This window comes from Podarcis tiliguerta, assembly GCF_965153285.1.
Source record: "Podarcis tiliguerta genome assembly, chromosome: 9".
Classification (NCBI taxonomy): Eukaryota; Metazoa; Chordata; class Lepidosauria; order Squamata; family Lacertidae; genus Podarcis; species Podarcis tiliguerta.
In genome coordinates, this window is record NC_139542.1 from 28,432,882 (window position 1) to 28,577,060 (window position 144,179).

General features: G+C 41.9%; 4 protein-coding genes and 1 long non-coding RNA gene across 8 annotated transcripts; 2 read left to right on the top strand and 3 right to left on the bottom strand.

The window, feature by feature from the left end:
• Positions 1–7,304: 7,304 nt before the first annotated feature.
• EXOSC9 (exosome component 9) lies at positions 7,305–18,874 on the top strand. Its single transcript, XM_083457461.1, has 12 exons — positions 7,305–8,345; positions 9,779–9,873; positions 10,482–10,601; positions 10,736–10,838; positions 11,373–11,510; positions 12,193–12,275; positions 12,852–12,984; positions 13,961–14,049; positions 14,761–14,907; positions 15,670–15,866; positions 17,129–17,201; positions 18,667–18,874. Exons 1-12 carry the CDS (start codon positions 8,280–8,282, stop codon positions 18,734–18,736), a joined length of 1,314 nt encoding a protein of 437 aa, XP_083313587.1. The 5' UTR covers positions 7,305–8,279; the 3' UTR covers positions 18,737–18,874.
• A 270-nt stretch (positions 18,875–19,144) lies between these two features.
• Positions 19,145–27,488, bottom strand: CCNA2 (cyclin A2). The gene is made up of 8 exons (XM_083457470.1): positions 27,153–27,488; positions 26,150–26,408; positions 25,355–25,467; positions 24,321–24,544; positions 22,454–22,658; positions 21,822–21,935; positions 20,573–20,706; positions 19,145–20,308 (listed from the first exon to the last, which is right to left on the bottom strand). Exons 1-8 carry the CDS (start codon positions 27,312–27,314, stop codon positions 20,257–20,259), a joined length of 1,263 nt encoding a protein of 420 aa, XP_083313596.1. The 5' UTR covers positions 27,315–27,488; the 3' UTR covers positions 19,145–20,256.
• Positions 27,489–31,512: 4,024 nt separating this feature from the next.
• Positions 31,513–53,907, bottom strand: BBS7 (Bardet-Biedl syndrome 7). 4 transcript variants are annotated; one of them, XM_083457314.1, is made up of 20 exons: positions 53,719–53,907; positions 51,417–51,482; positions 50,507–50,569; positions 49,504–49,679; positions 47,810–47,875; positions 46,486–46,672; positions 45,369–45,441; positions 44,875–44,991; positions 42,930–43,060; positions 41,782–41,866; positions 41,136–41,238; positions 40,108–40,300; positions 39,276–39,350; positions 38,458–38,523; positions 36,466–36,605; positions 35,858–36,022; positions 35,187–35,296; positions 34,991–35,094; positions 33,847–33,970; positions 31,513–33,057 (listed from the first exon to the last, which is right to left on the bottom strand). In XM_083457314.1, the coding sequence occupies exons 5-20, from the start codon at positions 47,848–47,850 to the stop codon at positions 32,921–32,923; spliced, it is 1,851 nt and encodes a 616-aa protein (XP_083313440.1). In that variant the 5' UTR covers positions 47,851–47,875; positions 49,504–49,679; positions 50,507–50,569; positions 51,417–51,482; positions 53,719–53,907; the 3' UTR covers positions 31,513–32,920. The 4 variants fall into 4 exon arrangements, with proteins under 4 accessions (XP_083313440.1, XP_083313437.1, XP_083313438.1 ...); XM_083457311.1 differs by lacking the exon at positions 47,810–47,875; XM_083457312.1 differs by lacking the exons at positions 47,810–47,875; positions 53,719–53,907 and adding an exon at positions 53,323–53,602.
• A 2,160-nt stretch (positions 53,908–56,067) lies between these two features.
• On the bottom strand, positions 56,068–114,262 carry TRPC3 (transient receptor potential cation channel subfamily C member 3). The gene is made up of 12 exons (XM_083457211.1): positions 113,590–114,262; positions 96,360–97,131; positions 87,759–87,944; positions 78,312–78,476; positions 76,834–77,050; positions 74,157–74,390; positions 72,636–72,900; positions 71,402–71,597; positions 67,418–67,627; positions 65,043–65,126; positions 60,348–60,423; positions 56,068–57,259 (listed from the first exon to the last, which is right to left on the bottom strand). Exons 1-12 carry the CDS (start codon positions 113,838–113,840, stop codon positions 57,117–57,119), a joined length of 2,799 nt encoding a protein of 932 aa, XP_083313337.1. The 5' UTR covers positions 113,841–114,262; the 3' UTR covers positions 56,068–57,116.
• LOC310685473 lies at positions 60,408–64,695 on the top strand. Its single transcript, XR_014515306.1, has 2 exons — positions 60,408–60,488; positions 64,126–64,695. It is a non-coding gene; the product is annotated as an uncharacterized lncRNA (long non-coding RNA).
• Positions 114,263–144,179: the final 29,917 nt, after the last annotated feature.

Sequence of the window (144,179 nt, forward strand, 5' to 3'; positions counted from 1 at the left end):
CCTTGCGGCGACAGACCGAAGTCCATAGCAAAGTCCGAGACCTACCTAACACCTATCTAAAGGGAGGGAGGGAGGGCAAACGTGGGTCCAGCCGGCGAAAGGAGGTCGAGCCTCCTTGCGCCGGCACTAAATAGGGCAAGCCCCGCCCCCTTAGCCAGCCGATTGGCTGGCTGGGGGGAGGACGCCCCTGGGATTCCCCGGGATTCCTTACTCTCGCGGGGCTAAACCAGCCCCCGCTCACGTGGGGTGGGCGTGACGCCCGCAACCCCACCTCCTGGGGCAAGCCGGAAGTGGCTTTGTAAGAACATTAGAAGGATCAGGCCAATAGGCCATTCAGTTCAGAATCCTGTTTCACATGGTGGTCTATTAGGTGTCCCTGGGAAGCCCCCAATCATGTCAGAGGCTGATCTATTAGTTCAAATGGGGCAATGCCCCATCAACCTCAGTCTGCCCTCAGCAGCCTCTGCCTGCTTACTTACAATCAGTCCATTGGGTGGCCTTGGCTGTCAGCTTCCTCCTCCTTAGCCTGAGTTGATTGGCAGGATGATGGATTGGGATAAAACTAGAATGAGTTGGCTTTGCTTGCCATTGATTCTGGCTGTTCCTGCTGTTAGCTCCACCTACCACTGACATCCCTGCTTTCTGCACCACCATTCCCAGGGGGCACCAAACACCACTGTCTAGAACTAAGGTACGTATATATTGTATTCATATATGTTTAATGTTTCAGGTCATCAAAGTGCATCTGCAGACTTGGCTTCAGCTGTGTGTGCGTTTTCACCTGCGATATTCAGATAACCGGCAGAGGGCCTTCTTGGTAGTGGTGCCTGCCCTGTGGAATGCCCTCCCATCAGATGTCAAGGAAATAAACAACTGTCTGGCTTTTCTAAAACATCTGAAGGCAGCCCTGTTTAGGGAAGTTTTTAATGTTTGATGTATTTATAATGTTTTTAATATTCTATTGGGAGCCACCCAGAGTGGCTGGGGAAACCCAGCCAGAGGGTGGGATATATATATACAGTATATTATTATTATTATTATTATTATTATTATTATTATTATTATTATACTTCTTCAGGTGTGGCATTGTTTTTGCTCTCCCTGGAGCTAAACCTCTCCCTGGTGTTAATACTTGTTCCTTTTCACCTGGTAATTTGCGCTTTAGGAAGCTGTGCCTCTTAAGATCCTGCAGTGGAAGTAACATAGCTAAGGCAAGGTGAGAAAGGAAATATGAAGCCTCTTGCATCCTACTTCCCTTCCTTTATATATTCCTTTATATATTCCTTTATATATTCTCTGTTCCCGATGCCGACCTGCACAACCTACCATTCTCTCCCCCAGGTGGCTCTCCAGCAAAACTAGCTCTTGCTGAGAGCTGTAAGTCAGGGAATGCACGAACACAATAGATGATACAAGTAAAAATGGCTTCTTAACCAGAGCCCAAGGACAACGAAACGTATCAGCTAAGCCTGCCTAAATGAAAACATGCTCAATTAATGAACAGTTTAATGGCTTGATTGTAAAACATGAATGGATAGTTTGATCAATAAAGACAACACAGTCTCAGCTGTGCCCCATTTCTAAAAGGAAACACAGAACCTGGGTAAGCATGCCTGGAACCCCTGTGATCTTGCATCGCTCGGAGATTGGGCTGGCATGTAACAATATCAATTTCAAGGCAGGGTGCCGTCCAGCCCCTTTTTGAATACTGTACTGGGAACTTAAAATAGACTGTGTAGGCCATCCCATTTCCCATGTGGAGACAGACTAGAGTAGTGCTGAGGCAACTGTTATTAAGGAGTTTTCAGGAGACATTACCATGGAGCTAGACAAGTTCTGAATCCTAACCTAATTTATTCAGCTTAAAAATCAATAGTGCAGTAGGTGCCAGTAACTCATTGACTTTCCTGTGCAAACAGATCATCCTTGCTGTATCAGGGTGATAAGCTGTATCTTAATTCAGTTCACTAAATAAATGGAAGCAATTTCACTTGTCTGATTATCTCTTTTTCCTTGAAAAAGCACCTGCTCATTCTGACTTTATAATCAATATGTATGAAAGAGTTATATGAACATATAGATTCAGCTTTAAATTGAAAGTTTTTCACAGTCATCAGCAACAGTTGGCAGTCATATGAACATTTTTCAATGACCACAGTGAATATTTCTTCCCCCATTTCTGTTTTCCTGCAGAAACTCTTACTGGTGTACAAGTTGTCTAGTGACAGGTCTGGTCCTCACAGTATAATGACAATACTTTTACTTAGTCTTTTATTTTCACGTATCATGCTATGTCAGTCTGTATTGTGCATGTATTTCCTGCAGCATGGAATGGTAAGTAACTAACCAGTATGGAAGATGTGATAATAAATAAGGAAACCAGAAGCAGAATAAAACAGACTTTTTATTAAATTCCTTCCAGTAGCACCTTAGAGACCAACTAGGTTTGTTACTGGTATGAGCTTTCGTGTGCGTGCACACCAATAACAAACTTAGTTGGTCTCTAAGGTGCTACTGGAAGGAATTTTGTTTCAACTACGGCAGACCAACACAGCTACCTACCTGTAACTAGATTTTTTATTAGCTCAGAAAATCAAAGGTGCTGGAGCCAGGTGAAAATAGTATTTTCTTTAACTATTCCATTTACCCAATAAAACATTAATTTTGCCATGGATGTGCATCTGGTAGTTCAGGAATGGTTATCATTTTCTTCTCGGTCATCTTATGTAATACCTTAGATGCCAGCAACTCAATTCCAACATCATTTGTCAGGTATTGTAACAAATATCTTCATTGCATTTCCAGTTTCAAACATTTCCCACCTGCATTCAAAACAATGAAGACCATAAGAGCCATAGAATTATTTGGTGGCAACTCCTGTTAGGTTCAATGAGATTTACTTTCAAGTACAGTAAGTATATTTAGGATTGCAGGCAATGCTTAACTTCTCACTTAAAACTTGTTGGAACATTTAAGAGGATGCTATTTATACATATCAAATCAAAAGGATACAGGTAGGATGGAAAAGTAGAAGCAGGAGATATAAATAGCAAGACTTATAGCACAATCCTATACATGTCTACTCAGAAGTAAATCCCAATGTGTGAAATTGGACCAGCTCCCAGGTAAGTGAAGATTGTAGCCTGAAAAATATAACACCTGCACTGTGAGCTAATGGATGAGGCTTTACAACTAAGGCAGAATCTTATGCAGGTTTCCTTGGAAGAAAGTCCCACTATGGTACACAGGATTTCAATTTATAATGTCTCCAGGGGTGAAAATCAAATGGACAGTTATCAGGGAGATAGTTCCACAGTGAGTCATACTGAGTAAAGCCACATAGGATTGGACTACATATATATCCTTGTGGTGGGGGTCTGTCTTCTGAGCAGCCCAGAACCCACATACACACTGCCCAGGCCTGTGTCCTCGAAAGGTCACTTTGGTGCTGCTAACACAGCAGTTTGAATTTACCCCTGGAGGTGAACTCCACTGTTTCCCAAGACAGATGCCAACAATTAGGGGCAAGCATTATCTTTTAACTCTTGCCTTTCTTCTTCTGCTTGTACTTTCACACGCTACGTGTGTACATTTGGTTCAATAGGCATGGATCACCTCCTATTGAATGTCCCAAGGAGCATTACCCAAGAAAGACATGTGCTACATGCAAGAATTACATATGCAGCTTCAAATGTCACAAACAAGAAGCAGATAGCCTCAAGCTCAACCATCCTTCTCTGCAAGGGCTAAATGAGCACCTGTATGCTACAGCAGTTGAGCGCTATGCATATTTCAGTGCTCCTCACCAAATAACCCTAGCAATGTATAAGGAAAGATCTTGAATCTTGTCATACTTTTGTACCACACTTCACTGCTACATGCATTTAGCAATCAGCTTCCTGTTGACACTTATTAAGGTAAGTGCTCCTGGAATTTCTGATCACAGCAGGCATTTCTTTGAAAAGACTTGATAGATACTATCACACATCAAAAGGAGCAATCCCATATTCCTCTCATAGAGGGATCCCTGGTGCGATTTTGTAGAAACACAGCAGCAAGAAATGCAGCATTGAAATTGGCTCCTATCTAGGTAGTGTACATCTGCCAGCAATCAAAGACCTTTGTTAGCATCCATCACCTGTTCAGAAGGAACAGGCGGGCTGAATCCAGTATTCCTGCCAGTGTTAACAGCCAAACATTAGCATAGTTTGCAATCCAGCGCCAGATACACACATACCAGAATGTTGGAGATCCTGTGCATAGCACCCTTTCCTATATGCAGTTCCTTTCCTAATATTACATTTCAAATAGAGTATAACTATAGACCAGCCACCAATGCCACTTTCTTGGCCAAGGTGGTGCAAAGGGTGGTTGCAAAGCAACTGCAAATGTTCCTGGATGAGACTAATTAACTAGATGCACTACAGTCTGGGTTCAGAGCTGAAGCAGCCTTGGTTGCCCTGGTAGATTACCTTTAGCATAAGAGACAGGGACAATGTGAGCCTAGAGGTTTTTTATACAGTTGACCATACAGTGGTACCTTGGGTTAAATACTTAATTCGTTCCGGAGGTCCGTTCTTAACCTGAAACTATTCTTAACCTGAAGCACCACTTTAGCTAATGGGGCCTCCCACTGCTTCCACGCCGCCAGAGCACGATTTCTGTTCTCATCCTGAAGCAAAGTTCTTAACCAGAGGTAATATTTCTGGGTTCGCGGAGTCTGTAACCTGAAGCGTATGTAACCTGAAGCATTTGTAACCCAAGGTACCACTGTAGTATCCTCTTGAAGCAACTCAATGAGATAGTTTATCGGAGGCACTGTGTTCTCATGGTTCTCTTCATGGTTCACAGAGTAGCACTGGGCGAGTGCAACTTGTGCCATGGACTTCCACAGGGAATTTTCCTCTTCCCAGTGCTATATGAAGCCATTGGGAGAAGTCATTAGTTTTGGAACATCACCAATAGGCTGATGATATATAGCTCTACTTCTCCATGACATCTAAAACAGGCTGTGAAAGCTGTTGATCCATGTATGAATGCAGTAGTGGACTGGATGAGGACCAATAAACTGTGCTTCAATCCTGGGAAGACAGAGGTTCTTTGGGTTTCCAAGCTTGGGAGATAGGCAAGTTATCCTTTCTTGCTGGTGCTGCACTCCCTCTGAAGGAACATGAGGGTTACTCCTGAATATGTATATCTTTATCACTAGAGGCCCAAGTGTCATCTATGGCTAGGAGCGCCTTTTACCAGCTTTGTCTGGTTTCCCAGCTACAGTCATTCCTGGACAAGGATAGCATTACCACTGTAGTGCATCTGTTAGTAACTATTATATTCTATGCAGGGATCTGCAGATACTCTTAACAGGCTACTGGTAGACTGTGAAAAGAAGCTGACATGTTTTTCCTTGGTATATCATATCCAGAGAGTCGTAAGCAAAACAACCATTTGAAATGTTAAATTTGCTCATTACAAGGGTCATCACCCCAATATATAACAATGAATGTAGAATTAACTGTAATACTGACTTTCTTCTGCCAACCTATTCAAATTGTAAACCAATTTGGAATAAAGCATTGATATATATTACCCAAGTACTGCCTCCACATAAATGACCTTTAATTCAATGGAGTTTCTACAGGAACATCACTTACTAGACTGCTTCTTAGGACTTACCTGCATTCTGTATAGGACTTGAAACTATGAATTAAATGACTGTTAAAACAATAAACAACCCAGTAACTATTGTCTAGATGTTTATGCTTACAATATTTATTTATTTAGATTTACACCCTGCCTTTAATCAAAATATTCTCAAGGATAGTTGATGGGCTTGAGTCCATTAAAGCATATGCCATAGTAAATTGTTGGTCTTTAAGGTGCCACAATACATCACTTGTTTTGATTTATGCTGCAATCTTATACACACTAACTTGAGAGTTAGTCCCATTGAACTCAGCCAGGCTTCTGAGTAGACCTGTATATGATTGTAATAATAGGCAACCCTGTAATACAAGCAAGCTGTTACAAAAATTAAGAACAGCAAGGGGGGTCTTTACTGTACAGTACAGTTTCTTTCTATTGCTAGAAGAATTAGTTTCTACCTCTGAAAACCTATATTCTACCTACAATAAGAAACAATTGCTTCCAGATGTGGGCAATTAAGTTAGCATCCAATTATTGCTGCTCTGCCGCAAGATGGAAATACAATTAACTCTACATTCAGACTTCTAAAACTCTGTAGCCAAGGGAGAAGTTCCCCTTTCCTTAGTTTCAGATGTGGAAGGGGAGTGTTACAGGGTCCAGAGTTTCTGTGGGGGCAGGGGAAGCATTAAATCAGAGGTGGGGAACTCCAGTCTGTGGCCCTAATTAGGCCCAGATCCTAATTTGACCTGAAAAGCATTTCTCCCCAAATCACACCCACTTGTCCACTGAGGAACAGGTGGAAATGCAGTTACCAATGCACAAGAGCCCTGATGCACCACTGACCAGCTGATCACTGGTGGTTCAAAGCATTGTGCAGGGCTATTTGCAAGCCCTGCCTATTGCTATGAAGTCCTGACAATTCTTGTGACTTCAAAGTATCTACCAACTGACATTATTCTGTCAACAAATTTGGCTAGAGGTCATCACTGGCCAGACTGGCAGTAAAATAGGGAATTTAAAGTAGCCATTTCATTGAGTTTTCAGTTGGATTTTCTTAATCTTGAAGGGCAAAAAACCTTAATAGGGAAAACATAAAAGATACCGTACTCACAACGTTGTTAAGATGCCCCATAAAAAGTGAGCACAGTGTTAGTATCTAGGATCCAACCATAGACATAGCCAGGAAAGCAATAGAAATACTTAAACTAACTGACCATTCATGTCAGTTCTGCCTCCCCCCTAACAAAAATCCTGGCAACGCCCATGATGCCAACAATGGCACTTTTCACATGCATCCAGTGCTTTTTTTCTGGGGGGATGCAGGGGTACACATACCCCTAAACGTTTTGTGAATCTTTTTACTTTTGTCCATTTACTGTATTTCTTTCCCCCAATTTGAACTATAATTGATTTTCTTGAGTCAAAATGAGAGTACCCTTAAAACATTTTTTTTTAAAGAAAAAAAGCACCGCCTGCATCTCTGTCACACTCCTTAGACCTTTCAGAGCCAGCTATTGGGATAACCCAAACACTAGATGAATCCCCCAGTCAGGTCACTAGAAGTTAAGGGCTTCTGTTTAAGGAGATCGTGCTTTTTTGTATCTTGACCAAATATTATCATTGTGGTTTGTTACTTTGTTTTCTTTCCCCCCCTGCTTTTCTTTTCCTTCTTATATAAATAAATAAAACTTCGGACTCCAAAATATACCATTTACGGGCTGGAACCTGCAGAGTAACTGGAAAGCTACAGCTCGAGCCATTTCTCTGTGTCCCTTTCTAGGCTGAATCCTAACTCTTAGTAAAGGTAAAGGTAAAGGTACCCCCTGACCATTAGGTTCAGTCGTGACCAACCCTGGGGTTGCGGTGCTCATCTCGCTTTACTGGCCGAGGGAGCCGGCATACAGCTTCCGGGTCATGTGGCCAGCATGACTAAGCCGCTTCTGGCGAACCAGAGCAGTGCACGGAAATGCCGTTTACCTTCACGCCAGAGTGGTACCTATTTATCTACTTGCACTTTGACGTGCTTTTGAACTGCTAGGTTGGCAGGAGCAGGGACCAAGCAACGAGAGCTCAGCCCATTGCGGGGATTCGAACCGCTGACCTTCTGATCAGCAAGCCCAAGAGGCTCTGTGGTTTAGACCACAGCGCCACCCGCATCCCATAACCCTTAGTACCCTAACACAGAAGCCAGTCCCATTGCTCAAGGGGACTTACACCAAAGTGAGTACAGTACATCCAGGATTACATAGCCCTGGTTCGAAGTACGAGACTCTCAATGCGTCTCGCCCGTATCAAACCCAGGCAGCTCGCTTTAGGGCCGCTGGAGGTCGCCCTCACAAAGAGACTCCTTTCCCCCCTCCCGTTCACGACACGCTCCTTCCATTTACGGCAAGGCTTGCCGACGTGCGTGGTGACAGCGCGCCGGCCTGCTGAGGTGGATGGGAGCTGTAGTCCCCAAAGCAAGGCCTCGTTGCTAAGCATCGGCTTGGCCGGCGACGCTTACGAAGCGGCGCGGTTTCTGCAGGCGTCGCATACCTGTGACGCCCTTCGCAAAGCGCACCCGGAGAGGCAAAGCGGCGTGCCCGGTTACGAACGCGGGACGGGCCTTAGGAAGGGAAAAAGCCGCCGCCGCCGCCATGAAAGAGACGCCGCTGTCCAACTGCGAGAAGAGGTTCCTGCTCCGGGCTATTGAGGAGCGGAAGGTGCGAGGTGGCGGGACGTGGATGCTCCTACGCAGGACTGCGCGTGTTTATGTGCTGGGACTCGTGGGGGAAAGTGCGCCGCTGGCGGGGTGGGCGTGGATTCCGTCCCGCGCGGGTGGGAGAGGCGGTGCCCGTGGGGACGGGAGGCGCCTCGGGAGCGTGTTGTTTAAAAGGTCATGACGCGGCTGGGAGAAGATGCTACTAGCTGTCATTAACTCGAATGGTGAAAGAACGACTCGACCTCTGGCAATGGATGAAGCTGTATTTTAAGCTGAATAACAACAACAACAACAACAACAACAACAACAACAACCACCACCACCACCCTCCCAATCTGGCTGGGCTTCCCCAGTCATTGTGGATGGCTTACAGCACATAAAAAAACTTTAGACGTTAAAAATTTCCTGATATAGGGCTGCCTTCAGATTTATTTTTTTTAAAAAAAATTGGATTTGATATCCCGCTTTATCACTACCCGAAGGAGTCTCAAAGCGGCTAGCATTCTCCTTCCCCTCCTCCCTCCACATCTTCTAAAAGTCAGATAATTGTTATTTCCTTGACATCTGATGGGAGGGCATTCCACATGGCAGGTGCCACAACCGAGAGGGCCCTCTACAGTGAGGGAACGTCTCGCAGTGAGGGAACCGCCAGAAGGCCCTTGCCGCTGGACCTCAGTGTCCAGGCTCGACAATTAGGGTGGAGACGCTCCTTCAAGTATACTGGGCCGAGGTCATTTGGGGCTTTAAAAGTCAGCACCAACACTTTGAATTGTGCTCAGAAACACACTGGGAGCCAATGTAGTTCTTTCAAGACCAGTGTTATGTGGTCTCGGCCGCCGTTCCCAGTCACCAGTCTAGCTGCCATTTCTGGATTAGTTGTAGTTTCTGAGTCACCTTCAAAGGTAGCCCCACGTAGAGCGCATTGCAGTAGTCTAAGTGGAAGATAACTAGAGCAGTCTGCAGGCAGGTAGGGTCTCAGCCTGCATACCTGGTGGAGCTGGTAGACAGCTGCCCTGGACACAGAATTGACCTGCACCTCCATTGACAGCTGTGAATCCAAAATGACTCCCAGGCTGTGCACCTGGTCCTTCAGGGGCAGAGTTACTCCATTCAGGATCAGGGATCCCCCCCCCCCTGCACACACCTGCTCACCCCTGCCCCCCCAAAACAGTGCTTCTGCTGAATTGTTTAAGTGTACATTACCTTGGGGTGTGGAGGACCAAAGGGCAGTTTTATAAATATTATTAATACTTCTTGAAATCTTGCCTGCCAAAAGGTGGCTACTCTAGTGATAAGGACTGTTGGAATGTGTAGGGGAAATCTAAGCTGCATCCAGCAATTGTTGACCTTGTGCAACCGCTTCTGTACTTCTGTGGCTTACCTTCCCAATCCCACACTTCACATCTGTAACACTGCTGTGCTCTTACTTTGTAGCGTCTGGATGGGCGACAATGCTATGACTACAGAAACCTCCGCATTTCCTTTGGCACTGACTATGGCTGCTGTATTGTGGAGCTCGGAAAAACCAGGTATTTCAAAATAAGGGAATACAAGTATCCAAGCATAACTGAACGACCTCACTGCCACCCTTTCTGTCATGACAGTATGCTGTGTCACTTACTTGGGGACCTACTTGTTATAGCAGGCAGGAGAAAGTTGTGTATAAAAAAAGCAGGAGAAAGCCAGGTGGGAGAATCCACAGCTACTCTATTTCTTCCTTCATATGGAACTTTAGGTATAATGGGAAGGGCCATAGTTCAGTGGTAGAGCATCAGCTTTGTATGCCGAAGGTCCCAAGTCCAATCTCCAGTATTTCTAGGTAGGACTGGGAAAGATGCTTGCCTGGAACAGCTGCTGCCACTCAGTGCAGAAAATATTGAGCTAGATGGACCAATGGTCTGACTCGGTGTAAGGCAGTTTGCTGTGTTCCCAGTGTCAATTTGTGGGTTACAACTTAGCAACACAATTGTCTCAAGGCTTGCAGTTAACTTATCCCAGGTAAATTTCACCTTAAGTCCAGAGACTGGAATTTTAGAATGATTCATTGTTTGCTTTCCTGTTACATGTCAATAATTAAAGGTGTTAATTTTTTTTCTTTCTAAAAGCTTGTCTTTTGGGGTGGCTTCTCTTTCTGCAGAGTTCTTGGGCAAGTGTCATGTGAACTTGTTGCCCCAAAGCCAAATCGTGCAACAGAGGGCATACTTTTCTTTAATCTTGAACTCTCTCCTATGGCATCACCTGCTTTTGAGCCTGGAAGGTATGTGAGTGTTCCCCCTGCTCCCTGTAATGTCAACAAGCAAAGATAATGCAAAAAACAACAACTGTTCCTGGCTTTGCATTTGTTAGGAGCTAATGCTTTGTGTCTTTGTTGTTTTTTTCTTTTCATTCTAGACAATCTGAGCTGCTTATAAAACTAAATCGACTGTTAGAAAGATGTCTAAGGAACTCCAAGTGTATAGATACTGAATCTCTCTGTGTTGTTGCTGGTGAAAAGGTGTGTGATTGCATAAATTCTGACACTTTAGTCAATTATTTTCCTTTTCTTTTTTGCATTATGTTGCTCTCTTTCTTCTGTAGCTGTAATGGGGAACATGTGAACCTCCCATCATCCCTGACCCTTGGGCCATGCTGGCAGAGTTTGATGGGAGTTGGAATCCAACATGTAGAGGGCCACAGGTTCCCGATGTCTGCTCTACAGTGACATACACTTATATTTTTAGATACTTTGCAGTGTGTGTGATCACTGATGAGAATGCCACATTCAGTATTCCTGCAGAGATCTTGCCTTCCCATGTTTTTAGTAGCCTCTTGGAAACCAGCAGAGCCTAGACGTGTGTCCTTATATTCACATGAGTTTTGATTCTTTATTCAAATATGTTTTCTCTAGTTTTTAATGAGATTTCTAAGGAGGCACAAGGCGAATGTATGAACAAAATATGACAGCAAGACTTTTAGGGTGATATTTGCTGAACATTAAAAAACTGAGAAGCAAAGTGAAATGCCTTACTTGTTGTTTTTCTATTCTGAGGTCTGGCAAATTCGTGTGGACCTCCATTTGTTGAATCACAATGGAAACATTATTGATGCTGCAAGCATAGCAGCAATAGTGGCGTTATGCCACTTCCGGAGGCCAGATGTGTCTGTGCAAGGAGAAGAAGTAACTCTGGTAAGTTGCTTCAGTCTTGCATTCTTGACTTTCCCTTTAAGTAGAATCCTGATGGTCCATCGGTGTGAGTTACCTTTACAAAGCAAAGCAACATACTTGGGACTTCGTAAGCAAGATGACATGGTACTCAAAATCAGTTAGCACAGATTGAGTACAGCCTTGCACTGATAAGAACCTAAGAAACACCTTGTTCAGTCAGATCAGAGTCCAATGTTCTTTGCAATAATTCCTGCAGGCACTAGGTGGTCTACTAATAATTGGTTTGTGGGCTGCTATGCCACATATATTGTCTGATTTTGGATTTGTGATAGCTGTATATTAAATATGAAGTTATACATAAAACATTGGGGGATAAGAGCAGGAAACATCTATTGATTTGCTTAGCTACAAAGAGTTTATCAACTTCAGCTGAGGCTCCTCACTAAGGCAAGTGGGGAGCCATGTATGCCACCCTAAGCTTTTTAGAGGATGGGCAAGATATTCAAATATAATAAAAATATAAATCATTTAACAGTATAGCTATAAAACTATGTTCTTCTCAACTCTGAGGGCTGGAAATTTCTCTTCTTACAGTATTGAAAGCCGTGTAACCACTCAGTTTTATTCTGTAACTAGTCAGTAAGAATTCTCAGGTTATGTATTTTTTGCTAAGTAAAGTATTCCTTTGTATTGGATTATTTAGTATACCCCCGAGGAGCGGGATCCTGTCCCTCTGAGTATCCACCACATGCCTATCTGTGTAAGCTTTGCTTTCTTCCAGCAAGGGTAAGTTTATCTTGTTCCATGAGCTGAAAGCAACTTGAGAGCCAGTGTGGTGTAGTGGTTAAGAGCGGTAGACTCATAATCTGGGGAACCGGGTTCGCGTCTCCGCTCCTCCACATGCAGCTGCTGGGTGACCTTGGGCCAGTCACACTTCTCTGAAGTCTCTCAGCCCCACTCACCTCACAGAGTGTTTGTTGTGGGGGGAGGAAGGGAAAGGAGAATGTTAGCCGCTTTGAGACTCCTAAAGGAAGTGAAAGGCAGGATATCAAATCCAAACTCTTCTTCTTCTTCTTCTTCTTCTTCTTGCCAGCATTTCTGGAATTCAGGTGCATAACACCAAAGAGGAACCATGGGGTGGGTTCTTGAAAGTGAGATAGTATGCCTTCTTAATCTGAGAAATCAGTTCATTATTGCAGTGTAATATGACTGATTTTAACGAGTGTTTTATCAGCATAGGTTTGAATTCACAAACACATCTTAAACATATACCTAACATCTTGCACATTGTATTGTTTAAATTTTCATTGACCTTCTCTTCTGGGATTAAACACTTACTGATAGTTTGTAAAATGATTGCAGGACCTACTTGTTAGTAGATCCCAGTGAACAGGAGGAACGTGTGATGGATGGTCTTCTTGTGATTGCTATGAATAAGCACCGTGAGATTTGTACAATTCAGTCCAGTGGTGGAATTATGCTGCTAAAAGATCAGGTAATATGGAAGTTTCTGAAGTTTGAGTATTAAGCTGTGGATCACACTTTATGCAGATAATTAATGTTTCACCATTGAGTAATCCATCTTCACATAAGGTCTTGATTGCATTTTGAACTGGATAGGTACTTTTAATATTATTCTGCAGAGCATGTGTGAAACAGAGTGAGAAGGAAGAGCTTGCACAATTAGGTGCCTACATGGGGATAGAAAGTTTCAAGAGGCTGGGCTTCTTAATAGTCGATTGACTATTTGAATGTAGAGACACTTCCCTGCACTGCAAATATTAGAAAGTATACAAATAAGACATTTGAACCAGGCTTGCAAAGCTTTTCCATAAAAAACACACTTTTAACCTAAGAATGGCTTGACCTCTTCAAGGACAAATAATTGCTTAGACCTAAACTTGGAATTCTAACAAAGTATCACCTAATTTAAATATTGCTAAAATCATACTTTTGCTAAAGTTTAAGGGAAACTATCCCATGATGCAGTCTTCCAATATTTATTTGCTACATGACTTTGTACAGTACTATTAGCTCAAAATATTGGTTGTTTCTGCTGCCCTTTTTTCTTCTTACTTGAAATAGAAGAGAGAAACCTGTAACTTCATAGAGTGAATGCTGCTGTTTATTCTTAGACGGTATGTAAACAGACAGCCTTTTAAATCCTTTAATTAAGCTTCATTTAATCCATTTTAAAGGCTTGGTATTACTCAAAAGCCCAGTAATTCCCAGAAGTCTTGGCAGGGGGGTAGATACCTCTGAACCATGGTTTAAGGGCATGCTGTCCTCAGTCTGCTCCCTTGCTATGAATTGACTATCCAGTGTCTGGCTTTGAAGCATAGTCATTATTGCATCTTTCCTTGCCCCGGATCTAAGAACTTGACCAAATCTCATATGGAGTGAACACATGCTGTGACAAAACCTTTTAGCTTATATTTGCTTATGTCATGATATTGATCTATTTACCACAGGTTCTGAGATGCAGCAAAATAACCGGCGTTAAAGTAGCAGAAATTACAGAACTAATCCAAAAAGCCTTGGAGAATGATCAAAAAGTTAGGTTAGTATGTCTCAGGTACTCACTTGCATCATCAATTTGTTCCATTTTAAAATTAATCTACAAATTTTCTCAATCAGACTTTGTATAAAATCTGCCTGATAGGTTTCCTGTATCAGAAAAGTTGAATTGGACCATTAGTATTTACTCAGGCCATTAGAAATAGGGAAGAAATAGATTAGGGCTGTCAAGGATGCTTCATTGGGCCACCAGAATAAGGGTAGGAGCAAGATGGTAAGTATATATTACACCACTTATACATCAGTTACCCTGGCCAGCAATTTGTTTCTGAACTCAATCTAAAATGTTATTGCTCCTAAAGGTTAGGCCATGGCATATGCACATAGAAACCTGCCTGAACCCTGAGATTCCCAGCTGTCCGACCAATTCAGCCTTTTCTGTCATAGTACTGCCTAGCCCCTCCTCTTCTAATGTATAAATAAGCTCTGAAAACATTTTATTCAGATAAGTCATTTTATTCCCTCCCCACCCTGCTACTCTTCTTGTGCTGATGTACTTTTGTTTTCTTGTTTGGCTGGTTTTAATTGTTCTGTAACTTTGTGAGTCACTTTGATGGAAATTTTTTTTGAAAGCAGGATATGAATTGAAACAGAAGCTATATTGCTTATTTATATTTGTTTTGTAGAACATGTTAACATTATAAATGTTTATGTCAATTTGGATGTCTAAAGGAAATTTTGTTTGTTTTAACAGGAAAGAAGGAGGGAAATTTGGATTTGCAGAATCTATTCCCAGCCAGAAAATAACAGCTTTTAAGATAGATCAAGCCCCAATTGATACTAATGATGTACAAGAGCAAGCTGAAGAAATAATCTCAAAAGCATTTCCACCTTCCGAAGTGTATCCTTTTTCTTTTTATTGCCTCACACCAGTGTGTTAAGTGATTGATGTTAAGTGCTAGGTTCTCTTGCCTTAGAGCTATTCTTTTACAATTGAATACATTTTCACAGTTCTAGTTTCAATGGCAATGCCTACACGAATTTTTATAAAAGAGTGTCCAAGAACCGCATGAAGATTCACCACAGCAGGAAAGAGCATATAGCAATCAGGGTTGTGGTTATCCCACCAGGGGAAAAGTTAACTAGATGTTGAAAAAATTTGCAAATGTCCTAAGAAGGAACCCTAGCAAAATGTTGAGGAAAAAAAGGTATCTGAAGCTTGTGCATCATATTGATAACACACTGTGCTAAAGGCTATTGTGCAGAAAGGTATCAGAGTAGGTATCACTGTGCTGTGATCCTAAGTAGCCCTGTTTAGGGAAGTTTTTAATGTTTAATGCTGTATTGTGTTTTTAATATTCAGTTGGGAGCCTCCCAGAGTGGCTGGGGGAACCCAGCCAGATGGGTGGGGTATAAATAATACATCATTATTATTATTATTATTATTATTATTATTAATACATTTTTTGTCAAAAAAATATGGAGAATTTATACCATTGATGCATTGCATGCAAGTGTTGAGGACAGACTGAAGCCTGTTTCTCCAAAAGTAAAAGCAAAATGTGGTACAAGGTCAGGTCTATTTCTGAGTCAGAAAGCCTACCAAGTCCCTCATACTATAATGAAATCTGGATAATGTCTGCATTTTGCTTAATGAACCTAGCTTGGCTAAGCCCATTTTATGGGCTTCTGGCACAGCCCAGATTGGAGAAGGACAAGAGAGTTCTTGGGGAGATTTTGAGGAATCTGAGAAGGAAGAGGAGGAAGATGAAGATGAAGTCACCCCAGATGAACCAATAACTGTAGAAGACCAGAGTATGGAAACAGGAGACGCTGGTGATCGAACCAGAAATCAGAAAGGTTGGTACCTTTAGCAGCAGTGCTTCACGAAAGATCGTGGGTAATATCAAATGGGAAAACACAGCTTAGAAGTTGTAAATTAGTGTCTGTAGATGTTTCTGCCTTAGTGCGTGCTAATTATAGGTAAGCAAGAATTCTTGGCCACAATAGACAGTTGAATATGCAGAGGGGACAGTTTGAATATTGTCTTGAATAAAATCAGTTTATTGCCAACCAGGCTGGGCCAGATCCTGAGCTCATTGCCCAATGTGGGCCAGTTTCACAGCACCTGTCAGTCACTTGATGTCACTGTGACATCTGATGACCCAGCTTCAAAATTGTACTCTTAAGTGCACCCACAGTATTTCCTTTCTTCCTTGCAGCCTGGCTTGAACTCGAGATGGGCTGCAAAAGGAAGACCCTTGCCAAAAGCACGGTTTACAGGCTGATCAGCAGTGGTTGCAAGCCAGGATTAACTTGGGAGCTCAGGAGTCAAACTAATCCCAGCAGAGTTTGCATTTGGTCCCAGATTTAAAAGGTCCTGCATATAAGCCCTGCTTTCCAAATAATTATTGGGAGAACACTTTGAGGCTCATGATGGTTTTTTTTGCGGCTGTGTCTTTACCCACCCACCTAGTTCCCACCCATTGCTTGGCCTGCGGGCCAAAGATTTTGTCTGTTTTCTGCACTATGTTGCTGTTGAATCAGAAGAGTTAAAGTTTTAGCAAACTGATATTTTCCAGTTAGTGGGACGGGCCCTTCCCTCAACTCACAATTAGTTAGAAACATGAAAGTCTTTGAAGTGGAGTTTTAGAGTTGGAAGGAGAGCAGTTGTTTTTAGGATTGTAGTTGGGGATGATGTGGGCTGGAGGAAAAATAGTTGCAAGCTGTAAGCATCAGCAAGCTGTTAAACGCAGCAAGCTGTACAGAGGGCCATGACTGACTTCTGCTGGCATCCAGGGCTGTGGCCGTGGGAGAGGCAATAACCTTTTGGAGTGTTGATGCTTTGAACCCCTCCATCGTATGCTCAGGTTGTATATATGTGTAAATAAGTCATATATCCTAAAGATGCCAAAGGAAACAGACCCTGGGTGTCTGGAACCCCCGGCATTGGTGTGGCGTGTAACACAATTCAAGATTAACCATGGTGCCAACACACACATTACAGTTACGATCAGCCTGAAATGGCACACCCTTTCTGCACTTCTGCTACAGCATATCGTTTATCATGTTATTCCAGATGAAACCCATGTACCAATGAATAATTTTCTTACATTTTTAAGATGAGACAATCGTGTTGTCTGACAGTGAAGAGGAAGATGTTGTTATCCTGGAGCCAGAAATTGCACTCAGCAGGTAATCACAAGGACATTTTCTGTTTCTGTAGCTGGCTGTGTTTGACTGAGACTTACCGCTAGTATGGAAGGGGATTCAGATCAGCTTGGCTGCTTTGAACCACATGGAGCATGGGCAGGAATCCACACATTGCTTGTGAGCAAGGCACCTAGCACTGCTCCCCACCCTGGCGTTCTTACTTCCACTAGTTTTATTGAACAGAAGAGAAATTGGAGTCACTTCTGAGCAGTGTTCAAATTGCAGGACTAAATGCCCACCCTAGTCCATAGCATATCTGTAACTCAGGTGGGATATAAAATAGGGGTCAGTGAGGCATAAAAAAAACGAATGGATTAAAAAAAACCAAATAGCTCTATATTCAGAGATGTCCTTTAAGATGAACATGAAGAAAGGTAAGAGGAAAGGTAAGAGTCTGAGGCTGCAGTACCCCAAAGATACTGTATGTTGATGGCTTGCATGTACGACAGCCAATAGTTATGGGCAGGATTGCTGCAGACCTACTAAGTTTCTCAAATTGTTACTAAACTGTTTCTAAGTTGTGCCTTTGGAGGAAAGAGGCCCAAAATCCACAGAATGAATAAATGTGTTCTGTATCTAGGCCACATGTTCTAAACAAAATAAGTTCATTTTAACTGAAAGTTTAGCTACGGATTCAAAGAGAAGCTTTTATATCTGACTCAGGAAAAGATATTGGTGTTCTGGATGTGTTTAAGCTTTTCCACCTTGTGAAATGTTTACTTAAAATTTTATGCTAAGGGGGAAGAAAAGGGTATATTTCTATATTTTTATGTGCTTAGCTGGAACTTGAAATAAATCTAAATATTGCATTGTAACAGTTACCTTTTTTTACCCATGTAATGCAAGTTAAAGGTGAATTCTGAACCCAGGAAACAAGTTCCTACATGTCTTCTACCGTTCTAGACCCATACTCTTCCACTACAGAAATGTATTGATCATAGCCAAAGTCCCATAGTCATTGAATTGTCTATTGTGTATCAGTAGGTTTAAAACCTTAAGGCTGGGTAGTGCCTAATAGCAGTTTCTGAAACTGGGGGTGGGGGAGAGAGCATGCACATAAGGGTTCAGTACTGTGCAATTCTAAATATGTTAAGTGATGAGTGCAGCTTATTCCCATATACTGTAAGATGCCTGTGGTAAGGAGTACAGACTTCATAGCTGTTTACAGATACAGTGCTAATCTTTTAGAGACCTGGGCTCATCCACAATTCCATTTGCCCCATTGCTTCCCCTTAGGAAAACCCACAGTTCACACTGAACTGGAACAAATGGCAGTTGGATTTTTTGTGGATTGCTGTTTGTTCCATCTGAACACCAGAGTGTGGTTTTTCCAGGGGAAAGGCAAATGAGCGCATATTTTGTATAATTGAAAATCAATATAGTGTAGTTTGATGAACAAATGGACTACTGGATTTTGCTGTAACTTCACTGCTTTCCTTCCCTACAGAACTGAGTCTCCCCCAAAACAGGACATCAATAAAAAAACAGCTGGCAAAAAGAAGAAAAAAGCTGTTTGAAGTTTTATTGTTTATATTAAATTTGCTTGCTCTGTATTCTGTAACTTAGTGTGCATGTGCACATGCAAGGAATTGTCATGGTGTGTTCACTTGCCTAAGTGCAGTATCTTTTTCAAATAAAGTTTAGGCTGAACTGGACTAGGGCTCTATTCTGTGTAGCTCTTTGCTAAAGGAAAGGTTGTGAGGATCTGACCAGTTACTTGATTTCTGCTTTCTGTTCACAGGGGAATGACAAAAGATAACATTTCCTCCTCTTTGACATCCAAACCTCTAGGTCACAGTGACATTTGTAGAAATGTCATTTTTAGAAAGTGACATTTTTAGAAATAGCCCTGTAAAATGGTATTGAGAAGGTCCTATGGAGTGCTTATATTGAAAATAGGTTAAGTTAACACAAAGGCAGACAAGTCCTCTTTCAGGATTTTATTGACCAGCTTCAAGATGGTTTACACGTAGGTCTTTACATGCAATTGGTTTGCTGTGAGCACATGTGAAGCAGTATTCTATCTTACAGAAAATCCTACTTAAATATGAATATAAAAGTTAGCCACCCTTACAAATATAGAAAACCTTTCAAACCAGGGCTTAGTTTTGTACAGCAGGCCCACTACTTCCACCCTGTATCAATACGCATCAGATTTGAACAGCTACTCAAGCCTAGGACCGTTGCTAGCTGCAGTTGGGTTGCAGAGCAGTATGCATGAGTTGAGATCACTGTTCAGCTCTATGCTACCTCTAGCACCAAATCCATGGCCTTTACGTCTGTAGGTTAATAGTTTGGCATGCTCAAATAGGCAACACATTAAGTAGTTTCAATTTGTGACCTCAGAGTACAAGCCAAGACAGTTTTCAGACAGCAATAGCTGTCTATATAGCCTTCCTGTGACAAGAATGCTATTTCTTGCCCTTGTTTTCAAGACTCCGTTTCTGTGGGTTAGAGTGAAAATCATTAATGCAGCGTTTCATAAGCTACTGTAGCAGCATGAACTTAAGTGGCAGTACTGCCACCAGCAGGCACAAACATCTAATAACCAGTCAACATTCTTAATGGCTACTCAGAACTGTAAAAAGTAGCGTCACTCTTAAATTATGTTAAGCATTAGTTGACTTTCCCAAATATACTGTTGCAACTTAATTGTATATAGGAGTCTGAATAGACTGAACCTTCCTTCGTATTAGTATTTCAAGTATGCAGACAGACTCTATTGAATTTTCTTGATTTGACATTTAGAGTCAGAATCCCTACCTACATGCTCTTATTTTTAAAAAAGGGTCAGCAGTACTTAAGTGGTTGACCTGCATGGTTTAAGTCTGTTTCAACAGAACTTTTAAAGGCGCATCACCTAAGTATTTAGAACAAGATTGCATGTACAAAAGTTTACATTAAAACATTATAAAAGTAGAAAACTTCACAATTTTCTATGGTAATATACCAGAGTGATTGAAGTCTAAATAAAAGTTTAAAACTGTACAGTTGCCATTACAGGTAATATACACCTTTGAGATGTCAAGTTTGATTGTTATGATAAGATTAGTGTCTCTGGCGGGTCAATGAGCGATACTGCATGGTACCTGAAAAAGATAAGTTAGACAAACACTTAACTTCTCTCCAGCACAGTATTTATATTCCATCAACTGTATTCTTGTAGAAAATGACAATATATTCTAATGCAGCAACAGTCAACATATTAAACTACAGCTTCTATAATCCCCGACCATTGTCTGTGCTAGGTGGGGCTGTTCTGTGTTTAAGTGAACAAGATCTGAGGGCATCATGTTTGCCACCCCTAGTGTACCCGCAACTCTTTAGACAAAAAGCATAGGAAAGAGCCTTACTTTACAGCCTTGTATTTCTCCCGTATAGACTGTTGCGTATGCTGTGCTGCTGTCTGGTAGGTCTTGTGGAGGTCCAATATACAAGGCTTAAGACTTTCAATTGTGTATCCCGTAACTTCAGCAAGAGAGTCAGTCTGCCAAGGAAATTGTCAGATGGTTATTCAACTCTGCCTTTCAGCATTATTGCTGGAACACTGCTCCTATTTTCTTAGCTTTGTCCTGAATCTGAAATTTGGCATTATCAAAGGAAGAGTTGGGGTTGACATGGGATGAACTGTAGGGAAAGATTTTTTTAAAGCATAGTAGGGAAGACGGTTCCTTCTCTACTTTTGTAGATTTATCTCCATGGCACTTACCAGCAAATCTGACTAGATTAAATGACAGAAGAGAGCAAAGTCTGTTGTGTTAAGAGCCTGAAGATGATAGTCGTCCCGCTGTTTATTGCCTAAAGAACCTAGGCATTCTATGCACTCAAGTCTCCCAGAGGAGATTATCCTTTTCAGTACCCTTAAGACCAGAATTTGCCCCCGGGGTGCCTGCATGGTTGTAGTCGGAACGTCATTTAAATTTAATGATGAAGGAATAGCGTCAATGCTAATCATGGGTCAAATACTTGAGCGTTTGGGGAGGGGGAATTTAAAAAATGGGGGCAAGGGACACAGAGGTAGGTTGTACAGAAAGTGTCATACCTAGAAGTACAGAGCAGTTAGATATTATGGCCTATGAATGCTTGTGCGCACATTTTGCAGCCTTTCATTAGAACCTCCCAAATAACTGTAGAATTGGAGCATTGAAAGTGCCCAGCAATCGTTACACGCCACCAAACAACATACTAAAAATCACTGATTCTGTTTTTTCTGTGTGCCTCAAGGCGAAACACCTGCTCATCTTCTCCAGTAATGTCAACTGAATGTCATACACTGCCGAATAACAGTTAACTTTCAAGGCAGTTTGAAAGAGATAATACATCATAGCAAAAATAGAAACAAAGCCTCTAAAGTTTCAAGGTACAAGGCTGGGAAAAATAAAGGTTTTTGCCTGGTGCTGGGAAAGAATGAAGGTAACCAGGCACATCTTCACAATTTTCCATGCAGGGCCCACCCCATAAGCATGGTGGCCGCCTTCCCACTTTGACCTGATGGCCAGAGGATACAGAAGAGGGCATCCGATCTCAGTGTACAGGCAGGCTGAGGTGCAGGTAGACCCTTTGACCCTCCAATATGTGTATCAAGGCAAGTATTATACATACCCAAGTTTTTCCAGAAATAGTATAGTTTGCTGTATGAAATGCCGCGGCAGCAATTACTGATGGCAAATATTTCAGGTATGTCTCAGCATCAATTAAACTCAGTTCTCCCAAGTACTGTAGAGAGAGAAAACATGCTTAAACCTGGCCAGCTGCATTTTTGTCATACAGAAGCTGCACTTTCCAAACAGGCAAACAAACTGTCTCTGTACATTAAGAGACTAACAAGCTGTGAGTGGCATTGGCTAAACCAAGCCAGCCCCTTCCTGTCCTACACCACACAGGTACGTGGAAATTGTGCCCTTCAAGTAGCACAGACACTTCTAATAAACACCTGGAAAGTACGCCATTCAGTTGGATTCATGCTATTCCCTCCTCTAGCCACATTAGCTGGAGAAAGTTTTACCCCCCTGCCAATGATAGTTAAGAGTTGGGATGGCTCAATTGGTACAGCATAAGACTCTTAATCTCAGGGTTGATTCCTGCCTTGTAGGGCGTTGGACTAGATGACCCTCGTGGTCCTGTCTATGGTTCCAACACATGCCTCAAACAAAGCTCTTCCTTAAGAGAAAGCACCTGGTTCCCACAGGAACTGAAGGAAAAAACAAAACCTTATGTGCAGAACCAAGACTTACCGTTGCCAGGTTTTCCACCTGGGAGCTAGCTGGCTGGTGCAAGAAGTATTGAGAAAGGAACTGGTTTATAGTAGGTGCTGCCAGATCAAATGAAAGGACTTTCAGAACTAAGTGCTCCATCCTGAGGACTTGTTTCTTTGTGTAAGTGTCATCTGTGATATATACAAATTCTGCTACTTCAGGAGGGTAGATTTCTTCAAACTTCCTAGGGTAGAAAGGAAAGCACTACAGTAAGCATCAAGCTGCATTTGTCTTCATCCCTTGTATCATTTCATCCCAAAGTATGCATTAGGATAAGCAAAGTATGCAGTAAAGATGCTGTTTGTTTTTATCCTACTTTGCATACTCTATCTGCCTCCCAGTGCTTTGCTGCAACCAGCTTGGGAACTCTCAGAAGTAGGGAAAGACCCTGGCATGTTCTAGGTACCTTGGTACCCTGTATGCAGCAGGCAATGGTTAAAACACCAGCAAGTTGCAATAGCATCTTTAAAAGATTAATAGACCTGAATGTTTATAGCTCAAGATTTATATTCAAAGAGCAATGCACTGGATTCGTGTTTGTAAGCACAGACTGCACTCTCTGAAAGAGCAGGCATGCAGTTTGGAGTGCTCATTGACCAGACTTTGTCACTCAATGCTCAGGTGACCTCAGTGGCTAGGAGCGCAACTGGTACAGAATGCAGCAGCTAGGTTGTTGACTGAGGTACAATAAGGCCAGAACTTACCCGGGGGTTACAATCTGGGGATTATACCTAAAGCCAGAATTGTGGATAGTCAGAACACATTGGGTTCAATGGCAGGTGAGATTGGCAAAGTCATTTTTATCAGAACCCCCCCCCCCCTTTTATTTGCCATGCATGTAAAGCTGAATGCACAGAAGTTAAATATATGTATGTTGCAGGCTTACTGTATTCCACCAACACCATATAACACCTCTCCTAAGCGAGCTGCACAGGCTGCCAATATTCTACCAGAAACAGTTCAAGGTATTGCTTTTAGCATTTAAAATCCAAAGCAACTTGAGACCAGGTAACCGAAGGGAACAACCCTCCCCATATACCCATGGCTGGCAACTGTACCATTCAGATGGGTAGCAAGAATACTGTGCCACTCCAGCTGAAATTAGACACCCAGAATCATGTTTAGATGCCTATAGACTTTCCCCGAGGTGTGACAAAATGATTTATGGAACAGTAATTGTAGCAATGGGATGCGGGTGGCGCTGTGGGTTAAAGCCTCAGCGCCCAGGGCTTGCCAGTCGAAAGGTCGGCGGTTTGAATCCCCGCGGCGGGGTGCGCTCCCGTTGTTCGGTCCCAGCACCTGCCAACCTAGCAGTTCGAAAGCACTCTCGGGTGCAAGTAGATAAATAGGGACCGCTTACTAGCGGGAAGGTAAACGGCGTTTCCGTGTGCGGCTCTGGCTCGCCAGAGCAGCAATGTCACGCTGGCCACGTGACCCGGAAGTGTCTTCCGGCAGCGCTGGCCCCTGGCCTCTTTGAGTGAGATGGGCGCACAGCCCTAGAGTCTGTCAAGACTGGCCCGTACGGGCAGGGGGTACCTTTACCTTTTTAATTGTAGCAATAGCTTTTACAAATTGTAGTTTATTCTTTTCTTTACACATTTGAATTTACACATTTGTAAAACATTTGTAAGAATTTACACATTTGTAAAACAATAAGCACATTTCAGCAGTACTTTGCCCAGATACATCTTTCTGATATGGGTGTCAGTACTGTATTTGCGAAGTGTTGAACGATTTTACCTGTCTCTGGATTCTCAAAATTTGGAAATATTGGTTTTTATGAGACAAAACATAATATTCCAAAGTAAAACCAATATAGAATACAATGGATATTAAGTTTACTTACGATGCCAACAGCATGGCAGCAGTTCCCAGAAGTTGAAGTTTCCCTCTTAGCACTGACATTGAGGAGAGAAACCTATCAATGTAGTTTACCGCCAAGTGCAAAGTTTCATTTTGGAGCTTGTACTCTTCGCCAACCTCCACTAGCCAGTCCACAAGAATAGCCCGCATATTGTTTGTGATGTCTGGCTGCTTCTTCATGTAACCTGCTTTGGGCTTGCATTTCACCTATAAAGAGGTCATTGTTAATTACTTTTTGAAGGGCTTTGGGCTGCTATGCAATTTGATTTTCTGCTGGGAGACTGCAGGTCAGCTTTACAACTCTGGGTTGGGGGAGTCATCAGGTCGCCACTGTTTTGTCCCAGTTTAAGATTTTGAAAAACAAGGAACCTATATTTTAAATTCACTTGCTCACAAATGATGGGGAGCCATCTGTGTGAGCAGACAACAAATTGAAAGAGGACAGTTATCCTGTTTGGATCCACTGGTTCAGAGCTCCTTTTGATATTAAAAAGGTGGTCAGACCTATTTGCTATTATGATGCAAGTTTCCAAGAAATATGCTACCCAGTTAGCCTGGAGAGTCAACACATTGTGTTGTAGCTCAAAGTGGAACAATTATGCCTCATATCTGAATTAGCACTTCTACTTGTGCTCACAACTGATCTAGTTCCTTGCCAAGTTCATGCCAGCATGGTTTTATGACTGCAAGCCTCAATTTTTCCTTTCTACAATCAAGAGAGCTAACCAAGAGAGATAAATGTTAACACTCACAATAGTAGCTATCCCTTCTCCACTTAACTGACCCCACCACCCACCAGCTTTTTATACAGCATCTAAGTCAACTGTCTGCAATTGCTATCACACCAGACAAGTAGCAAATTGCAAAGATAGCTGCATATTCACTTAGAATAGATTAAAGGAGTGGTGACAGGGCATACAAGCCAGAATTGTATTACATAGGGGGACTTGGCATCATTTGATCTAGTATGTATTTGTATGCATTTTACAAGGGAACCCAGCAGAAAAGTATTCTCACCTCCATTTCCCTAAGATACTTATAGATGTCTTCAATGTAGTCTGGTACATGGTTAACATTAATTCTCTGTTCCGTTTCTTGAACTATTGACATATCCATAATACTTGGAGATCCTAAAATGCAAAATATAGGGGAATTTAAAACAATTTTCATTCTTATGAAGCAACAATTTAAGGTCAACAGTGAATGCTATAAAGCAGGCACGTCCAACTCCCAAGAGACTGCGATCTACTCCCACCATTAAAAAAAAAACTGGCCGTGATCTACCCATTGGATTGATCCTTTTGGGGAGGATTGATCAGGATCACGCGATTGACTAGGGACCCCGTGTGATCGACCAGGAGATTGTGAGCGGCCAGTTGGACATGCCTGCTGTAAAGCAACTGAAGATTTAGTTATTTCAAGTCCAGAGTAGTCCTTGCTTGTGTACCATTGTTTTATGACTTAATAAATTAACTTGCCAAAAGTTCAGAGTAACTGTTTCCTTTAAAAAAAACCAGAGGGGATAGCTAGGTCAGCAAGGCATGAGACTTTTAATCTCAGGGTTATGGGTTTGAGCCCCACATTAGGCAAAAAGATTCCTAAATTGTAGGGGGTTGGACTAGATGACCCTTGTGGCCCCTACCAAGTCTATGATTCTATGCCCTTAGTAGCAAATATAACCATGTCCACTACTCCTTTACTCCGGAAGACTAATCTGTGTTGGGACACCTGGAGTGCACCCCCATATGACAAAAAGCCAGGATTTCTCTAAACTTTGGGCTGGGACCCTGAAGTATGCAAACCTATTCTTACCCTCACCGAAGCTCAGATCCATTGGGTTATCTATAGGTGTCAGAGGTTTCCTGATTCCCATTGAAGCGACTGCCGTCTTCAAGCCTAGGGCCTCTTCACTTGAAGGCATCCTTTTCGACATCATACGTTTTTTCTGCCTGGTGACATCAGGCTCATCCATATGGATGGTAAAAGCGGGCTGCTTATTCCCCATTTTGCCCAGGGGAACATCGAGGCAGTTTTCATCATTGGTACTCCATGGAATTTGGCTGAGGGAAGCCTGCAACACGAAGTTCACTGTTAGCAATCACGCACCCAAAACCTGACAATGGCCTTTGAAAGCTTTTCCACTGGCAACACTCATTTTTCTTTTTTTAAATAAAAGCCTGGGCAGTGTAGCAGCTCAAGTATGAGACTGGGATCCCCAGGAAGGCAGAAAACAGTGCAGTCACTATTTCCCAACCTCACAGGAGAGAAGCGAAGGTTGAGTACCCTTGACCTCCTTTGGGAAAGCGTGGGATATACCTGCATCGTGAACCAAGATGCCCTGCGGGTGTGTCCCCATGATGAGAGGCCACGCTGCGGCTGCATGTCGCGGCCGCCTCGGAACGAGGCGGGAGGCGATGCTCGCATACATCGTGCACTGAAACCATCGCCGAGGGCAGGGCGGCCAGAGGCGCGCCGCCGAAGTTGGCGCCCTCCCTCCGAGCGCCCTCTCTGGGACCCGCCCGCGGGGAGCGCCCCCTGCAGCCTCGAGGGCCGGGCGGGCGGCCTCCTCTCCCGCCACTGAGCCCCGAAAGCTCTCGCTTGCAAGAGCAGCGGCGACAGCAAGGTGGGCGCCCGGAGCTTGGGGTGGGGGACATCCCGCCCCTCTCCCCCCACCCCGCCATGCAAGGAGCCTCTCCGCCGCCTCCTTCTCTTTTCTGCCCCGAGCTCTAAGATGGCGGATGCGGGGTCTGGGGCAGCTCCGACCGGCCCAGGGGCGCGGGAAACGGCTCCCCTTCCCCTCCGGCCCTTTCTTTACCTGCGGCTGGGCGAGGGGCTCCCGGTTACCCCGCAGCAGCCCCAGAGCGACCCGCGTCCCCAGCGCAGCGCCCGCCAGCCGAGGGTCGCCCTTGGCTCCCGGAGGCACGTTCTCCTGGTTCTCCCGAGCCAGGGAGGCGGCGGCGGCGGCTCCCGTCAGCATGGCGATAAGCGCGGCGGCGGCGACTGCAGAACCGGGGAGCCTCGAGCCGAGCTGCTTTGAACGGACCCTCGCTCGGCGGCTTCGCTCTCGTTCTCTTTCGGGCCCGCTCCGCTTTCGCCGTTCAAGTAGCCCGCGACGATTGAATCCGCCAATGGGGAAGCGGCTGCCCGCGACGTCACGCCGCGGCACGGAAGCTGGCGTGGGTCAAACAGCCGCAAGACGCGCTCGGAGGCGGGGCCTGGAAGCTCCGCCCGCCGTCCGCGGAGTTGCTGCTGCTGCTGCTGATCGGCGGGACGGGCGCTCAGGGGGCGAATAAGGACACCTTCGAGCTTTAGGTTTAATTCGTACGCAGAGGATTCTGCGAAGGGTCACATCTCTCTCGACGCCCCTGATTTTAAATGTCCTCGCGTAAGATCCCTGCCTGGAAACTTGGGAGGGCGGGAGCAACACGAAACGCCTCGGTATAAGACACACGGCCATATTTATTTATTCTCTATTTATTCATGCTTAATCAAGAACTTGTGGTTGAGATCGCTTTTCCGCATTCGCCATACCTTTAGACTGAGAGCACAGCCCGTCTCTGGACAGGAAGCCTGCAGCTTACGCGGAGTTATGTTCCACCAGTCGCAGCTAAAACCAAAATCGCGCAAAATACAATCCCATTAGGTTCAATGTAACTTTTTTTGCCACGCACAAAAATCATGTGCGTAAATTGTGGGCTTACTGTACTGATTTATGTCAGTCACTCAGAGCCTTGCCGGCTAAAAGCTGGGGTATAAATGTGAATAAATAAAAGTAAGTATATTGAATTCAGGAGGATTTAATCCACAGGTTAAACCACAGAGCCTAGGGCTTGCCGATCAGAAAGTCGCGGTTTGAATCCCCACAACGGGGTGACTCCCGTTGCTTGGTCCCTGCTCCTGCTAACCTAGCAGTTCGGGTTTTTTGTGTTTGTTTTTTGCAATACTGTATGTCTTTATTGTTTTAAAATAGATACATTTGTGCTAGGAAAGCAAACCAACCAACCAAAATACAATCAAATAAACTATAAATTGACAGACAATAGCAATATATGAAACAACACAATTCTTATAACTAACATCATTTGTACTCCCAATGATGTGAATGATTGTAAAACAAGAAATTAAAAATGACTTCCAGTTATTCTCGCTGCACTTTATCTGTTGATTATCTTACACCGCACAGTTACATCCAACCTAGCAGTTTGAAAGTACATCCAAGTGCAAGTAGATAAATAGGTACCGCTCCAGTGGGAAGGTAAACCGTGTTTCCGTGCGCTGCTCTGGTTAGCCAGAAGCGGCTTAGTCATGCTGGCCACATGACCCGGAAGCTGTACACCGGCTCCCTCGGCCAATAAAGCGAGATGAGCGCCGCAACCCCAGAGTCGGCCACGACTGGGCCTAATGGTCAGGGGTCCCTTTACCTTTATCTCTAGGGAGCACAGAAACAAAACTTTTGCACCACCTTTCCTTTAGACTAGGCTTCCCCAACCTGTGGCCCTCCAGATGTTTTGGACTACAATTCACATCATCCCTAACCACTGGTCCTGTTAGTTAGGGATCATGGGAGTTGTAGGCCAAAACATCTGGAGGGCCACAGGTTGGGGATGTCTGCTTTAGATCCTTAGATGCAGTACCATTTCCTGCAATTTAGCTTGTGCATGAGCTAACACTAGAAAAAGTGTTTTGGGGTGGGCATTATTGGGTGGTTGTTTTTATTTGATTATATATATATTGTGGTTTTTATGTTGATCATTACTGTGAACCACCCTGAGACCTTCAGGTATAGGGTGGTATACAAATAATAATAATAATAATAATAATAATAATAATAATAATAATAATTTTTTTAAAAAAATAAAGAGAATGTTCTGCTGTTAACTGCAGCAGGAGCCCTTTCACCGTTATTAAGATTGGGAGAGGGTAGCCTAGATGCAGGTGGCATCCAAAACACGCTACCACCCATGCAAGTACAACAGGGGATTGAAAATATTTCCTTCTGTCATCAACAATTCATGGCATGCAGGTCTTAAGGGAACTTGGAGGGTGAGGAGCTGCTAATACAAAGGTGACTAAAAAACTGCTATGACACGTTGTATATGCAGGAAACTATTGGGATTCCAGCCATTTTATGTTGTATACAAGGGAGGGGATCAGGAATCAGAGGCTGTTCTTGCAACAGGTTTGCCCCCTAGTTCCCTATGCCAAAAATAGATGCTGGTTTTGGATCAGTGAAACCATCTGGGGAAGCTATGAAAATTACTGGGTGGACTCAGAGAAGTCAATCTTATTACCAAACTGGTAAAAGATAATCAAATATATTATCCTTGTATACGTGTCCTTAAGTGCCTTGGAATAAAAGTGTTAACGGAGGAATCCAAGGGCTCCCTTGGGCAAAAAAACAAAGACACCAACCAGGACAATTTGGAGCAAAACAGCAGCTTGTAGGCTTGGCCTTTATTGGAAACTGTCGCGACAGGACTCCCACCAACAAGAAGATGAAGCAAAATGAAAGCCCCGAACAAAAGACCCCAACTTTTATTAGTTACTAATCCCCCAAACTACACCCCCTAAGACTACATCACATCACAAAAAGGAGGGGTTGAGGGAGGAGTTGTGGAGGTAACCTGAGTATCTTGTCACCTGGCTGGTTCCTCCTTTCCCCCCTCCCCTTGAGTACTTTCCAGGTGACAAAGGGGAGTTTGCAGTTTCCTGCCCCCAGAGGGAAGAGCTGTCCTTTGTTCCAGCCCGTGCTGAATCCACTCCTATATGCAAGTTCTTTGTGACCTTGATGGTCTTCTGTCTAGGGCCATCAAGGTTGGCATAGCAACTGGGCAGGGCTCCTGCGTATGTGCTGCTATGCTCAAGGGATTATGGTTGCCCTGTATCAAACCTTCCCCATTTTGTAGTCCTTCCTTCATGGAGTAAAATAAAAGTGGAACGGTACAGAACCGATGTATGGTTGATTTTCTAGGAATTTATAACAGAAACGTAGCGTATGTAGTGTGTGAATGTGTGTGTCAAGTTTGTACAAACTGAATGAGTGGGGGGGGGGTGTTTCCCGCGACAAAAGGACAGAAGGCTGTTAACATATGCAACTTTCCTCAGAAACAATTTTTCCCCTGGTTATTTTGCTGGAATGAAAATCAGGTGTTTTACAAAACATGTGTGTTGCCTGCCCAGCCCTAAGGTACCTCAAAGTTACCATTTCCCATTCTACCCTCCCCAACTACCACCCCTAGATATGGAATGTTTCAGAGGCACCTCCTTAATCCAATCCATGCATTGAATTTCCTCAAGTTCAAAATCACCATTTTCAAATTTTGTTCGGCAACCAAGCTACTGAGTAGGCATTTTTGAAGCTACAGTGGTGCCTCGCAAGACGAAAAGAATCCGTTCCGTGAGTCTCTTCGTCTAGCGGTTTTTTCGTCTTGCAAAGCAAGCCCATTAGCGGATTAGCGCTATTAGCGGTTTAGCGGCTATTAAAGGCTTAAGGGATTAGCGGATTAGCTGCTAAAAGGCTATTAGCAGTTTAGTGCCTTAGAAAAAGGGGGTGGGGAGCGGAAATAAAACCCCAGGAATCGCAAGACATTTTCGTCTTGCGAAGCAAGCCCATAGAGAAGTTCGTCCTGCGAAGCACCTCCAAAACGGAAAACCCTTTCGTCTAGCAGGTTTTCCGTCTTGCGAGGCATTCGTCTTGCAGGGCACCACTGTACTACTTGATTTATCTTTCTTTGTAATACTGCTACGACCTTAAAAAAATTAGACCACTCCACATCTGTCTAAAGTCCTTTGCAGAGATTCAGTTTTTAGTACGTGGAGTAAAAGTATGGCTGCGGCATCTTTGAAAAAGCACCTTTCCTCAAGGTTTTCACTGCTGCTGCTCAGATTGCATTTCCTCAGCACTGTATTTTCCATCTGGGAAATAAAGACTCTTATCCCATGGAATTCATATCCTACAAGTGCAGCTGGCATACGGTTGCGTTCAGTTGTAATAAGCACCTATTGCTGTAATACGAATAGTGAGCAATACACCTCCACCCAAAATGCAAACATAATGTTGAGACTTTAAAACATTTTAAATGCTCATTTGTATCACATCTGATGTATTTCAGAGACTTGTGCACACACAACATTTAGACATTCTATTTATCAAAGTGATTATGAATTAGACTAGAGCCATTAATAGAGTTTTATTTAAAATAATTTAGCAATTTCCTTCTTATATACATAATTGCATATAACGTACAACATGTACAGTACTGTACACATACACAGTGCCCAGCAATCCAGCAATTTGTGTATTGTATGTAGGATGGGGTGAGGAGGGGAGAATTCAGGAATCAATGATAGCCAGTTAGTCATTTCTCACTATGATCATGTCATTTCAACTAACTACTGAGAAAAGTAAACAATATGGGGAGGGGGGAGACAAAAATGTGCAGGAAATAAACAATGCAACAAAGGAATAAAGGTATTATGACAAATCACTCATCCAAAAGACCACTTTCCCTCTCCATGTGAATGCATGGCTTAAAAAGAGTACTTTCCATATTTTCAATGGCTAGTTAACTCTCACAAGCTCTAACACAGATGCTCTTTTCACTCTACGCTCTCAAGGACCAGCCTGACACTATACTTTGCTTGAGAACAGGTATGCTTTTCTCCTTTCCTTCTCACTTTTAGTGTGGGTCTGTTGCAAAATTGTCACACTCTCTTTAGGCTTTTGGAGTAGTTAGGGGTTCTTTTACTCTTTAGATCAAGGTGTGTATGTATGCTGCCTGCTTATATTGTATTTTTACTGCCTTAAGCAGCTTCTTTATACCATATCACTTTCATTTCTAGTAAGCAATATTTTTTTTAATTCCTCTTGGGTGCTAATTTCTTGGGGCATAAAGATAAGGGTAAACACATACTCATAATGGGCACATGTTGTATCTCCAAAAAATACACTGAACTTCTTGTAGTGTGGAATACATGTGAGAGCTGGATATGCATGTGGGTTCAGACACAGACCTTGTAGCCACATTTCCATGGATGCTGAAGGTATACCTCTACTTTGTGTATTTTCCTGCTCCCTCCTGTACTGGACAAGTATAAGCTACTAGGTACACAGATGTTGCAGTGGTATATATGACCTGTCAGGACAGCAGGATCGGGATTGCTGAACTATTTACAGAAAATACTGTACACAATTTCACGTGGCTATATTCAAAATTTTCAAGCTTCAAAGTTTGCTCCTTTCATAGCTAAAATAAATTAGAATCCAATTGTATAATATTTAAAAGCGAAGAATCTGGGAATGTTTTATATAAAACTATTTGGGACTGTATATACCTGATCTCACTGCAAATTAGCTCACTATACCAAACACTGTTCAAGAAAAAAAAAGGGGGGGGGGGTATGATTTCATATAACGTATGTTCTTGACAGTCATTTTTTTAAATAACAGGTACAAGACACTGATACAAATCAATAAAATAAAGTATAGTAACATATATTTAAAAATGGATGTAAATGAAGATCCAATACGCCTGTTCTATGTCCACTACTTTATCTTCAGATTGCTGGCCCAATTCTTCCCATTTAAGCAGCACTATCAAAAAAGGCAATTAATGCTTTTTGATCATAACTTCCCAAAATTTCCAGGAGAAGGGGAACTTTCGTTTTCACATTAGTACCTTTGAATTTAAATTTATCTATGAAGAGATCTGTAATCATACCTGGAAGAAAAAATGCAAACACTTATTATTTTGACAAATTGGTGTTTCCTTTTAAATCGAGAAAAGTAACATTTATGATAGAAGACTTTGGATATTTAGAGGCAGTGTTAATAACAAATATTTATTTTAGAATGCTTTGCAACACATGCAGCATGTGGTAAAATATCTAGTGAAATGGAGCTGGGTGTCAGAAATCTGAGTGAAATCAAGAGTAATATAGAACAAATGAAATCAACTTTTTTGTTTACTTCAAGACAAGGTGTTCAGTAGCCAATATTCCCATAGGTTTATTGGTACATCTCTGTGAATCAGCAGTCCTTGCTACATTTATTTTTATTAAAATCTGTCTCTATAATCTATAATTGTGCCTCTGTAGTGCCAAAGGAGAAACACATATTTAAAGGAAATACACATATGTGTTTCTCCTTTGGCACTACAGAGGCACAATAATACTATAGAATTAAAATTACGCACATAAATTCATTGACACAGTCATTCAGAGTCAGTGTGCAATTTGCTATCTGGGCTTTTGCAATCATTTTCATTCAGGATAAGATCCATATATGAAATATATGCATTATTATTGGTGTTCTGATTCCTCCTTAGAAATGAAAGGTAAAGGAGATTGTACTAAAATCATGTGCACATCAGAGCTTTTGCACATGAAGTCTCTGATGTTGTACAGAACTACCACCCTAGAAACAGACCTCTCTTTTCACAAGATAAGATTTAACAAGAATGGAAAAACAATACTACAGAAAATTAGGAAAACTGTGTTAATGAACCAACCATAAAGTCTTTCAAGAGATGTAGGTTGTTTTTTGTGTTCTTTGAGCAGCTCCTCTGCCTCCTCCAAAATGCTGCGGTACTCTGGAATCAGGAAGTCTGTATTTCCTTCATGAGCCTGCAATTCCTTAAATGGATGTTAATAAAATGTTAAGACAATTACAAACCCTCTAAACCTGACAGAAAAGTTGAACATTGGGAGCTTAAAGATGCATGGCTACACAATGACATAGAAAAGAAATAGGCTAGATTGTCGCCAGCTTTTAGCCCAGGTAATGTTCATAATCCTTTGCTAAGAGCCTCCATCTTTAGCCAACAAAGAGGATTTCCTTCTATTACTATCCTTTGCTACAACACTTAAATAAAAATCAACTATCCACAAAAGCATATTCAAATTCCTTTCTGTACAGTTCAATATAATTTATATCTGCATGCTATTACTTATATGGTTTATAGTACTTGTGTGCAGGAAAAAAATGTCCCATTTGGCCTCTTCTATGGGGACCGGTAACTCCCATAATCTCTGAACACTGACCATTCTGGCTGGGGTTGATGGGAGTTGAGAATCCGAAAGGTTCCCCATCCCTGATCTAGAAGTAGATTTGGTCTACATGAGGGTGAGCAAATACCGTATTTTTCACCCTATAGGGTGCACTGGCCCATAGGACGCACCTCCTTTTTTTGGGGGGAAATGAATAAAAAAAATATATTCCCCCCCCCAGCCATGGGGCTGGGGAAGCCCGAGCTTCCCCCAACCCCAGCCCCCAGAACAGGCTGCTGCCCGCAAGCATTGCGAGCCCGCAGGAACTCCCGCCAGGCTCGCAAGGCTTGCGGACACCTGCGCGAAGCACGGGGCTTGCGGATAGCTTCCTGAAGCCTGCATTCGCCCCATAGGACGCACACACATTTCCCCTTCATTTTTGGAGGGGGAAAAGTGCGTCCTATAGAGCGAAAAATACGGTAGATTTCATGTCCCGATAGGACCAAAGTGCTACTGGTTGGAAGTTCAGCTGATCTAAGTATGATTATTAATCTTGGGTTCCTTAAAACGCTCCTTAATAGAGTTCAAAAGTATCACACAAACATGAAAAACCACTACACAGTCCCTCCATAGTACTTGTAATTTTGCAACCACCAAAAGACTTACTTTTAAAGCATCCAACAGTTCAACCTTTTTAGCCAGCATTAGCTGATATTCTAATTTTGGGTGGATTAGCTTTAAGGTGTGGTTCACAGATACTTCATTTATATCTAGAAGATCACCACAAGAAAGCAACTCGTTAGTTTGTTAACTTTTATGCATTTCTAAGTATCCCAAGAAGAAGAGAATTAAGAATTCTTACCACATGATATATTGAGATTAATTTTCCTTTTAGTAGCTTCTTTAGAGAGCACATCCTTTAGAATGGATATTGTGGATATATTGTCAGATTTGAAGTAGCCCTCGCCTTTCCTATAAAGAAGATGTTAGAAATTAACAACTGGTAAAAACTGTGCCAGCCTTTACTTCCTACAAGGTTCAGACTCGTCCAGTGATATTAAAAATACACAATCCCATCTTTCTAGTTTCTCCTCATAGACTTCCACTATAAGTACCCTGACTTATATTTGGAGGACTGAGCAGAATTATACTAATTCTAAACAGTTTAAATAGTAAGCTGTTGAATGTATCTTTAGTAGTTTCTCAGTCTTACCCTAGAAACCTAAGACAACTCTCACTCACAAAGGTAAGGAACCTGTGACCCTCTAGATGTTGTATACTCAAAAGTTCTATAGAATTCAAAGGGGCTTATTACTAGGTAAGTGAGATTACAATTGCAGCCTAAAGATTTTTAGGGCTAAGTTGTATATAAAAAAGGAAATGTCAGAGATAACGTAAGTGAAAAGAAAAAGCTGGACGTTTTTGATTGCAATGTCCTGAACAAGCATGCTTTACTGGGATCTACTTTTCAGCATTTTATATATTGCCTTTCAAACGAAACCAGCATGTTTCAGGAACTGTGTTTCATTTTACCGGTAAGTACATTCAAGTTGTGTATCCAAAAAGGTGTTCTGAAAGTAGAAGCTGACACTCTCCCCCACTGGTGTCTTGTCGGGAACTTCAGGCAAGCAAAACACCACCCAAGAGTGAACTTCAGCAAAGCTGAACTGGCCTTTGAGGGTTAGTGTATTCATGGGTCTGAATAAAATAAAATAAAAGCATTTTGTTACAAAAGAGTATCTACCATCAGAAACAAAGGCTACTATCTAATGGTACAGCAAAACAATGTGAGGTTTCTTTGGCTTGATCTGTGAGAGCCATAACCTTCAAGAACTAACTTGGAATGTCAATCTTTATACTTTTTGCATTTTGCTAAGTTTTAGCAGGAAAATGTTCTCCCTACAAAGATAACACCCAACATCTACACAAATTCCCATGAGCAGGATCCAGGAGATCCATCAAATCAACCACCTTACTCCGATGGAAGTAACTCCTTAGTTTGAGAAAACTCCTCTAAATCCAAACCCTGTATTTTTATTGTAGATGCTGCAGGCGTGCTTCTGGGTTCTACTAAGCACTGCCTGGAAATGCAATCAAATCCTCTATTCAAATTTAAACAAGCCAGTTGTTCTCAAAAATACCTGTCACGATCAATACAATGCGTCCTCTGATGAAGTGAAAGTGGCTTAATCTGATACTGCCGAACTTGACAGGTTTTTGGTTGAACTCTTGGAGTTACATACGCTTGCAGAGTCCCATACCGACCTTCAATTGATAGAATCTGTCCAAGGAAGGGGGGAAAGAAAGGGGAACTAACTTTCATTTTTGATGACTTCATAATTACCAGTTCTAGCAGATGGGTACCACCTTTATCCAGCAAAACACAAAGACATTTTCAAAACATCTATTTAACCATCAGTAAACTACTAAAATTAAATCCAAAAGCAGTCCCAATGAATTCAGTGAGCTTCTTCTAGGTAGCCGGCAGCCTTAACAACCGTCACATCCAACTTTATCTCAGACTAACACTGGAAAAATGCCATGTAGAAGGCTTACGACTCCTATGGTGTGAGCATTTTAAAGTGTGCTTCATGCGTTTCTGTTATCTCACTGGTAGATCTGAGTGCTATTCATCTTTCCTCTGCAAAAAAGAAAGCAATCAGCAAGCCTCAAACTTCACTCCCTCTCTTCAACTAGAGGAGGGTTGATTGAATCACAACAGCTTAGAGGTGGAGCTGCAGCCTGCATTGTCATTCATGTAAACTGTACTAAAAGAGGCTTTAGAATTTATACTTTAGTGTCACCATAATCACATCTGCAATCTCCCTAAATGAAGATGTAAAACTAAACCATTCTATTGATTTTGTTAAAATTTATCTTGAAATCACTGTGTTCTCAACTCCATTTTCATCTGAAATGTGAATACTGAAAACTTATTCAGAGCACTTTTCATTCTAACACTACTGTATTACCCATACTATCAGGGAACTGCCAGCAGTGCCGGAGGGAGAGAGCAAAATCCAGAGGGATTCCGGAGAGCGTCCCGGGATTGGGAGAGGCAGCCCATCTTCTGGGGAAGAGAATCAGCGTAGCACCAGTGGAGAAGGGGGGCAGATGGGGGACGCGTCGAGGCGGTCCCATGACTCCTTGCCGGGGACCAGCGGAGAGAGTAGAGGTCCTCCGCTGCCTATGCCCTCCTTGCGCAGAAGGCTTTCGCGCAGAGAGAGTAGGAGAAGACTAGGAGTCAAAGAGCTCCTTTGCTGGAAGAAGTTTAAGAAACGGCCACTGACGGATTCTGCCAGCGATTGAGACAGCCACGGGTGAGTGGCTGTCCGGACAGAAAAGGTTCACTCAGGCAATCCAGCCAGGTGTTTGCACCGGCTTATGCATGAGCAACCCCTAGAACCATTACACATACCTTCCTGAGAATTTTATTAACCTCAGTTTCTGGCAAACAGCCTACACTTGGCTAATATATCTTATAAAGAACTAGGGAACTTTGTGACAATTCACCCACACCATTATAAAATGGGAGTATGGTACTTTCAGAGGTCATCTTGGTATCTCTCACTGCACTGAAAGGAGATTAAACTTTCAATAATCTATTTTTAATACATGTTCAAATTATTTTATTCTTATTACAAATTGGTAGGGGACTTTTTGTTGTGTGAAGCAATTCATACACTCAATAAACCTATCCAATGGGCTAAACCTTATTTCTAAAAATACAAATTTATCACAAACTATCCTATAGTGCAATCCAATGTATATCTACTCGGTCCTCTGGGCTTCATCTAGGTACAAGGGTACAGGATTGCATTCAAAGACTTCCATTTTATACCTCATTGTTTAGTAGCTTATAACAGGACATCATGGTAAACAATTTCTCTCCACACCACAACAGTCTTTAATTGAAAATAGAAATATACTGTAATTCATGAATCAAAACAATCAATACTTGTTTCTGTCTTCTTTTAAATAGAAAAATCATTAATCTCTGTTTTCACAGATGTTCCTACCCAGGATCTTTACCCCCACTGCTGCTCTTTGGATAGGTTTTAAAGTTCACACACTCAACGAACATGTTTAATCATAATTTATATTTAAAATATATAAGCATTCCTATATTTTACCTTAAGCTCCAACCTTGTGGTATTTACTTGACAGCGATATGTGGCAAGGAGGAAGTTGCCATTTGGCTGTGGAACATGAAGATTGTGAAATAACATACTGAGAAACAGCAATAAAGTCTCATTTTTAAATTTTATTTACAACTAAAGCAGTTTAAGTCATTTTCTACAAGAATCAGTAGAACGTTTTCTGTATGCTTACAATATAGGCATATGTATCGTTACTCAAAAATAAATCCCACTGAGTTCAATGGATTTATTCCCATTAAGTAAAGGCTTGCAGCCTTACTTACAAATTTTAAAAGAAAACTAGGAAAGTTGTTCTAAAAATTGTTTTTTTTTAAAAAAAAACCTAGGCACCCTGCGCTCTACGTGAGAAAGGAAGAATAAACAAACAAACAAACAAACAAACAAATAAAGTAGCAACAACAATTACCATCATCATCTTAACTCTCTGCAATATGAATTCAGCACCATAGCAGAAAACCTATAGCTGGATGCTCATTGAGTGAAAAAGTTACAAAAATGTTAAAATCATAAAGGTCTGATATAATAAATTAGGTTGCAATCTTATGCAAGTTTACATGGAACCAAGCACCATTTGACACAACTGGCCTTACTTACAAGTGAGCATACATAGGATTGCTTAAATCCTAGGCATGTTTATTATTTAGTAAGGGATTTTTATCCCACTCTTCAGAAATGTCCTCTCTGTCAGCTTCAACAATTAAACTTCACTAGAACACACTCCATGAAATTAAAAGCTGATATTCAGCTTAAGCGTTTGGAACTATGTAGAAAAGATCTGGCATTTTACATACCTCTGATTCGCAGTCAACAACACTAACCACAGCTGAATTTTTATCCACATCCTTTAGATCTATTGGAACATCACACTATGGAGAGAAACAGTAGCAGGTAATACGAAAGGTCAACATGCGGGTGTTTCAAATATACTTTCTCAATTTACATAAGTTATCTTCCCTGAGAAATTTTACAGGAAAAATATTATTATGGTAAAAATATGTATTAGGTAACCATCCATCTCATGGAACACTTCAGAACTCAAAAATGATGCACACAGTAGTAAAGAAAAGGTGTATATGATGTAAAAGCACAAAAAGGAGCCAGTTTCAAAAAAGGAATTGACTGTCATCAAAACAAGTCCAAACCACACAGATTACTAGCAAATGCTTAGTGCAGATATAGTTTGAAATCCTAATCGTATTGTTCCCTTGGAAGTAAATGGGTGGGATAAAAGCATGTATTAGTGGTGCATGATTGTAGCCAAAGAGCACAATCCGAAGAAAGTTAAGTGCATCCAGATCTCACTGAAAAATATTTTAAACATCCTTATGGTGTACTCAACTTTCTGCACATTGCACCGATAACTTCAGCATGTGTCCTTGAAAAGTTAGTGCTTGTGTTGACTTCTACATAGCCTGAAGGGAATGAGCCCATCTCACCCAGTTACAGTCATTCTGCACAAGTGCAAGTTTCAGAGAAAAGTTAGTGCATACTATTAAATGGTATTCTACTTAGTGAAATTATCTAATTTAATATAAAAACAAGCTAACACATCTTTAATTTTAAAAATAAAATCAAAGTTTCCAAATACCCAAGTCTACAAAGTTATTCTAAATAATGTCTCACCTGAAGCAAGACAGTATCAATTGCTGCCTGGACTTCTAAAATAAGGCTGTAGCTTGCATCATCTCTATTTAATGTAAACTTATCATTTATGCTGAAGGTTGGGACTGCTGACACAGCAGTGCTGGACTGAGAGGACTGCTGGTATTTTTCACGTTCATGAAGTACCTTGATCTGTAGCTGTTCCAATTCATTCCTATGGCAAACAACAGAATGGTAGGCTAAAAAAGCTGCTCTAGATAACAAACTGATGCCTGGAAAACAGTTTTTATCTTGATATTTTCCATCTAGACTGAAAAAAATGTTTTCAGAAATAATTCCACAAATACTGGATATAAATGTATTATCAAAGTCCTGGTCCTAAAAAAAATATTCAGATGAAAAGTGCATAATAGGGTTAAAGCAACAGAACTTCATTTTCTATATTTTTTTCCTAATGCTTGTTTTCCTTTACTTCCTTACTTTGACACCATCTTTCAAAAATTGTTCAAGTCAGTGGACAGAACAAATATGTTTTGGTAACATCTGTTCAGTTCTACAGCTTACTAAAATTTATCTGAGGTAACAATTTTTTGATTTTTTTGCTTTATTTAAAAAACAGGGTCCCTTCCTATGAAATGTCACAAAGGGATCAAGAAGCCCAGTCCCAGTAGAATGTCAGTTCACAGGTCTCCACTAACTTACCAAACTGGCACTGCAACTTATATACTATCTATTTTAAGTCTGAAAAAGGCAGAAAGCATCTCTTTCAGTACATCCACATAGTAGCAATTTTGCACTAGAAGGGTGAAAATTACAGGGATGCTTACAGGAAACCAAACAATGTAATGAAATGCACATAGCTGAAACTATGATACTATTAATGAATTGCTGTACTATCACAAAGATTCTACTGGAAATGTTGTAAGTTAACTGATGTATAGTTATAACCCAGCAGGTAAGGTTAAATATCTGCTCCGGATATGCACCAGCATAAGGCAAAGATTGCTATAGTATTTTCTCTTTTGCATTGTAATAAAACAATTCATTACCTTAAGGACAAAACCTTGTTCTGCATTTCATGAGTCATCTTTAAGCCATCCCCTGATCCACATTCTCTGTGGGTAGGCTCTGTAGTCAGTCCTGACACCCACCCTAAAAGGAAGATATGAACAATTATGAAAAAGTTTTCCAGATGGGTTATGAAGGTAACACTGTCAGAGGCTCTAACCAGGATCCTTAGGGTCTGAAACTAAGAACCAGCACAGTGAACTATCATAGAAACCTGGAATAGCTCAGTTGGTAGAGTACAAGGCTCTTAATCTCAGGGTTGTGGGTTCGAGCCCCATGTTGGGGAAAAGATTACAGCATTGCAGGGGGTTGGACTAGATGACCCTCGTAGTCCCTTCCAGTTCTGCAATTCTATAATTCTATGGACTGTTCATATGCAGGGATAAAAATCTCCATCAAGTTGAAAAGGACATACAACACCAGCAACTGGTATGCAGATGAAGCCCCTTCAATGGCCCCAGCCCTGGTCAGCAGAGCACTATACTATCTGATTGCTGTGCATCCAGGGCCCAGATTCAGGGAATATGAACCAGAGAACACATTCTATGACTCCATTGTTATTTTTTAAAAAAAATCCTGTTAAATGTATAAAAATTCCAGATATTTAGAAACATTTTAAAAAATAACCTGAATATGTTGATGTTATGATCTCATCATAGCCCTCTTTCCCAACACAGCCACCTTGAACAGATGTGACACTTTCTGACAAGGCCTAAAAATAAGACAGAAGAAGACTTGAAGCATAATACGTGTGTTAGATTCTATTTAATTTTTAAAAATGGTATCCGTTGAGAAAAAAATATACTGTATTTTTCCATCTATAAGACGCCCCCATGTATAAGACCTTGTATCTTTTCTGGGACTCCAAATTCTCTCAAGGGACAGTAAGAATAGCCTAACATGACTGTTACATGCAGAGATCTGTCCCACCTGCTTCTGATTGCATTCTTGTGAGATATAAATGCCTGGTGCACTTCCTAGAAACTTATTATTTTAACTGTCCAGGGATAGGTTCTTAGGGCACACTTATACAGCTACCTTGCTGAAGATATGCAAGTCTGTACCTGGTCAGTGCATGGGCAGAAGAGCTGGAAACCCAGGTGTCCAGCTTTAAGTTCCATGCTGGTAGAAAAGTGAAATTTAAGCCTACTAAATAAAAGAAAAATACTTCCCAGCTCTTCTGTTAGCATAATAGGAAGCATCACAATGGGACTTTACATAATTCTCAGCACCACTTGTGGCTCTTCTCCTCTCCTGGGAATAATTTTATGACTCTGCATTGTTCAGCAGAAAGAGTAGAGGGGGAATAAGAGGAGGGTTTGAGGATCTCTCTCTAGATATGCAAGCTTCAGCTCTGCTGCAGTGCTGCATCACAGCCTGAATCTCTGATATTTATATATTTCTATTAGTTTCTGAAATATTACATTGGGCATCACCCTGTACCTGTGGGATCCTGGACATAGACATGTGCAGTTTTGTCCCAGTCTCTCTATTCCAGGGCTGGAAAATCTGTTGCTCTTCAGATGTCCTTGGACTCCAGTTCCCATCAGTCCAAGCCAGCATGGCCAACAGATAGAAATTATAGTATTTGTAGTCCAAAATAATCTGAAGGGCCTCAGGTCCCCTATCCTAACATTGGCATTCAGTCTTTACCATACTTGCTAGTAACACATATGGCTCAATATATGTGAAAGCAATAATTGACAGAATTTTGTATAAAAGAAAGTATACTAAGAAAATTTCCTTCTCCATAAAGTAGTCATTAATAAACTTACATATTCATATCTAAGGATAGGGCTTTTTGCATATTCAAAGTTATAGATTTCTAACATTCCATCATCACGACCGATGATCAATTCTTTAACTCCATCTCCCAAAATATCAAAGCTATCCATACATAAGATGCCTGAAAAACAGAACAGGAAGCATGTATCTACATCCAACTGACTAATCATATCATCTTGTAAATCTCACATGCAATTAAGGAACCTAGGAAACTTTCTTAATTATACAGAGTCTGGTCATTTATCCATCTAACTCAGTACAGACTGGTAGCAGCTCTTCAGGGTTTCAGACAGGAGGCATTCCCAGGCCTACCAGGAGATGGCAGGGAATGAACTAAAAACCTTTTTCAAACCAAGCAGATGCTGTACCACCGAGCTATTGTCCTTCCCCTTTAACTAAATAAATAGAACTCTGCTAAGAACTATCACCCAATACAGGATGAAATCAACTGGAATTACTGCATTATTACTAAGTTCTTAAAAGCAGAATGTTAAAATTTATCTATGAGAAACTATTACATGTTAGGTGGGATTATTGTCTGATAGATGGGTATTTCACTCCAGTAATAATAAAGTACAGAATTTATAGAAACAACCCCAAACTGAATACTAACATAAGGCATTGTTGGTTGGTTATTCTCTTCATGGATATACCACACCTGCCATTTGTATACTTGCGCATATAGCAGGATATGTCTGCCACAAAAATGGTAAAACTGGTCACACACTATTATTATTAGTTTGAAATCTGATGTCATATTAGAATGTTTAATGTCTGCAAAGCACGGCATTGAAGTTTGGAAAAATAAACATGCAGTCCTCCAAAATAAGTCCTATCTAGAGTTCAAACCAAAGTTTCAGAAGAGGGCTGAAGAACCATTTCCCAACAGTCCAAAACTGACCAGTGGGATGATCAAGAAAGCACACACCAGCTCCTTCTCATCCTCCCACTACTAATCCATGTAATTACACAATTAAGAAATACTCGCAGAAGAATATCTTTCATGTCAGTGCAGTGTTTGTTGACCATTGTTTCCATGCTGAAGTTACACAAATCTAGAGCATCAATTTATTAATCAGAATCACATTTGCATGCAGTTGTGTTAATCTGTAGCAGCTTTACCATCCCCTAGGTCGCCGGAGTACTGTTTCTGCTTTTAAGTGTCCTTCTGCATTCTTGTCCTTTCTTCCTTTCTTGTTTACTTCTCTGGTGGGAGCCCACAATCAAGAACAAGACTGATTGCATGTTAAAAACCGTAATCAGACTTGCTTCATTTGTATTTTTAATTTTCTCACCAAATTCTAATCAAGAAATAAGCGGGGAAGCTGGCTGTAAACTTTTCCATTTGAACCAGGTGCACGTGGACAAGGTCAACAGGCCTGGCAGATCTCATTGTTTGTAACCATGTACTTTTTGCAGTTTGAAAACCTTATCTTCCAAACATAGCATTGGTACATACTCTCTCACATACACACTCACACAAAGTCCCCACTCAGCAAGTGATGAAGTGGGGAGAGCATCTTTTCTTCCTTCAGGCGGGCATAATGTCCTTTCTCTCTGAACCAGATGCCAGCTACACTGGCACAGCCATGTCCACATTCCCCAATAAAAACATGGCCAAAATAATATATGCTATGAATGACATGCAGGAAAAGAGAAGGACAGATGTTGGGATTGTTTTTGGCACACCCTGATATGAATGAGTAAAATGGAGGGGACAACATACACAGTCCAGGCAGAAAACATAAACATTGAAGTCCATGTTTGAATTGATGGTAACCGTAATTGTTTTTGAGAGTTGACAGTGGATGTGATATTTCTTATAAGTTATTTTATACAAATGCAATATGCAAACCACAGAACTAAAGGGAGCTATTTCTCACTGTGCCTGATGTGAATAACTATGATCTAGCGGGAAACTCTGAAGACACCTACCACCTCTTTTTTTCTCATTTTCAATTTTCCACTTTTCTATTGGAGAAACACCAGAGATCTCTACTAGGCCAATTTTACCATCAGATGTCCCAAACAGAACTTCTTCACCAGAGTCACCTAAGAAAATAAATTAAAAGTAGGATTAGTTTTGAATAGGCTTCCATTTAACATTAGATTCAGTCCACTAAGATTCTCTATATCACACTAGCTCAAACTGAGTTCGAGGGCAGGAAGGAAGAGTTGCTTAGGTATGTTCCAGCTCCATCACTATGAATAGAGGCCCCCTTTGGCAATCTTCCAGTTTTGAGTGCTTGTTCTTGATGCTTGGGATATAATGGTGATTCTGTTGGTGTACTGCCTACCCTACTGCCCAACAGCCTCCTAATAGTAATACTAGGACTGGGTATCAAGTCCTAGGCAATATTACAGATTCTTAATTAAAATCCATGTCATGCTTTTTACTGAAATAAAATGCACCAAGAAATTCTGCTTACCACCATTTCCATTGTTCAAAGTCAGAACTGTGGGTGGACCTGGAACTTCCATTTCATACAGCAAATCTGACCCCTCAAAAAAATGAAGTAGAAACACTGTTAGTTTCAACCCTTGATTTTTTCTTTCGTTTTAATTTAGAGGGATGGGAAGGTGATGTCTTCCCTGACAGGTGGTGTAAAAGGAAAGCTTTTAAACAAGCAGCATTATTTTTCTGCCTTTAGGCTAGGATAAAACCAAGGGCCTAGCCTATCCTATCTAAACCAAAGCCATGATCTCATTGCCAAGCCTATTAACACCACTGAAAAAAAGATGTTGTTAAGAGAAGGTTGTGTGCAAGGATAATCCACTCAAGTGACGCCGAAACAAAACCCCACACATATACTAAGTGGAAGAATAGAAGCTTTACCACCCCACCCCGTGCACCATCCCTACCCGACCCTCTTTCCTTCCCAACCTTATACTGCATGCAACACTAACGTCTCGCAACAAATGAAACTGATCTGTAGAAAACACAACCTGAAAAAAGAGACAATGCAGTACTTTTGTAAACTGAGAAATCTTTAATAAAAATTATTTTTAAAAATATTTTAAAAACCAAGGGCATGAAAGTGTATTGATATGGAATAGAAACAGAAAATACTAGACAAACAGTCAGATATTATATAAAGTCACTTATTAAGATTCCAAACAAAGCATCAAGAATAATGCAGGAGTCCAGAGCTTCAGAAAACTAGGCTTCTGCTAAGGACAAGGGGGAAAGCTGTTGGAAGGATGTAATTCCAGGGATCATAGAACTCCTAAAAGGCATATAGGAATATAGGAAGAATATAGGAAGAAGAAATTAACTGGCCCAATTCAGTCATGAAAGGAAAGAAGGACTTCCAGGCAGCCCCATAAGTGACAGTTTTGAGGCTCAACTATGCAAATTGGAGTTTACCAGTTATCAGATGAACTGCACCAATAGGATTTTTAAATGGGAAAAGCCTTTGAAATAAATATCCCAAAGTACAATTAAAATAATAATACACTTCTGTTTTCTCAAACAGGTGTTATCAAGGTATCTACTGCCTATTTAACAACTGCTGTTGATAAAGGCAACAATTAAAAAAGGTATACCTGCAAAACTCTAACGACTCTATCTTGACATGCCAATACTGGTGTAATGCAAGACAGCTTCTCTACTGGAAGGCAGAGAACATCATTGATTTTGTCTCCTGATAGGTAGTAATGCTGATCCTTACAGTCACAGTAATGGTTATAGACATAGCTTGCACCAAGAAAGAGATCTGATCCGGATATATGCCTAAAATGATAATAGCAATAATCAATACTATATTTCAATCACTGCCACCAAAAGTTAAAATATTTCTACTACCATTGCTGTGCACAAGCTATTATATTCTGTTAAGACTGTACAGGCACTTAGGATCAAATTAAACAAATGTTTTTAAACAGTAGTCTGTTGGACATTTTAGAGTAAGTAAAGCCACTTCCATTGGGATCAGGAGCAAAGACGCCATCTTTCCCCACTCAGCATCTTCAAGGCAAAACACCCCACCCCCAGGTCTTTAATATGTGTCTGGAAGGGGGGGGGGAGCTGCTGCTGAAGGAGATTAGAAATGTGGAAATGGCAAAAGGGTTAAATGTTCTCATTTTCCAATCACCCCCAACAGAAATATTTTTTCCCTATTTGAGCTATCATTATCCATGGTTTCCAAATGACACATAGCTTAGCCTCCTAGGTGACTAATTCAGAAGAACAAATTTGGTCTGCAATTTAAAAGGAAACTAGCAGAATAAAATGACTCTTATTTGCTTCACATCACAATAATTTTTACTTGTTTCTGTGTAATGTTGGATCTCCTGCTGGAGAAGCACAGTTTTTGATCATATTCTTATTTTATTGCTACCACATTCTAAGTGGCAATTATTTTCCAGGCATTATTTTTAGGTATTCAATCAATGCAATATTGTTTTATAAATTATATCATTAGCACATCTATACAGAGCATACATATGTTTGATTACAGGAGCATGCTTACAAAAAAGTCTTACTGCTTTTGAAATCACTGCACTATATATAGAACCTTCTTGACAAAATTTTATTTTAAAATTCTTAGGGATATTCCATCTCTTTGAGAGCTATTGTCTAAATTCTAAGTAGCTTTGATAAGCAGCAGTAATTCAGCTGAGATATAACAAAAGGCGGATTAAGAAAAGAAAAAATAGTATTCCACTGATTATGCACAGTATTAAGGCAAGGTTAATGACAGCTAGAGAGAGTCTGAAGTCTATAAAAGGCTGACACAGAAAAGAAAATAGAATCAAATCATGTTTGCCACTATATCAGTACAAAACAGTAACCAGACAGGAGGATCGAATTTGGATTTGGAAAACCCAGAATCAAACATCTGGTCGCTTATGAAGCTCATTGTGTTACCTTTGGCAAGTCATTTTCTCCCAGCCTATTCCCATGGACATTTGGGGATTAAAATACTGCTTTCAACTATTCAGAGGAAGGATGTAAGAATTAATAAAGCTTCTAAATATTTCTAGTTTAGTTCTGAATGTAAACTGGTACAAGTTAGAAGCATGTTTATTCAATTAGTTTATTGTAGAATACCATGATTCCAACCTATTTTTAGAGACAGATAATAGTTTTCCAGGAACTGAAAGATGCATAAAAGAAGTATCATTGTCCATGATGCGTACACCAATTCAACTGTTGGTAAACAAGTTCTGTAGTGATCCATAAACATGCAGATCTTGTTTGACTGAATTGTTATGTTTGGCCAGACAACATGTTTTTAAATGTTTTATCTTCTTACATTTCATCATAGAATTGTAGAGTTGGAAAGCACCCTGAGGATCATCTGGTTAAACCCCCTGCAATGCAGGAATATGCAAATGTCCCATACAGGGATCGAATCTGCAACCTTGGCATTATCAGCACCAAGTTCTAACCTACTGATTTCTGTGTCTCTTTGTACTCTGCCTTTCTTCCATTATGGAACTCAAGGTGGAATTCAAGGTGCCACACATGTGGCTTCTAGGAGGTGTCCCATTCAGGTACTGACCAACTCCAGAACAACTTAACTATAGCAAGTTGGTTGCTTCATGTGCCTTCAGACCATAACTGGGAAACAGAAAGACTAATAGTCCATCTGTTGACACTGACTAGTAGCAGCTCTCCTGAGTTAGGGGCAGGGGTCTCTCCCGGCCCTACCTGGAGATGTCAGGGATTGACCTTTGGACCTTTTGCATGAAAGGTATGAACTCAACCAGTGATCTGCAGCTTTCCCCAAATGGGATAGCTCAGTTGGAAGAGCACGAGACACTTAATCTCAAGGTTGTGGGTTCGAGCCCCACACTGCGCAAAATATTCCTGCATTGCAAGGGGTTGGACTACATGACTCTTGTGGTCCCTTCAAACTCTACAATTCTATGATTTTTACGAACAAACAAGGATAACAATGCTGCTATCATTCTTTCAACTTGCTTAAAAACTATTATTTGACTCCAACTATATAACAAAATGTATCACTTAAATTTCAATCATACGCACCAAAATTTGGTTAAAAATAAAGCAACAGATTGTACAGCACATCAGCATTTAATTAAATTATCAATACTTTATTATGTCAAACCAGCTTATGGTTTGCATCAATTACAGCAGATTAAAGTAATATGCACAACAGGTTCAGATATTACTCTGGAAAACACAGTAAGAAGATTTGATTTGTGATTTAATTTAATTATGAATCAGCTAAAGTGTTGCACTGTTTCAACCTTATCTTTCAATTAAACTGATTAGCTTTTAATGACTCAGCTAATTTCTGTGTTTTTTATTTTAATGACTTTCATTAAAGTCAGTGCTTGTGTACGCACACCGCTGAGGGCAAAATTACTGTTGCAAAAGTGCAGGATGGAAACTAGACCTTTATATAGAATCATACACAAATAAAATTTATGCTAAGATTCAAGGCAAATAAGGAGTATTAGAATACATAAAGTGATTGTTAAACAGGACACAAAAATGTAACATATACTTATTTCATTCATTAGGATAACAATTTAGCACCTAAATGACAGTAACACATCTAAGGCTACTAATGTATTTTCCAGCATACATACATAGCTTTGATGTTCTCAGTGAGGTTGGTGTTAAATGCAAGGAACTGCTTCCCTTTCTTTGTGAAACCTCTAACCTCAGACCCTGCAGCCACAAAAATTTTCTCCTGGGGTGTATTAAGAGCACCTCCCAGTTCTAGCCTTGCAATCTTTTCCCCTGGCAAGGTCTTGAATACTGGCTAAAAAAAGAAGACAGACAATGTTCAGTGCCAACGTTCACGACAAATCATAATATGATATTAGATACAAAATATATATGTATTCCACTTTGTATGCTTTTAATTATTTTATGCTATATATATATTTCAAAAAGTTAGCTATTTGTGTGATTCTACCATGAAAAGCACAAAGTTCATACACACAATTGCAAAATGTTCCAAAATCCGGCTAATAAATGCTCACAAATAAACCCAAACAAGAGCTCATACCAAAAGGTTGGCCAAATAAGAACAGTTTGCACGTTTTCTTCAACAGACACCACAGGGTTTCATCACAAGTATTTTAAGACCAAGGTCAGAGCTAAGAATGCCCTACACTAGCATCACATAAATCAAACCTTGCTTTGTGAAGTGACCCAAAGTCTGACCTCGGTGTCTTAGCTTAATGGAAGAGGGAAAATATAGAGAAATCAAGATAGCAGAGCCATAAATTATGATGGTAGATCTTTGTTTTCAAGTAACTAGCTCAATGTTATAATCAACATAACTGCTATTCAAAAAGACGCTTGAGGATTCTGCGGGGAGAAGCTTCTTCAAGAGAATTTAATCAAATTACTACAGTGAATTTGTGAGCATTACATGTATGCCTAGGGTGGTTGTATCATTTTATTTTGAAAATGTCTAGAATAAAGCACAAACATATTGGGGGGGGGGAGTTTTTCCCAAGCCAGTGCATACCATAAAGAGCTTTAAGAAGTCCATATGTTATCTGTAAATTAAGCTTCATTATCAATTAATTAATTAATTGGGGGAGAATTAATTGAAAACTACATAGAGAAGTTACCTACCACAGCTTCTCCTTTTTTCATACCAAAACAGGTAACAACACCATCATGATCTCCAATAACAACCTTAAAAGTAAAATAATAGGAAGTTATGTTTACATTAGTCATCTAAGAGTGCAAAGGAAATACATTTATATGTATTTCAGAAATCTATAGAAATACAGAACTATATCTCTGTAATCCATACTTTTCCATACTGTATCTGATATTTCAACTTGGATGTTTCCTTAATGTCTAAAACTCAGTATGCCTAAGATAAATCCTTTTCCTCTCCAAGTTGCCCTCCTTTCAGTTACTCTTTACATCCATCAATATCACCATCCTGCTTGTTGTTCAAACACAAAGCTTTGGTTTCATCTTTGAATTCTGCCTCTCCTTTATTTCCCATATTCAATCTGTCACCAAATTATGTTGCTTTCCCAATACCACAAATATTCTTTTCTTTTGGGGCTATTCTCTTTATTACCACTCTGGTTCATTTTCAAGCTATGACCTACTTTGTCAACACAACCGTCTACTCTGCAGCCTTCCCACATAACAACTCAATCTATGCACCTCTACCCAAAGATATGCTGCCAGATTTTATCCTTCTTTTGTCATTCAGAACATGCAATACCCACCCTCAAATTCCTACAGTGATTTCTGGGTTCTCACACAAATTACTTGCCTTTAATGTCTTCATCCCCAACTCAAAAAGTATAAAAAGCTTTTTGCATTCATTCTTTCCTAATTTTTATTATGTTGCATTCTTATGTTGTCTGCTCCACCATCAACACTTACATTACAAGCTTTTGAGGAGAATGGCTCTGTGACTTAGATAAAATGGTATTTTATATGATTTTGTCATCAGAGTACAATTTGTGTATATAATCATTCCCAGACAGAAATATTTCAAAGCAACAAATTTCTATACCTTCTGTGTGGCCTTGCGTCCTGATGCAGGGAGCAACTTCATGGTCTTCTGAGATGTCACTCCCACCTAATTGGGGGAGAAAACCATTTCATGATTAATGCTTCAACTCTTGCGGTATAAAATGGATTGTCATGTACCACAATACAAACAATACAAAGTGGTTATTTTAACATGATTAATATGAAAAGGTATATTAAGATTTTGTCATAAGTGTAGTGTTTCTAACAGCAAAATCAATACAAAAAAGGATCCTGTGGTAATTATGGTTGTCATAAATTGTTATAGATTATCATAAAAACACTTACTAGGGAGTAGGTGGCACCGAACACAGTGGAATTTAAATTCAAGAAAGCATGGATAGGACTGTGCCAATATTGTAGCACAAGCTTTCATTGACTGTCTTCACTTGCCACACAAACACATACACAGATATAGAAAAACCTGTCAATAGTGCCCAAGAATAATGAAGTGCAAGAAATACCGACTGTGACAATTCTATGTGAAGCTAAAATACATGTGAATACAGTGAAAAACGGTGGTTGTGTTATTACCAATTATTGCCCTTGTGTAAAATAGCTGTGTCTATCATATATCATTTTAGCTCTATATAGTGATGCATGAAAAAGAAGCTCTAATTGTGGGGCAGCAAAACTGAAAAAAAATTCACATCTGGCAACCAATGCACCCCTTTGGTTTCAGATAGTACATGAGTAGCTGAGTCTAAAAAGCCCAGGACACAAATTTTTTGCCCTCTAGCAGCTATAGTGGCTCATTTAACATCATGTAAATGTATTTTGCGTTAACTCAATTCTGACCAAACTAAGCCTTCTGATGTATATTTTGCTCTAGGGGGCTTAGTTTGGTCACAATTGAGTATCCACTTCCAGACAAATGCAATGTCTTCAGAGAAGTCATGTAAGGTTAACTGCCTTGTAAGGGTTAACCATGAATCAGGGACAGGAAGTGAATTAATACACCTTTTACCCCCTTCTCAAGTGGTATTTTATGACTGTTGTGAACAGGTTTGGGAATGGCAGAATAAATCTGATTATTTATTTATATACATTGCTGATGTGTTACTCCATCCTAGTTCTACTGAAGATATACTGATGCATCTGTTTGGAATCACTCCACCAACAATAAATATAATTTAGTTTTTTAATATTTAACAAGACTTTTAAAAGCATGTTTACAGGCAAAAACTGTTTTCTACATTCTATTATTATTATTCCATGATGGCTCCATGTTTTAATAGTAAGTTAAAACACTTTTGTCAAGCAAAGCGCAACATAACCACAGCAAACCAACAGCTGAATATCCATTTATTTCAATAAAGGGATTGAGAAGAAAGCTAAAAAATACCTGACCCACACTCTCTTCCTGACAAAAAACAAACAAACCTGTGTGACACTTAAAAGCTTGCACACTTTAATCTCAAATTAACCTCTTCTGTGACATCATTTTTCTCAATGCACCATGTTGAGAGCTGACTATGGCAGCATCCTCAATGACAGGATTACGGTGGTGGGGTTTTTTTAAAAAATAAAATAAAAACAAACAAACCCATACAACTCCTGCATCTAGAAGCCAAGGGGTTGACAGGAGGGGCGAATCTGGATGGCTATTTGCTCTTAAATCAGGTGTGGCACTCCAGATATTGTTGGACTATATAGGACAGGCATAGGCAAACTCAGCCCTCCAGATGTTTTCAGACTACAATTCCCATCATCCCTGACCACTGGTCCTGTTAGATTGGGATGATGTGTGTGGTAGTCCCAAAACATCTGGAGGGCCGAGTTTGCCTATATAGGAACACGAGTCAAACCATTAGTCCATCATCTAGCTTCATACTGTTGACCCTGACTGGCAGTGGCACTCCAAGGTCCCAGTATTTCCCAAGCCCTACCTGGAGATATGGACCATGCTGGCCCTTCTCCAACTCCCATCTAGCCTGACCCCTGGGCCTGCTGGCTGCAGAAGAGGCACCCGGAGGGCCACAGGTGAGCCGGCGGCGCTCTCGGCCCTGCCTCCTCTCCCCTGCCTTCTGGTAGGCCGGCTCCTTTGTCTTTGCCGCAAGGCCATTTAATTATTTGAAACCTGAAGAAGCTCTCCGCATCTCTATTATAGTACGAGGAGGGGCGGCAGCATCACCGGTTGAATTTCCGCCTGTGAAAGGAACACGTGTCCGCAACGGCGTCAGGGGGAGGCGAAGAATGCCGGTCTCGTTCTCGCGCGAGGCGAAGCAAGGGGGTTCGCTGACTGACACGCAATCTCGCCCACCTCCCCACCCACCCCCATCTACCTGCAGATAATCCACCCGGCTCAGGCCCAGGTCCATGGCGGCGAGCCTCCCGCGCTTCTAAGGAAAGCAAACCGTTATCCCTCTTCCCTCGTCCCGGGCGCTGTTTTTCACCACACAAACATCACCGCGAGGCCTAAAAGCTCCCGCTAGGCCCCGCGTCACCATGGTAACGCGACCGGACTACGCGCGCGCCGATGCCGGGATTCAATTGGACACAGCGTGAAGGGAGGAGGCGGGCTCCGCTTGGAACGCGCGCCCTGTGATTGAGCAAGGAACTTGCCCATCTGGTTACATATTCATCCGCCTGCGGGATTGGTGCTAAGGGTGCCTGCAAGGTGCTGCCGAGGAGGAGTGGAAAGTCATCTCGGAAAGCAAGGGGGACCTCATGGCGACGGGGTGCTGCTCATCCCGCGGGGAAAGGCGAACACATCTTGCATAAAAGCAAAGGAGGTCTTGCACACAAAAAGTACTGCGGAGGCCGCTGTGCTGCAATGCAGGGCAGGCGCCTCCTCCCCGCTCTTCCCTCTGTTCCCTCCCCCGGAGGGAGCAGGGCTATTTGGGCCGGGCAGCAGAGCTGTCCCTGGGCAGAAATGTCCCTGCTTGCCCAGATAATGTTATTTATATCGCCCGCTGGACCACCCAGGTCTCTGTCCCGCCGCCGCCCCGCGCTCTGTGCTGCTGGTTGGTGCCCTAGGCAGGTGAATCTGACCAGGGAGAGACGCAGCTGGGCACCTGGAGCGCACTGCGAGGGATGGAGCCGGGCAGGTGGTGGGTCGGGCTGCTGGAGGTGGGGAGGGGGAGGTCGCGATGCCGCAGGCATCTGCCACCCCAAGCAGGCGGGGTTTTTAGAAGAACGAACGGATATTGTGGCGGTGAGGAACACGGGGGGTAATAATAATAATAATAATAATAATAATAATAAAATTTTATTTATATCCTGCCCTCCCCAGCCAAAGCCGGGCGCAGAGCGGCTTACAAGAGTAAAAATAGCACAGTTTATATAAAATCACAGTCAATTAATAGAAAGTCATTCTAAAATAAATTCAGAATCAAATTAATGGCAACCATTGGGCTAGAGTTCTGTGAGGTTTACAGCCAAAGGCCTGGTGGAACAGGTCTGTCTTGCAGGCCCTGTGGAAAGATGTCAATTAAGAGAGGGAAAGGCTTGCAGTTCCTTACTGCCGACGCCCCCACCATCTCTGAGGCTGACAGCCAGGGAGTTGGCATTGACCCACTGAGAAGAGAAGTTAAGATTCTCGGCTGCCCCCTAGATCCGAGCCAAGGTTGCTGACGGGAAAGGCACAGAAGCAATGGGTCTGAGGAGAAGGCAAAATTAGGAGTTTTGTGTGCGTGTGACTCTGCCTCTTACAAGATTTTGGAACTGTCCCATTCCCAGCAGCACACCTGGAAGTGGAATCTCGAAAGGGAGCCTTTGTGGTAGTTAACCTTTCCCAGACTCCTAATCAAGTCTCCTTCTCCCACACACTGTTATGTTACGGGCATCAATGTGTGACATAACAAAGCATCTGAATGTACTGAGCACGAGTCTTTGGGGAAAGATGCCGCGGTGAACCAGCTTTATTCACACCTCAAAGCCTTTGGAACAAAGCTGCAACTTTTCCAACGGCAATTGTCACAAACACAGCCCAATACCATACATTTTTCAGCGTTGCAGGAAATAATGAACAGTTTTCCACAGGAAAATATCAGTGCGCAAACGAGCAGGTATGCAGCAGACATTGCATCTCTGGCTGGGGAGTTTAAACAGCGCTTTCAGGATTTTGCTGCTATTGAAAAGGAGACCAGCCTTTTCTCCTCTCCATTCTCTGTTGACCCCAATGATGCTCCAGATCAGCTGCAGCTCAGGCTCACTGAGCTGCATTATGACACTGAGTTGCTTAGTCGTCACCAACAGCTCTCTCTTGTGAACTCTTACCGCCAAATGGATAAGAGCCGGTTTCAAGAGATTCAAACATTGGCTAAGAAAATGCTGAGCTTGTTTGGCCCAACATATTTGTGTGAGAAGACATTCTCTGCTATGAACTTTAGCAACTTGCATTTAATTTTAATGGTTCAAAGAATGTCAGGCAAAATGGTCAGCCCTCACGCATGTTCACTTCATCAAATCTGGCTCTTTGAAAAAAGTTTAGACACCCCTGTACTAGAGGACTGCAGTTCCAGATTTGACTGATTTTCTTTTGTTCCCACACCCTGCATTAAACCAATTCCTCAGCCCTGTAGTTCCAGGTTGTTTGCACCAATCCTCCATCCATCCATCCCCTTCCCCTCAATCTGCTTGAGCATCCCTACTCACTACTGGCGTAGTATTAAAAATAAAATGAGAGTCAATAAAGTATGAATATTTTATTTAACAAGTACGCATCAGAGGCATTATTTAGAACAAATGTAACAAAATATCAGCCCTGCATAGTATCTTAAATTTTAAAAAATCATCTTCACCACATGAAAATGTATATTGACAGTTCACATTAGTTAGAAGTAAAAAAAAAAAATACTTCCTATTCTGAAAGCAAATATGCAAACTTACATAGGTATAGGTAATTTTAACGGCACTATTACTATTATAGCCGCATTTTTATCTTCACTATTAAACATTCAGTTGTCCATGCCATGGCTTGTTTCTTAAGAAAGCTGATAAATCAAGGGGTGTGATCCAGTGAAAATTAAGCACTTAAAAAGGTTAGTCCAAGTATCCATACTAGGAAGCAGCAGTGCAATCCTATACGTGTTCACTCCAAAATAAGCTCCAGTGAGTTCAATGGAAGCATGTATAAGATTGCAATCCAAGGCCCACTAAACGTGGGGGACTTGCTTCCAAGGAAACATGCACAGGATTGTGCTGTGTTTGTTTTGTACATCAGTGTGAGAAGCGCATGCCACTGAAATCAATGGGAGTTCAACGTGCTTTAATTTTAACTGGATCATATGCAAAGTACCTTCAAGTAATCTTTCACTGAGCTGGCTGTATTTTGGTTACTACATCTCCCATCAGCATGGTGGAGGACATATGCAGTACAATCCTAAACGTGTTTACCTCCCTAGTAAACCGGTTTAGGATTGCAGCCCTAGTCTTCAGTGTTGTTTTTTCTTTGTTCAGTGCAAATGATACACATTTTATTGATAAAACTATTTGCAATGCAAGATTGTTTAGATACAATTGCACCTTATTAAATAAATGCAAAATATCCTTTATAATACACATTAAATAAATGGGTTTTTTGCATGTAAATTCATAAAATCTTCTAAGACTGTATTTCAAATAAAGCTGTACATAAAGTTATTTAGTGCTAAAAATCTACAATACATTTTCAAGTATAAGTCACTCATAAATATTATTGCCAATACTTGTGCTGTGGTCAAAATCCAGGGATTTGAGATCATTCACATCTCGTTAAATTTGGGTTGAGTTTCTCACTGAGTTTATGGATGAGAATTGCCAACTCCTCTGTAGCTTGAGACTTGTCTTCAAGGAGTTCATAGCGAAGACTGGAAATATCTTGCTTAATTTCCTTAAGTTCACCTGTGTAATTAGTAAAAAGAAAGTTGTTGAGACAGCTTACAAAGACCAAGCAGTTGAAGTAGTACTGGATACTACCAGGCAGAGGGCCTTCTCGGTAGTGGCACCCACCCTGTGGAACGCCCTCCCACCAGATGTCAAAGAGAAAAACAACTACCAGACTTTTAGAAGACATCTTAAGGCAGCCCTGTTTAGGGAAGCTTTTAATGTTTTAACAGAACATTGTATTTTAATATTTTGTTGGAAGCCACCCAGAGTGGCTGGGGAAACCCTGCCAGATGGGCGGGGTATAAATAATAAATTATTATAATATTATTATTACTTAGGTCCTGCTTGCAGGCTTACAATAAACAACTGACAACAGGATGCTGGAATATTTATCCCACTGCCCTGATCCATCAGACTCTTCTTATATTCTTATGTTTTAAACCTATGCTGATGAATTATATAAGGAGCTGCTTTACATAAGTAATTCCATTATGACTGAAGAAGTGTGCATGCACACAAAAGCTTATATCAGAACAAAACTTAGTTGGTCTGTAAGGTGCTACTGGACAATTTATTATTATTATCTATTTTTATTTCCATTATGACTGCAAGCTTTACTGAACTATTAAGTTAGATTACTTAAAGCTTTTACTGTATTCTTCTTTGAACTGGTGGGGCTGATAACAAGCAATGATGTGTCCTCTAACTGTTTGATTATTTAACTGCATTTTGAGAACAAGACACAATCCAGCCAAAGTTAATCACTTTTACATTACTATTAATTTCAGTGGTTGAAATTAATGCTTTACACCCCCCCTCGAAATGCTTGATGCTCCCATTTTGATCTAATGGAACTTATTGGTGCTTAGCTTTGGCGAGATCCACATGAAAAATGCATTATCAAATGGAGTACCTCTGCTATAATAATTTATTATTCAAATTTCTGACTGTTAAATACATTGTGTTGGATGCAGAGTTTGTCATTCTTAGCATACACCACCGATTGAAATCAACATCAGCTCTGAGAAGTATGACATTTGAGAAAAAAATGAGGAATCTCAAGGTTGTGCAAAGGGAAGAATTAATAGCAAAATTCAAAAGTGTCATTTCCAATCAGTCCTCAATATATATAACAGTAGACTAACAAGACATTAGAAACTGGATTGAAATAAATGTAACTGGGTCATTTTAAAGGACTGCAATTCACTTTTCTGTGCGTGTGGTCTTCATGTGATGTGTGGAAGAAATAAGCTTCAACAAAAATCTAAGTATGTTTTTATTCTCTTGACGGTCTAAGATGCAACTCTCATGCTTCTAAGCCAAAAATGACAAATAGCATTCATTGTATTTCCCATACTCTTACAAACATTTCATATCTTACAGCAGCAAAGCAACATCCTTGAGGTATTAAGGTCACATATTTTTTCTTAGCTAATTTTAGAAGAGAATTCAGCTCACGTGGATATGTTTTTAAAGGTCACTACCACTGGTATTTGGGGTTTTAAGTATTTTTAGCTCCTTTGTCTTAAACTACTTTATTTTGTCCAATTCAAAAATAAAGCAGTTCAGAGTTTACAGCTCTACAGAATTAGTTTATAGCATTCATATGCAACTATTCATCTTCACATTTGTTGACAGAAGTTTAATTTAGCTCAAGAGATTTTACAGGGAAAACATGTGCATGTCCCCTACAATAAGCTGACAAATAAAAAGAACCCCTGGGATTGCTTCCTCCATACAGATTTTCATGAGTTTGGACTGAGGCAGGTTCATGATTTTAAATATTTACCCTGGGAGCCAAAGAGGCAAGGATCTCTCTTTCGCATCCCCCAGATCTCTGGAGGGTAAGTTGGCTGCTGAAGGGTTTTTCTGCAGATTGAAACCTTCACTCAAAGTATTAATCCCCCATCACATTATCTTTCATAACTAAAGACTCTAAACTATTCCAGTTTGGAATAGAAGATGGCTATCGGCAAAGCCTTCTTAAGCTTAAGACAGATTACTTCACCTGTACCATTTAAATAGCTTCTGAGCTGTTCTCCTATTATGAGTGCACATTTATGAAAGGCAGAAAGGCAATTTTCAGTATGTCTGTATTAAGTTTTTAAATCAGCCAGTGGCCACATATGTACAAAGGTGGATTTACAATCATAATTCAGGTTTCCTGAGGGTTGTTTTTTTAATGTCATCTGTGAATCAATGCATTCTATTTCAAGTGCATTTTTTAGTCTCCAATCTGCCTTTTCCCCATAGTACACATTTGGGAATTACTTTTTGAAAGCATATTAACATCCTCCCTGTAAGAAAATGTGAGAGTGTTTTCAGTTCCACCAGTGAAGGTTTCCTTCAAAGTCTCCCCTTCTCTGCTAGCTATTTACTTATTTATTTAAACCTTCAAGGCACCAAATAAATCAGAAAAGGAAACTGTGGCACTCTAGGTGTTGTGGGACCTCAGTTCCCATCAGCCACAGCCAGCCTGGCCCATGGTCAGGGTTAACAGGAGTTGGACTCCAACAACATCGAAAGGGCCACAGGTTCCCTATTCACGAATCTTTCCCCTATCCTGACATCATACACGAATTCAGTGCAACAGATGGCTAACATGACACATATTTTGAAACGCCTGCTTTTAACTTGACAATTTTAATGTTTTACTTTATATTTTTGCAAACCACTTGGAGCTTTGTTTACCATCCAGCGGTATATAAAATTTCTGGATGAATTTTAAAAAGCGAATAAATGATGCCTGCTTCAGCAGAGAGTTTATTTAAGTTTCTGGTGAACCTCAAAAAAATAAAAGGAAATATGTTTCTCCAGTTGCTGTGTGACTTGCTCCCAATTTCTGCTAAAACATCTGGTTGTAAGTATAGTTGTAGTTGTGGTATAGGCAGTGCTTTTTGTGTGTGTAATGGCAAAGGTGCCCAGTACTCATATCTTGATAAAAATGCTGTGGGCAGCAAAATAAGAGGTGATGGTAGTCAATAAAAGGCACTAAGTGTACCGGTTACTGCACTATGATCTGACTCAGTAGCTACATTTTTGGGACAACATTCAGAGTCTTCCTACTGTACTAGTATATTAAGAAGTCTGCAGTAGCTCTTACCCTCATTGACTTCATCATTTTCCTTGTCTACTTGTGCTTTCAGAACATAACGTTTTATAAGTCTCTTCATGATTTGCTATTGGAGAAAAACAACAACACCACAACTGTTTATCATTTCACGATGCTTTGAATGTCATAAAGGTAACAGTACAATCAATTCTTTCTCACGCATACAACTCACAGAGCTACACAGACTGGAAGAGATCCTGACCCTACAGGATGCCACACAGAGCCATTTAATTCCCCTCCCCTGCCCAAACTAGACATGGATAGTACCCGATATAATACAGCACCACATGCTTGGCTGTTTCAGTAAATAGAAGGACCTTGAATATCTTTCATACACTTATTTCTCCCTGAAAATACGTAAAAACAAACCTTGCAACCTTTAGGCACCCTCTCAGGGCTGCAACCCCTGTTCACCACAAGGTGTCAGCAAAGGTTGCTCATTGAATTCCACCTTTTTAATCGTGAGGTGGGGCATTTTGTGCGGGAATGACTTCTTCAAGTCAAACCACTCCCTCAAACACAGTGTCCCTGCGCCAAGAGCCAAAGCGGCTGGACTGAGAAACAAGAGGAAGGTTATCACCATGAGCAAGCATAGAGAAGAGGACAGTATACACTGACTGTGACAAAACACTTCCCGTTCAATTGTGTTTTGGCACCGTGTCTGGGACTTTGCAAGACAAGGGTTATGTAACTGCAACTTGATTACTCTGGAAAAGCCAGGCAAGGAGGTTTTGTAGTGGCACTGGATTTTTAAATTATTCTTATTATCTACCTCATCCATTAGAGTTAATGGTTTGTAGTAAAAGGATAAGGCGTCGAGAACTAGGGCAGATGCAGGGCTCCTACTGATGAGTTTGTTTCAGCTTGTAAATTGGTTATGTTTTAGGCGGCTTTTTTTGTTGTTTATTTGTTTATTTATTACATATGTAGGTCACCTTTCCTTCAAGGAGCTCAAGGTGACTGGGCATAGTTCTCCTCCCGCATTTTATCCTTACAACTACCCTGTGAGGTAGGCTAGTCTGAGAGGCATTGACTGGCCCAAAGTCACCCAGTGAGCTTCATGGGGATTGAAACGCTGGTCTCCCAGGTCTTAGTGCCACACTCTTAACCACTAGACCACACTGGCTCCCTATTTTTATCTTATTTAGTACTGTATTTATTGTATGTGAGCCTTGTGCACTTTGGTAGAAAGTCAGCCTATGAATTCATTAAGACAGTTGTTTTCAACCTTTTTGAGTCCATGGCTCCCCTGACCAACTATATTATTTCTGTGGCACTCCTATGAGGCTCAGGAGCCAAGTTATGTCACCCTTGGCCTGCAGAGCTGGCAGCCCCTCACACCTTTTTGAACACCCTCCCTTGGGAAGTGTTCCCACAAATTCCTCTCATCTCCCCTCTCCTTGGAAGTCCTCCTGTCAGCCACTGTTGCCTTCCCTGATCTCAGAGCTGTGCCCCCTGCCCCAAAGAGAGGTCCTCACACTGCCCCACAGGGGCCTGAGACATGTCTGTCCATTCCCAACAGCAAGGGCTGACAGGCTGGGCTCCCTCGCCTGCTTGCATGCTTACTCCAAGGCCACTTCAGCTCCTAGCACCAGCATCCCCTGGCCAGCCCCAGAGGCACCATTCGCCTAGCAGGCATAGCCAAACTTGGCCCTACAACTGTTTTGGGACTACATCTCCCATCATTCCTAGCTAACAGGACCAGTAGTCGGGGATGATGGGAATTGTAGTCCCAAAACAGCTGGAGGGCCAAGTTTGGGGGTTTGTAGCCAGCACTGCTGCAACAAACAGCTTTGCAAGCCTTTGGGAGGCAGAGACGCAAGAGGGCATCAGAGGAAGGAGGGAAGAAAATAGGGGCAGAGGCCAGTGTTGCCCGCAGCACTCCTGACCGTCATTCAAGGCACCCTAGGCTGCCATGGCACGGGGACGCGGGTGGCGCTGTGGGTTAAAGCCTCAGTGCCTAGGGCTTGCCGATCGAAAGGTCGGCGGTTCGAATCCCCGCGGCGGGGTGCGCTCCCGCTGTTCGGTCCCAGCGCCTGCCAACCTAGCAGTTCGAAAGCACCCCTGGGTGCAAGTAGATAAATAGGGACCGCTTACTAGCGGGAAGGTAAACGGCGTTTCCGTGTGCGGCTCTGGCTCGCCAGAGCAGCGATGTCACGCTGGCCACGTGACCCGGAAGTGTCTTCGGACAGCACTGGCCCCGGCCTCTTTGAGTGAGATGGGCGCACAACCCTAGAGTCTGTCAAGACTGGCCCGTACGGGCAGGGGTACCTTTACCTTTAGGCTGCCATGGCACACTGGTTGAAAACTACTGCCTTAAGAGATCCTAAGTGCCAAAAGAAGTTCCAAAAAAAGTCCAGTATGTGCATACACCCCAAAAGGAGTTTAATCTCCCCAAAACAGCCCAACAAAGGCTGAGCTTGAGCCATAGAACACTGAGTGTTACTTAGAAAATACTGAAAGGGAAAATGAACGGGCAGAATGAACCACTCGAGTCCCTTACAGCTTGCAGAACTGAATTTTGGGGGAAGGCATTCCTGCCTACATGGTTGGAACATTGGAAGCAGGAAGTAGAGCATTCATGTTATGGGATAAAGATAAACTGCCACACTTTTCTTTCAGGTCTTACTTATAGTGATGGCAAAGGGACAACTGACAAAGGCTTCAGCCAGAAGCAACATTATGGCAGCTTCACACAGTTATCTGCTCTCATTGGCATGTACAATACAGAGTCAGGAGCCCGGGAAGTTGCCTCCTCAATGAATTAAATAATAAATAAGTCCCAGTATAGGGGCCAATAGGGACGCGGGTGGCGCTGTGGGTAAAAGCCTCAGCGCCTAGGGCTTGCTGATCGAAAGGTCGGCAGTTCGAATCCCCGCGGCGGGGTGCGCTCCCGTTGCTCGGTCCCAGCGCCTGCCAACCTAGCAGTTTGAAAGCACTCTCGGGTGCAAGTAGATAAATAGGGACCGCTTACTAGCGGGAAGGTAAACGGCGTTTCCGTGTGTGGCTCTGGCTCGCCAGAGCAGCGATGTCACGCTGGCCACGTGACCCGGAAGTGTCTTCGGACAGCGCTGGCCCCCGGCCTCTTGAGTGAGATGGGCACACAACCCTAGAGTCTGTCAAGACTGGCCCGTACGGGCAGGGGTACCTTTACCTTTACCTTATAGGGGCCAATGCAGCTAGGGCTGTACAGAGATCTTCATGGTATTGCTGTTTCTACCTGTTTCTGGCTTCATTTGTAACCCTTTTGTCCACTGGACAAAAAACAAGCAAACAAAAATGTGCTCACATCACATGCCATTTCTGTGAGTGGGGAGAAATTATTATTTTTTTCCAGGACTGCTGGCAGGAATTGTCAAGCTGGGCCAGAATTCATACTCCCCTCCCTTGTATGCAATCATAGCAGTCGCTGAAGAGCTGGTCTGCATTTCCAATTCAGAAAATAAAAATCCCATGTATTCTATGGCTCAAGGTCAGACTTATGTCAACAGGAGAGAGAAAGGGAGAGGGAGAGAGAGAAGGGCATGGGAAAAATCTTTCATATCACTGTATCTGAATAATATGCATGTGTTTGTTTATGCAGATTGGTATTTAAATTATTCATGTTCCATCACTCTCCTGGATCCTTTCAATATGGTCTGTCTTGCATTCTGACCTTTTGTTAGAACAGTGTTCTGTAAGCTTAGCATTCAACACAACCGGTGCTTTAAAATGATGTTGATGAATCTATTCTTTCAGCGCTATAACTCGTTTTTCTTTGAACCCAGAGGCCTGGACTTTGAGAAAGACAGTCAAAAGCACATCCTATGCCTTAACCTTTTCAGCCTTCTGTGCCAGCTTTCGATCAGCCAGATCTAAGGTTTTACAACTGAAATTGTTCCATTCTCCATTTAATAATACAAATTGGGCTTGCAACACGATGTTACAGCATACATAGTGTTTCTGTTTCGAATTCCAGTCAGATAGCATGCCCCTTTTCCAGAACACACCATTCTATTCCTCACCCCCTGGTTTTCCAGGGTCCACCACCACCAATAGTCAAGGGTTTGGCAGCCTCTGTGCATTATCTGCTCTCACTAAGTTAAAAAAAATTAATGTTTTCCTGCTACCCTCAGGGCTCCCCCCCCCCCCGGCAAGCTTTTTACACCGCTCCAAATGTTTATGTTCTCCCAAGCCTCCTAATACTTCCCTCTTGTATATGGGTGGTTGGTGTGATGGCCACACACTTGGAGAATCTGAAATTTTGATGGTTCTAAAGGTTTTTCATATTGCAGATATACAAAATGCACTTACTCGTGAATTAGGTCAAATAATTAAAATGAACCATTCAATTAATTAACTGAATATTCCTGAGTGAAATCACCGTGGGCTACAGTCCAGGGGTGTGCAGCTTATCAGCAATAAATTTGCTGGCACATTTCTCAGCATTTTCTCCCAGCAGTTTCTGCCACACAACCTCGAAACTCACCCAAGTTTTAATAAGTCATTTGGGGGTTTGGCATCAGAGCAGTGAAAATAGCAGCAAGCAGGAAAATGATTCCTTCCTGCAAGCTCTGTGCTAAGCTATTAACAGATCTGTCACAAAATACTTGTCTGTGAATTGGCAGTCCAACTTCAGAGCTGCATGGAAACTTGTAATTTATTTAGATAATCATGGCTGCCTGTACTGCCCAACTAACTACTCACCTGATAGCGTGTTGGCTGATTGAGAATGCTATTAAAGCTGTGTGATTCAAAAACCCTCGAGTTGGATTGAGAAAAGAGATTGAGCTAGGAAAGAATAAATCTAAAATCAGAATATTTTCCATGGAATTTGCAACTGTAATCTGGCATTGATTCATTACTAACTGATTACAGAAATGTATATTTTCCAGCAAAAACGTTCTGAAAGAAGCAAGCTGAGCTGTAACTCCACAAACTACTTGTGCATGTATTTATTCTCAACTTCAAGGATGTGCTCAAATAAGAATATGTATTTTACCTATTCTCTGAACTGGAATCAAGTATGGAAGACAAATTCAGCATTCCACACACTTAAAGACTAGCTTGCACTGGCTAGTAGCTCCCCAAGCGCTGAGCTTGTGGCCAGGCTAAAGAAGAAGTTAACTATTATAACGTACTAATTTAAGATTAGCATCATATTAAAATAAACAACAGTGCAAGGAATACTGACAAAACTGAAACAGAGAGAAGGAGCTTGTTATTCTCACTGTTAATCTCTCCTATGCTTCAGCTACTTAATCGTTTAAAGTGATATATATATATATCTCTGTGTGTGATACACACACACACACACACACACACACACACACACACTAGGCCAGGCCAGCCCATTTCACAGCCTGAGGCGAAACCAGAAGTTTCTGCCACTGCCCCTCTGCCAAAGCCTCGCATACCAGGGTCATGTGTCAGCAGGGACAGTGCGCTAGCAGGGGTGCCACTTTGCAGAATTTCACTGCCCAAGGCGGGCCAACTCTGATACACATGCATCCCTATAAACTATTCCAGAGACTGGGAATCTGGTTTTGCCAGAAATTAACCCTGGAAAGAAAAGGTATGTTGGAACTGAATGAGAGAGGATGCTTCCAATAGCCCCCCCCCCCAATAACACACTCGCAATAGCAAGGTCTGATTCTGCTAACTCACCCAATAATGCCACAGGGATTGCATGACAAAAGGGGCTTACTGGAAAGGGAAAAGGCCTTATTTGTTTGCAATGCCCCACATACATCTGTTTTCTTGTGGGGTACAATCAGTTTTCCATTACAGTGGTGCCCCGCAAGACAAATGCCTTGCAAGACGGAAAACCCGCTAGACGAAAGGGTTTTCCGTTTTGGAGGTGCTTCGCAGGACGAATTTCTCTATGGGCTTGCTTTGCAAGACGAAAATGTCTTGCGATTCCTGGGGGTTTTTTTCCGCTCCCCACCCACTTTTTCTAAGGCACTAAGCTGCTAATAGCCTTTTAGCAGCTAATCCGCTAATCCCTTAAGCCTTTAATAGCCGCTAAACCGCTAATAGCGCTAATCCGCTAATGGGCTTGCTTCGCAAGACGAAAAAACCGCAAGACGAAGAGACTCACGGAACGGATTCTTTTCGTCTTGCGAGGCACCACTGTATATAGCTTACAATTCAGCTCTCACCAGCCATCTCCCTCACATGGGGCATTTGTCTCTATGTGAGATTGGATGCAGACATACTTTGGTTATTTTCATTATTCCATATTTTGGTTCTTTCCCTACTATGTAGAAGACCAGAGGTGGGAAACCTCTGGCCCTCTGGATGTTACTACAGTGGTACCCCGCAAGACGAATGCCTTGGAAGACGAAAAACCCACTAGACGAAAGGGTTTTTCGTTTTCTGAGGTGCTTCGCAAGACAGATTTTTCTAAGGGCTTGCTTCGCTAGACGAAACAGCCCTGCCTCTCCTGTCATGGCGACGGTCACTGCACGCACGCACACTCGCTTCCCCGCTTCTCCGGCTCCCTCCCACCTTCCTGCTGACGGCTCCTCCGGCTCCCTCCCACCTTCCGGCCGACCTTCCGGCTGCCTCGCGCCGCTGCCCACCGCCCTCGCGCGCTCCCCTCAGGAGCCGTTGCCGCCAGCAGCCAGCGTTGCAGCCGGAGTCGCGCTCCTGAGCCCTGCTGCCCTCCAGCAGCCGCGTCGTGCGGTGTCCACAAGGCGCGGGTGAGTCCAAGGACTGGCTGCGGCAGCTGCCCTGCTTCTCCCCACCCCTCCCCGCCGTGGTGCTTCGCAAGACGAAAAAACTCGCTCTACGAAAAAACTCGCTCTACGAAAAAACTCGCTCTACGAAAAAACTCGCAGAATGAATTAATTTCGTCTTGCGAGGCACCACTGTATACTCCAATGCCCATCAGCCCTAGTCAGCATGGCTAATTATCAAGGATGATGGGAGCTGTAGTCCAACAACATCTGGAAAAGACCCTAGAATGTGATCAGAAATGCATACTTCATCAGTGCAAACCATTACTTAGAGTTCAAGAAATAGCAAAAGCTTAAAAAAATAATGTTCCATGAAACAGAGTGAGTCTGATTTGCACTTACCCTGGATTTTGAGTTGCCTATTCCCAGTTCCATATCCTTCTGCAGTCTTTTCCGCCTGCACTTAAATAACTTAATGATCCTTATAAAGAAATAAACAAAAGACTTGGGACTTGGGACAAGACTGAATGGAGGCGGCAGGGTTTTCCCATCATCGAAGTATGATAACCAGAGCTTAGAGCGAGCAAATTTCCACTCCACATCACTGTCATCCTACATTGGGAACAAAGAAATGTCCATTTATTTATTTATGAATGGTCTTACTCGACTGCACATTATTTTTACCCACTTTTCTGTGCAAGGACATATAAAGTGCCTTACTGGATAAAAACACGAATAACAAACAAGCAATTTCAATTATTAAAAAGATGAGAAGAGAAGAGGCAAGAAACAGAAACAGCAGTGAATAACTAGTAGAAAGAAGGAAGAACAAAGGACTACAGTGGTACCTCGGGTTACATACGCTTCAGGTTACACACTCCGCCAGAAATAGTGCTTCAGGTTAAGAACTTTGCTTCAAGATAAGAACAGAAATCGGGTTCCGGCGGCGCGGCGGCAGCAGGAAGCCCCATTAGCTAAATTGGTGCTTCAGGTTAAGAACAGTTTCAGGTTAAGAACAGACCTCCAGAACGAATTAAGTACTTAACCCGAGGTACCACTGTACACTCCCTGCTCTGTCTCCTGGGTAAAACAAGGTTTACTGAGAAGCACAAGTGTTATCACAGGACACTCTGATCTTCAGGATTACAGAGTCCTCCTCTTTCTTTACCAAAGTCTCTCAAGCCATACTTGTTCTCCAGTGACTTATATGAACTATCCTGCAAGGAAGTGGCAAGGTTTAGGCATATCCAGTGGTGCTCACACTTCAGGTGTTCTCTGGTAATGGGAGGAAGTTCTGCAGGATCTAGCACCGTAGCTCCACATACATATCATCCTTGTTCTGAACACCCTCCACAAGTTGGAGGGCAATCTTCTGAAGTATGGAGTCTCCTGGTTATGGGCTGCTACTGCTGGCATTAAATATTCACTTTTGTTTTGTCAAAGTTCACCTTTTCACAATTCTCTCCGTCTCATCATAAACATCTTTACCCAGATGTACTGAATAAAATGAGACTTACTTCCTAATAAGTATGCTTAGGATTGCAACCTGTTTCCTCCCCCCCCCCCACACTATATTCTATGACTCCCAAGTCCTTGAATCTCGTCGTCTTCTTTTCAGTACTCTTGGGACAAAACAAGAGTATGGCTGATATCCAAAGAGTGACTTACGCACTTCCACAAATTTAGCCATGCCTAGTAGGATTTTTTTAAAACAACAACAACACAAGCCCCATGCCAGAACACAAATTTCTTGGGGAGATTCTTTCAGTCTGAAACTCTGTTGCTCTGAATAGAAACCCACAGTCATCTGGGTAATGCAATACAGAGAGCTATAATTCTAAGTAATAAAAATAAACCTATTAACAATGCAGAGTTATTTGGACGTGTTCCCCACAGCTAAACTGAAGAAATGGTCTGAGGAGGTTCAACACTGTAAAATACCATTGTTTGCAACATATGAAGAGTCAGTGTTGTATCGATAAGAGCGTTGGCCCAGGACAGTTAAATCCCCATTAAGCCACAAAGCTCACTGGATCATCATGAGCCAATCACTCTCAGCCTAAGCTGCTTCACAGAGTTGTGAGGATAAAATACAGAGGAGGAGAAACATGTACAGGGCAATAAGTACCTTAGAAGAAGAGTGGGATAAAAATCTAATCAATAAAATTAAAAAGAAAGCAGTCAATTAGTCTGAAAACATACTGAACTTTCTTCGAATTTCCCAGGATGCATAACATTCTTAATTATTCGGGATACTAAAAAATAACACTACAGCGCTGGAAGTTTCTCTTGAGAACCAAGATTAGTGGAGTTATTTGCCAAGCATGCCTACATCTTATTTACATGTAAAATATACTATTATCTATTTCAACTGCACTGTGTTTAGAACATAAACATCCAGGATGATATGATTAATTTTTTTAATGATGTGTTTTGCAGTCCTGCTGAATAAGGCGCTTTCTGGAATAAAAAATGTGGCTATCAGTAATTGATTAAGTAACACACATTAGCCCTCTTTGAAAACCTGACACCCTGCAGATGTTAAGTATAGCCTTGGCTGTTTTAGAATAAACACCTACGTATTTCTAATATGCACCTAGGATTAGAACCAAGCTTTAAATATGGTAAGCAGAAAAAGATGCTTAGGTTACACACTGAATAATTAATATTTGGAAATGCAGTTTAGTCATCATAACAAACTCCCAGAATGCATTTTCACCAACTCTTACCAGATATTAACCTTTTTAAATAGGGGAGGGGGGACTGGCAAAAATTGTCTCACACCCCTTTTTGTTAGCAAGACTGTCTGCTTAGTAGAGATTCTTCTGTTCACAGAAATGCATGTTTTGATCCAACCTAGTATACATGGATATATCTTCAAACTGAAATTGATACTTCCTGGATCTTAACAAGTAAGCTACCTACAAAAGCTTATGTTACAATAAATCAGGTTTTAAAGACCCTTTAATATTTGTTTTCATATTAATGTAATCGGCAGCACCACAGAGTCCTGTTGACACAGCAAAGATGACTGTGTTGATAGAGTGTGACATAATTATTTATCAGAATCACAAAATTAATTATGTGAGGTGGAGGGGGGAAGTCTATGTTGTTACAGTAAATCTCCTATTTCCTGGTACTCGGGTCATAATAATTATGCAAATCAGGCACATTTCTATTTATTCAATTTTGGAAAACATGTTATGCTTACAGAGAATTTGAAAATCTAACCTTTGCTCTCACCCATCAGGGCTTCTCCTATGTTCTTATTAACACAGAGATGAATTATAATTATATTTTATGGTTTTAATTTTCACTTGTAAACCTCCCAAAGGATTTTTTTGTGATGGGGCAGTACCTAAATGCTGGAAATAAATATGTACAGAAATGGAGTGTGAAGTTATCTCACTATTAATTTTTATATGAGGGGCCTTCAGTCACAAGAGCAGCCGATCAGAATCATGCATCATGACACTGGCCTGTCTAGTCCAGCATCTTGTTCTCACAATGACCAATTTGATGCCTACAGGAAGCCTGCAAGCAAGACCCAAGCACAAGACGACTCTCCCCCATTGAAGTATCCAACAACTGGTATTCATAAGCAGGTAAAAAAAGGTAAAGAACCCCAGGATGGTTACATCCAGTCAAAGGTGACTATGAGGTTGCGGCGCTCATCTTGCCTTTTGGCCGACGGAGCCGGCGTTTGTCCACAGACAGCTTTCCGGGTCGTGTGGCCAGCATGACTAAACCGCTTCTGGCACAATGGAACACCGTGATGGAAACCAGAGTACACAGAAACACCGTTTACCTTCCCGCCACAGCGGTACCTATTTATCTACTTGCACTGGTGTGCTTTCAAACTGCTAGTTTGGCAGAAGCTGGGACAGAACAACGGGAGCTCACTCCGTTGCGCACATTCGAACCGCCGACCTTCTGATCAGCAAGCCCAAGAGACTCAGTGGCTTAGATCACTGAGTATGGATGGATGGATGGATTCATAAGCATACAGTTTCTGACTATCATGCCTAGTAGCCATTGACAGCATTATCTTTATTTTTACAACACTTTATAGGTGGGGGGTGACAGTAGCTGAAGGGAGGAAGAGGAAATGGGAAAGCTTTCTTCCCATGAACTTTCTTAACATACCTTAGGGTCTAAGCCAGGCATAGGCAACCTTCAGGCCTCCAGATGTTTTGGCCTACAACTCCCACGATCCCTAGCTAGCAGGACCAGTGGTCAGGGATGATGGGAACTGTAGTCCAAAACATCTGAAGGGCCGAAGGTTGCCTATGCCTGGTCTAAGAAGTTATGGTAAGCTGAGAAACAGTACATACAGAACAAATCTTTGCAAGGTGGGTGGGCAAAACAAAGCAGAAAAGTACCCACCTCAATTTCTTGATAGGAGCTGTTGATCATGGCAATCAGCATGTTGAGTAAAACCACAACCATTGTTACGTTGTATATTCCATACAACACGTAGCCAATATTTTCAATGAATTTGTGGTCATATTTGAGGACAACTGACGTGACCTCCGATAAGCCAAAAATTGACCAAAATAAGGTCTTAAAGCTTTCTTCAACTCTGTATGGAAAAAAAATGGTATGTTAATGAATTCAAATATAAATACTTGTAAATTGTTTTGTTTAAAAGTAGATGATTCAAAGATCCTAGTGCAGACATTTAATCAAAACAAGATGCTCGCAACATAAAATGTTTTCAGATAACTTGATTCCCCTGTGGCTTTTTTGCATATTGCCAATTATGTTTGCGGCTGGTGAGCTGTATTAACAGAATTAAGTTTGACAGGGGAAAGTGGTGGTGTATTGCCATTTTTTATATCCTTGTACACCAGGATGCTGCCTTACAACTTTGATTAGATACTTGTTTAATAAAGTAAATGGCATCATCTCTAGAACTCCCTGCAAACTGTGCAAAAATTAAATGAAATATAGTGCAGAGGCATAGCTCAACTTGTCACAACAGACTTGCACTTTTTATATATAAAAGCACCAAATGTACATGTGTGTGTGCATGCACAGCTATTTCAACATAGCACAGAGCGATTCTTATAACAATTGCTTGCTTTTATGAAAAATGCATGATTATTATATGCCACTGCGTATTATAGCATGCGCAGTGGACACACATGTGCAATATTACATGCCACAACTATAAATGCATTAGTCCATGAATGGTGTAGATTCGGCATTTTTTTGCAGGAAAAATCCAATTATTATATGAGTGACTGTATGGTATACCATTCTCAATCTGCTGTACATTCATACAAATCTTCAATATCGCATGCCCTGTAAGCTTCATTTTTTAAAAAACAACATAAGAATGTTAAATAGTTTGTCTGACTACATAATGCACCTGGTTATACCTATATAATAACTGCAATTCAAATACATTCAGTAACATTTACTCTCGGGCTAGGCAATTATGGGTAGGAGGGGACAGAGGAGAAGCTAGAATCAGCTGAATCCATCCAAATGAACTGAGTGACAAGTTATTGTGATGGACATGCATGTGTAAACTAACTTGTACTGTAAACTTCCAGCAGCCTCCACCACAAAGAGGATACAAAACTTTTGTCCTTTTTTCATACGCATTACTTACGTCGTAAATGCTGCGTTTACTTTGGCTCCAAGGTAATAGGAGTACAATATGAACATCCCAATCATAAAGGCAAGGAATACCATAATAAAAAGGACCATAAACTTGAAAATGTCTTTTACGGTCCTTCCAAGGGAAATCTGCAATGGGCCAAAGCTCTCATTCGCAGGCAGGATATAAGCTATTCGAGAGAAGCTAAGCACAACAGCTATTGCATAAAGACCTTCTGATATGATCTGCGGATCGGATGGAAGCCATTTATCTCGAGCTGAAAGAAAGAGACATAAACAAGAAACTGTTGCTTTACGTGTATTTTTTTATTGCTTGTTAAAAAAATAAAATATCTGGCTGTTCTATATTCATATATCTTGATAAAGATACATATTTATAGCACTGAATAGATATTTTTGAGTAATTCGAATTCACCACGACCTTGTAAGAGAAGTTGATTTGGAGGAATTAATTCATGACTTTGTGATGAAAAAGGCCAGAAAGCTTTAAAGTGATTTGATTTACTTATAAATGTTTGTAGCCCTTCAAAACTTCAACAGAATAATATCTTTATTTGGATTTATTTATTTATTAAAAGTTGGAAAACAGACACCAAGCTTTGTAACACTCTTCTTCAAGCTGGATGCTGTTAAAACAAAAATAGGGGGGAAAATAGAAAGTTGTTTGAGGGCATGATAGAAGAGATCCAACGGGTGGAGATCAATGTATTAAATGTAATTGCAGAAGAAAAATCAAAACTTTTATTTCATGATTTATAAGGTCACATGCAAGGAGTAGCATCTTTAGGAGGAGGCTTGTTTCATAAGTTTGTACTGGGCTCAAAAAAGTAAAGGTAAAGGTAAAAGGTCAAGGACCCCTGGACGGTTAAGTCCAGTCAAAGGCGATTATGGGGTTGTGGTGCTCATCTCGCTTCAGGCCTAGGGAGCCGGCGTTTGTCCACAGACAGCTTTCCAGGTCATGTGGCCAGCATGACCAGACTGCTTCTGGAGCAATGAAACACCGTGTCGGAGGCCAGAGCACACGGAAACACCATTTACCTTCCTGCTGCAGCAGTGCCTATTTATCGTGCTTTTGAACTGCTAGGTTGGCAGGAGCTGGGACAGAGCAACAGGAGCTCACTCCATCACAGGAATTCAAACCACCGACCATCCGATCGGCAAGCCCAAGAGGCTCAGTGGTTTAGACTACAGCGCCACCTGCGTCCCAAGTATGCTTGGGTGGTTATATGAGGTTACAGGTGCAACTCACCTGGTGGGGCAGAGCTGCAACAACAGCATCGTGGCAGCAGAATTGCTATTACTTACTGGGAGGGTCAATGTGGGGGCTGTGGGGCTGCACCAGTAGACCCAAACTATCCTGTCCCTCCCAGTAAGTAATAGCAATGCCGCTGCTAGGATGATATTGTTGCAGCTGTGCTCCACTGAGCATCTCCTGTGATAATCATGCTATTCCTTTAAAAGGATGCTAGCCATTTTAATATACTAGAGACACGGAAACATTTCTTTGACTTGCCGTAAGTAAAATATTCTATGTTTGGTGGAAGTGTGACTTCAGAGAGGTCTGGCTCTTGAATGAAGTTGTCCACATACTGCTGTGCTTTTGTCGCCTGTAGAAAGGCCAGCAGCCTTGCTGTGAAAGCGGCAATGAAAATAGACAACATCCCAAAATCCAGAACGTTCCACAGCTGCAAAATATATTCTCGGGGTCCTTCTGTCCAAAGCTCCTTGCACTCGGACCACATCATGCCTAAAAACCAGAAAAGCAATAAAAACACAGTGAAGACTGCAGACTGCTACACACTGACTTGGGAGCAAGCCGCTGAACTCTGCGAGACTGACTTCAGAAATGGAATTGTACAAGTGAAAATGGTTTCGGCCTTTCTTAGCTGCTTTACACAAGGCATGCCATACTTGAAAGCCACTTCCATGCAGAAAACTGCAAGGATCTCACCTGTCACACTAGATTTATGTACAGGGTCATAGGCCCATTCTGCAATATTACTGGGGTAACAGACCTCGTGAAATGTTAGCACAAAGTGGAATACAAGCAAGACATATAAATCTGTATATCTAACCCAAACTCACATTTGGATTATCTGAGCTCTTATCTTGATTACCAGACTTAGGTTAGTCCTGCAGGAAAGTGAGGTAGGTAATCTTCAGCAGCTGCTTGGCGGAAGTATTCCAGCCTCCCTCCTGAGCACTACCTGTAAAAGTAACACTTCCCTATTCTCACCTGTAGAAGAGAAACTGCTGCTCAGCATTGATGGATTTATTCCATTCAGTCATCTAACCTGGGAGCAGGCGGGTCACCTTAAGGTGACAGGGAGAAAAGGAAAGAGAAAGTATATGTGGGGTGGTGTGTGGGTGTGGGTGTGTATGCCCACTCATATGCCTAATGGAAGATTCAGGTGCTCTTAAATTTTCTGGCATTCTATTGTGCTAAGGGAACAGACCTCCACAATTTTAGATAGGATGTTCATTTTATATGAACTTGAAGAGGATGTTAATGAAGTTGAAAAGGCATACAGGTACAGGGTAGTATTCGAATAAGACATATGCAACATACAATAGACTCGTTGAAATCAACAGATTTGTCTAACACCGGTTTATTTTAACGGCTGTACTCTGAATTTGACTTGGTTACAGCCCACAACTTTTAAATTATTTTTAGTAAAGATAAAGGGACCCCTGACCATTAGGTCCAGTCCTGACCGACTCTGGGGTTGCAGCGCTCATCACACTTTATTGGCTGAGGGAGCCAGCGTACAGCTTCTGGGTCATGTGGCCAGCATGACTAAGCTGCTTCTGGCGAACCAGAGCAGCGCACGGAAACGCAGTTTACCTTCCCGCCGGAGCGGTACCTATTTATCTACTTGCACTTTGACGTGCTTTCAAACTGCTAGGTTGGCAGGAGCAGGGACCGAGCAACAGGAGCTCATCCCATCACAGGGATTCAAACCGCGACCTTCTGATCGGCAAGTCCTAGGCTCTGTGGTTTAACCCACAGCGCCACCCACATCCCTAAAATTATTTTTAGTCCTCTACAATAAAGACTCCGAGAGAGCAAAATGAAAATGCTAGAGTTATTTTAAGGCTCTAGGGATCAGTGATCAAGGCTATTGACACTCCCAGGCTATGGGGAAATGCTGTGCAATCTCTAGAGTTTATTTAACTAAACTCTGAGATTTTCAGTTCAGTCTAAATTAAGAAACAGCCATTATAGATTTGGCTAGCTGATCTATCTGCCTATCATGTTGCTTCTCTTATCTCTTTAAGTTGTAGTGAGATTTATTTATTTACTGGAGCAAGAAAGACTTCTTCCCAGATCTCTTGGGTATTCAACACATATTCTGTAATTTGCATTGAACATCTAAGGTCACAGGGAAGAAGTCTGATGCGATTTTTGCGACAAAACCTTACACCAGCTCTTTGGTTCAAAAAACATACATTTTACAAGTAGCACTCTCTAAACGAGAGCTTTCCAAACTGTGTGTCACGACAACATGTTAGTGTGTCGGCTGCAGAGTGTAGGTGTGTCGTGTGAATGCTCCCCATGCCCCTCCCAGGGTTGGAAAGGGGTTTGTTTAACCTCCAGTTTGCTAGTAAAACTGAATTACTGTGCTGCGAAATGCTGCATGTCTAAAAGTGTGTCACCACCATGAAAAGTTTGGAAAGCCCTACTCTAAACCATTAATGATGCTTAGTTTTAATTACCGTATTTTTTTGCTCTATAAGATGCAGCGATCCCTCTTACTGTTCTGGCTTCTGGGATAGCTGCGCAGCCTGCATTCGCTCCATAAGACGCACACACATTCCCCCTTACTTTTTAGGAGGGAAAAAGTGAGTCTTATAGAGCAAAAAACACGGTAGTTCTGTCTGTGAGATCTCTGCCTAGAAATATACTACAATAGACCCTCGGGTTACTCTCTAGTAATGTAAACTTCAGGTTGCAAAAGTGGCAAACCCGGAAGTATTTTTCCGGGTTTTGCTGCTCACGCATGCGCATAAGCGCTCTGTGCCCCTGGATACAGATTTTTCAGGGTGCGCACAGACCCCTGGAACGAATTAATGAATTAAATCCACTGTACAGGAGCAGCATACAATAGCTATGACAGAAAGTAGTTTTATCAAAGAATGCCACAGAAAGTAATCAGGTTGACACTGAGATAGAGAGGCTATATACATACCAAGCACCCATACCATGATCAGCATCTCTGTCCAGCTGAACTGAGTGGTCTTAACCCTAAAAATCTGTTTAGGGTAATCAGTAACTGTCACGTTGGGTAATACTGTGACCCCTTCAAATCTGTCTGAAGCGTTGAACACCAGCAGACCCAAGAAAATAATGAAGGAGGCTGCATGTGCCACAAACTTCATAAATGGACTTCTGAGAACTTTTCCAAGCTGAGAAAGCAAAGGAGAATATATTTGTTTTTAAGCAATGTATGCTTTCACTTTCAACAAACATGGCACGTGCCAAAAATGCATATTTAATGCTAATTTTCAATTTAGGGATACTTCTTTCCATGCAATTTAACTATTGTAAAGCCATACTTAAGAATCCTTCACCTAAATGACTGTTGTATATTTTTATGCTTTTGTAAACCATTTTGGAATCACATTTTGATGAAAAGTAGCACCAAATTGTTGGCAATCCTGTGCAAAAGTTGAAAAGGTTTTGATTCATACATTTTAATTGGTCTAAAGCAACCCCACACACTGTTGCAATCTCTGAGGGGCTTCTAGGGGTTCCCTCACTGCGAGGGAAGTGAGGTTACAGGGAACCAGGCAGAGGGCCTTCTTGGTAGTGGCACCCGCCCTGTGGAACCCCCTCCCATCAGATGTCAAGGAAATAAACAACTATCTGACTTTTAGAAGACATCTGAAGGCAGCCGTGTTTAGGGAAGTTTTTAATATCTGATGTTTTATTATGTTTTTAATATTCTGTTGGGAGCCACCCAGAGTGGCTGGGGAAACCTAGCCAGATGGCTGGGGTATAAATAATAAATTATTATTATTATCTCAAGTAAGCAGCATTAACAGGAGGCCTATGAGGCCACCAGTATGTTGGGTAACACATACTGATCCTTATAGTGTGTGTGTGTGTTTTTCTTTTCATAAACTTATATTCTACGTTTCTTCCATCACTGAGCCAGAGGGGGTATTCATGCAATTCTCAGGCTCTTGCATTGACCAGACCTCGTTAGCTTCTGCAAGATGACGGCCTCGTGTGCCTACAGATCATACTTGAGATAGCTTTTCTTCATAAGAGAGAAGAGAAGAAGATACAGGACCTCTTCCCTAGGTCATCCAAGCAGAGCAGCCACAACCTATTTTATTTAGTTTAGAAACTTGTTATAAATTCCTAATCCTTAGCATTATTTTATTTGCATAGAGTGTTACTTCCTTTTAGCAACTAGGGTATTCATGCTCCAAATTCACTCGCCCAACAGAAGTACAGGATAAGAAACTGTAAAACATTCTGGTGTAATGGAAACGAATAATCACAATTACGTTAACAATAGCAATCATTTGGTTTCAGCAAGGTGTCAAGAGAAACAGGAATACAGCCTTCAGCACACGACTGGGTCTCTCACTTCAACAGAGGGCTTTCTGAAATGAAATACATTTACACACCAAAAAAGCCAAAAACAAAACCTTGTACCCTGCTACATGGTGCAATCCAGTACCCAACGGCAAGAAATGGGAGGCCCAGTGCGACCACCAGCACAACTAGACACTTGATCGCAATGGCCTGTTCCCGTAATCCTGAGAGGTTTTCATACCAGATGGTCAACAGCTGTTGCTGACAGTTTGGATGAGCCACAAACTGTAGGGAAAACAGAAGAAAAACAAGTTACACAGATACTGAAGCACATGTAATTAATGCACTGCAGGGTTGGGTAACCTGTGCCCCTCTCCCCAATATAAGTCGTTGGACTCCAACTCCCATCAGCCCCAAGCAGCATGGCAAATTGGATTTATGGAGCAGCATGTGGAGGAACAAAGATTCTATTGCACCTATGGCAACAGCTCACATTTTCCATTTCCTAAGAATACAGATAGTGCAAACATTAACATGTTAATAGAAGAGATATTTCAGTTGAGAGTTGAGAGAACCTTTCAGTTTCCGTCAAATCTTTATATAATGATGAATAATTTTCTGTCACACAACTATTGGGACACTGGAGCATGCTACAAGCATATTCCTACTTAGACAGAGGAGCCGCATGCTAGAAATCATGCTTCTCCCTCTCATTACTATGCTTGGGATAAAGCCTTTATTCTTTTTAGTGTGAATTCACAATCCTCTCCTGTGTACCGTTTCCATGCATAAGTGCTCTTAAACAAAACTAAACAAAACAGGACCACTTTAAAATGAAATAAAAGGAACGATGCTGAAAGAGGTTATACTAATTTGCCTCTCCATTAGGGACAAAATTTTCACATGGCGTGAGATTCTTTTGAACAAGCGATCGCCCATTTATGGTCATCCAATACAAAAACTTCATGTTTGAAAAGGAATTATACCCCAATATAGCCACTGTAGAGGTGTTAGGGAACAGGGAACAGAATAATAGGTAAAATAAAAAGGTAATGGACCCCTGGACGGTTAAGTCCAGTCAAAGGTGATAATGGGGTTGTGGTGCTCATCTCGCTTTTGGGCTGAAGGAGACGGCATTTGTCCACAGACAGCTTCCGGGTCATGTAGCCAGCATGAGTAAACCCCTTCTGGCACAACAGAACACTGTGACAGAAGCCAGAGTGCATAGAAATGCCATTTACCTTCCCGCCACAGTGGTACCTATTTATTTACTTGCGCTGGTGTGCTTTCAAACTGCTAGGTTGGCAGGAGCTGGGACACAGCAATAGGAGCTCACCCTGTTGCGGGGATTTGAACCCGCCAACCTTCTGACTGGCAAGCCCTAGGCTCTGTGGTTTAGACCACAACGCCACCCACATCCCCTTGAACAGAATAATACAGTGAGTAGAAATGGCTCTTCGGATTGAGTGGTAGCTGGTGAGATGTGTTACTAGGTCAAATCACCAGTGACCACAACGTAGTGACAGGGATTTTGGACACATTCCTGTCCTTGCTTTTCAGCGATTGAAACTGGCTATGGATGTGGCAGGTGCCACAACTAGCACTTCGCAACTGCATAATGGCTGAGTGGATGGTTACCACAACATGAGCACCACCTACTGAGATCATCAAGTTAACCATGCTTCCCAGAAGGTGCCTCATTGCCACTTAATGGGAGGAGAGGGAACGGCAATGCAGCAGGGAGGTCAGGCAGTGTGGGCACAATGGCAGGTGCACTGGATTGGCTCTGCCTGTGAGCCAACCTCCCCGCCACTCATTCCATCTCCTCCTGGCAAGTGGGAGCAACACAGCTGCCGGGAAGCCAGCATTGCAGTTTGGCCCAGCCGGGTGAACGGCTTTTGTCATGCGCTTACATAGTACTATCTCTACTATGTACCGCCTCCACTGTCAACTCATGTCAAACGTGTATGTGGGGAATTTACCCTCCCCCTTGTAGCAACCAGAGTTGGATCCAAACCACAGGGTTAGATTCAAGGAACCCTGGCAGAAGGAAAATGGCCAATACTGCTATTCTGCAAATATTAGGCATGGGTTGATCCATTAGAGAGATTCAGTATGTCATGGATACAGTGGTGATGATAAATTAACAGCAGTAATTAGACTGCTTATTATGCAGTGTGTGTGTGTGTGTGTGTGTGTGTGTGTGAAAACACGGTGTTCTCTCTTCAGGATGAACAGCATTTTGTTTTAGCTACGTACAAACTGCTGTCATAGTCACCTATGGAATTGGCACAGTGCCATAACATACGACAGAAATTCTCATGCTTCTGCTTTAGACACTGGCCTGTTGTGTAAGGGAATGTAATCTTTGGGTTTACCTCCACTTTTCTCAAACAAAGCTCTAGTGATGGATATAGAAGAGCTCTTCTGTGATTGGAAGAACAGCTTTGAAAGACCATTGTGCAGTGCTAGAACACATGTTTGCATACAGAAAGCCCCAGATTCAGTCCATGGCATCTCCAGGTATGGCTGAGAAACACCCTGGCTGAAACCCCGGAGAGCCTGTTGCTAGTTGGTGTAGCTCAGAGGAAGGAACTTTCTCCCTCCCTGCCCAAGAATCACATTCCTCTGGGGTAATCTGTTGGGGCCACATGCCAGCAGCAGGCAGAGTTAAAGCCAATAGAGGCCACTCATCTCTCACTATTTCTGTCACTCCTGCTCACTCTCCCAGCAGCTTCTCTCTCTCTCTCTCTCTCTCTCTCTCTCTCTCTCTCTCTCCACCAAGAGGGCTGCTTAGGGATGGACAGAATGCTCTCATCAAGAGGGTTCCCCCACACTTCTGCTCCTCCATCCATTTTGGCTTCACCATCTGTTATGTACTGAGCTGAATCCTAGAACAATAGGATCCAGAATGCAGCAGTCTGATTGGTCCGCAGGAGCCACCCAATCCAGCTCCTGGTGGAAGTGAATCAGCAACCTGATTGGCCTACAGGAGCAGCCCAGAATTAGCCAATCGTGCAGGGCCCATTGTGTAAATATATAGCTAGACATTTTGGGGGAAGTTTCATTCATTGCTACTACGAGCTGAATAAAGAGCATGAAATTCACACTCGACTCCAAGTATATTTCACCATCCCTCCTGGCAAGTCCCCTTCTTCCAGCCTCCCACCACTGGTGTGACTTTAGATCAAAAGCTGCATGCTAAATGATGCAAGGCAGCTTTCTCTGTTCCTATGAATCCAACCCAATTTATATGACAAGAAACAAGCAGCTACAACCCCACACAGGAAACTTAGGTTTATCGATTCTACTGAAATCAATAGGCTTAAGCATGCCTATTGTTTCATTTCCCAGTGGTATTTGGCTGGGCTGTGTGATAGCCAAAACAACTATAGACTTTGATGGCACCTTAAGGACCAAGAAGTGCTAGTTGTTTGTGGACTAGAACATTATCAGATTCATTTTCAATTTTTGATCATGGTCAATGTAGCAAAGCAAAGTCCACCTGAAGCAATATTACCCACCAATACGATGAGGGCAAGCAAGGCAGACAGCAACGTACCATTCCCAGTTTTGATTTTCCTGATAAATTACATGTGAACCGGAGGAATATTTCTAATATTATGAAAATTAGAAAGACTTCAGGCTCTCAGTATGTATCAAGCACCTGTATATACACTAAATCACATGGGATTTCTCACTGGTAAATATTTATGATGGCAAAAAATACTCCTTCTGATTATGATGTTGCCGATATAGCTCCATTAATAGGTTTTTTTAAGCTTCATTATCAGCTACCAAAATTATAATAGCAACCTATTCACATGTCGCCACCGCTCTTGAATCTGAGGCATATTTCTTAAAAATAATATTAAATTACAAGCTTCCTCGAATAAGCTATTTCAGACTTTATAAAGAAAGGCTCCTGAATGTACAGATAGTTATCACCATACAATTTTATGTTATTATTAGGTTTGTTTATTTGGCATGTTGCAGAGTTGCTAACATCACAGTAACACCTCCACAGGCTCAAATGAGATTGGAAACATGTTTTTTTCAGAAACTAAAAATATTAACAGTTGTTCTTTCTTGGTGCAAGTGGGAATTTCATTTTAAATGTCCCTCATATATGTGATTAATATTTTTCTGCTTAAAATGCAGTAGTTGTACATAAAGGCACAGAACAAAACGGGCAACCCTTTGTACAATAAAGGCAGGAGGCCAATAGTTTCCTGATATGTGGGCCTGCAACAAAATGTTGTTGTTTGAATTGCTCCTATTCAGAATGCCAACCAGCTAGCCATGTTCTCTTCCAGGATATTCCATTCCACCCAGTCCCCAATTGCCAGTCAGCATTCCACAGCCACTGAGTATAATCATGGGTAACACTTTTAAGCAATATGGTAAGCTAGGAAAACATTGTGGGAGTTTTTTGCATGCAAATAAGCAATAAGTGCCCAGAATTCTGAATATGAAAATGCCAGCAAAAATAGCTTTAAAGGGTTGTTTTTTTTAAACTTACGTTCAGCATAGGTGAAGCTATTATTAGCCATTTACACAATATAACAAATCTTCAAGACATTTGGAAGGCATAAAGATTAGTTTTAAACTTGCTTTGATTAAGGGCTCATCCACACTTATCTGCACCTTAAAGCTCTGAGTGCCATCCCCCTTTTTCTTTGATCAGGAGCTTTGCCCATGAAAATCCACTCTTTAAAGCTGATTCGTAGCAAACAGCATTTCGGGTTTTCCACAGATTGCCATTTGCTCTGATCCAGCTTTAAAGAGCAGGTTTTCATGGGGAACCTCCAGGAGCAAAAAAAAGGGGGGGTGCTCAGCCATTGTGTTTTAAAGTGCAGAGCATGCCTGTGAGAAGTGAGAAGGAGAGGCAAGCATGGACAAGCCTTAAAGCAGCCTTCAGGAGCAAGCTAACTTGCATTCTGCTATATATACTGCTGAATTAGCTAGCATTGGCAGTTAAATTAGTAAGCATTCACAAAGTAATTAAAGAGCACCTGCACCAAAGAGAAGAAAATTATGTTAAAACTCTGAAATTACTAAATGTGCATGTTTTGTTATATAAAGCCAAAATCAGAGATGTGGCTGAGTTACACACTTGAACACATGCATCAATCTTTTGGGAAAATCTTTCAGCATGCGTAAATTCTTCAGCAACTCTAAAATGACTTTAGATATCAGTTTTAGAGTTTTTAACTATCTATTCTTTGCAGCTGTGATGGTGTCAGGGTAGACATCACTGGGTACCTGCCAAGATACACACCTTAGCATTCCCCATTTCCACTCCTTAGAGTCCCCTGACCCCTTTCTTACTGTGACACAGCACATACCGGTAATTAAACTGTGGGATTTTCTCCCTCTAAATCTAGCGATAGCCACCAACCTGAATGACTGAAAGAAGGATTAGGGTCTACCTGGCCTAGTATCCTTTTTCAAATACTGCCTAGCCACATACATGTCGGGATGCTCTGCCAGAGACACTCTTCTTCTAATTGTGAAGGTTATGGGACAACCCAGCGAGAAGGGTGGGATATAAATTACTACTACTACTTACTACTATTTGCTATTTAACCTCCATTAATTTGTCTTAGAGCAACATGTTCATATCTAGATGTTTATATTTTAGCTTAATACGCCAAGATATAAACAAGCCACTCATGGCCACTTCACTCCATCCTTTGCCAACAGACCAAGATGTTTTCCAGTTAGCTATACTTTCCCATTTCATGAACCATGCCATGAAACCATGGTTAACTACTTTGGAACATGCAAGGAGACAAAGCCATGGTTTGAAAATGGCTTCATATTCTTGCTTATTCTGAAGCCATTATTTGGTTCTATTGAAGCAAGAAACTATACATAACTTGAATGTTTCCTGGTTGGTTGGTTGGTTGGTTGGTTGGTTGGCTTGCCTGAATGCAAGGTCAAGATGGCTGCATGTGAGGGCACAAGGCTCAAGGTTGATTCCTATCTCAGCTTATTAAACGAATATATGATCATCCGAATGCAGCTATTAATTCTAATTTTAACACAGCATCTCTTAGGAGAGTGCAGTGATGGGAGGTTTTGCTTCTGCACATGAGTCTGGCAAACCACTCTGAGCTGAAGCATTCCTTCCTCACCCACCCTAGAATGTTTAGTTCACATTGAGTTCATGAAACATCGTACCCTGACCTGTTCTTAATGCATGGTTGACCACATCTATGGAATACGATAGTTATGCCCTTTTAAGTTTTGCTATATCAATCACTAGTAATAATTTAATAAGGAGGTTTTCATACCTGTCTAATTCTGTGTTCCCTTTCCCAACCTTTAATCTATTGATGATTAATGCCTATATGCAACCCTTGCATATGATTTGTGTTAACCAATCAGCAACAAGCACATATGTGGCAATGCTGTAATATTCAATAAAAGGGACTCTCCGAGACATGCTCGGGAGATGCCTCCCATATGACACTTGTCACTCGTCTGTCGTTTATTTCAACCCAACAGTGCAGAACAACTCAGAATACTTGATTCACAAATATGAAGAAAAATACTGGCAACATGTTTCCAGTCATCCATATATCCCCCCCCCCCCCAAGCTGGGCATTTGTACAAAAATAATAAGAAATAAATAAATAAATAAATAAATTCAGACAAGGGAACTCAGTGGAAGGTTTTAGCAAAGAAGACAAGAGACATTTGTCAATTGATATTTCTCCTTGAAGCACATTAGAGCTGATTCTAACCATTTTCCTTTCATTCCTTATACCCCAAATCAGTACTTTTAAAATTATACTATTTCTAAAGTAGCACCATTTGCATCAATTGCTGCACTGTTGTTTTCTTCCTGACTTCTTCTCCCTAAACTTTTCAAGAGACTATGAACTAATAGTCTTCCAGTCACTACTTATTCTAATACTTACTGTAACATCTTCGGAATTTCTGTTGCATTGCCTCTCACAAAAGATGCTCTCAACTAGAATATTTCTTATCAATCTCTATGCTAAGCGTAGCACTATTCTTAAGCCAGCTTCAATTTAATTCAGCATATGAACAAGGAGCAGATCCATTGAATAAGAACAAACTGGGTTTTACATAGCCACTTCCACAATACAAGAGATTTCCAACATTTTACAACCTGATAACAACCAGCTAAATTCCCCATCCAATGAACTCATTTTTCCTTTAGTCCCGTAACCCGAAGACTTGAGTAAAACCGTGTTTCCATTTTATTTTCCTTTATGGCTAAATCCTGTCAAAACCTAACAGGAACTGTCCCAGCAGGCTGCATTAATATTTTGAGAAGAATATAAGCATAATACCTGAGCATTAGCTGTATTTTCCATTTAAAACTTACAAAGAAATCAAGTGCAGAAGTCCTTATCCTTGCAAACCTGAGTTCTCCAAGTAAAAATCACTAGAAAGGCAGCTCGTTTAGCAAGTTTCTGTAAATCCTCTGCAACGGCAAAGCGAAGCTTGCGGTACATACATACAACAGCAATTCTGAGCAACGGTTTCTAGAACTTTCTTCCAGACTTCCAATGTACATAAAATATATAAAGCATATGTAAAATACTAAATTGTTAAGCCTAATCAAAGAAAACTAGAAAAAGCAGAAAGTAGGATAGATCAACATGATAAATAGGTGATGTCAAATGACATCACAAGATTGACATGCAGATGGAGTTTATTAGGAATGGCTAATGGGTCATTTGGAGGAGCTTGGAGGACTGAATTAGGTCCACAGCCTGGAAGGTCTCCAACGTTGTCCTAAGTTTATAAAATCAACAGATCCTTAAAGATCTAATGTTTTTAAAAGCCCAAGAGAACCTAATCAGTTGATTTGTGTTCAAAGGGCACATGCCTAGGAAAAAGAGAAACATTTGTTTTGTTGCGGTGCAGAATAAAAAGCACACTTGTGGCTTTCCAAGTTATCCAGGGAAGTTCTGCACATTACTATCAGGTTATGAACAATCTGCAGAGCTACCTCTCATGCTTTCAGTTTGGGTGCTTACTGCAAAATCAGAATCACAATGACAAGACTCTACAGAAGGCAGGAGCCTTGTTTCCGAAGAAATGCCACAGAAGCATTCAGAAGCCAGCCGTGCACTCGACAAAGCCTGCACTGGTCCCATAAATTAATGGCCCCCACTGGCACCGTGAACAGGTAAAGCATGAGCTCAAAATGAAGCTTCTGTGGAGTGAGGGAATCACAAACATCACAACAACACACTTGGTCTCAGAAAGCTCTTGTAACACAGAGATTTACTATATAAGAACTGGGTAGTGTCAGTTTCCTTAAACCCATCGCTAACAGAAGCTGTGAAAAAGCTTGCTGTTACTGGCAGCATGGCCACCAAGGCAGGCCTATTCAGATGTAAATAAATGTAGGTGTCACTTCCTTTCCGTAGTCCTCTAGCATTTGTGTTTTATTACTTCTCAGAGGTGGTGACCCAAGGTGATTGACCGTAAACATTAACACCCAGAAAGCACCGGCCTGGAAGTTTTATAATGGCTGTTTTCTATATAAATAAACTGCCCTTGGAACCGAGTTTGCTTCTGTGGATATTTTAAAGACTTTTGTCAGCGGAACCCCCTAGAATATACTGTACATCTATCATATCTCAAGTCATAGCTGATTCCTATGTAGAGAGACTCTAACCAAACATTATCGTTCCAAGCTTAAAATATGCTTCTCAGAGGCGGAGCTAGCTGCTGTGCCCGTGGGGGCGGGGCTAGGGGCTAGCGTCCCAGGGGTGTGTGCTGGCGGCGGCGAGCATCCCCGGGGGGACGCCGCCCGCAGCGATGTCACCCGCCCTCACGGATGACACCCGGGGCGAGGCGCACCCCCCTTTCTCTGCCAGTGATGCTTCTAAAAGGAACCAAAAAACCCTGTTTCTGTGCGCATGTGATACATCACTTCTGATCTGCAAGCGAATGCCTGTTGCAGCTATTAGTTGTAAGAGCAGTAACAGCTTTCAAAAGGTGAGTGTCATTTTTAATGTACGCTGGTGCATCTACCTCCCATTACACTGACACTACACACAATCCAGACAAAGTGAAGTACTTTGAAGTGCTGTTAATTTAAATGGAAGACACAAAATCAATGGGACACCGAAGAGCTTAACTATGGCTGGATCATGGTCAGCGGGGGAGAGGGTTGAGTGGAATGGCAGTACAGTTAAGAACAACATAATGATGTAACATCATTTCTATTTACAGAATGATTTCTCCAGTCTTTTTATTTATGCTGAAGACGGATGAAAATGTGGCTGTTTGTCTCTGGATGTTTTAATGGATAACATGCACATGCGTGAGAACACTGCATCACAATAATTGACTCGTGTATGACAGTCCCTATTATTTTCATTGAAAAATGCCAATCTCTCTGCTGCCTTATTGTGAAATCAGTTTGACATTAGGGAATTATTCCTGTCCAGAGGACAGGGCCCATAAAGTGTTTACAATACAGGCCTGTTATAGTGCTTAAGGTTCTTGACGCAGGCAGTTTATGATGCAATGCATCCAGTATCATACTGTCTAAAAGAGACAGTCACTTACCTTTTTGACTTCATACTTAATTGCCAGTTTGACACGACTCAATGAAGCTCTGTGCCTTTGTGTTTCAACTGGCTCAGCCTCCAAATCTCCATTTAGAATGGATTCTACCTCTTCAGAGTCTCGGCAGAGATCAAGGACGCCAACCACAAAATCCTTGCATTGCATAGACAGCTTGCGATAGTCATTCTAAAAAGCAGACAATAGTTATTGAGTCACATCAATTCATGTGGAACTGATTTAGTAATGCACATTTATTTAGTCATGTACATTCTGCAGATGACTGCCTAGGCTGGGTTGCACATTTCTGCCCTCTTTTTCGTACATGGCATTCAAACGATACTTGAATTTGCATAGCAACACAGATACCAACATGCACACTGAGACAGGGAAGACAATGCAGCACTATATGCAGGTCCTCAAATTAGTGTATTATTAATTGTTATGATTTATTCTATTTAGTGTGGCTTTCCACAAAAGCTGCATCAAAACGGCTTGCAGATCCATTAAATGCACAAGGCTTGAAAACATTTAAAAAAACAAATACATGAAAGAACGGTTTATCTAAAAAGTGCTCATGCAGCAATGAACCTAACTCCACCCAATTGAAAGATGAGCAGGTCAAAAATCACACTGTGTTATAATCCAAATTAATCCACCAAAAGCCTAGGTAAACAGGAATTTCTTAGCCTGGCATCTGAAAGGCGACAGTGATGGCGCCAGGCATGTTCTTCTGGGGAGAGCATTCTATCAATGGGGACCAACCACTGAACAAGCCAGTTCTTACCACCCTCCACACATTTCTCAGAAGGGGCACACAGAGAGGGGCCTCTGATGACGATCGCCAAGATCCCAGTAGGTTCACAGGAGGAGTGTACAGTAAGGGCTGCTCTCATATTTGGTTTTGGTCCAAGAGGACCAAAGTAATCAAGAGCAGCAGGATCCTAGAGTATTCCATATGATGGGTACAAGTCAATCACTTTATTATCTCCCCTCTCCCCTCTGTTACTCTAGTTGTCATTCATTTGTCTCTTACATTCCACGGCTCTCTGTAAATCTGTTATTACTGTCTGTCACCTCTGAAAAATGGTCCTTGTGTTCAGAAACTCCTTAGCACACCAATCTCATGGAATTCTTTTCAGCACTGTTAATTTTAGTATTTAAGTCTTGAGCCCGGTTGCTTTCACTACAGAAGTGCTGAATACATTGATAATGTACCTCTCTCTTCCCTGCCCCATTTTAGAACTTTGCTTTGAATATGTCCCAACTTCCTCCTTATTCTCCCTTATTTCAGAAAAGCATTTAGGGTTGCGATCCTATGCCACTTACATGGGAGTAAGTTCTGTTGAAATCAATGGAGCTTACTTCGGAATACACCATAAAACTCAGAGTTGCCGGCATCACTATGGCTACACCTATGACTTCAAAAATCATTATCTTCCTGTCCTAAGATTACAGAAAGGTGAAGACTCTAAAATTAAGGAGCTGATTTCATTTGTTTCCTGCCTTCTTATTTGTGACTTCTTAGTCCCTCAAAAACCTTAGCTACAATACATAATTAACTTTTTAAAAACACCACATGATCAACTTGGGTTGTTAAAAATGTGGGGCAAGTAGATCTGTGCAAAGTTCAGAAAGTCTGAAGCAACCTCATGCAATCCTACACTCACTTACCTGGGAGTAAGTCCAACTGAACTCAATGGGTCTAACTCCTTCAGAGTGGACATAGATAGGATTGTGCTATAAATCACCAGTGGTACCTCAACACACACCACCTCTGGCAAAAGTAGACCAGGCAGCAGCAGGTCAGTATATGTGGGTCAGTGTGCAAGCTCAGCATGTGCTAAAGTGACATAGTTGACTCCATCCAGGTAGTCATAAGAATAATAATATAATCATAATAATTTATTATTTATACCCCGCCCATCTGGCTGGGCCTCCCCAGCCACTCTGGGCGGCTTCCATATAAACCAAAATTACACTAAAATATCACACGTTAAAAACTTCCCTGAACAGGGCTGCCTTAAGATGTCTTCTGAATGTCAGGTAGTTGTTTATCGCTTTGACATCTGCTGGAAGGGCGTTCCACAGGGCGGGCGCCACTACCGAGAAGGCCCTCTGCCTGGTTCCCTGTAGCTTTGCTTCTCGCAGTGAGGGAACCGCCAGAAGGCCCTCGGCGCTGGACCTCAGTGTCTGGGCAGAACGATAGGGGTGGAGACGCTCCTTCAGGTATACTGGACCGAGGCCATTTAGGGCTTTAAAGGTCAGCACCAACACTTTGAATTGTGCTCGGAAGCGTACTGGGAGCCAATGTAGGTCTTTCAAGACCGGTGTTATATGGTCTCGGCGGCTGCTCCCAGTCACCAGTCTAGCTGCCGCATTCTGGATTAGCTGTAGTTTCCGAGTCACCTTCAAAGGTAGCCCCACGTAGAGCGCATTGCAGTAGTCCAAGCGGGAGATAACCAGAGGATGCACCACTCTGGCGGGACAGTCCGCAGGCAGATAGGGTCTCAGCCTACGTACCAGATGGAGCTGGTACACAGCTGCCCTGGACACAGATTTGACCTGTGCCTCCATGGACAGCTGTGAGTCCAAAATGACTCCCAGGCTGCGCACCTGGTCCTTCATGGGCACAGTTACCCCATTCAGGACCAGGGAATCCTCCACACCTGCCCGCCTCCTGTCCCCAAAAAACAGTATTTCTGTCTTGTCAATCTGTTACCCGCCAAGAAGTGGTTCTGCTTAATTCCTTGCAGGACCTGAAGCTTTTAGGGGGGAGCAATGACACCTGTGATAAAATTATGAGATGAGACCACTATCTTTCTCATCTTCCCAGCTGCCTCTTGCACAATACCCATGGAACTACTTCTCCATAGGAAAAGCAGAGAAGCCTCTTTCAACCAGTGGCGTAGCAAGGTCAGGTGATACCCGGGGCAGAACATTTCTTGTCACCCCCCCCCCCGCCCCATTGAAATTATTAAAAGAAGGAAAAATAAAATACTTACAGTTACAAGTGTTGTTTTCTGGTTTATTTACTTAACACTGTGAGCATAAGCACTTAAAACCTTTCCCCCCCACCCAACTTTGTTCTCTGCAAATTTTGAAATCGCATCATCAAAATCAATTCCTTCCGCTACTTTTTTTTTCAGCTGACAAGATGGCTAAGTCAGAGAGCCAAGCTTGACTCATAGTGGACCTAAGATAACTCTTGATTGAGCATTTTATCCTTACAACAACAACCTTGTGAGGGAGCGGCCTGAGGGGTCCATCGAAAAGGGAGATGAAGCTTATAAGCACCGGAGCACTTAAGCAGCTCTTTTGTGTCAAGACTTGGAGCAACAAGCTTGCAACCCGCCGTCCTTTAAAGCCTGCCTGTCGGGGAGCCAGGTGAGATAGTTGGCTGGATGCAGCTGCACCTGGGAGACTCTCCCCACCTTTCTCTACGGAAAGGCAGCGGTGAGGGAGTCTGCCTGCCTCCTCCAACTCATCCGCCCTACAGCTGGGAGGGAGGCAGCGGGCAGACCGTTTGGGGTAGCACGGAGCCTGCACGCGCCAAAGCCACTCTGTCTCTCCTAGGAGAGATGCATGGCTCAGGTGCACTGCAGGGCCCACGGTGAGTGCTGCCTGGCATTTTGTCACCCCCCTCAGTGGTGACACCCGGGGCAACCTGCCCCTACCACACCCCCTTCCTCCGCCCCTGCTTTCAACACACACAAAATGACGCACACGTTTAATCCAGGACCCAGCTGCTGGTCTCTCTTTCGTATGCTCAATTTATTATAAAGCTTAGTACCAAGTCTCAACTAAGCAATTACACAAACCTCGGAGTGCAAATGGTATTATCTGCAAAGCGTCTAACGCATTTTAAACTTGCTCTGCAAATAAGAACGCAATTATGACAACTAGCTGCGATCTCCCTAGAGAACCGTCCTAAAGGGCGATTGAAATTAGGGCAGCTTGATCTTCTTGTCAGATTTTTGCCATTGTTCACATTCTTCCATGGGAGTTGCATCTGGAAACCCAGACTAGCCACTTCTCCTTTGCCTGGGAAGCTGTTTGAAAGCACCCCTGGCTTCTTCTTAAAACCTTTGCTACCGAGTTAGAGCTGCTCTAACTCATATGTATAAGAATAGACCTTATTGGGCAAAGCATGGGTCAATAATCACAGCAAAAGCAGCATGGCATGAGGAAGGACCATAGCTCAGTAGCAAAGTGTCTGCTTTGAATCTCTAAATAGGGCTAGAAATGAGACCCCAGGGAGCTTCTACCAGTCAGTGCAGACAATACTGAACTAGATAGACCAAGGATCTGCCTAAATATAAGGCAACTTCCTATGTGCCTTACATACTCATTTTAGCAAAAGGGAAGAGAATTTAGTGTTCGATCTATCCAGATATGTTTGTTTCTGATTTTTCTAGAAAAAGGCTTCAGCTCTAGCTGGTAGAATTATTATTATTATTTTAAAGTCATTGTTTAAATGTGTGTGTGTGTGCATTACTATCTTTGACAAGGATACAGTAGTGAAAGTGGATTTTAAATATCAGGACTGAGGCAAGTCATGAAAAAAAATAAATCTCAGTGTGTTGGTATTGCTCCTTAATCACTCAAGATTTTTTCTGCATTATTCAAGTCCAACCAATCATGCCAAAGCATTTATAAAAGAATAATGCCAGCTAGATCTCCTTGACAAGAGATAATCTAATGAGCAAGAACTGCTGTTCTTTTAACAAATTAGAAGTTTCAAATTTTTGCAAAGTTGCAATATCCTTAATAGAATGAGAATTTCTTCACAGTTGCCAACAGTCCTAAGTTAAGAGCCCTGGAATTCATCTATGCCAGGCATGTGGGGATATGCAGCATGAGAAGGCAAAAACCTATTGCATTTGCTCTGCCTCAAATGGTAATGAATGGCTGCATGATTCAAGTGATAAGCCTGATCCATTATAGAATGGAAAATCCTTCTCTGTCCCATTTTAGCCATAGATTCTGTTGAAAAAAGCAACCTCCTGGACAATCAGATAAACCAAGACAACCAATTAAAACCCACGATTCTATGCTTTCTCGCTGTCTCTCGCTTTGCTTTCAGAAGTGTCAGAAGGTATGCTCTGTTCAAAGCTTGTGGCTTTCCGATAGCTTTGAACAGGCATTTCTATCTCAAATCCTGTAGGCAAAGTATTATCTCATATTTGATTCTCCTCTCAGCACAGGATAGGGTAAGCAGCAGCAGACAATTTCATTCTCACTTCCATTCAGTTTTCCCTACTGAAGCCAAAATCAGTTCTATATTAGACCAATTGCATTGCTTCCGATGACAACATTTCTGTGTCATTGTTCTTCCTAGTGTCATGGTTTCAGATTCATCCCTCATACTGGTCCACCCCACCTATCTCCGTCTGCTACCACCAGACTTTACATTTCAAAGCATTTCCCCACTAGTTATGAGGCAACGAATGACTGTGCGCCTCAAGCAACCACAACACAGTAGTCCCTTCTCTATGTTAACATTTGCAAATAATGCATATCCCAGACACATTACACGAGAAAGTTTTGAGACCTTCTGATAAAAGCCGTCCAAAATCCTTAAGGATACATATTGCATGGCCAGGTTGACATTGTTTGTTGCAAATAAACATAAGAGATGTTTGAAAACCTCCCAAAAAGTTATAAAGAAGACTGGAGTTTTGTGAACGGACCCACTAAATGAGATAGTGGTTGATGACTCCTCCTTGTTGCTGATTAGATTGTTTTGTCAAGTTTGAATGCTGATAGGTATTGGTGTCCCATTCAAAATAAAAGGATTAAGTTCTGCTTTAAAAAAATTAAATCTTTATTTACTTACTAAATTTTTTATCCAGCCCTTCCTCCAAGGAGTTCAGGATTTCCCTGGCCTGCAACACAGTTCGTCAAGGCACACTAGTTAAATGGGTTGACAACAGGCAACCAATGTTAGTGGTGGAACTGGGTTTCATAAATAAAGCAGTAAGATGCCTTGAGGGGCTGGGTTCTTGTAGTATAATGCAATCCATAAGTGTAATGGAGCAACAAAGACAAACAAACCCCACAAAAACCTACAAAGTAACATTAACACCAAAGCCTGAAAAGAAAAAGCAATCTGCCCCATATGTATACATTAGTGGCTTACAAAGTAGGCCTAGCATTAGGGGATGCAAATAATCCCATTCTAATGCTCACATTCTCCATCCTTGAACAAGCACATCAAGCTCTTGAATCTGTGCCTCGAATCTTGAATCTGTTAAAGACAGATCTATTTCTTTTTTCTGGCATGGATGGGAGATTCCATCACCAGCTTTACTTAGCCTTTAATTGACAGTGGAACTTCCAAAGGATTCCTGTGCCTTCAAATGATATGCACTGGAGGTATGTGGGTGTGGGTGTGGCTGTGTCAGGATTTTACTTTTTCTAACCTATCTTGAAGACTTTTCCCAAACAAATTTACATTAAAGAATACAGTTTTTGAACTGTATTTTGGTTTTTGAACAGCTTAGTTCTTGAACATTTTGGCTCCTGAATGCCAGAAACTGGGAAGTGACTGTTCCGGTTTGCGAACTATTTTTGGAAGCTGAACAACTGACAGGGCTTCCGTGGTTTCCGACTGACTGCAAGAGCTTCCTGACACCAATCAGAAGCTATGCTTTGGTTTCCAAACATTTTGGAAGTTGAATGGACTTCCGGAATGGATTCCATTCAACTTCCAAGGTATGGCTGTATGTCATTTAAAGACTATGACATGCAGTTATGTTCTTAATTTGCTACTGTATGGGCTGGAAGCATTTGCTCTGTTGGTACATAGTACAAGAACAGTATAAGAACAAACATAGGTCTGATGATATACCATTTCAAACAGGGTTAAAAGGCCTAATTCAATATAGTCAACCACTTTTTCAGTAAATGCTGCAGTTTCTAAGTGCAAGTCAAAGCTGACACCTTAGTATTTAGGTGCTGTCACTGTTTGCTTGGGTCTATATCTCTCCTAGCCTTCGCCAGAAACTTTTGTTCTATTAATAATATGATCTATGATCAGTTACAGTCAGTAAACTACAATGTCATGCTTCGATTAACTGCATGCTTTATGAGAAGCTGGGATAGTAGAGCAAAGCCTTGAAAGAGTTTATTATGGCCTGTAATAGCTACACGTTCAACTTCCAGGATTATAGTCTTCCTTCAAACAATATTTTTGTAACTTCAATAAGTCAATTTTATCTGGATACAGAAGATCTGGATACAGAAAATAAAAAGTAAGGAAGAAACGTATTTCTGCACTACACAACAATGCATCAAATGTATTATACACTACACAACAAGGAATCATCTTAGAGTTTCAGTACAATGTATAAAATAAAGATTCGCAAATCCTGCTGTGTTGCAGGATGCATTGGAACAAGATGAGGTGCTTTCCTTGGTATGACATTGTAATACAAAACTGTGTAAATGAGCAGAATGTTGAAGTAATTACGTATTTACGTAACTATTCAAATCCAAATCTAATGCCACGCTTACAAAATATGCAACTTGCAAAAAGGCTAAGTTTAATTTTTCACCGCACTTCCATCTACAATGGAAGGGCCACTGAAGGAGCTGAAATGTGCTGTAGCAGATATTAAGTTGTACATTATGTCTGGCACTGCCGTGTTAAATACCCACATAACCATATACCATCACTGCCAGCCCATGCTGCCCACCCACATTTAGCTCTTTAAACCTCTCTCTGCTCGGAACAGGCCTCGCAGATTAATGTGTCTTTTGCCTCCTCACAATAATTTAGGGAAAAGTTAATTAGAGAAGTGGAATCCAACACTGACCCAGAAGGACCCCATTAAAATGTTTGCTGCAGCTGGATAAAATTGCCATTTGTAGAACCAATTTTGTTTACAATCTGCATCCACCATCCCAGTTTCTTCTTTCAGAAAGACCTACTTCAGGATAGGGCTATCCTCTGTAACTTTATCAGGCATTTTAAAAACATGGGCATCATAAAGGGGCAGAGCAGAGTAATGCTTATCAGAGTCCAGTTAATGAAAAATCTGGAAAAAGAGAGACTAGTCGGCATGCTATGACTCCATTATATGTATAGATGATCATCAGACAGAAAAGTGGGACATCTGGATAGATTTTAACAGCTGGCTCTTGGCACACTAATACATTTCTGGCAGATGAATGAGCGGTGTCCTTCTGAGAGGGAAATGACAAATGTGCGTAGCTTTTATAACTTGTAAACAACAATCTAGAGGTGTGAATAGAAACAGGAATACTCATTTAGGACCTAGCACTTGCTTTTTCTTCTGGTAGCTCAGATGGCATTATTTCAACAGAGTGCACTTTAATAAAAACAATTATGTTCTGTTACAGTGAACAAACCTGTTTTCATCTATTCCAAGGGGAGTATTGCGTTTTTTCTGATTACACCCGGCGCTTATGAAGTATTTTCATTTAAAGCAAAATGGTGTTTTCAAAAAACATCCAGACATCGCAGCAGCAATATTAACAGGAACAGATAAAGTGAGGGGGAAATAAATGTGAAGTGTTTTAATCCACCGAAGCCAATGCAGCACGCAGAGAAGGCACAGAAAAAAGAAGAAGCCTTACCTTGAATTCTTTTTCAATATTAGCCAGTTTAGCAAGCTCATTACTGAGTTCTAGAGCAGTGAGAACCGGGTCTTCGCTAGACAGAGACAGGTAGGCAGGACTTGCCAAGCCCTTGTATGCATTTATCCTTGACCTGGAATGGCTGAAAGAATCATGCTTTTGTTTCTCAGTACAATCGTTGCACTTGCAGAAATAATCATGAGGTCTCTCTATCCTCGCCCCTTTCATTAACAGCATGTGCACCACCTCATACTTCTGACAGTGGGCTGCTAAAATGATGGGTGTGATGTCTGGGGAGAATCGGGTGCCGTCTTCATCGTAAGAATAAAAGTCATCATCCTGGAGCTCCTGCTCACAAGGGCTCAGAGTCAGCCGCTTGCTAGCTGCAAACCCGGGATGATTCAAGATTGCTTCCACAATCCGGACATACCCTTTGCTAATTGCAAGCAGCAGGGCATCTCCGATCCGTGCCAGATTCTCCTTCTTCAACAGAAGTTCTGTCACTTCCAAATGTTCATTCCCCACAGCGAGCTGCAAGGCATTTTGGCCCATGTAGTCGACACAGTTGACATTCAACGTTTTTGACTCTTCCAGCATTTTGCGTACCACAGGGATGTTCCCATACTCTGCCGCGTCCAGAAAGCGCTCTTCCTCTGCCGTAAGACTTGTGCCCCTCTCGTTGAACATAAAAGCTGGACCTCTGATTGCTTGCCGCCTTCCCTTTTCCCTCATCACAGTCATGCGTCTCAAAGAAGGGCTTCCATCAATGGTCCTAATGAGCAGAAACAAGACATTTGGAATATTTTTATAGCTGTCATTGTCTTGGAAGAGCTTCTCTAGGAATCTACACTCTTGGGCTAGAGTGGCCCAAGTTAAATATGCATACAATAGGTGAAGACAGGTCAATCACAAAAAATAATCCACACTGCACACCTGGATTAATTGAGAATGATCCCTCCCCACTTCAAACGGGGGGCACTTTTTGTGTGGCTGCACACAGCCCCCTGATCCCACACGATTCCTGACAATTTGGCCTGGCTTCACCTCCCCAAGCTCAATACCTGGAGGTTCCCGCCCAACCTCAGACAGTAAACCAATCCCAGGTGGGGAGGTGTTGCCAGGGGAGTCGACCAGGTAGGGTTGGGACCACCCTGCACACACAATAGAGCAGGCTTCCTCAACCTCGGCCCTCCAGATGTTTATAGACTACATTTCCCATCATCCCTGACCACTGGTCCTGCTAGCTAGGGATCATGGGAGTTGTAGGTCAAAAACATCTGGGGGGCCGAGGTTGAGGAAGCCTACAATAGAGGGTGGAACTTAGCTGGGAGTTGGTCTCCCTATATCTGAAAGTTTAATAAAGCTGTGGCCAATTTTAATCCCATAACACGTCATGAGTCATTATTCCACCCGGGGGTCGCCTGGGGTCGGGGGGTCTCCGCGTGGCAATGCAATAAGAATTTAACAACCACCTACAGAGCAACACCATTACAGCTCACTTAGAACAGCAGGCAGTCATAGCAACATCCCTTGCAGTCTCGAAGAGGCATAGCTTCTTACAGACCACCTTCCGTGTTTTCCATTTTCACAGACCTAAGCACAAGTTTCTGGACCACTGACCACTATCATCCCTGACTGGTAGTCATGTTGGCTGGAGCCAATGGAAGTGAAGTCCGACTGCATCTGAAAGGCTACAACTCTCTCATACTTACAATGGCCATGCAGAAAACCACAGGCTTTCATTTCCTTCTTCCCTTGCACCCTAGTACCCACCTCACTCGGGATGGAAAAGAATAATAAATTCAGCAAATGAAACTCAGTTTTTATAGGGCGAGAACATTCTTCTAAATGTACAGTGTTTTGTCAGCGGAGATAAATAGTCCAATAAATATACTATGACAATGTCATATATTTGATGTGCCCGATATGTCTTCCCAAAATAAATTACTATTAGAAAGTAGCTTGTATTTCATTGACAAGACTCTTGCCTGGCATTTGAAAAAGCATTTTTCTTTTCTGTGGTCCTGCATATCCAGATAGCTAGCTAAAGGGAACATATATAATCAAATAAAATAAGGAACCAAGATGCACTGTAATTCCTGCACAACCAAATTGGCTATTGAAGTTTGCGAATTTAATGCTGATGTGTTTTTTTAATCTACTTACTGTGTAATGGCGGTTGCTTGTGATAAATTTTCTGGCAGGAGATTGCATGGGGGTGGAATTTACTGTGATAAATGTTAGTTATTATTGAAGTATGTTTTAAATATACGGTTACTAGGAAAGTAGTCCTGAGACCTTCAGGAATAATGCCATGTTTAAATAAAATAGCAATTATAATAATAATCAATGTCAATGAAAACATTGTTGCTGTAACAGTTCAAGAATTAGACACCAAAACTCACTATGCCACAGTTAAGCACTTTTCAGTCCAATCAATTTCAAAGGAAGAACACTTAACAGTTCTCCTGAAATCAATGAAACAAAAAAGTTATTCATTGTAGCAGACAGTAGGTTAATTATTCTATCCTGTTTGTCCTTATCAACTGAGAGCATGGAAAACTAGCACCTAACAGCATGTGCAACAAAAGTCATACTCAAACTGCCATACATTTGTTAACTCAAACCCAACAGGTAAGGTAGAAAGCAGAGGTGCAACCACAGCCAGCATGGCCAATGGTCAAGGATGATGGGACTTGTAGTCCAAAGTCTCTGGAGGACAGCAGGTTGAGGAGAATGGTAGAGTGCAAACACTGAGTAGCAGGCAAACTCAGTTATTTTGCTCTGAAAATGACAGCTAGTATGTTTTACGATAATGGTATTTCAATCAATCTAAATTTTAAACATAGTGGAAATCACAAAAGATGCAAGAGTGTTTGCTTCACATGAAAATGTGATGAAAAATTAACCTAGCATGTTTCGAGTATCATTATGTCCTCTTTTTCCACCCACCTCTAATTGGACCCAGTTCTAAACTAACTGCAGTAATTTTTTAAAAAGTTAAAAACCAAATTTCCTCCTAATGATTTCCTGTCAGATGTTAATATCTATTATTAAAAACATTTACTAGAAGGGCAATTATTAAAAAATAACTTGTAGAAATGCAGGATTTTCGGGAAGTCTTCTAGAGAAGTGGTTCATGTTAGCATGAAAGGATAGAGTCCTGGCATGTTAGTGTGAGACCATGATGGGAATTTTTTCATCACTGGGTAGGTTCATATTCTTTTTCAATACATTGGTATCTCTGGTTACGAACTTAATTCGTTCCAGAGGTCTGTTCTTAACCTGAAACCGTTCTCAACCTGAGACCGTTCTTAACCTGAGGTACCACTTTAGGTAATGGGGCCTCCCGCTGCCACCGTGCCACGAGCGCGCGGTTTCTGTTCTCATCCTGAGGTAAAGTTCTTAACCCGAGGTACTATTTCCAGCTTAGCGGAGTCTGTAACCCAAGGTGTTTGTAACCCAAGGTACCACTGTATTCCCATTCATGTGTTTCACAAAGAGACACACAAACAATTTATACAGTGGAACCTCGGGTTGCGGACGCAATCCATGACGGAGGCACATCCGCAACCCGCAGCGTTCACATCCTGAAGCACTGCGTCTGCGCAGACGCCGGTGTGATTTGGCGCTTCTGTGCATGCGGCAAAACTCGGAAGTAACCCGTTCTGGTACTTCCGGGTTTCCTGCAGTCTGCAACCCAAAAACACGTAACCTGAAGCGGCCGTAACATGAGGTATGACTGTACTTCCCATCTCATCCCAGTCTTTCTTCCCCTCCCCACCCCCAACAAATACTGAACTACTGGAAAAGTTGGAGGGAATTTTTTTAATCTTAGAATATGTTTATAATTTGAAACATTTTGTAAAGAACATCCGCTGTGACGCATTGCAGCAAACTGAGACAAAGTGTACAATACTAGCAGCGCCGGCCCTGCCATTAGACAGGGGGCAAATGCCACCTAAGGCAGCAGATGCTGGGAAGTGGGGAGTAGCAGCAAGTTGTTGGGATGAGAGAGCAGTGCAGGCCAAGAAGCCTGTCCTGAGCCCTCTAAAACAGCCTTAAGGGGATGCTGTTCCATCATCAGTGCTGAAACAAGGTTTGAATGGCCTGCCTTGCAAACTTCTGCAGATGGGACTGGGGAGATGTGGCGCCATCTTATCCTTCACTCAAGGCAACAGCATGACTCAGGTTGGCCGTGAAGACTCGTATGAATAAGCAGCAATATTGTCTGAATTAAAAAATGCACACCATTAGCAGCCTTTTTTTTTTTACCTAAATATTCTGTTTTAAATTTAAAGGCTATAGGGTGCTGTTTAAAAACAACCCTCTCTCTCTGTCTCTCTCAAACTTTAATTAATGGAATTTGAAAGCATTTGCTACTTACAAAGCTAAACCCAGAAAAACATTACCAGAATATATAGCTAAAAATGGCAGCTGTAGTTCTTGAATGTGCAAACGGAAAGGCTCTTAAGCTCTCTTCTGCCACCATCCAAATTCAGAATTGTGCCTTGAATTAATAACCTTTGGCAAATGCATGCAACAGATGCTGAATTTGTTTGATAGTCCAAAGAGGGACCCAGCAAATCAGGAGTTAATTATTCACCTTTTATTTGCAGCTAGTGCGACAATAGCAAAGCTCTGGAATGGTTTTAAGTGCACTGATGTAGACGATTGGTATTGTTAAGATTTGGCATATAGCCCTGTTAGAAAAGCTTTCGCATAAATGGCAAGTTATTAGGGGGCAAATAGAGAGAGATCAATTTGCAACCATATGGTTCCTTTTTATTGAATACACTCACATACAGGAGCACAGCAGAGCTGTTCCAGCACTACATAAGTCAGTAGGGCTATTATGGGGAGCTTTAGGTAATGGAAACAGACTTTGTCTTGGGTCCACTGGGGTCTCCAATTTCTGTTCAACGAAACAAAAGGAACGTACTTTCTTTCTCTTTGATTACCTGTGCACGTTGCTAAGATCTTGATAATACTATATCCACTTAAATTGAGGGTGATTTTTGATGTTTTATCCCCCAACCTGGTCTTCCTTTTACTCTGTGAGGTGGGTGAATAGTGTTGCTTGTTTGGGGTTGTACTGAGGGGGACAGGAGTCCCTTCCTCTGTCTATTCACATTTTAGAAGAAGAAAAAATTTACAAGAACTATATTATTAAAAAGTTGATGCATACAACTGAGGTGGAAACCAAAGTGTAGAACCATTTGCCACATTTGCTGGCACCTGGCCCCTTAATTAGGCCCAGATACAAGCAGGTATGCACTAACCAGGCAATGAGGAGACCACATCTGGACATTGCCTGGAGACTCCATCTGTAATTGATGGCAGTGAAGGAGCTCATCTTCTGTGCCTTAGGCAGAAAGGAGGGGAGGCAGGAATGATATAAAAAGACAGAAGAAGGTGGAAAAGCCCAATAGAGACATAGGGAACAGGTTGGTCAAGCTGGAAGCCTAAATAAGGGGCCTCCACAGAGACGGGGGCGGGGGGAGTTCTTGCTTCCCTGTTGGAAGGTCTTCTTCAGGCTGTTCCACTAAGCTCTATTGGGCATGACCTGAGAAAAGAGTATGCTTTCTCTTGGCGAGGCATAACAGCCTGGATTTAACCCTGCTAAGGGTCCTGAGGCACAAGACCCTTGTTTACCTTGGGGAAGAAACTTTCCTGGAACTTGGAAGCATCTCTGGAAGGAACTGACTGTCCCTTCTATAACCTGAATGAAGTCTGATATAGAGCTGACCTGATGAGACTTGGTGCCATTCTTTTGACATTTTTGGAACATGCCCCTTGCTTTTGATTGCTCCTTCCTCAGGGGTAGGGCACCCAAGTGAATACAGGAAAGAGCCCCTGTTCCTTTAAGGGCATTTACTGTTCTCTAAACTTGCTCTGGTGTCATATTCACGCCCTAGTGATATAGACAAATGTACAGTGAAATCCTGTACATATCTGTTCAGATGTAAGTGCGGCGGAATTTAATTGGGTTTACTCTCAGGTAAGTGGGCAGAGTGTGGAAGCTGTAATTCTGGAAATGAGTTGATGCAACTGTCATAATAAATCCACTTAGGGGAAAACTATGTTCCTAGTGCAGGTGAAAGTGGCAGGGAAACCTTTTAAATAAATTAATAATATCCACATAATGTTGGCAATGGAAGCCTTACTGGGATTTGTGCCAGCTGAAAGCCTTCCTGCACTGAGAGATGTTTTCAGGAAACTTTCTGCAGCAATACTAGGGAAATACTCCCAGAATAGCAATGCTCACTTACAGCCTCAGAATTGTTTTCTTTTAGGTATTTGCATGGATCAGAACACATCAGTACACATCAGAATCAGGAGGGCTTTTATTGCAAGTTAATTAGTACTGGACTTTGTATTACCTTTAGCCACACTTGCTTCATTAGCACATGCTTCACACTGCAGAGCATATGAGCTTCAAATTAAAATTCAATTCAAGAGGAAATTACCTACTTTCTAACAAAAACGGGGCTGCTGGCTTCTGTGTACCCCAGTGCACAGTGGCTGTGAAATACCGTATGACGAAGTCTGCTTGTACAGTGGTACCTCGGGTTACATACACTTCAGGTTACATACGCTTCAGGTTACAGACTCTGCTAACCCAGAAATAGTACCTCGGGTTAAGAACTTTGCTTCAGGATGAGAACAGAAATCGTGCTCTGGCGGCAGCGGCAGCAGGAGGCCCCATTAGCTAAAGTGGTGCTTCAGGTTAAGTACAGTTTCAGGTTAAGAACGAACCTCCGTAATGAATTAAGTACTTAACCCAAGGTACCACTGTATATAGCTACACTTGGGAAGAGTCAAGCAACTTTCTTCTACAATAATTTATAGAGGGGCAGAATAAGAGCAAGAAACACTCTAAACCAGGAATGTGCACACGCCCACAAGTCCCTTGGTCTCTGGTGTCCTGTTGCTTCAGCACGTCCTGTTAGGTTGATTAATTGAGCTCTAGGAACAGCATAGAGCAGAGTTACATCTGCTGCTATGGCAGCTGGTGGGACAGACTGCAGAAAATGCATTCCAGTCAGCAACCTGCAACATGCAGAGGCCGAGGTTGGAATGAAAATGATGCTAGTGTTATTCATTTCATAGGGCTCTTAATGGCAGTCCTCCTCTACTCAAACCATCTTAGAGAGTCGCATTATTGTCCATCTAGATAATTACAATTACTATTAAATCATCTATACAGCATCTTAAAAAGCAGAATCACCTTGCCAACAAAGGTCCGTATAGTTAAAACTATAGTGTTTCCAGTAGTGATGTATGGAAGTGAGAGCTGGACCATAAAGAAGGCTGATCGCCAAAGAATGGATGCTTTTGAATTATGGTGCTGGAGGAGACTCTTGAGAGTCCCATGGACTGCAAGAAGATCAAACCTATCCATTCTTAAGGAAATCAGTCCTGAGTGCTCACTGGAAGAACAGATCCTGAAGCTGAAGCTCCAATACTTTGGCCACCTCATGAGAAGAGAAGACTCCCTGGGAAAGACACTGATGTTGGGAAAGATTGAGGGCACAAGGAGGAGGGGACGACAGAGGACGAGATGGTTGGACAGTGTTCTCAAAGCTACCAGCATGAGTTTGACCAAACTGCGGGAGGCAGTGGAAGACAGGAGTGTCTGGCATGCTCTGGTCCATGGGGTCACGAAGAGTCGGACATGACTAAACAACAACAATTATATCATCAGTCCACAGCCTCAGTAAAAAAAATAAAAATACCCTCAGGATGACACTGTAACATGTTCTGTGAACCACCCTGATTCCTGGTATAGGGCAGTATATAAATTTAATAACATCATAACATCAAAACATAAAACATAACATAATCAGGAGTGGGAAACCTTTGGTCCTATGCATGCTATTGGACTCCAACTCCCATCGACACAGCAAATAATGAAGGATGATGGGAAATAATGAAAGATGATGGGAGCTGGAATCCATCATCACTTGGAGGGCGACAGGTTCTTCATATCAGACATGTATCATGCTCTAGGATGTTCAAAGCACTACACACACACACACACACACACACACACTATCTCTGTAAGCTTTGCAGCAACTTTTCTAAAACTTGCCAGAATTGCTACCCTCAGTGTTATCATCAAAACATTACAGATGGAGGACTAAAGTTGAGACAAGAGTGGCTTGGTGTGGTTTTAGACAAGTCTCACAGTCGAGTGATAATGTAATCTGGACCATTCAAGTGACAGCCATCATTTTGGGCACTACGCTGCCCCAGATTGCCAAAGGTAAATGCTTAACTCTTAAACTGGGTTTTGCATGTTCCCTTCCTACTGCTTTAGGACAAAAGAAATAGGTTGCAACTTGCAAGTCTTAGTATCTCTAAGAGAGGAAGCAATGTACAGCACAATGACCTAGCACCAACATCGCCCTGCAGGCACGCAGATCTCAGGAGAGAGCAACTGAACTAGTTGGCCTGATTCTATTTGGATTTGGTGGCTGGGAGCCTGAGCGCAGTGCAGATCCCACAAGGCTGTATAGGCATGAAGCCAGGGCATGGCAAGGAGATTCACAACTGCACTGAACAATTGCAGTGTGTCAAAGGGTCTCTTCTGCCAAGCATTGTCATAGTTGCTGTTCCAGAGACAGACCAACTATGTTAGAAGATACCTGACCCACCTACTGAGTAAGAATATTTAACGGGGAATTGCAAAAATTAAACAGGCAGCCTCTTACACATTAAACTACATGTCCTACCACAGAGTGCTGGGTCTTCTTCTTCACTATCTTCCTACTTATTTCTAACCCAGTTTCTTTCCTCCCCTCCCCCCATATGTAATGTGGAAGCCACTCTCATTCATTCATACAAACATACACACCGATACACATTCAGAAGGAAGGGCGGGATACAAATTCAATGAATAAAAATAATTCCTATGCACACACTTTCCTGCTAACTCCACAGAACTTGTAGCATCCCATGATGCTCATGCTGAGCCAGTCTGAACTCTAGGTTCCGTAGCGGTGCCACTGTCCAAGGTATTTGTGGCTTCAGTTGTTGTTGTTACAGAGAACCAGCCATAACCATATGGAGAGGATATGCAGGGCTCCATGATCACTGCAGATCGTGACAGCAGTCACGAAATTAAAAGACGCCTGCTTCTTGGGAGAAAAGCAATGACAAACCTAGACAGCATCTTAAAAAGCAGAGACATCACCTTGCCAACAAAGGTCTGTATAGTTAAAGCTATAGTGTTCCCAGTAGTGATGTATGGAAGTGAGAGCTGGACCATAAAGAAGGCTGATTGCCAAAGAATGGATGCTTTTGAATTATGGTGCTGGAGGAGACTCTTGAGAGTCCCATGGACTGCAAGAAGATCAAACCTATCCATTCTGAAGGAACTCAGCCCTGAATGCTCACTGGAAGGACAGATCCTGAAGCTGAGGCTCCAATACTTTGGCCACCTCGTGGGAAGAGAAGACTCCCTGGAAATGACCCTGGTGTTGGGTAGATTGAGGGCACAAGGAGAAGGGGACGACAGAGGACAAGATGGTTGGACAGTGTTCTCGAAGCTACTAACATGAGTTTGACCAAACTGCGGGAGGCAGTGGAAGACAGGAGTGCCTGGCGTGCTCTGGTCCATGGGGTCACAAAGAGTCAGAAACGACTAAATGACAACAAAATATGCTTAAGATTGGGCTCCATATTTCTTGTGGATTCCACTGCACAGTAATTATGACAGAGCGTGGGGTGGAATCAGAACTGCTTGTATGAATCAATTTTAAGTTATAATTGGGGAGATTCAAACAGCTTTCTTCCTTGACTTAAGGAGGTGCACAGTGAAGTCCACCCCCCAAAAAAACCCCACCTAATTTTATATTCTGGGTTTGCCGCCAGCCTCAGTTTAATTAATTGCCTCTTTAGAAACACTGTATTTTATAACTCAAAACAAAGATCTCATAACAGAAGCTTATCATAAAGTGTACATTGAAACAGAGTTATCCCTGAAGACTAAAATACTGAAAAGTGAAAGCAGGCTATGTCCCACCATAAACAGAAAAGATAATTCTCTGAGGCAAAAATTTATTCTAACTCAAGGCATTTTATTGCTTTTTAAAAAACCATTGGGAAGAAATGTATTATTGCTCCACAAACAGGAAAAGAAAATGAATTGCTGGCATACATTTAATCATAATCTTTATCTCCCCTGGGTATGAAATGGCAGGGCACAGGAAGTGGTTGGAGTGGGTGTTTGAGAGAATAAGCCATTATGGGAAAGGAACAAGAGCAAACAACAGTTGGAATTAGGGAGGGGGATATAAATGGGAATGTGGTTAGTAGGAAACCTTGCACTTCTCCTTTTATGCTGATAGATGAGGAGTTAGAAATGAATATGCTTCTTTCTTTACTTCCACTTCCCCTCTTTTGCCATCTCATGTCTTATTTCACTTAAGGTATCTCCATACATTAATTGTTGGAGAACTGGAAATGCTATGGTAGGCCGTCCATACTTTCTCCATGTAATGCTACAGGGATAGTCTGGAAAATCTATCATAACATAACACACTTACATCTGCAATAAAATAAAATAGTACAAGGGCAAAAACAAAACAAAAAACAAAACCAACACCAAGTACATTTCATGGCTTACTGTTATGTGCATTCTAATAGTGCTAGCAGACAGTAGTGTTGCTCTAAACAGTGTTAGAAATTCATTTTCTGTGACTGGCACGCGTCCAATTGCCACCACATGGAGATTTCTGGATGCCAGATTGGCAGCTGACATCTCCATCTGCCTGGCCCCACCAGCTTTCTTGAGCAGGTGCATGGAAGAGCTTATTTATTGCATTTATATCCCACCTTTTCATAAAGTGTACATGGTTCACCCCTGTCCTCAGTTAATCCCTACAACAACCCTGTGAGATTAGGAGGCTGTGGCTGGCCCAAGGTTACCAGTGAGCTTCATGACAGAGTGGGGTTCAAACCACAATCCTAAGGCTAAGAGTCTCATGCTCTACCAACTGAGCTATACCAGATCATGGACCATTGGTCTGACTTCCCAAGATCTATGATACCACAAACATAGTGCTTCACAGGAGCACTGCTGGAATGTTCTGGCAAAGGACTCCCCCTAAACAAGACATAGAAAGGTCTTTATATTGTGAGTCCCTTGGGGATACTTTGTACAAGATAGGCCAGAAGTCAAAATACAAAAATATTGAAAGCCATCCTTCCCTGTTTGTACATTTAGTAAAGACCATAGAGAGACTACCAAATAAAAATACACTCCAGACGACAGCAAAAACTTCCAAATTAGAATCTTCTTTTAAGTGTCCTCCATCTCTTTTCTTTTCCCAATGTGACATTCTTCACTTTGATAAATTTGTTTGGCCATGTGAAAATACAAAAAAAAGTTTGGAGGAAAGGTAATTTATTTTTTTACTGGCAGCAGAACAGAACGGCTGCAAGACCTGAACTGACACAGGAAGTGGAGCTTCTCAGCAGCTATTCTAGTGGTCTGAGAAAAACACCCCTGACTCATCTGGGTCTATTAAACAAATGCTTTCAATGTCAATTAAATGTATTCAACAGGATATTAAAGCATGCTAGACTGAGCCGCTGTCTCACATTTTCATAAACTCTTCTCGTTTGGAGATTTAAAATGTTCCTTTTTATTAGGATTTTATATCTATTTAATGCAAATATTAATAAAAGCTTTCTTGAGAATGCATGAAATCAGAGAGAGAAAGGAATGTTTTAGGTTTTGTAAAGAGGTCAGTGATTGCTAAGCTTCTGTACCCAACAGAAACCGCCCAGAATGTTCCCAATTCTATGACCGACTTCTGGGGGGGAAATGTTGTGTTGTTTTTTTAAAGGCATGAAAGTGGCCCAGCAGCAACTTTGTAGGGAGTGCTATGGCTTTGTGAGACTATGAAGGACAGACACCAGGGGGTGCTGAAGAATATTTCTTCCAATAGGAACATAGGAACCGGCTTGTTGTTCCATGTAGCTTAGTATTGACTGCACTGACTTGCACCAGCTTTTCGGGGATTCAAGGAGGAGTTTCTCCCAGCCCTATTTGGAGATACTGGGGAATGTGACACATACTTTCTGCATGCCAAGCAGCTGTTCTACCACTGAGCTATGTGCTTCCCCCATGTTCCATGGGGGTTGGTGGGCTGTGGGGTTTAAGAATTTATGCATGGCCTTTTCTAAATTCTGCCTTTTGTCTTCTGCTCAGGATATCAAGACAAACTGAAAAAGGAAAAAGGCTAACATAAACTTATGCTGCATGCTTATTTAGGAAGTCAACAGATTTACTTCTGGGTAGACATGAATAGGATTTCCATTATAACAATTTCCAGCAGGGTTATCAACAACTGTTTTGTCAATTTCCTCTGTTGCAGCAAGACAGCAAAGAGTCTTGTGGCACCTAAAAACTAACAAAGTTGCTAGGGTATAGCCTTTTGTGAATTACAGTTAGCTTCATCAGATATATGCAATGTTATCCTGATACAGTATATATATATATGGGTCAGAGGGACAGAAAACAATTAGGCCTGTGAGGTCAGAAGGAAATGACTTGAAGAAAATACAGGCGTTAATACAGTGGTACCTCGGGTTACATATGCTTCGGGTTACATACGCTTCGGGTTACAGACTCCGCTAACCCAGATATAGAACCTCGGGTTAAGAACTTTGCTTCAGAATGAGAACAGAAATCATGCTCTGGCAGTGTGGCAGCAGCAGGAGGCCCCATTAGCTAAAGTGGTGCTTCAGGTTAAGAAAAGTTTCAGGTTAAGAATGGACCTCTGGAACGAATTAAGTTCTTAACCCGAGGCACCACTGTAATTATACTATCAGCCTACGTTAAGTTTATCTCCCTATATACTGTCTGCATTTCACTCTTCCTCTGAACACACTGTTGACAATCCTGCCTCTTCCATATATATCTAGAAATCAGGATAACACTTCATACATCAAGCTTAACATGAGTCAACAGTGAAGTAAAGCAGCAAAAAAAGCTAACGTTATTCTAGGCTGCATCAACAGAAGTATAGTGTCCAGATCAAGGGAAGTAATAGTCCAGCTCTATTCTGCCTTGGTCAGACCACACCCTGAATACTGTGTCCAGTTCTGGGTGCCACAATTTAAGGATACTAACAAGCTGGAACGTGTGCAGAGGAAGGTGACCAAAATCAGGGTCTGGAAATCAAGCCTCATGAGGAATGGTTGGTGGAGTTGGGTATGTTTAGCTTGGATAAAAGGAAACTGAAGAGATATGACAGCCATATTCAAATATCTAAAGGGATATCACATGGAAGATGGAGCAAGCTTGTTTTCTCCTGCTCCAGAGAGTAAGACACAAACTAATGGATTCAAGTTACAAGAAGGGAGATTCCAACTAAACATCAAGTAGAACCTTCTGACAGTAAGAGCTGGTCTCTCCTTCTTTGGCGGTTTTTAAGCAAAAGTTGGATGGTTACTTGTCATGGATGCTTTAGCTAAGATTCCTCCATTTCAGTGGGTTGGACTAGATGATCCTCTGGGTCCTTCCAACTCTACAGTTCTATGATAAAGTGGACTGTAGTCAACTAAAGCTTATGCCACAATGAATTAGTTAGTTGTTGGTTGTTAAAACGCCACAAGACTCTTGGTTGTCTGCAGTGGCGTAGCGTGGGGGGTGCAGGGGGGGCCGGCCGCACCGGGCGCAACATCTGGGGGGGGGGCGCTCCCACTCGCAGCTCTCTGCCCCCTGCTAAAATCCACGGGTTAGGGGGCGCAAATTACTTGCCTTGCCCCGGGTGCTGACAACCCACGCTACGCCACTGGTTGTCTGTGAGTTGGACTGTCAAGACTTCTACATAGTACATTCAAATAAGAAAACATGCATCTATCAGTGGCTAGTTCCTGAAGACCACCTGCCCAGAATTCACTTTCTCTGGCTTGAAATAAAATGCAAGGTCTGTGGGAACCAGTCGTAGTTGCACGGTAGTGAGGGGAAAGGCACTGTGTCCTTTTTCAATTATTGAGGAACTCTCAATTGTTATTTCACATCTTCCAGGCTTCAGTGAGCCCTGGCTCAAATTAAGCTTGGCACCTGTGCTTACTGCATGCCAACCATCTCTGACCTCAATATTTTTCCAGCTCCACATTAGCTCTGGTGAAACAGAAATCCATTTTTCATTCCACCAAGAGACATTTTCTAACCTCGCATGTCAACTCTCAAGCACTAACAGAAATGATCCCATTTACAATTATTCCAGCATCTTTTCTGAAAATGGCCTGAGCCATTTTCTCAGCTGTATGCTTCACTTTCCAGTCCCTGACATCTATATTCCGTGGGTGTGCACCCAGACCTGCAATTTTTCACTATGCAACATTAAGAGACAGGAAATCACACAAGAAGGTGACTAGTCTGTACTAACCACTGCACTCTGTAAATCTTGGCTCCTGTTTAGAGCTCCATTTCTCAGTTGTCCTACTCGTCATTCATCACAGACTTCGTCGTTCATTCCTTTGGCCGGTCCAGCAATATTTGCAGATACAACATTTGTACATTATGTGAGTTCTCAAGCAGGGCATAAGAAACGGAGGCCAGCGCAAGCCATTTTGCTGCCTGGGACAAAGGCCCTTGTCCATTACAGTGGTACTTTGGGTTACATACGCTTCAGGTTACATATGCTTCAGGTTACAGACTTCGCTAACCCAGAAATAGTGCCTCAGATTAAGAACTTTGCTTCAGGATGAGAACAGAAATCATGCTCCGGCGGTGCGGCAGCAGCAGGAGGCCCCATTAGCTAAAGTGGTGCTTCAGGTTAAGTACAGTTTCAGGTTAAGTACGGACCTCCAGAACGAATTAAGTACTTAACCCAAGGTACCACTGTATTTTAAAATATTTATATGTTGTTTTCCAGGCAAAGTGTGCCTAAAGCAGCTTAAAACAATTACAACTATAAGTATAAATATCAATATTGTTAAAATAAAAGCTAAGCTAGGATAAATCATTCCTTGTTCAGAAGCCAACTGGACTGGCAATTGCATCTTATATCAACACAGGCAATGGGAAAGCATCTTCCACCTAAGGGCAGCAGGCTAGTTTTGCAGGTGCAGACCAAATTGCACAGCACACACACAGCTTCATCCGCCCCACAGTCCTAAGCATCTGCCACCTGAGGCAGCCGTCTCACTCTGCCTAATGGTATGGCCGGTCCTGTTAAATACCCTCAGTACATACAGAGAGTGTGTTCCCCCCATGTGAATGCCTGGGGAATCCAGAATGAATAGCAAAATCCATGGGCAGGGGGCAATGACCATGGTGCTAAATTAGCCGCCATAGTTACAACCACCCTTGCAAACCAAGAAGAGGAGGAGGAGGAGTTTGGATTTGATATCCCACTTTATCACTACCGGAAGGAGTCTCAAAGCAGCTAATAATCTCCTTTCCCTTCCTCCCCCACAACAAACACTCTGTGAGGTGAGTGGGGCTGAGAGACTTCAGAGAAGTGTGACTAGCCCAAGGTCACCCAGCAGCTGCATGTGGAGGAGCGGAGACACGAACCCGGTTCACCAGATTATGAGTCTACCACTCTTAACACTACACCACACTGGCTGTCCAACCAAGTCCCCACTTCATTTCATTTTTTATTTTTTTTTACAACTTTATAACCCACCCTTTTAGAAAGTTCTTTGACTGGTTGGGGACAGCTTATCTGAAAGTGCCCCACATCTTGAGACTCTTCCTTATTCTTGGCAATTGTCCCTCCCTTTCTCCTTCATAAAGGTCACCTCCCCGTGCTGTACGGTGAATTTGAACCCATGCAAGGAGCAGCTTTTGCTCATTTCACCTTCTAAATTCTTTCAGAAGAAACTAAGCACAGAGACGTCATGGTCTCTCTCAAGGTTCTCCTTCCACACACATGTTCCACCTCCCCCCTTAGCACATTGCAGCAAATTGGGGGGGTAGGAATAAGATGAGTTAACGTAAAGAATGGTCCTACTAGATCAGGCCAGTGACTCATCTAGTACAGCTTCCTATTCTCAGAGTGACCAACCAGATGTTCATGGGAGGCCTGCAAGCAGGACCTGAGAACAACTCCAATCTCTCCTCCTGCGGTTTCCAGCTACTACTATTCAGAAGCATCCTATCTCTGAAAAAGGAGGCAGCTGTACAGTATAGCCACCATGGCTAGTTGTGAAGGACAGAATTATCCTCCATGAAATTCTCTTTCAAAGCCATCCATGTTGGTGGCCGCCACTGCCTCTCGTAGGAGCGAATTCTTGAGCAAGTTAGTTTTTGCTTTGGTGATACCTTTAAAATGGAGTCAGCAATTTTGTAAAGAAAAAACTGCATATTGACAGAAAATGCAGAAAGATTCATTTTCGGGGACAAAACGGACTGGAACCAGAGTGCTGCAGATACAGACACACTCAACCCAACTCCTAATGCAAGAGCAATCAGTGGAGTGGATCAGGACTACACTCCAGAATGCAGAGAACACAGAATCCCAACAAACAGTAGTAGCAACTAACAACTACGGCAGGCAGGAATCCCTGCACCCACCCACACCTGATGTCTATCCTTTCTTGTTGAATAAAATAGTTCACTTTCCAACTCAGACAGGTATTTATTGAGGCATCGCTTTTTGCAGCATCTATGCAAATAATTGGTGCCGAAATGCCAGCCCATATCCTCACCCCCATTTAATGTGGATTTACCCTTTCTAGGGAGATTCAATTATTATTACTACTATTATTTTTAAAAAACACCTGTTGTCAAATTCAATGACTCCATTGCCATAACCCATTTACAACATGGAGCCCCCATGTGAAAACACCCTGCCCAGTCTTATGAGGAGACAACTCTTGGCAGCCTTATTTTCTCTCTCCGCTGCTAGCCTTTTAAGCTTTTCGACCTGGAGCCCAACCAAGTGGGATCCCCTTTAACCAGATCCTCCCTCGACGACAGTCAACAGTTCCTGGTCCTGTTGCCTTGCCACCGTCTCCTCGGGAGTAGGAGGATGAGCCCCTCTGTCTCATAAACCCAGGAAAGCTGATCCGGGTCGCTTTGTCGCCCAGGAGCCAGAGGAAGAGAAATCCCAATACAGTACTTTGATCCCCAACCCTCCGGCGGAGACCAACCGCGGATCCCTTCCCGTCCAAAACTGGGGGCGCTCCCCGCCCCCCGAATCCCTCGTTGACCTAACCCTCGGGGAGGACGGCTAGGGGTGGGGGGCATCGGACTTACATGCTGCCCAGCATCGGCGAGGGCGGGTAGCAGCCGTAGGTTTCCCGGTGGGTTTTCACCGCCTGCTGCTGCTGCTGATGGAGGGGCTCCAGCCCCCCATTGACTCCCCTCCAGCCCCGGCTGGAGCGCTGCTGCTCCGCTTCGGGCGCCCCCTCGTCCTCCCCGTCGTCGCCTCCTTGCTGCTGCTGCTGCTGGAGGGGGAAGGTCACTCGGCTGCCCTGCTCCTTGGTCCTCTTGCCCTTGCTGGACATGCTGGCGTGGACCCGCGGCCGCCGCGATGCTGCTCTGCAGGCGCCGCCGCCCGCCCGCCCTTTCGGGAGCTACTTACTGGCTGGTGCCGGGCAAAGGAAGAGGGCGGGCGGCAGGCAAGCGCTGGCCAGCCAGGGAACACCCGCGCAGCTCGAAGGGGCGGCGGAGCTCTTCGCCAATCAAGGCGAGAGGCTCCCTCCCGCCTTCCCTCGCCAGGCGGCTGCCCTGAATGCTGCTGCTGCTGCTGCTAGTCGAAGAGGCAAGCATCTGAGCGTGGACCGAGGGAAGGGAAGGCACTCCAAGCGGCGGAAGCCGGCCGGCCGCTCTGCCTCCTCTCTCCTTTTCATTATCTCGTGCTAGGACAGGCTCATTACTCAGGCAGGCAGGCAAGGAGGGAGGGACGGAGAGAGAGAGGGAGGCAAGTCAGCCAGCATTTGAGAGCATCAGTCCTTTAGCAAACAGAGCAGAGGGAGGAGGGAAGGGGGAAAGGAGGAGAAGGAGTGTAGCCACTTTGTTGACAGGCCAAAAAGGAGGAGGGGGCAGGGAGCACATTTCTCGCCCCCAGTTGATGCTGGGGCGTTTGAGATCCACAGGGCGCTGCTCTAAGAGATGCAACTGCAGGTGCATCTCGGCTGCTCTAGGTTAAGTGCTCTCCTCCAAGTGGAGCAAAACTCACTCCGAGGCTTTAATGAGTGTTAATGGGAACAGATCACCCGCGTGCTTGTCGAGGATGCCAGCTTCCAGGGCGATATAAATACGCCGTCATCTGCTGCCAACAGCAAGGTCCTTCTGCTCGGGACGGAGGAATAAGTGGGCAGAAATCTGACCTCAGAAATGGCAGTATTAAAAATTATAAAAATAAAGTGGGATATCATTTTAATCTCCCCACAGCAGTGCGCTACTGCTGGTCATAGATGGCCGTTCTTAACAAAGGAACTTCAAAGGGAAACGCCAGAATGAAACGGGAACTGAAGAAGTTCCAGTGCTCCCCCCCCCCCCCAAAAAAAAATTCTGGGTACTCTCGTTTTGACTCAAGAAAATCACCATTTTATAGTTCAAATCGAAGAAAATAAATACAGTAAATGGATAAAAGTACAAAGATTCACAAAATGTTTAGGGGTATGTGTACCCCCACATACCGCCATGGAAAAAACACTGAGAAGTTCATTTCCATCATTTTTGGCCAGAATAGCAATAATGGTTTATTATTATTATTATTATTATTATTATTATTATTATTATTATTATTCCACAGCGTGTGTGAATTAGCTTACCAATGCTGGGATGTCAATTTACCTTAGTGAATATTCATTGCAATTATTTTACATACATTTTAGCTTTAATGCTATAGTAGTCACAGTGTGTACTTTTTGCATTGCATTTCCCTTCTAAGTTATTGCTTACAGTTCCTCCCTTCTGCAACTCTCATAGATACAGATATATCTATCTCAAACCGTTATTGGCATACATACAAGATTCCAGTAGGCTTCGGTACAATACAACCACTCATCAAAAACCTGCATCTAACACTTAAGTTAATGTTGTATAACACTCACGAATCCTCATTGCGGGTTGCAGAAACCTGACTGCTATCTCCATCTTATCCCCATGACCAATTTAGGGTAACATTTCATACATCTGAGCGAAGTGCACTCTAATCTACAAAATCTTATGCCATAATCTGTGTTAGTCTTTAAGGGGCCATATCCCTGTTGTTTTTACTGTTTACACAGTGTGTAGAAGGCAATAATAATAATGGCTTTTGTGTGTAATGGCTAATTTAAGTGTGATTCACAAGAAAGAACGTTGAGTTTCTCTCAGGCTTGTCGTTAAAAGGATCTCCGAGCCTGTATTTTAAGCGGGTGCTCAGGAGAACATTAGAAATGTAAGATAGAAAGTGGGAAAATGTGGTTCTAACCAGAGAGAAAGAGAGAGCATGAGTGTGCCAGTGTTACACAATGGTTTGAGGATCGGACAAGGACCTGGGAGACTAAGGGTCAGCTCTGCCCTTGTCCATGAAGCTCATTGGGTGACTTTGGGCCAGTCACTGCCTCCCATCCCAGGCTTCCTTAACCTCGGCCCTCCAGATGTTTTGAGACTACAATTCCCATCATCCCTGACCACTGGTCCTGCTAGCTAGGGATCATGGGACTTGTAGGCCAAAAACATCTGGAGGGCCGAGATTGAGGAAGCCTGTCCCAGCCCAACCTACCTCACAGGGTGGTTGTGGGGATTGACTGAGGGAGAGGGAGCAGCATGTATATAGGGGTGTATATGTATAATTATGTATATGGATGTCACAAAATTATTCAAAACAGAATCTTCAAAGTTTCCACTCATGGAATAGTCCAAATCCCTTCATTGCCCCCACTTTGTGGAGCAGCACCACCACCACTGCATCTGCAACTTGGCTGCTCATGTTGACTGTGGCAGGATGGGGCAGTGGGCAGAGGACAATCGGGTCTGATCTCAATGGCAGCTCCAGGTTGGCACAGTGATTGGGTCCAGATTAGGCCCAATGCTGAAGTGTGATGGCAATGAGAACAGCTAGGGAGCTTGTGGACCCTCAGATAGCTCATCCCACCCTCTGGTGGGCCTCTGGTGGTGAAGAACCCACCAGCCTGCTACCGACCCAGAGAGAAATTTCCTCTGAATTTCTCTCTCTCTCCCTCACACACACACCAGCTTGTCATAGGCGGCGTTTGGACTGCTCTGTATTTTATTACTTAATGTTATAATAAGTAATATTGGTTTGCATATGTACTTGTCTTTGACAAAACTACAACCAAATGCTACATTTATAGACTATGGAAAATTAAAGGGGTAAAGCTGAAAACAATGATAATACAATAGTCATCTTCCTCCTGTTTGAAAAGCTCATTGTGCTGTATTGTACAAGATTATGAGCAAAAAATTCTTGTAATTGTAAGAAGAACTGAATGTTTTCATATGCCATTGTTCCCAGTGCTTAATTCAATGCTCACTGCTACAGTCCTCCTGAAGGCAGTGGAGGGCTGACTAAAGGCAAATCTCTTGCTGAATCCCTAACCAGAGGAGGGCAACCAAAATGGTCAAAGGCCTGGAAACGATGCCTTATGAGGAACGGCTAAGGGAGCTGGGCATGTTTAGCCTGGAGAAGAGGAGGTTAAGGGGTGATATGATAGCTATGTTCAGATATATAAAAGGATGTCACATAAAGGAGGGAGAAAGGTTGTTTTCTGCTGCTCCAGAGAAGCGGACACGGAGCAATGGATCCAAACTACAAGAAAGAAGATTCCACCTAAACATTAGGAAGAACTTCCTGACAGTAAGAGCTGTTCGACAGTGGAATTTGCTGCCAAGGAGTGTGGTGGAGTCTCCTTCTTTGGAGGTCTTTAAGCAAAGGCTTGGCAACCATATGTCAGGAGTGCTCTGATGGTGTTTCCTGCTTGGCAGGGGGTTGGACTCGATGGCCCTTGTGGTCTCTTCCAACTCTATGATTCTATGATTTCAAAAAAATATATATTGTATTTACACCTTGTTATAGTTGATCACAGAACCCATAACAAATGCATACGCAGCCTTCTGGTTCATTCCTTCATGTAGTTAGCCCCCAAAGTTCACATTACTGTACTATACTGTATGGCTTTCCTTGATGCAGTGGTTCCTAGTCCCTTTTTCCAAGCAAATCACAGCCTTATGGTCACGCTTGGGAATCCAAAGGGTGCACTTCCTGAGACGGAAGAGCACACAATCTCCAACAACTGACAGAACAATTATATGTGCTTGCTTTTCAATAATTATTCATAATATGTGAGTGAGTAAGCAAATGAATTGCTTACTTCCATGGGATCTGATGACCCGATACATCATTAAACAACAGACTGAAGTTCTGGCTCCAAAACACATATTCTCGTATATCTGGCTGTTAATACTTGCAGAAATGTTCAGAATGTCAGCCTACTAGCAAGGTGGTGAAATGGGAAAGGTGATAATTCAGTAGCAGTGAAAATGTTTTCCATGCAAAAAGCCCCAGGTTTACTCCCCGGCATCTCCAGATAGCTCTGGAAGACACCCCTGTATGAAACCCTGGAGAGCCACTGTCAGGGTAGGCCAGTGTTGAGTGAAGTTCCATCCTGTGGGCATAATGAGGTCAAATGGACATCGTACATGACATCTGTCATGAACTGGCAGGACAGCGGTGAGGGGTGTAGCTAGGACTGGGACACACCTATGCAAGCTGGGGATGGGGACAGAGAGATTGGTGTAGGAAGCACCTACAGTAACAGAGGATGATGAGAAGATGTGGTCAGTACACAGAACTAGAGCTGCAGGACCCATCTCCAGAGCCAGAGGAGTCCCTTTCTCCATGGACATGGCAGGCTCTGAGGCATAGGGAGCAGCAGGAGGGGTGCTCCAGGAGGCTGAGGCAGGTAAGGGCCCACAGCCCAACTCCCTAGCTTGCTAGATATGGCTCGCTAGTGCTGGAAGGAGGTATTTGATGTCTCAGCTGAAGTAGGCTTAGAACAGGTGGGGGTCACATGCCTTGTCAAGCCCAGATGCTGCAATCAGCATGCAAAGGACAAAAGGGAAGCAGAGGTTCGGGGCTGTGTTTACTCAGCAGTCCATGTTGATGAGCCTTGACTTGGTCTTTCCTTGGGCTTCCAATCCCTTGCATTAGCACAGAACATTTGAACTGCAGTCCAGGACATATCTGAAACGGGGGAATAGCATTCTAAAGCCAGAATAAATTTGTCCTGCAGCAAAAGGATGGAAAAAAACCAAGGAACAGGGGGAAAAAATATCCCAGATCATCTGGCAAATCATCCTCAATGTGCTTTTAAGAGGTGTGTGATTAGTAGTACCTTAGAATATACCAGCAGCGCAGACTAGATCCACAAATCCAGAACAGGATGCTAAAGATGATAATATAATTATTAGTCCTCTCCACACACCACTTTGCTTATACATTAATTTTACTTTTTCTATGTTCTACTTCCCTGTTTCAAATACCAGAGGAGAAAAATCTGAACTTATCCTTCAAAACAACTGCTTAAAACTACAGTAGTATATGCACTTACTTGGAACTAAATCCTACTAGAGTTAGTGAAACTTACTTCTGAGTGAGTATGATTTGGATTTTACAGAGTACTTCCAACTTTCAGTGCTCCCCCAAACCCACAAAAATGGTTCACTGCATAACTCTAACTCTTGGCACCAAGTCAGCTCCGGAAATATCCAGCATTTTGTAGCCAGTGTTTACAGAACATTTTTTACAAGCAATATCCTGGATGAGTTTGAAGATGTGCTTCCAATCTGCACAATGTGAAATGTGCTAAGAAAAAGTACAATAGGGTGGATGAACAGACAGCTCAAGGGATTAGTGCTAGGATGCGTGGGAGCATGAATCTTTCTTCTTTATACCTCCTGTATCCCCACTGTGATATCTGAGTGGCCATCAGGTCAACCATGGGCTAGGCCAGTTATTGTTTTTCTGCTGGCTTTTTAAGGACTTCAGAGAAATGATTCCACCATGGTGGCTATGCAGTGTCACAATGACAGGTACCCACTTTGTTGTAGCCAACTTTTCCTGAAACTGCTAAGTACTGTATGCTATGAAAACAATGCCTCAGGAATACTAGTTTCTGCATAGTCCATCCTGTACTATCAAGACGGCTCTTTCCAGAAATATTATAAAGTAAAGGTAATATACAAAAAACCAGTCTATGGGTTTTCTTTTCAGCTGAGCAACATCTTGTTCACCTGATCATTGCTTAGATAAGAAAGACAGATGTTGCTGTACAGAATTCCCTGAGTAATAACAAATGAGATAGTTGGCATAAATAATGGGGCCTGATAGACTTAATTGCCAAAGCTGCTGTTAGAGTAATCTTTCAACAGGCATACTTATTTTGGGTAGGTTTTAAGCCATGAGTAATTTATGTCTCAGCAGGAACAGCAGTTTTAAAAGAATCTCTCTTTCTTATCAGCAAAGCAGCTGTATCAGAGACAAGTATAGTTTGGTAAAACTGGATTAACAAAAAAGAGGTTGTTTATAGAAAACCACCACTTCTGGTGGAATTGTTCTCCCCCTTAAACTAAGAGAAGTATAGTCAGTCACACTGGCATTTCCTACTGAGGCAACTTATCTGACAAATGACAACCCTGAAATGGAGTGAGGCCGCTAAAGATAAAGCAATAGCAACTTTGCTGGAATTCTGGTCAAAAACAAGGATCTCACTTTTATCTAACTATTTCCTTTTTCAGTTTCTATAAGCAATTCAGTAATTGAAAGAGCTCTATACCATTTCAGCTGAAATATGAATTTCATGTAGCCTATGGCATGAGGCATTCAGGCAGGGCTGGTCCAAGGAACTTTGTTGCTTGAGGCAAACGAGAAACTGCACCTCTCCCCATTCAGTTCACAGAAGCTGACTAGATTGGTGGTTGAATCGGGTCATACCTGCACCATAAGTTTTAAAGCGCTATGATACCACTTTAACCATCATGGCTTTCGCCAAAGAATCATGGGAACTGTAATTTGTTAAGGGTGCTGAGAGTTGTTTGGAGACCCATATTCCCTTCATAGTGACCAACCTGAGTAGCTTAACAATCAAAACTTTTTCCTAGGGAATTCTTGGAATTGTAGCTATTTGAGGGAAATGTAGGTCTTCTAATATCTCTCAAAGTGTTTAAAAAAACTACAGATCCCAAGATTCTTTGGGGGGGAAGCCATGACTATTAAGGTGATATAATAGTGCTTTAATTGTATGGTGGCACTATGTCAACACTTGCAATGGGATAGTGTCTTACAATGTATCTGAGGACAGCAGATTAATTTAAGGGGCATATGAGAGGCCTGCAACACACTTAGTTTTGATACCTAACAGTAGGAAATGGTTAGGGGTTGCTTAGAAGGAGCAACAGCTTCCGCTGCCCCCCATCAAGCATTTGCCGTAATTGCCTCACTCTGCCTAATGGTAGGGCTGACTGTTCACTCAGCTGTTCTGGAAACCAGAGACCCTTAAGTTACAAATTAAATTCAAAGTCATGATGAATAAATGAGGAATGTTGCAAAGCATATAAAGCTTTAGTCAATTAGTAATGATTTTCCTCCACAGCAAACAACTCAGCCAAAATAAATTTGCAGAAGGTTTAATCACACCGTAATTGGGAAGTCAGACATTGAGTTAGAGAGAGATGCACAACGGAATGGATACAGTGGTGACAATAAATTAATAACAGTAATTACAGACTGCTTATTATGCAAGGAAAATCAAAACACAGTGTTCTCTCTTCATAATGATCAGTATTTTGTTTTAGCTATGTACAAATTGCTATCATTATATGTTTTAACTTAGGCATGCACATTGCCTGCAATACAGTGAATGTTTTAAGAAACTGGGCATTAGCCAATGAAAATTAAGATGAATAATACACATCATACATTGTGACATATTGTCACAAATAGCCACAAATTATAGGAGTGAATGTGATAAATATAGTGGGAGTGGCAGGGAGAGAGAGCACAATCTCTTACTGATTTTCTAACACAGGTTAAAAATTAAAATGGGGATTGTTTTAATCTACTTTATGAAATAAAGGTGATTTCCTGGTTGGTACCTCAGTAAATGAGCTGCTTGCAAATTGGCCACTACAGGCTTTCCCAAAAGAAGTAGCTCTACTCAGATCAAATTAGACACAGTTAATCATTTAGAAGACTCTGACCATCCTAAATGTTTGAATGATAATTAGGAGTTAGAGTCTGCTGTAAAGACTTTGACATACATTGATTCAGTTTCATTTCTTACCTATTTCAAGGGCCCATATAAGTTATAAATATACACATCAAACCTAATCTGACAAGTTCATAAAACTATCATCTCCTCCCAAAATAATCCACCTAGAAATGATAATGGTGCATTGCTTTGGATTATGTGGATTATTCATAATGGGGATAATTCATCCTTTTATTTGTTTCATGGCAAAAATAGTGCTTTATCAAGGGCAATATGCCGTACTATTCTCTACCCATTCTCTGCCATTGTTTTCCCAATATAGTTTGTAGTCTTTTCATCCATTTACTTTGTACTGTGTCTCCTTCTTGGAAATAGTTACATGGGCAATCCCAACCAATAAGGGATCCCACAGTGAACCGAATGATGTCACAAAAAATATGTAGGGCTACGTGCTGACATCACTGACAGCAAACAAAGCAGCCTTCAGGAAACATTGCCTTAATTCTCAATGGCCAAACACCTTTGCATTCTTTCGATGCAGCGCCCTGAAAAATGGCTCAGAGGAGCATGCTTTGTAATGCTGCCAGAAATGCATGCCAAAAAAATGGCCTCCTTTTGACTCAACTCTAATATTGGCTACAGTGCATTCTCTCAGTAGCTGATGCAAACAGAAAAGTCTGGCATTACTGAAAGGTTCACAATCACATGTTATGTGAGGGGGAAATCCTGGCTGCACTCGGAAGCTTTCAGAAATTAAGCATGGAGTTAATATCATTCACGAGTAATTTATCACCTATCCAATACAGTATTTCTTATGAAATGTCCAACCGCAAACCATTATCTTCACAAATTAAGTCATTGGCCATCAGACTGGAGAATTCCTTTTTTCTTTTCTTCTTAGAGTCATACTTTACACGAGCCATCAAATAAGCCTTTGAGAAATCTATTTTCAGTCTCCTGTGGTATTAATTCCTATGTAGCAAACCTTTTTGTGTGAGGGAAGGTGCTGTGTCATCTGTTCTGATGCACAGAAATGGAAAGGATTAATTGCAAATGACACTGTCTCTGGGGAGCTCTTGTCGGATAAGTGTGCTCTCTCTGTCATGATTTTGGCTTCTCTTTTCTCTGTCTTTCCCCAATCTCAAGTGTAATTACAATACTTGCAGGAGATTTAAAAAAAACACCCACAGAGATTCACTTTTTATTACAAAGAAGGCTCCATGAAAATGGTGTGCTAAATGCACATATTGTCAGGAAATAAAAAACCAGGCCCTAGAATCTAAGAGCTCATATACATTAATATTTAAACTCCTGTGAAATACAACCAGAATTAGAGTTTTTCCTCACTGTATGTACTCAGCCAAACACCTTTGCAAATACATTTCGACTAATTACCCTGATTTATTCTTCATGACGTTGCTTGAGAAGCTCGCTTGGAAGACAAGTGTATCAAATGGCAGTTCATATTTTCCTGCTTAATTACTGGGGGTGAGAGCTGTCCAGAAAACAAGGTGGAAATGACACAAATGTGAGAATTTGACAAGAGACAAGAGTGAGCTGAGCTCCTGTGTTGCTTAAACTCAAGAACAAGCCATTGAAAGCTTTGATGGGGTGTCCAGCCTTTGCTATAAACCTATCGTATCCTGTGTTTAAGAGGAGCTTGCAGATCCAGTGGGTAATCTTGCAGCTGGATCACCCCTGACCATTGGCTACAGATATTTATGGTCATGGTAGCACACAGTTTGACATTACCCTGGCTCAAAACCATCTATGGGCTCAAATACTGACATTAACAAAGATAGGTGCACAATTAAGAGCCTGAACTGTGAAAGCCATGGAGGCAGTTCTATAAAAACTTTTAAAAGATGGGCTTATTTATATAATTTTTACCCAACTCTTCAGCCAAGAAAAGGCACTCAGAGCAGCTCCCAGTTCATGAAAAAAAGAGTCAGGCTTACAACTTAAAAATGCATGTCACAAAAGCAACATGGGTTGTTAGGTGGTTGCAGGGGGGAAATGAACAAACTCAGGTATAGGTTATTAATGAACTTGCCACATGACCTATTCTGTTACATGTTTAAGAGGATTCTGTGGATCTGCCTGGATCACATGCAGTTCCTTTTTGGGGGATCATCTTTGACCACTGGCTACAAATATCTAAAGTACCACACAGGTTGAAATTGCCTAAGCCCTTGATGACTCTTCTTGTAGATGTTAATCAGTCATGAAATGTGTTATCCTATTAGCATAGAGCCAGTGTTCTGTAGTACTAGTTTACTTCCTTTGATATACCAGTACCGGTACTTATATATACCAAAAACTCATACAAGAATACAACATGGACTCTTATTTATTTATGTATTTATTCCCATTAAACATCCTGTTGATGCCATGGTCAATGGTTTCCAAAGCTGCTAAGAGATCACGTAAGAAACTGGGTCACGGCCCTCTCTGGCTTTCTTTTGATAAAGGTCATCCATGCGGGTGACTGACGCCAATTCAGTTCCCTAGCCTAGCCTAAACCCAGACTGAAATGGGTCAAGGTATTCTTACCTGTAGCAAAAGAGAGTCCAATATGGCAATAAGTAATACATATTACAGTTTCGATAGAAAGCTCCTACTTCACACAAGAACAGATTTCAACAAAGCCTGCTAAAACTTGGAAGGGCTAATTTATAAACATCACCCATCCCTTTGAGCCCTCAGATAAGCTGTACTTTTGCTATTCACTGTAATTCTTAAACTAATGTTATTCTAGAGCTACTGCTGTTCGAATTGCAGGGTGAATCACCAACATGTCACTTTAAAGGACCACAACATTTGCCTGCTCAGGCTGACACCAAGATAACCTGTAATTTGCTACGGCAACCTGTACTAAAGAGAGCAGGGAAACTCCACATCCATCTCCTGTAATTTGCTATGGCAACCCACAGTAAAGGGGGGGGGGGGAGAGAGAGACTCCATTCATTTGTTTGTTTTAAACTCTATTAAGCATGTTTGGAAATATTCCAGCTTTTCTCTTGCTGCTTTTGGTTTAGCCCCGGTTATGCCATGCTTCATCACGCAAGTGATCCATCATGTGCAACATCCTCTACTCTAGCGCTTACAGCCTGCTTAAAGAGCTATAAAGATAACAGTCAGGGTTAGAACCTGCATATTTTGGTACAACACAGTGTATTCTGGTATTAACCCATAGAAGCCTGGATCTGTGTCTCCTGCTCCTCTTTATATGCCAGGCAATGTGTAATTAAAAAAGAGAAAGAGGGTGTGATTTGCAATCAAATGTTGACCTTTCAGGATTCCAGTCAGCCCATTACACCCACTTCCAGGATATTCTATTCTACTTCCATTTCTACCTGCTTGCCAGTTTCCTATCCCTAACCCCTGCCTCCTGCAGCCTGCCAGCATTCTATGGCCACTGTTTTTGTCCTCCTCCCTTAAGGTTCCCCCCCAAAATTGGTTTTTATGCACTTTTGCAAACCTTCTCCCAAGCTGGCTGGTACAGGTACCCCCCCCCCCTTGTATGTGGATTGGACCATTATGGCTACTCTAGGACAGGCGCTGAGATTTGAAAGTGCTATTGGTATATAAATAAGATTCAACAGTGGCACTTATCCATTTATGAATACCTTTTTGTTTGTTTCTAAAAATCCCTGGGCAGCACGGGGCACTGCCTGCTAGTGGATATATAAATAAGATTGCATGGGAGCAGCAATTGCTGGTGTTGGCTTATTTGTCCCATGTCCAGAGTGGAAATCAGTTCAACGATGTCCTCAATATTTGCTGTTGCTTTCAGTCTGCAAGTTATATGTATCCGGAGACATGATTTCCCTCTAATTTGCACTGTGTTTCCTTTGCATTGAAATGAATGGTATAGAATACTGTAATGATAATGTATTAGAGGGCATAATTAATAACACAGAATGTTGACACAGCAGACAGAAACAGCACTGCTTGCAGTAAATACAATGGGGAAGAGAAATTAATGTCTTCTTGCATACCCAATCACACAATAAGTTTCCCTGTCCAGTTCCACTTCATAATTCCTTCCTCCTTGCATAAATGGCTACAAGCTTAATCCATGTGTTGTCGTTTGGAGCATCTTTGACTCGCACCATAGCTATATAGGTTGAAATCTTCTTTTCATCCCAGTTTGAACAACATCAAACTTCATTCAGTGCAACTGTCTTTATGATTTGTCTGGATAAGACAGGTGTGAATACTTCAAAATCCCCCATCTCTGATGCAATAATTATTTTCCTCCCCTCCCGATTCTGCACTTGAATACTGGCTTTAGGTCCAGTATGCTTTCTTGATCCACCAGCTGTTTGGAACACTCCACATTCTCTACAAAGGAATGCCTATGAGAACTGTGACTTACCTTGTGAATCTAATCTTTTACAGATTGGGTCCAGAATGAATAGCAGATTTGAATAATTGTTTCGTATTAGATGGGTATTGAATTCTGAGAAGGTAAAATCCACTGGGCATGGAAAGCTGTTGGGTACGGCTCTCCGAAATCCATCAAAATAAAGAATTTTTAAAATGTAAACTTCCTGATGTTATGAACAGCTTTCAGCATGGTTTACCATGGAAAACCAGCATGCATATAAACAGTGGTGGTAGTGGCGATATTGCCTCAATGTATTGTAGAAAATGTAGTTTGATTAGAAATAATTTGTCAAAGTAATGCTAAAGTTGCATATCCAAGTATACAGTATTTATCTAGCTGGCAAGTCTCATGGAACTTGAGAGTCCACTGAGTTGCAGTGGTTAGAGCACTGGACTAATAGTGAGAAGGCCCAGGTTCAAATCCTCCCCCAGCCATGGAACTTACTGGGTCGGTTGTTCTTTCTCAGGGTTGTTGAGAGGATAAAGTAGGGGTGGGCACAGAGAAGCATGCCTGTAAGGTAAAGGTAAAGGGACCCCTGACCATTAGGTCCAGTCGTGACCGACTCTGGGGTTGCGGCGCTCATCTCGCTTTATTGGCCGAGGGAGCCGGAGTACAGCTTCCAGGTCATGTGGCCAGCATGACTAAGCCGCTTCTGGCAAACCAGAGCAGTGCACAGAAACGCCTTTTACCTTCCCGCTGGAGCGGTACCTATTTATCTACTTGCACTTTGCCGTGCTTTCGAACTGCTAGGTTGGCAGGAAGAGGGACCGAGCAACGGGAGCTCACCCCGTCAAGGGGATTCGAACCACCGACCTTCTGATCGGCAAGTCCTAGGCTCTGTGGTTTAACCCACAGCGCCACCCGCGTCCCTTAACCATGCCTGTAACCTAGAGCTATTTGCGAGGAAAAGTGGGATAGAAATAAATGCAGTATGTACATAATGCTGCAGAACTTCCTTCTGAATGCTCAAGACAAAGATCAATCGAATCAACACTTTCATCCATTTTAAAATGCAGTTAACTTGTGAGTGGGCAGGACTGGATCTGCTCTTTGCATGATATTAAATTGTGACTTCTTAGCTTGTCAAATACTGAAGGCTTATCTTTTTCGGTGTCATTTTAAACACATCATCATCAGCATTGCATATGTTTTGAGTGCCTTGCGTGGGCATTGTTAGGGCACTTGACAGCTTCCCTTGCTCGCCACACAGTAAGGCACTTCTAGAGGGAGCATGTTAACAGCACGACATGAAGAGCTAAGCCTGGGGGCAAAACCCCTCTACACCCTCATACACCTGATAAGAATATGACAATTTAAATGGTTTCAGTTCCCCAGTAAGCAAAACAGCACAGTGCCATTGCAAATTAGCCACAGTCAGAAGATAAATTCCAGTATCAGGCACAAATACACCGGCTAGCGACTATGTGCTGTGAGAAAATACATAGTTAAATAGGGGCAGTTTGAAATCCCTGTGATTCCATGTGTCCTAGGGGAAGGGCTGTAGCTCAGTGATAGAGCATCTACATTGCACAGAAAGGTGCCAGATTCAGTCCCCAGCCTCTCCAGATAGGACTGGAGAAACCCCTGGAGAGCCACTGCCAGTCAGTGCAGACAGTATTGAGCTAAGGCAGAGATTCCTATGTTCCTACGAACTGCTAAACAGACTTGTGAACTATTTCTAAACTCAGATGTGTGGGAGCAGTTTCTGCGCTTCAGATTTTAATCCTGCTGTGCAGCCTTATACAGTGCAATGATACAGGTGTCTACTAAGAAGTAAGTCCTGTTGAACTCAATAGGGTTTCTCAACTGGAGCACTGAACAAGAGCGCTTCTCACTGCAATGTTTTCTTGCAGATCCCATTTGTCTAATCATATTAGTAGGTCATCAGCTGTGGCTGGAAAACCAAAAACTGCATGTTTTCCGAAGATAACCACTCTTGCAAACCCTGCTACATGTAATATTCTGCGCAACATCCTCTAGAAAGCAGATGTAATGCTTTGGCAATGAGATACTCTACAAATAACTTATAGTGCTTAGTATCTGCATGATTCAGATTCTACTTTTTAAGTAGGATAGTTGCCATTGTTTTAGTTCTTTTATTGATGCTATGACCACATTTTCCAGGAGAGATGTATTGTCCAATCAGCATTTTAATACTGTTATTATAGCTCAGATCCATTTTTTAAATGGGCTCATTGGTGCAAATGTGTGCACAGATGAATGGTCTTGCGTTTCTGCCTACAATTCCTAAAACAATACTTCCACCAAAGTCGCCTGAGTCTCAAGCTTTTATGAATACTATCAATTTTTTGAACTTACTGCTCTTTAAGATACCACAATAAAAATGCTTAGCTTTCCCCCTCTTAAAACAGATTATTTAAAACGTATTAAATTTTTCTTCACTGTGTTTTTAGCAGAATATGAAATATGAAATAGATGTTTCATATATCATAAAACTCATTCTAAAAGGTTTATTTGCAATTAAATGCATTTTTAGAAAATGGCTTTCCAAAGCCTTCTTAGAATTTTCAGATGAGCACTGTATTGTAAAATAGGGCAAGACCAAAAGGTATGCCACTGTGAGAGATCAGAAGGATAGAGACTGTTGGTGATAAGCCTGAAAACTATAAAGAAAAGGAAAATGGCTGTTCTCTCCGATTGGTGTGATCTGCCAAAAGCTGAATTTTCAAAGAGGGCACCAATTTATAAACTTGTCTCCTGCTGAGATCAAAAGATGACAAACAGGGCTGAATAAAATAAGAGGGGACTGATTGCAAAGCAAACCCAAAAGGTACATTATGACATTCTGGGGCTCAGGCTGTGTCCATATGGGGCTTTTATCTCACACAATGAAAACTCAGCTCCAATTTATGTATGCGCGCACATTGGTGTAAGCACGTTCAGATGAGCAATCTAAAGTTTCCGTCTCCAGTCCTAAAACAGTATTTCCTATTCACCCTAATGGGTGGTCCTTGATGGGATAGAGCCACACAGTGTGTGTCTTCCCCTCAATTTTTACAAAACCACCTGATGTTACCTCCATTACATTATTATTTTTAAAAAAGCTGAGCAAGAGTGCAGTCTTTTCTTTACCAATGCAAACACACCTTTTAAAAATATATATATTTAAAAAAACCAAGAAGTGCTTAAGAGCTAGTAGTGTGTATTGTTGTTGGCACCCATGTGTCCCATGAGACAATGGAGTGTACCTCCAGGGGTGAAGTCAAATCACAGCAACAGTGAAGTGACTGCCTCACTGGGGAGGTTCTAGGCTGCCCAGGTTCTAGGCTGCCCAGGTGACAAGACTCCCCTCTCGGCCTCACTGATGTGGTCCAAAGGAAAGCAGAGCAATATGCTTGGTACCAGCTTGGCTGCAGGAGTTGCTGGAAGGTGGTGCACAAGGCACCATCCAACTGTCTTAGGGACTCCACTCCGTATTTGTCTAGGGTTTACTCCTTAGCCTTTTCATCTCACAAAGATATCCTGCAAGGCAGCAGAGCTTTAGGATCAGAGTTTTCCTTCTCCTAGATGGGCTACCTTTCCAGGTTGATGAGCCTCACCTGCCCCTCACTTCCCTCTACAGCATCTGCAGAAATCTCCTCCTTGACCGTTGGACCTACTCTTGGTCTCATCAGCTCAATCTACTGGTGCCTGTCTTCGCATGCAGGGAATTCACTGAGTCCCTAATTCACTGAGGGTTTGAGACTCATCAGTTACCATCACCTGGTTTAGCTGGCCAGCCCAAGCCATTTCCCAGGGGGTAGTCAGTGTCATATGTTGACAGCTTCTAGGAGCCACAGGTGAGAGCTGAGTGCAGGGAGGGGACCAAAGATGGACAAACTACCCCAGAAGGAGCATGCCCTATGGGGGCATAATATGGCCGAAACAGGGAGCCAGGGGGTGCAGCTTGTGAATTTCATTTAGGGCCCCCTACTTTCCCCTCATAATTCAAATACTGGCAATAATCCAGAAGTAATATGAATTTTTAACATCTTCAATATAAATACCTTCTCATACACTTATCATTTGAAAATACCTAATGGATAAACACTGAGTAGACTAAGCTACAGTTTAGTTTAGAATATGATTTCGTATCAGCCTCTACTGAGCTTGTTCTATAGTATTGCCTCATGTTGCTGGGTTGCATTAATCCAGGGGAAAAAAATCTCTTTAATATTAGTAGCTTTAACTGCCGAGGATGAATTCAATAACCTTTTAAGCCTGGGTATCTCATTGTTAACTTTTTTATATTCAGTAATAACTTTATTTTGTCTGCAAATAAACTAAACGGGATGACATATTGCTTATCAACGTTTTATGAGGTAGGTGCAAGGAAGAAACTGCCTGGTTAACAATTAATTAGACCAAGATCAAGATGACCTATTTACTGAGCATTCATCGTGATTTGTTTTCACAAGGTTTGTGTACAACATCTGCTGTTAATTGAACATTCATTCTGACTTGTTTGTGTGGAGGTTTTACAACACCACACCAAATGCCTGCCATCCTAAACTTTTCAGTGCAATTTCCCATTACTTTGTTTACCGCAAAAAATCTGGGCAGGAAGATGAGTGCAAAAGCACCAAACCTACTTGAATTGGGTAGCGTAAAATTGCTTATATACAAAAAAGCAACAGTCTGGAAGCAGCCCAAAATAAATAATCAGAACATTCAATAGTATTTTTTTTGTGAAAGGACTATATATGGTGAAAGGGCTATGTTTGAATCAGACTTAATAGCATGTCAGAAAAGAGTTATTGTCAAGATGACCCTACTGGAAATAACTCGAAATGGGAAAGAACAAACCCTAAAACATCATAGCATGTCTGGGACCAGACCTTTACAAAAAGCCCAGCAGTTTCTCCTTGTATTAAATTGAAAGAAAATATTACAATAATATTGGTACCTTACTATGGGTGATCTTTATGCTCGAGAACAGCTCTCCACTCCCTAATGGCAGTTCTCCTGATGTCTATGTCTGGAAATCTCCTCCTGGGGGAACTAATGTGGCAATTGCAGCACTATTTATCCCATGTGGGGAGTCTGTCTCCATTCATTTGTGCTCTGTGTAGTTTTGTTCTGATCCTGCAAGAAAGAATGAGTCATGAGCGTACCAAAGGCTACAATAGGTACCAACTGGCCGTAACAACAGATGGAGCTGAGAGTTCTCCATAGTGCAGGATGCAAGGGGAAAACACTCTTTGGCCATGGATATTTGAGTGCTCTGAACATGCTGTGGTAAAGAGTCTCTGAGAGCTCCATTTTAAGGTATACGGTAGTTTGCCTGTCTGCAGCCCCATGTCTTGTGACTCCAGTTGCAGCTGTGTGGAGCTTGGTTTAGCAATGGCTGCTCAAATTTGAAGTCCTGAGATTAGTAACTGTGGGAATTCTGAGAAGAGCAAGTGTTAGCAATAAGGGATGGGTGAGCAGCAGGCTGTTTATCCTGGAAATGCAATGCTTGTAAAATCATAGTTGTTGGTGACTAATTTCTTTGTCTGCTCCATTTTCACACCAACACTGCTAATAAATTTTACAGATAGCGTTGGCCAAAACACTAGCATAATAGATCCTTGAAAGATCTTCCAAGTTAATTACATCACTTGAAAAGACATTCATTGCTTGTTTCTCCAATTCTCGGCATTAATTTTGCACTAAAGAAATATTATGTACTACAAAGCTTTTTTTAAAAAAAAAAAAGAGGGAGAAAGAAGAAAGAAATGAAACATTGCAGTCATTACTTCTGTTTCTTGGAACAATTATATTAGGAAGGAAATCTTCAGATAATACCCTAATGATGCAAATACTTCCACCCAGTTCTCAAAAGCATTAAGCATAATGACTACAATATAATGTTTCATAAGGCATTAGCTTATTTACACGTAGCACAAAGAAAAGAATGGAAAATTTGCGTAAGTGAAAACCATTTCTTTTAAATTCTATAACTAAAGACCATATAGAATGTACATGGAAGAATGAAAACAGGTCTTCTGATACATTCAAAAGAAAAGGGATATTTTTAAAAAATACTTTTTTAAAAAGCTTCTCTAGACCAAGCCCACCATTGTGTTTTGTGTACTTGTTCCCTGTAATATGTGGTAGTAGTAATAATAATAATAATAATGTATCATTTGTGTATCAAAGAATATGTAGAATTGATGGTAACCCAAAGCATAGGCACAACTGGTAGCATAGGCAGTGTCATACCTGAGAAGAATGGTTGAACCCATGTCCTTGGCTATATGAATATTGTGTGTGTGTGTGTGTGTGTGTGTGTGTGTTTTAATTTTCACATTTAAACATTATCATCATATACACCATAACAAACAAATACAATTAAAATAAAAATAGAAAATAGAAAATAAAACATTTTAACACCTTATTAAAGTCATATTTTGGGATTACTCAGGTCCCTTGACTTCCCTCCATTCCCTCCCCTCGTTCTTTTATATTATCTTGTATTGTACATGTCTATAATTTCCTTATCTTTAATTATTTCAAATTTTGATCATTGTCCTTAATATTACAAGTGGTTGTTTTTTTAAAAAAAAACACCTGCTATTGTATTAACTTCTTTACAATGATTTTGTATATATGCAATAAACATTTTCCATTCTTTTTTATATTTGTTGTCTTCTTGATTTCTTAGTCTTCCAGTTAATTTAGCCATTCCAGTTAATTTAGCCTGGCTATATGAATTGATCCTTCCGACACAACAGCTGCAAGGGTTGAATTTACCCACAAGCCAGAGGAGCTGTCCAGCAGGGCAAAAGTCAGGTTTCAGAGATAGAAGGGGAGCTGTCTACCCAAGTAACTGGACAACAATAGTCAGACAAGATGTGGATTGTACAGCCAGTCCCTCATCTCTGCAGATTATCCTGGTTGAGCATCTCACAGGTTTGGTATTGCAGAGCGCCCTCTGGGATATGTCACTTCTTCCTGCCCTTTCAGCTACTGTGACCTGAAGTGAAGGAATCCTCTACAGCCAAGGTCTCCATGGGTCTGCAGCAGCCCTGATGACTCAGTATCTTCCTCTAGGGATGTCCCTTTTGGGTCAGGTTGTGATCAGTAGGACATGACACCATGACAGGCACTCTTGCCTCCTTTTGTAGCTCTGTAAGGGCAATAGTCTCCTAACAAACTAGTTTCCAGGATTCTTTGGGGCAAGCCATGACTCTTTCAAGTGAGATAAGAGTACTTTAAATGTATAGTACAGATGAGACCTAAGGCAAGAAATCAGCATAGTAATAATAATACAAATAATAATTTATTATTTGTATCGGGCCCATCTGGCTGGGTTTCCCCAGGCACTCTGGGCGGCTTCCAACAAAGATTCAAAATACATAAAAATGTCACACATTAAAATCTTCCCTGAACAGAGCTGTCTTCAGATGTCTTCTAAATGTCAGGCACCTCGGGTTACATACACTTCAGGTTACAGACTCGGCTAACCCAGAAATATTACCTCAGGTTAAGAACTTTGCTTCAGGATGAGAACAGAAATTGTGCTCCAGCAGCGCGGCAGCAGCAGGAGGCCCCATTAGCTAAAGTAGTGCTTCAGGTTAAGAACAGTTTCAGGTTAAGAACGGACCTCTGGAATGAATTAAGTATGTAACAGAGGTACCACTGTAGTTGTTTATCTCTTTGACATCTGATGGGAGGGCGTTCCACAGTGCAGGTGCCACTACCGAGAAGGCCCTCTGCCTGGTTCCCTGGAGCTTTGCTTCTCACAGTGTGGGAACCGCCAAAAGGCCCTCAGCCTTCCAGGCAGAAAGGACCTCAGCATCCGGGCAGAATGATGGGGGTGGAGACGCTCCTTCAGGCATACTGGGCCAAGGTAGAACATCCTACTACTAGGAGGGAACTCTTTTGTGCTTTGGACCTTACTTGTGCTATGCTTGCCAGAAAACCTGGCCCCTACAGGCCGACACGTTCCAGACACGAATTATAACATTAGCAGTATTCTATCACTGTTATAACTACTTTGGAGGGTTATAAGCCAACAACTGCATTTCCTTCCAACCCCATCTGCACCAAGAGGAGCACTTGTACCCACTTTCCCGAAATTAATGTGCTCAAATGTGTGGCTTTTATTAATTTTGCTTGCTTCCCCTTCCTCTGGTTATAAGAACACCATAATGCGGGCCTGGGGCCATTATCACTTTGACTCTTATTTCTACTGGCTATAGATGTTGCATTACTTCAAGCACTTAGACTTGTTGTGGGAAGAAGCATACAAGAAAATAGTGGGCTGTGCATTTTCATTAAACTATTATATGCTTGAGCATTTTCCAGGAGTTAGACTAATATGTCTAGGACATTGCACAGTTAAACTCTGATAGCATTTTTTAAAAAACAGCAACTTTTTAGATTTACAGCTGAAAATTGCCAGTGTTGTCCGTTCTAGAGGCCGATGTGCTGCATTTCGTCTTCACAAAATTGGACATCTGTTAAACATGGTTAAGTCTATTACACTGTCATCGTAATGTTCAAAGCCAAGGAACAGAATATTTTAGACATCCCATTAACTTAAACTGAGCATGCAAGGTATGACCTAAACTATTAATGCATTTTAGGGAAACTGCTTAGGATATGAGGCAGGTTTTTATCACAGAAACTCAGGCTTTCTTTTGAAGTGTATGGCCAAGTATTCCACCTGCTGCTCTTCAAATGCACAGAGAAATAACTCGGCAATAAAAGCACAGCTGCTTGTTTATTAAGTAGTACTCCTCTTGTATCAGTTTTTTTTAAAGAAAAACAAGAACAGTGTCTTTTATTGTATTCATAAGATGACTGACCATTACACCTTCTTCAGAACTGTTTTATTTCTGCTGCCCTGTGTCTCAGCCATGACTGGAAGCACAGTTTAAAAACAAAATGCAACAGTTTGAGAGCTGGTGTGATGGTGAGACTATTGGAACAGGGCTTGAGAGACCAGTGTTCAAATCTGCAATTACCCATGAAAATCACTAGGTGACCTTGGGTCAGTCACTGTCTCAGCCTAATCTACCTCACTGGGTTTCTGTGGTAATAAAATGGAGGAACACGTGCGCCACCTTGAACTCCTTGGAGGAAAGGCAAGATATCAAAGTAATAATAAACAAATAATAGTTTGTAGGCCTATCTACCAAAGTAACTGATTCTTGGGTTCGTACAAAGGAAGGCATGAAAGAAATGGAGGTGCCCACACCTGAAACTGAAGCCTTTGCAAAGACAATGCAAGACCAGGGCGAACAGCTCCCTCATAATATTCCAAGCATGTTTGTACCAAAGTACACGTTGTGGTATCCTGCATGTATGTTAAGGAGTCTGTAATGGAACTATGAAGTTCCACCTCCCTCCGATAACTCACCTGGTGTAGTTTAGTCCCTCTGAATTGTCATTTGTTCCATCTCTGTGTATGTTTTGGAAGATGTGGGAGGTTATGTGAGCTGCCTAGCTTTGCTGAAAGGCAGGTATGTCTCCAGGTGCTGTTCTTAAATGAAAGGAAACTGATTATGAGACTTCCTGTCTCTGCTGGGTGTTGACCTAAGAGCAGAACATACTGGGATCCAGAGGCAGAGAATATTATACTTATATAAAGCTCCTCCACACAAGGTGAATCCAAGTTCGATTAGGAACCCTACCACCCAAACATGGGTACAAACTCTAGAATCACAGGGTCCTTTCTCATGCTGGACAAATGTGCAAATACCAGATATTGTGGTCAGGTGACTTGAGGGACTGCTGTACCCCTTATATAGCCAGTAGGCCACTGCAGTCTGCGGAAGTGTTTCTCCTTTATGTTCCAAAGATATGAAAGTAACTCAGAATTTTTGTGTGACTGCCCCTGGTCTGTGGGACAGCATTCCTGTTGAGAAATGACAGATACCCACTATTCACAACACATTTAGAGCACAGGGCTTACCCCATGGAATTCTGGGATCAGGAGTTTAAGGGTTCTGGGAACTGTAGCTCTGTGAGGAGGAAACTACAGTTCCCAAGATACAGTGGTACCTCAGGTTACATATGCTTCAGGTTACATACGCTTCAGGTTACAGACTCCGCTAACCCAGAAATAGTGTTTCAGGTTAAGAACTTTGCTTCAGGATGAGAAGAGAAATCGTGCTCCGGCGGCGCGGCGGCAGCAGGAGGCCCCATTAGCTAAAGTGGTGCTTCAGGTTAAGAACAGTTTCAGGTTAAGAACGGACCTCCGGAATGAATTAAGTACTTAACCCGAGGTACCACTGTATGGGGGGGGGAGTCATGTGATTTAAATGTATACTGAAGATGCTTCAAATGTATGGGTGTTGATCATCTGCCCAGGTCTTTGTTGTCGGTGTCTATTTTGTATTGTTTTTAAAATTATCTGTTGTTATATTCTGTGGTGCAACTGCTTTTAGGTATTTATATTGTGTATATCACTTTGAGACGTATATTTGGAAGGTTATTATTATCAATAATTGGCAGCACAGGATCAGAGCTGAAAGGGATGGCGCTACTCTCCATCTTAGCTGTCAACTTTTCCCTTTTTTAAAGGGACATTCCCTTATTCCGAATAGGATTCCTCGCAAGAAAAGGGAAAAGTTGACAGCTATGCTCTCCATCTCGGCATGCAAAGAGAGACCTAAGGATGACTCAAGTGGGTCAACAGGCGTCTTAGTTTGGTAAAGCAAAGTGAAACATGATAATGGTATATTTGGGCTGCACTTTCAGAGGACGGAAAATACAGAAGGTAGAAGATGGCTGTTAAAAAGAAACGAACTCATAACTAAGAAATAGATAAATACATCCCAGAAGCCTCTTTCAGCTCTCAGGCTGCGCTTGTCCTAAATTAGCTTGTCCTTAAGAATAGCTAATTTAAAATCTTCTCCCTCATGTTGCAGGAAACACAGAGGGACATGAGTACACTCCACCTCTTTTCCAGTGAACAAATCTCTTCCAAACGAAATAAAAAAACGGAATAACAAGAAGGGATTTGCGACACTGAATGTCAAAAGCAACTACCCTGTTTAAGTAACATGTTTTCCTTACTAATAACTGTAGCATTCGATTTGGATTGCACAAAAGGATTCTGCAGGCAATGGGGATGCGGCAAAATGGGATAATCTCTGTCAGAATTAGATACACAGCTCTTCTGACAACAAAGTTCATGTTAATTTCAGACTTAAATTTCAAAATTGGGATTTAGAATGAAATATACATGAACTTCATTTTGCTTTTTGGCATAAATGGCACACCTTGTATATGAGAAATAATTCTGCTTTTGATAATATTTTTAGCTAGCTAATGTGGAAGCGAAAAACTTGCAGTGATGTGGGGTCCCCCCCCCCATAAAGCGGGGACTGTCAGTATGGCTTATAACCAATGCCTGAAGTTTACTTTTAATATTTTTTAAAGTAAAATCTCTGTGGCAGTAAATGCCACTATCCTTAGTTTAGAATTTCAGGCTACATTTAATTTCATGGAAGAACTAATTCACTGTCTTGTGAAATATCTATGGAAAGACTTTAAACAGAGGTGTTTTGATGCATTATTTTAATGTTTTCATAAGATTAAAAATGTGCAGCACCTACTATAGTACAAAATATTAATATTTCTTGTAAACCACTTAGAGGTTTTGTTACAATCAAGCTGTGTATAAAATCTTGTTAAATAAAAACTAGGTCAGCTAGAAATTACACATTATCTTATTTATTAATAGATTGTGTTCTACTGTTCAGGACAATATCCTACCAAGGTGGATTAACTCAGTTAAATTATTTAATCATCAAAACAGAACTTTAGATTTGAACCTACACTTTTTGGGGGGATTCAGACATCAGCTAAAAACATATATTTAACTAGGCATTTTTAGTTCCATTTGGTAAAGTATATTTTAATGACTGTTATATTCAGTCAAAACTGTTCAACTATACTGATCTTATAGTCAGATATTGGTTTTTAATACCAAGTTCAGTGGTAACCATAATTTTCTCTGACTGTAATAGCTAACTGTGCAGCACAATATCAGACAAGACTGAGACAGGGCAATTTTGTCCTGCAGCACCATACAGATCAAAACTGGATGAGATTGGGACACTTATTGATAATATGACAGTGCAGGGGAGATTCTATATAGCTTTAGCAGAATTCAGCATTACGAATATTGATTTTTCTACCATATAGAATTAGAACTACTGTTTGTGGCAATAGAATTGCCATGCTTTCCAAGTTCCCAGTATATAATTCAGATAAGAATAATCATTTGTGGCAAAGTTACTGAGCAATTATTATTGGTTTACCAAGTCCTGAAGTTTTATGTGTGTGTGTGTGTGTAAAATCGTATTCTAGGATTCTTTAATGAAATGAGGAAAGTGCTTTAGTTTAATGTATTTACTAATTGCACATCCGGAATGCATCCCCTCCCATTGCAATTATGTGCATATAACTTAGCTGCAATTTTCCTTTACGTTTTGCTTCCTTGCTCTCTTCTTCTTAAATAAAGTGAGTTTTCGGAGCCAAACTAAATTAGAATGCACATTAGTTTACTTAATAACTTGTGCCAGGGTAGGGAATGATTTCATCGGGACTGCAGTGCATAGGGAAGAGAGGTTTCACACTTCCCTCCCCAGCTGGAATCCTGATGAAGATCACCTGGTGTGCTGCTGTTAGTCTTGGTAAAAATCTTTTATTGACACTTTCCATCTCTAAAATAGAATGGTTCTAAAGAGACTTTGCAATGTACCAAGTTGCCAATAGTCAGTGGCGTAGCACTGTTTGCCGGTGCCCAGGGTGGGAGCATGTGGATGTGTATGGTGCTCTTCACCCTCCACAGGGCCGTCTTATGTATATCCGGCGCTGTGGTGCAAAGATCCCTCCGGCACCCTCTCCCCCCATTTCCCAGAGTTGCCGACCTTCTTACAGCGCTGCCCGCAGCTTTGCAAGGCTGGAAGAGGCGGACAGCAGCTGGAGGGTGGCTCCTCAAGCTGGGAAGAGACGGAGGCTCTGGGCGCGGAGCTGCTTCAGGAAGGTGGGCGAGGGCGGCGAGCTGATACTAGGAGGCGCTGTGTCCAGCCTTTGCCTCTTCCCTGGTGCCCTCCAGAACTTGGCGCCCCGGCGCCCCACACCACTTGCCTCTATGGGCAAGACGTCCCTGACCCTCCTGATCCCATATGGTGCACGAGTCCCCACACATCAGCTTATGCCACCAGTCTTATGTAGACAATTCAGAAAACAAATATCCATAATGGTTAGTTGATCGTCTTTGATTTAAAATTTTAATGTGGTTTTTTAAAATATAGAGACATGGTCATAAACAATGTACATATTTATGGTATAGTGTTGTGGGGGTGTAGATAAATAAATAAATAGATCTGAGACTAAATAGTGGCAGAGGCATGAGCTGAAGAGAAGCATTGGAGTGGAAGTTGGGTTTTGTTATTATAGTGTAAGTAAATACTCCCCTCTGCACAGAAGTATGCAGATCTTGTCAACTGTGATGAGATGAGCGATAGTAGCAAATGTGGAAATGGTCTGTTCGAAATGCAAACTCCCACACTTCAGAAATCCATTTCCCATTTTGACCGCTTAGCTGTGGGTCATAATGCTGATCTCATATTTGAGAGGGGAAATACAGTGGTACCTCGCAAGACGAATGCCTCGCAAGACGAAAAACTCGCAAGACGAAAGAGTTTTTTTGTTTTTTGAATTGCTTCGCAAGACGAATTTCCCTATGGGCTTGCTTCGCAAGACGTTTTCTTAAAACCGTCAATGCATTCCTATGGGAAACCGTGCTTCGCAAGACGAAAAATTCCCAAGACAAAAAAACTCGCAAAACGAATTAATTTCGTCTTGCGAGGCACCACTGTATACCGTAGTTTTCCATGTATAAGACGATGGTTTTTTTATTCAAAAATGATGCTAAAAATTGAGGGTTGTCTTATACATAGATAGTTCAGGGGGGGATGGGCAATTGGTTGCAGTCACGAGCAGGGGATTGTCAGTGGCGATCAGGCGAGTGATTAGTGGCTATGGCAAGGCCTGCTGTTGATTTGCTGCTGCTGTGGCAATTGGGTGGGCAACCCCCCCAAAAAAAGCTCAACAACTGTCTGTGGGCAATCTCCCCCCATTTTCTTAATTTGGAGTCTCCAAAAATAGGGGTCGTCTTATACATGGGTATGTGTTATACACTGAAAAATACGGTATGTAGCCAAGGTTTGCAAGGAAATACAAAGTTCAACAACTTTTCTAATGCTGAGTATCCTTTCTGTATTTTGCAATGATTCATGGTTATTTCAAGTGTACCTTATAAGGTACATTTTTATATCAAATTAACATTAGGTTGTAGAAAATCAGTTAGCTGTTAGGTGTGTGATTTGTACGTTGTACGTTGTGATTTGTACACTGCAATATTGCATATTGTGATTCATGATATTTTAGTGTTTATACTTTTACAGTGGTCCTGATTTGACTTGATATAGCTGCTGCTATTTTACAGAGAGAACCTGACATTTTGAAGTCAGCAAAGCTTAATTGCTCTGTTTAACTCTCTTAGGTAATAAAGAATCTTCCCTCCTGGAATTCTCCAATTTAGATGCTAATCAGTCTTTTTGCCAGGCAGATGAACTTTTGCTGGCCAGGCCTTATGGGTTTGGATCAGGGATCTAAAACCATTTTCAGCCTGAGGGATATTCTGGGCAACCTCCTGTGGGCCACTTGCCAGTGGTGATGGGGGTGGAAGACAAAAGAGCACAGAGCAACAAATGTGAATTTTACCCTTATACAATAGGCTAGTTTCTACCCATACTCACACAGCCCTCTCTATCCACCATCCAGGAAGACAAGAAGCATTATCAGAGTTCAAGGACATATTCCTCCTGCCAGGCAAAAACATTTGAGGAAGCTGCAAAACAGAGCCTGTGACGGATACAGACTTGGGAGATGGGTTGGAGGGGGGGGTGTATGGCCTGGGGGGAAGTCTCTAGGCCACATTTGGCTCACAGTCCTGAAGTTCACCATCCCAGACCTTCCAAGTGTGCCTATTTTCCAGAGACAGTCCCAGATTTACAGAAGCCATCCCTGTTTTTGATTTGATCCCAGAATGTTCCATTTTTCCTTAGGACATCCCTATTTTCATTGGAGAAATGTTGGAGTTATATGACCCCTGAGCCAAGGAAATAAGCAACTACATATACAACCTTTAGAAGACATCTGAAAACAGCCCCGTATAGGGAAGTTTTTTTAATGTTTAATGTTTCATTGTATTTTTATATAATTTGGAATTTGCCCAGAATGGCTGGGCAACCCAGCCAGATGGGTGGGGTATAAATATAAATATAATAATAATAATAATATAATAATAATTAATAGTAGTAAGATGTCCCTATTTTCACCACAGAAATGCTGGCAGGTATGCCATCTCTGGTATAGATTACTGAAAAGGCATGGGGAACCGCAATCCCTGTCTCTTTCTCCCCTTTTCTTCATTGTTTTGGCGAGGCACCTGGAAATCTGGATTTAAACCCTGTGGGCCTACTTTCACTTAAGTTATTGGTTGTGAAATATAATACCGGTAAACAGGTAGTTTTGTTTGATGTAAGAAACTGAGACATCCCTAAAGGGCTATTGAGTAAACAGAAAATTGTTAAATGCCTTTTAGAAGAGGTGATGGCTGGCAATTATCATTTTTGTGAGTCCTTGATTGCTGACTAGGAAACCAGCTGAGAATACAAGTCTAGAAGTCTGGTAAAACCCAGCTCGACTCCAGGTCTCCCACGGGTATTGCTGCAGTTTCAGTAGTTACCTTAATGAGCTATTTATTTCCCTCTTTTCTGTCACAGAGAGAGAAACCGCAAATCCAAATGATGAGTCCCAAACACAACAGCCTAAATATATGAATAGCACTTAATAAACATGGCTAAAGCAAAAGTGAATGTAAGAGGAGCTAGATCAGGCCAAAGGCTCATCTAGTCCAGCAATCTGTTCCCAGAATGGACAACCAGATCCCTATGGGAAGCTTGCTAGCTGGACATCAGTGCAAAAGCACACTGCTCATCTGCAATTCACAGCAAAATTCAGAGAAATATTGCCTCCAACATGTGGTATATAAGACCCTGAAGTGAAAAGAGCTTGTATAAAGTCAAGTAAAGCCCAAAACAATATGAACGAGGTGGTGTGTTTCTTCTCCTCTTGAATATTTCTGTATATTTATTCCTCTTTCTCTCTGGAAGTATATTTAGCCAAGAGTACATGCTGGCATGAATTAGATACAGAAACACATGACTGGTCATATAAACAAGGCTGCTTAACTAGTCCAGGCTTTCGCATGAGATAAGACTGGTAGTTGTGCTTACTGCAGGCCACCAAAAAGATGGAAGAAAACATGTCCTTTAAGTGATCCCTTTGCTTTTGAATAATACAACAAGCTTTGTTATTGGAAAGGGTCATGGGAAACTTCCAGCTTCAGAATAGGGTCACACAGGCAAAAACAAAAACACCCCTGACAACCCCCTACAAAACTAGATAGCAATAAATGTTGCCAGATAGACAGCAGCCCACAATGCAGTTTCACATAATTTTTATTCCATTGCATGATTATATACAATTTTGTTTACATTCAGAAAACTGGCATTAAACTGCCAAGTTTTACAATTAGAAAATGCTCATTTTGTAAGTATCCAAACGCTTTGTGGAAATCTTTCTGTGCGTATCTGGGAAGGTTCATTTTTTGATGAACACTGAATTTAAATTTGAGTTTCCAGAATTTTGAAAACCAGAAAGAATTGAATTGGAGAAAAGCAGCTCCCAGATTTTGGAACTCCTCTCCTAGAGAAGTTAGGCCGGCTCTCTCCTTGTTGTCCATCCACCAGCCGATAAAGACCTTTCTTATTACAACAGGACTTTAGGAACTGACCGAAAGGGCTAGTGCTATGATAGCTTTCTTCTTTTGCTATAATTTGTATTTTTAGATAGATCTGTTTAGATAGTTTTTGTTCTATTAGTGTTGTCTTTAAAAAGTTAACCTGCTCTGTTTTTAGGGGTTTTCTTTATTTTAGCCTTTAATCCTTGCCTGGGGAAAATATGGAATATAAATAAATACATACAATTTACTTCTCCCCCTTTGAAATAGTCCTGAAACAGAGGAGGCAAAGGAACATACTGCTTATTCTTGGGAAGCTGGTATTCCCATTGACATGAGGATTTCCCCAAAAAGCAAATAGCAGCTTCTGCATAGGAATTTCCCTCAGGACTGCAACATGGAATGAACAGGTTAGTTTCCCCCTCCACAACTGCTGCAGCCCAATAATTATCAGCCTACTCTGCAACTGATCGGATTTGCAAAGGTGCATTTAACACAGGAATGGAGACTCTGCAACCCTCCAGATGTTGGGCCCTCAACTGACATCAGCTCGAGCCAGCCTGGCCAGTGGTCAGGGATGACAGGAGATGTAATCCAGCTGGGATGGGCAGAGGTCTCTCATCTCTGATTTAACATTGCATAATTTGGCTCAAAAATGAACACAAAAGCCATGCCAGTTGCCTATCCATTTTATCATAAGATGCTGTTGTAAATTCATTACCCTAACTCAGTGTTCATTTGGAAACGCTGGTGTAAAATTACTTTTTAGTATATAAGGCTATGTTTGGCAAGTCATCGGCTTCAGAAGTTAATACCCTAGAGCCAAATACGTTTTCCTCTGATACTTCAAATATTCTCTAAAAGTCATATTTGGGGGTCCACAATGGTGCTCACCAATGTTGATTTTGTGTTTAGTACGCAATTTGAGGGGACAACAAAATGAGAGATCAGCAGGGACTCATTTCTGAACTCGCTCTGAGCAGCTTCTTCTTCTTCTTCTTCTTCTTCTTCTTCTTCTTCTTCTTCTTCTTCTTGCTCCTGTGCATTTCTGAAGCATAATACAGCTTCACAGATAAGATCTCTTCCTTCCCATTTTTTATGGGATGAATAGCGTGGATGGTGACAACAATTTCTGGCCGGCTACCAAGGCTACATTTCTGTCAACACGCCGTTCTATACTGCAATTCAAAATGAGGTTTCTCTAGCATTACTGTGGTTCAGAAGCGGATGTAACATTAATGTCCTCTGTATTCCTTCTGATTATATTTAAGCAGAGAAATGTAGAGGAAGCCTTTGTTCTGAGAAACAGGATAAAGGAGATGTTAACCTTCAAAGACTTTGCTGATTGCAAATGACAAAAGAGGTGTGACAAGACTTCATTATATTAATGCGGAGAACATAAAAGCAATGTACT

Excerpts from the sequence above, each read along its gene's own strand:
- CCNA2 (XM_083457470.1), bottom strand. The coding sequence starts at position 27,314 with ATGCTGACGGGAGCCGCCGCCGCCGCCTCCCTGGCTCGGGAGAACCAG. Across the intron at positions 26,409-27,152 it reads AGCCCCTCGCCCAGCCGCAG|GCTTCCCTCAGCCAAATTCC; the intron begins GTAAAGAAAGGG and ends TTCGTGTTGCAG. Across the intron at positions 22,659-24,320 it reads GCTGCCATGCTGTTGGCATC|GAAGTTTGAAGAAATCTACC; the intron begins GTAAGTAAACTT and ends TTTCTACCCTAG.
- EXOSC9 (XM_083457461.1), top strand. The coding sequence starts at position 8,280 with ATGAAAGAGACGCCGCTGTCCAACTGCGAGAAGAGGTTCCTGCTCCGG. Across the intron at positions 10,839-11,372 it reads GTGTTGTTGCTGGTGAAAAG|GTCTGGCAAATTCGTGTGGA; the intron begins GTGTGTGATTGC and ends TTCTATTCTGAG. Across the intron at positions 14,050-14,760 it reads GAGAATGATCAAAAAGTTAG|GAAAGAAGGAGGGAAATTTG; the intron begins GTTAGTATGTCT and ends TTGTTTTAACAG.
- TRPC3 (XM_083457211.1), bottom strand. The coding sequence starts at position 113,840 with ATGTCCAGCAAGGGCAAGAGGACCAAGGAGCAGGGCAGCCGAGTGACC. Across the intron at positions 87,945-96,359 it reads ATATTGAAAAAGAATTCAAG|AATGACTATCGCAAGCTGTC; the intron begins GTAAGGCTTCTT and ends TCTGCTTTTTAG. Across the intron at positions 71,598-72,635 it reads GTAAACGCAGCATTTACGAC|AGTTGAAGAAAGCTTTAAGA; the intron begins GTAAGTAATGCG and ends TTTTCCATACAG.
- BBS7 (XM_083457311.1), bottom strand. The coding sequence starts at position 53,754 with ATGGACCTGGGCCTGAGCCGGGTGGATTATCTGCAG. Across the intron at positions 45,442-46,485 it reads GAGTCGTTAGAGTTTTGCAG|GGGTCAGATTTGCTGTATGA; the intron begins GTATACCTTTTT and ends CATTTTTTTGAG. Across the intron at positions 41,239-41,781 it reads CATAACATCAACATATTCAG|GGTGGGTGTCAGGACTGACT; the intron begins GTTATTTTTTAA and ends TCTTCCTTTTAG.